Source organism: Astatotilapia calliptera, chromosome 6, assembly GCF_964374335.1.
Source record: "Astatotilapia calliptera chromosome 6, fAstCal68.1, whole genome shotgun sequence".
Taxonomy (NCBI): domain Eukaryota; kingdom Metazoa; phylum Chordata; class Actinopteri; order Cichliformes; family Cichlidae; genus Astatotilapia; species Astatotilapia calliptera.
This window is the reverse complement of record NC_137427.1, coordinates 8,914,182-9,058,360: the sequence shown is the minus strand read 5'-3', so window position 1 is coordinate 9,058,360 and position 144,179 is coordinate 8,914,182. Positions and strand designations below refer to the sequence as shown.

Here is a 144,179-nt window from a genome sequence, read left to right as displayed (position 1 = left end):
TGTGAACTGCCAAATGCCAACACAGTTCTCTGCGCAGAGTTGCTCCCCCACGAAGTCACTGCAGATTTTTACAATGTCCATTACATTGAGTTGATCAGCTGCCATGAGAAGTTCCACTGCGTTTTCCTCCGTTACAGAAACACTGCCAGTGTATGCAAAGTCAATGATGAGTGCCATCATCTCAGGAGACAAGCCAGGTATGTTGAAGACCTGTTTGTCTGGGTCGCTCCAAGAGGTGAAGAGAGCTCTGAGGGTAGAGATGGACACAGAGCAGAGAATTTTAAAAGGTGTGGAAGCAACAAGATAATAAACCATGTCAAGCTCAAGTAGGATAAATATATAAAATCAATTGACTGGAATGGAAATGATCGCCTGATTGCATGTGTTACTATGTGATTATTGTGATAGTCTTTTCATGTCTAGTCCATATTGCTGTAGAGGATATAACTCCAAAACAGAGTTTGTACATGTTTAGTGAGCTTGAGTGTTGGATTTATTACACTGGCAGTATGTATATGAAGCTATTGCCAAACAAAATGCAGTGACAGAGCCTCCACCATGTTTTACAGCTGATTCTAGACACTCAGTGTTGTACCTCTATGACAAATGTTTAAGTCAACTCCATAAGGCCTGTTTCCACTGATCTTCAGTCTAGTTATCGTGTAATTTGGCATATCTCAGCCAGTTTCCTTTCCTTATGGAAGTTCCAGTGCATTTTGCTCAATTACAGTCCCTGTTTCCCTTCCATAACCATTCCTAGCTTAAATGGCTTAACAAACAAATAAACAAATGAACAAAAACAAAACAAAACAAAAGCATTCCTCTGAAAATGGTCAGGTACAAGGACTGGACCGAAAAGGGTGAAAAATGTCCAATCAAAACCTTTGAAAGCCTCTGAGAACTGTTGTTCAAGTGTACCTTTAAAAAATCATCTACTTCAAAGCAAAACATAACGACATGAGAGGCAACTCAAAACTTTTGCACAGCATATAACTGCATAATAGCATTCAACCTTTTTAGTATTAGTAAATCTGGTGTGTTTTACTGTGTGGATAACACTTGATAAGATTTTAATGTAACTTAATAAAACACATAAATGAAACTTCAGCTCAACACAGTCTGAATTTAGTTCATGCAATCAGCAAGTGCAAATGTTTGCGTTATGTTTTGGGTATATCTGTCAGTTGACTGTGACCGTCTTTTTATCACAAAAGCTCCATGATTCCTTTTTGTTGGCACTGTTTCACAGACTAAGACCATGAATTACATAAATCGGTAATCATTCCTCCCCATTATCAGGTAAGCAACTCACCTGAAGGACGGGGTGCAGTTACACAGGATTATCTTGTGGACCGGAAATTCAACATCCTCCACTTTGATGATTGCATCACAAAATTTTCCCTCAAAACGGAGTTCATTATACACTGAGCTCGACTTGTATGGAGGCTGTTCTTCCCTCATCTTGAGTTTTGTGACTGCTTTTCTTATTTTTTTGTCTGAAGTTTGTCTTACAATCCAATACAGTTTGTCTTAAAGTGTTCTGAGCACCAAATCAAACCTAACTGTGACATTATGGAATGGAAGCTTATGACATCAAAATGACTTGGCAACAGTCACCCCATAGAATTGTTTTCAAATCTAAATCTACGTTTTTTAAAAAATGAACCTTTCATTGCTTAACAGCTTTGTTTTGATTTGGTTTTAATGTATTGCAAATGAGCCTCACAGATAGCACACAGCATTTTGTATGTTTGCTTCACAGAGGTCAACTTATGGACTACAATATCACATTTAGTTTTTATGCATGCAAGCTCATTGCCACACTTTTTTGTGTACTTTTCATTATTGCCCCGGTATTTTCCCTACTACACAACCTAAAGTATTTGTTATTAAAAATATGAGTCTAAAAATACATGGCAGTGCCAAACACAGATATGATACATAGCATGATTCATGGCTAAGCTGTTTTCTCGGATTGTATTAGACTTTTATCCAGGAGGAAAAATGTGCTCCTGCACTTTACTGATGTACTAGAGTAGTAAAAAACAAACAAATAAACAAACAAAAAACAGGTTTGTGTTCTAGAAAAATTTTATAGACCAACACTATAATATATGTACTGTATATATCGTACAAGACTGCTATAATGACGGTGCTTGACAGTGTTACCTCAGACAGGTGCAAGCAGTCACCTGCCTGAGCACAGACTGCACACGCATAGCAGATCTGCTGTTGAACAATTGCTCAAAGATATAAGACTAAAAAATATATATAAGACTAAAAGCAGGTTGGATGTGACAAGCCTGGTTTGATGTAGATGTAGAGGTGTGTATGAAAACATCATCCCAAAATTAGAAAATTATAATGGAAAGAGTTTGATTTAGAGTCTTTGTAAAATAAAGTGGAGCAGCAGGAACAATCCCAGGACAGCCTTCTGCTTGCAATAAGAAAAATGTAAGAAATGTTTACAGTAAATTCATAAATCAGTCAATTCAGCATCAGAATAAAGATTAGACCACCATGGAGGGAGGTTGTTCCTATGAACAGCTTTGCAAATCACTGTCTACACGTTGGTTTACTGCAATAAGGTGCTGTGTTGGTGTTGCTTCAACCTTCATGTTGTGCAGGTAGGGGGACTGCACAGCATTTTATGCTTTTTCCCCCTGTCCCAAATGTGGGATAGGGGAATATAAGACTCCCCTTATAGATGGCTAATAAATCGTTTATAGCTATGTTATTAATTAAGCTTCAAACACTTTATAAACCATTAATAAATGTTACGCATTAAAGAAAGAGAGAAGAAAGAGAAAAACCTGACCAGTTTATTGTCAAATAGAGATCTATTCACTTATATATTTCATCTAGAGTTGCTATATTAAACATTTCAGACTAAGTTACTACCTTGTAAGCACAATAGGCATTTGTAAAGATATATTTTAAACATATAATATTGTATTTTATCAGTGCATTATAAATATCTGCAACTATCAATGGGAGCCTTATTGTAAAATGTAAAACGTGTCACTATTTATTAACGACTAATGAACATGTACGTGAAGTACCCTCAGAGGATCTACTAGAACATGTGAATGCAGCACTATAGACGATACCACCACCATTTCCGAGACTAACAAGCTGATCTACAACACGGCAGCAGTGATCAGTGAGATGCTTGGCTACAAGTTGAATAGTCGCAAGGAGCAGTACCCTCAAGGTAGCACGGAGAGAGGTTAGCCAACTATCTGAGCTGCAGAATGGTATGACTGTGAGGGACCAAGCAGCCAAAGCATAGAGGACACAGGCAAAAAATATCTTCAAAAAGGGTTTTCTTTATTTTAACCCTCAAAAAGTTCAAAAATGACAAAATTCAAAATCATAATTAGCAGGCCCATAAAAGAGGTCAACTAAATATAACTCTGCGAAAAGTAATTTCCAGAAACTTAAACCAACAAAGTGAGACACAACTTAACTCACAAACTGACCGAATTACAAAGACACATGAGGGTAGCTTTTATAATGATTTGGCCAAACCATTTACACACAATAGGGGGGAAACAAAAACACACACTAATATTAACTAAGCACAGAATAACCTAACTAAACCTAAAACACCCCTGCTCCTGGTAAGCCCATGGTTGGTCCTGCTGAGCAGGCATTTTGTTCCCAGAGTTGTCAGCCACGATATTTGCCCAGACAGAAAACAGCCACCACCCAAACCCAGGTAACTCAAAGAAAGAGAAACATAATTAATATAACAAAATATTTTAGAAAAACCACACAATGTTACTATGTGCGCGCCTCATAATACCAGTGTTAGGTTTACCCAAATGATTAATGAATTATATTAATGAAGAAAACTGCAAAGCAAACTAATAAAGTGAAAAAATGGACTGATTTACCCATGTGTGGCTGATGCCATCACAGTGACAAAGAAGATGCCTAAGAAGTACAGCAAGCCGTCCATACCTGAGGTCTTGGAAACTGCCAAGCAACAACTCAAAGCCTTGGCCAGTCGCTTGAAGAGGTACACCAGAGAGATCGAAGGCAGGAGAATAAACCAGCTGTTCTCCACAGAACAATCCAAGGTGTACTCTCAGTGTCAGGGGAACAATATGAGAACAGCACCACCAAGGCTGGAGACGGAGCAATACTGGAAGAGCATGTGGGAGAAAGACGCAACCCATAACAGCAATGCTCAGTGGATAGCGGATCTGAGAGCAGATCACAGCAACCTCCCTGAACACATAAAGACCGGATTTTCCTTAGTAAATATGAAGGTCATGCTTTTTTATCATAAACAAATATATAATTCTATGTAATATAGTGGAAAATACCACAAAGCACATTAAATACACACTGAGAAATAGAGTTATTTTTCTGTTTCACACAAGAGAAAAGATGGTGTTAAGCAACACAGTATATGTGTGTAATATTTGTTAAAGATTCAGAAATTGTCAGAAATTGCTCAAAAATGACCCGTGGATACATTCCTACTCAAGTGTAAAGTCTGTTACTAGACAGAACCCCAGCTGACTTAAGAAGGGAGAGTAAAAGCTTCCCTTTATTCTTGTTGTGTTTACCTAGGAGGACTTGGAAAAGTCCCACATGTGACTTATTGTGATCTGGTCACCCTTTGTGCATGTCTGTTCTACTCAGCAGCCATACCTTGCAGGGAATGAAAAATTCTTTTAAATTTGTTATTGTTGCAATGGCGTTCTCTTGATGAAACCCAGTATCTGCAGTGCACGGTCTCCTCACGCACACACTTAAAGTTTTTGAAATATCTACAAAAAATGTCCAGTTCACCAGCGGTTTGATGTTCTAAAGATTTATTTCAGTCCTTCATGTTGGAGTCCCAGATGTTGACACATGGCAGTATTGCATTTTAAAGGTGTTACGTGGACTCCGCTGCTTCTTCTGGCACATTTAAACATGTCAGGCTGTCACGAGGAATGGTGTAATCAGACAGGTTGGGATGTCCGGACACCACACAGCAGCTCAGGGCACTGCGGAAAATCCCCATGTGAGGCGCATTAAACCACCGGTTGTTTGAAGCGTCGTAGTACTCAACGTTGAAAGTGGTGGTGAAGCCGTTGAAGCCCCCGACAGCAAAGAGGCGATCATTGATTACTGCAATGCCAAAGTTGCTGCGGCGGGTCAACATAGAGGACACGAGGTTCCACGTATTGGTTTGTGGGTTGTAAGCCTCAGCGGTGCGCAGACGTCTGTTTCCATCGAAGCCACCAACCTAAAAGTAAATGCATGGGTGAAATGACTGACTGTAGTTGAAACCAGTTTCACAGCACCCTTGTAAGAAAGTGCACCTGCTATACTTCTTAAGCTGTTTTTCGCACAGATACTTCAGAAAGTGACTGTAAGAATTAAGTTGCAATACTGTCCAAAGTTGCCTTTAATATGTAGCAGACACAATCAGATGCTGCTTTAGGTGTGGTCTGACTACTGGAATTACTCTGATTTGTTTAGGGTTTTACCTGGATAAAGCGAAAAGTTACCCGACATACTCTCATGCCGTTATATGGAGTTTACACATCAAATTTGTTTAAAAAAATAAGGCTATTTAATGTTCCACTATTTGAATTTTCCCAGGTCCCTCTGTTTGGGAATGTCAAGAAAAGATCAGGATGTAGCGGCTGTGTGAAAATGACTTGTGAGTTACAAAGAAAAAGTAAAATAAAGTAAAAGTGGGCTGTTTTGGAAGTCTTTATGACTCGGAAGGTTAGTGGTTTGATCCCTGGCTCCTCCAGTCTGCATGTGAAGAGTGTGAATGTGTATGAATGTAGTTAGGAACCACTCAGTTCAGAGCAAGTGTGTGATTGGGTGAATGTGGCAGGTTGTATAGAGCACTTTGAGTAATCCGGGAGAGTAGAGAGTAGAAAAGCGCCATATCACCTCAAATTGTTCTGGGCCAGCAAAGGGCCAGCAGTGTATCTACAACTGGCCTTGTGCTGGCCCATGTGTGGGCCACGTCTGGCAAACCAGATCTGGGCCACTAAAGGGGCCGTCATTCTTTGCGGTATGTGGGCCATGTGAAAGCACATTGTGTGGGCCAGATCCGGGCCATACCAATTTTGCTGTGTGGGTTTCACATGCGAGATGTGAAATCATTAGTGAAATCATCAACATTTTGGGAATGGGGCACATTTACATCGTGAAATGAAAAAAATACATGAAGGATAGGAATCTCTGATAATTGATAAATACAAAACAAAGTTGGCAAAAAAATTTTTAACCCAAACTGTCAGCCTTGCTGATCAAGGCACATTACAGATGTGACTTGTATGTTACGTAAGTGTCAGCACTACTTTCTGGTCTTACTGCAAAGACATGATCCGCATATGCAATGACACCTATCCCACTGCGGCGGCTGTTCATGGGACTGATCATCGTCCACTGGTCGGTCTCTGGGTTGTAACATTCAGCTGTCTGCAGACACTCGTTCCCATTGAATCCACCACAAATGTAAATCTGAAGACAAAGAAAAAAAACAAAAAAACCTGACATTAGTATATATTTCAACTTTTTAAGAGTTGATGTGTGCCTGAGACCCTACTCTATTTCTCTCCTGCTCTTTTACTTTACCCACCCGGCTGTGAAGTGTTGTGCAGCTGGCATCGCTCCTCTGTTCATGCATGGATGCAATAAGACTCCACTGGTTGGTTTCAGGTTGATAGCGCTCTGCACTGCTGAGTCGTACATGCCCGTCGTAGCCTCCCATGGCATAGATGAACCCGTTCAACACAGTCACGCTCACATAGCAGCGGCGGCAGTACATGGGTGCCACCTCATTCCAAGTGCGAGTGGTCAGGTCAAACCTACAGACGCTGTTGAAATGCTCCACCCTGTCGAAGCCACCAATGGAGTAGACGTACCCGTTGAGGAAGGCAGCTCCATGATAGGCACGAGGATGCTCCAGGTTGTTTGTTACGTTTACCCAGCATTCAGCCCGGTAATCATAGGCCTCGATGGCGTTAGTTGGATTACGGTCACTCCATCCCCCAATGGCCAGCAGGACGGAATGAGGCAGACGGGGACGAGCAAGATGGGGACAGAGGCGAAACACATAGGGTCTGTTGGTCATATTTTGTGGTAATATAATGGCAGCCTTTATCATGGACAGACGGTCAGAACTGGTCCGCACCAACTGATTGAGCCGCACATTGTCCCTTAGGTAGTCTAAAGTCACCAGTCCCAGTCGGACCTACAGAGAGATGACAGAAGACAATAGGACTTAGACAATGGAAACATTGAATTTGAACTATATCAGTTTTAGTCAACTCAAGCTTCTTTAGGATAATGCTCGTAGTGTTATTTCATTTTCTTATTGCTAGCAAGAGGGAGACCAAAGTGAGACACCATTAGCCTTTTTGTCAACATAGACAAAAGTCCTTTGTACAGTTCTGATGAAGATAAATTTTAAATCTAATGTGTTAAGTTTAACTTTATATAAAAAACAAATGACATAAACTAAAATAAAGCTGAGGAACACAAACAGGGGAGAATGGTTGTACTTGTTACGGACAGTTTTTAGTCATAGGCCTAGCAACTACACTAAATAAATACAATTTATTCTGTGAAGCTTTCTGATACAGTTTTAATGATCTTGAAGAGAATTGCTTAAATGTGGTTTGGCTACAGCTGAAAAGACCAACATCTCGAGCGATTAAAGCATCCTTATACCCAGATGGATTGACTCAATCTATGACTTAAATGCTGAAGATTTAAGTCGAAACTAAATGTAGTAATGGAAGTTTATACACCTTAGACAACAGAGCGATGAGGTGTTGTTCCCGTTCTGCAGGCACATGGCTAATCCACTTTATAAGTGCTTCGTACGCAGTGCTCTCACACTGTACATTGAGGTCATCTCTTTCAAGAATATCACCAAGTTCCTCCACAGTTAGCTGCAGGAACTCCTCCTGAAGAACCACCTGCTCAAAGTTACTGATGATGTAGTGGAAGGCCTTGGCACGTAGTTCGGGTGATAAGTGTACTTTTGTGAACTGCCAAATGCCAACACAGTTCTCTGCGCAGAGTTGCTCCCCCACGAAGTCACTGCAGATTTTTACAATGTCCATTACATTGAGTTGATCAGCTGCCATGAGAAGTTCCACTGCGTTTTCCTCCGTTACAGAAACACTGCCAGTGTATGCAAAGTCAATGATGAGTGCCATCATCTCAGGAGACAAGCCAGGTATGTTGAAGACCTGTTTGTCTGGGTCGCTCCAAGAGGTGAAGAGAGCTCTGAGGGTAGAGATGGACACAGAGCAGAGAATTTTAAAAGGTGTGGAAGCAACAAGATAATAAACCATGTCAAGCACAAGTAGGATAAATATATAAAATCAATTGACTGGAATGGAAATGATCGCCTGATTGCATGTGTTACTATGTGATTATTGTGATAGTCTTTTCATGTCTAGTCCATATTGCTGTAGAGGATATAACTCCAAAACAGAGTTTGTACATGTTTAGTGAGCTTGAGTGTTGGATTTATTACACTGGCAGTATGTATATGAAGCTATTGCCAAACAAAATGCAGTGACAGAGCCTCCACCATGTTTTACAGCTGATTCGAGACACTCAGTGTTGTACCTCTATGACAAATGTTTAAGTCAACTCCATAAGGCCTGTTTCCACTGATCTTCAGTCTAGTTACCGTGTAATTTGGCATATCTCAGCCTGTTTCCTTTTTCATAGGTCAACATTAAATGGCTTAACAAACAAATAAACAAACAAACAAAAACAAAACAAAAGCATTCCTCTGAAAATGGTCAGGTACAATGACTGGACCGAAAAGGGTGAAAAATGTCCAATCAAAACCTTTGAAAGCCTCTGAGAACTGTTGTTCAAGTGTACCTTTAAAAAATCATCTAATTCAAAGCAAAACATAACGACATGAGAGGCAACTCAAAACTTTTGCACAGCATATAACTGAATAATAGCATTCAACCTTTTTAGTATTAGTAAATCTGGTGTGTTTTACTGTGTGGATAACACTTGATAAGATTTTAATGTAACTTAATAAAACACATAAATGAAACTTCAGCTCAACACAGTCTGAATTTAGTTCATGCAATCAGCAAGTGCAAATGTTTGCGTTATGTTTTGGGTATATCTGTCAGTTGACTGTGACCGTCTTTTTATCACAAAAGCTCCATGATTCCTTTTTGTTGGCACTGTTTCACAGACTAAGACCATGAAATACATTTTCCTGGGGTATAAATCGGTAATCATTCCTCCCCATTATCAGGTAAGCAACTCACCTGAAGTACGGGGTGCAGTTACACAGGATTATCTTGTGGACCGGAAATTCAACATCCTCCACTTTGATGATTGCATCACAAAATTTTCCCTCAAAACGGAGTTCATTATACACTGAGCTCGACTTGTATGGAGGCTGTTCTTCCCTCATCTTGAGTTTTGTGACTGCTTTTCTTATTTTTTTGTCTGAAGTTTGTCTTACAATCCAATACAGTTTGTCTTAAAGTGTTCTGAGCACCAAATCAAACCTAACTGTGACATTATGGAATGGAAGCTTATGACATCAAAATGACTTGGCAACAGTCACCCCATAGAATTGTTTTCAAATCTAAATCTACGTTTTTTTAAAAATGAACCTTTCATTGCTTAACAGCTTTGTTTTGATTTGGTTTTAATGTATTGCAAATGAGCCTCACAGATAGCACACAGCATTTTGTATGTTTGCTTCACAGAGGTCAACTTATGGACTACAATATCACATTTAGCTTTTATGCATGCAAGCTCATTGCCACACTTTTTTCGTATACATTTCATTATTGCCCCGGTATTTTCCCTACTACACAACCTAAAGTATTTGTTATTAAAAATATGAGTCTAAAAATACATGGCAGTGCCAAACACAGATATGATTCGTGGCTAAGCTGTTTTCTCGGATTGTATTAGACTTTTATCCATGAGGAAAAATGTGCTCCTGCACTTTACTGATGTACTAGAGTAGTAAAAAACAAACAAATAAACAAACAAAAAACAGGTTTGTGTTCTAGAAAAATTTTGTAGACCAACACTATAACATATGTACTGTATATATTGTACAAGACTGCTATAATGACGGTGCTTGACAGTGTTACCTCAGACAGGTGCAAGCAGTCACCTTCCTGAGCACAGACTGCACACACATAGCAGATCTGCTGTTGAACAATTGCTCAAAGATATAATATACAAGACTAAGGTTGGATGTGACAAGCCTGGTTTGATGTAGATGTAGATGTGTGTATGAAAACATCATCCTAAAATTAGAAAATTATAATGGGAAGCGTGTGATTTAGAGTTTTCGAAAATGAAGTGGAGTAGCAGGAAGAATCCCAGGACAGCCTTCTGCTTGCAATAAGACAAATGTATGAAATCTTTACAGTAAATTCATAAATCAGTCAATTCAGCATCCGAATAAAGATTAGACCACCATGGAGGGAGGTTGTTCCTATGAACAGCTTTGCAGATATATGATATATACTGTATATATGACAATATTTTTTAAACACATAAAGTAAGTAAAAAAGGAGAGATATTGGTCAAAGTTATGTGTTGCAGATGTCACACAGGCACTTTTATTAACATACAGGGTAGATGTACATAAAAAATTGCTCAGAAATAAATTATCAGCATTTATTAAATACTAACGCCCCGTGAATAAAAATTAGAGATGGACCGATCCGATATTACGTATCGGTATCGGTCCGATACTGACCTAAATTACTGGATCGGATATCGGAGAAAAATAAAAAATGTAATCCGATCCATTAAATATCACGAAAGCACCTCACAAAACTTGCAACACGCCGTAACTCACCTCAGAACGTTAGCACGTCGGAGCAGTGTGGTCACGTGATAGAGCGGCTGTGGCATGCGGGACCTGTCGGTGGTCTGGATAGCATTTGGAGCTTCGCTAGCAACCTGGCATTTCATCTCCGACAAAGTTATCCCGAGAGAAGTAAAGCAAGTGTGTAAGTCCATCTCCGAATGTTTGTAAAGCATTCCTGCGTTAATCTTAACAAGCGACTGCCTCTCGCTCTCCGGCTGCTACTTCAATCGTGAAACTGCTTAACGATCAGCTGATCGGCTTTTCTGTCGGGAGTCCGTGTCTCTGGTTTGCTTTTGGCCCACTTTGCACCAGAAAGAGGAAACCAGTGGCTGAACAACAGCAGCACGTTTAAGCTTGATCAGCTGTTGTTTGAATGTATTTAATATTACTTTCTACACCAGGATCTTTTTCTACGTAGCTGACGCTGGTAACTGTGCAGGGGCGGATCTAGCAAAGTTTAGCCAGGGGGGCCGATAGGGCATGAACAGGGAAAAGGGGGCACAAAGACATACTTTTCTTTCTTATTCTCATTTAAAATGTCGAGCTTTTAATAAATAATTATCTGACACCCAAAGTTTTAATTTGATGTAAAATGAATAGAAGTCAATTACTGTATATAGTGACTATTAAGTCTAATATATATACCCTAGTAAGCTATAGTACTTTTTACTTTGGGAAGGTACCATCTGTGCAGTCTGCAATTTTGTTGAAGAAAGATGTTGAATCTATTTAATATTTCTTGAAAAATAATTGATTTCTGTGCATTTTTTTCACACTTCATCAAATTAAGGTTGATTACGTCGATTAAGCATCATGAGGTGGCGCGTGAGGGGTGGTTCCCTATTTTTTATTTATTTATTTTTGTTGTTGCTGGGAGTTGGAACCCTATTAGTTAGGTTGCTTAATATTTACGCTAAGTACTCTTTAAAATACCAGAATAGTGAGGATGGTGTAGGTTTAAGTTTATTAGATTGATCAGTATTGCTGAACTATGAAATATTTTTTTTGTATACAGGTATAACAGAATAGCTTTAGTGTAGTTGTTGTTTTAAACTTGAGTATGAACTTGCAGACTTGCAAAATGCAGCAAGATATTTTAAAAAACAGTTTTGTTGATTAAAAAACATTATATCGGATTCATATCGGTATCGGCAGATATCCAAATTTATGATATCGGTATCGGTATCGGACATAAAAAAGTGGTATCGTGCCATCTCTAATAAAAATAACACAATATTGTTTTCGTGCATAACAAAAAGCTCACAATTGTGCAGTTAAAATGTAAACTAAAATGAAGCTGAGCATAATAACAAAGACAGATAGATTTTGCAGCTGCTTTATTCCCATGTTCTACTATGTGACTGATAGCCTTGAGTTTGAAATCCGCTTCATAAGCATATCTCTTAACAGGTGCCATTTTGGGGTCCTTGTAGACACACAATACAGTAATATCACATTGAAGCACAGTACGTATTACTATGCGAGGCTCCTGACTACAGTAGCTGTGACGCCCCAACAAGCCATCAAGCAGTGCGCCTTCGTAGCTTACGAAAGTCGTACTAAAACATTTTTTTTTGACAGATTTTTGAGCCCCGTGTACCACATAAAATCGGTTCAAGGTCAACAAACACAACCAGAATTCAGACATAAGGCGCACTGTCGATTTTTGAGAAAATTAAAGGATTTTAAGTGTGCCCTACAGTTCGAAAAATACGGTACATGAGTTTTGTAAGGCAGCTTTTTTAGGGGCAGGAGGCTGGGAAGACTTCGCGGTCTGGAATACAGCACGCAGTTTCACACACTCTTCATTCTACACCTCATGGCGCTGTTGTAAATGGTGAAAATACTAGCAGTGCTCGAACCTTTAGTCAGACCGCTTTCCCAACATTCTCTACAGAATACATTATTCTCCTGTTCATTTGACACTTTAAATCCGAATCAATAATAATAATCTCCAAATGTTTTCTTTTTACCGACTAGCTCCTCTTTGATAGCTGCCGAGTGAATCTTGTCGCTACCTGCAGGTAAAACGCTGAGAGAAGGGGAGTTGTGTTCAGTGAAGGAGAGAGGCGGGACAGAGTAACGTTGCGTAGAGACAAAAGTGGACAAAAAAGAGAGACAAACTAGTGGCTCCGCAAGTATAATTATAATGCAACATAGACTATATCGATATAAACGATATTGACACATCTTATATCTCGTATGAAAGTATATTGATATTTATTTAAAACTTGATATACTGCTCAATCTTAGGCAAGAATACCAGAGGCGCAAAACACCATGCTACTGGTAGACTGAGCAGTCAGCCAGAGGAGAGGGGAACTTTTATTGTATATGTTTCTAATGATTAGTCCAAAATCAGTCCAAACCTTATATTAAGATGAGGTAGCAAATACAGACTAGTTTGTAGAAAAATTTTAAATGATAATACTATCTTTTATGTGACATTTATAAGATCCTCTTTTGTACGCTCTTTTCTACCAAAGTCTTTTGCTCACAGCGCTGCCGGAACTTCTTATGCTCCTTCTCATGTTTCTTGGCTCTTGAATGCTTTTTCTTTAATTTGTGCTTTCACTTCTTTGGAGATGAAGATGAGGATGACAACACAGACGATACAGATGAAGATGTGGAAGATGAATCTGAGTTTTCCGAGGCATTCAAGGAAAATGGATCATTGAATGGTTCGTCTTTAGGTTGCTCTGCAGGATGCAAAAAAGAATATGACTGGCTTTAGAAATAAGATATTTTACACCCGTCAGGTTACATTGAGTGACAAAGATGTGCAGAGTAGCCGCCGCTTCAAAGTCAAAGTCCCCGTGTATTTAAATTACACAGTTGATGATTTTGTCAGCTTGTGTGCTTAAACAGAATGAGGATTTTGTTAAAGAAAAGCATCATGTGCCCTTATATGTAAAGTTATATACAAACAACCAATATTAATTCTGCTTTAAAGGCTACAACATTATCAAAAAAAATAGTGTAATGAGCAAATATTTTTGTCCTCTACAACATAAAGTTTCAGTACTTGAGAGTAATTACCTATTATTGTGTATTTTTTAAAGGGGGAAAAATTGTGGCAAATCCCATCTGTGTTAAGCAGGCGGTAACAAGAAGGATAGAAGTGACACAACTACAGTCTAAATCAGGGGTCCCCAATCCCAGTCCACGTGGGCCGGTGTCCCTGCAGGTTTTAGATCTCACCCTGGGTCAACACACCTGAATCACATGATTAGTTCATTACCAGGCCTCTGGAGAACTTCAAGACATGTTGAGAAGGTAATTTATCCATTTAAATCAGCTGTGATGGATCAAGGACACATCTAAAACCTGCAGGGACACCGGCCCTCGTGGACTGGGATTGGGGACCCCTGGTCTAAATGAATGTTTTCCCAACGTCATTTTTCTTTTAAACTATTAAAATATGTGAATGAGAGAATTCAGCCATTATAAACTTGTGTATGAGAGCAAAGACAACAGAGAAGAATAGAAACAGATACTAGGGTAATGGCATAATCTACATGCCAATCGGTGAATGACATCATAAAATATATATTGTTAAATTTGTTTCAGGAAGATTATGATAAATGAATGATAACTAGTTCAAGTTGGAGCTTTGATCTTATGAACAATGAAAATGAATCAATCAAGTTAGACCTGGCTGAACTGAATTTGGAACTCTGGATCTCTTTAGGAATGAACTGACACAACACTTCAAGTTAACTGACTAAAACGCAGTCTTTTAATCAACACAATGACAATAAGGGAACTTAACTGGGATTTATAAATTACCTGATGTTTATTAGAAGAATGTAAAATAAAAAATAATGCTTATGGAACTAGTCTAGTTTCATACTTCTAAGGGACGATAGCTGACCTCAGAGGAACTGACCACGGAGAAAATCTCACTCTCTCCTTCGAGTTCTTCAATTTTCATCTTTTGTGACTCCAGTTTCTTCTTAAGAAAAGTCAGTTCCTGTCTCTCCTTGTTAAGAAGGGCAGTTGCAGTAGGGGCAAGATCAGAAGAAGAATCTAAAAAACAAACAATTATTAAATGACAATACTAAAAGAATCTCTAATCTAAACTTAGGAAACTCAAATAAAATAATATTTAAGAAATAAAGTTCCGATAAATGCACATAAGGTGGTTCAGACATTTCTAAAACAAGACAAAAACAGTCCTTATTTGTACTACCTGAATGGGGTGTTTAATAATATAATACTAAGTCTGATGATGCACATAAACAAAAGATAAAAACAAAACAAATAAAACTAAGTGATGTCTAACGTTTGCAATAATTAATATTAATAGAGCGTGTCACATGACGTTAGGTAGCCACTGTAGCTAGCAACCAAATGGCTTGGTAGCTAGGTGGATAGTTGTAACATTATTCACCATCATGTTTAACTGTTGACACTGCTGGCTTAGTGTAATCTAGATCATCCAGTCTCTGTTTTTCTCTTTGAATGTGTGCTAACCGTGTATGTCGCAGAGGTACGCGAATCCATCTTCTGCTCCATCCATGGCGCAGCCACTTGAACGAGCACCTTCAGTCTGGTCATGCCCCTTTGGCTTGACCTTCCTGAGCGCTTCACTGGTGGTCGCGCCCTGATAGAAGGGACTTTCCTTAATAAGATTAACTGTGATTGGATGTTTATATAAGCTCCCGAGCCTATGAAATATGTTCGTTTTCCTTCCCTTTGGTGCCAGGACAGTTTTTTCCTATATTACAATGAATCCAGCAGGTAGATCTTCATAACTGAGTACATTTTTAATAAACCCATCCTTCTTTGGTGTTTATGTGTAAAGTATGATTTTAATTAGACATGCGCACTTCTGATATTTGGATTGGAAATCACACTGGTCAATCCACTGTATGACTCAGTCAGTGGTTCAGTCCATTCAAATTGGTCTTCAATGTTTACTGTGGGATGGGACAATAGTAGGTAGTAGCAGAGCTAATGTAGAAGAAACTAACAGCAGAAGACAAACAGTTTGAATGTATTTCATGCTCTTATTTCAACAGCTTCTACTTGTATGTTCACAAAAAAATTTTCATTATCTGCAAACAATGGTCAAAGTGATCTGATTTAAGTGCAAAGATCAGACAAGTTATTAAACTTTATGTAACCCATTGTCAGCTGCACACAGGTTTGTGTGAGGAAAAAAAGCACAGTCACAAGACTATTGTGCAAACTGCAAACTTACGCCAATTATTTGCAGAATAATGACTCACAAATAAATTGGATAAGTAGTACTAGCAGTAAATTACTTATTTTTTCAATGCATTTATCCTGAGGCTTTTTTCTTTAGTTATTTCACTGAAAAATTGACTTACTTTATATTCTTGGCTGTATTTATTTGTTACATTTTATTATACAATATTGGGAACACTGTTTAAGTGGTGTTTGATGCTTCCTTACGCTTAAAAGAATAATTCCCAGTTCCTTCCTCACAGGGAGAAATCTGATTATAAAGTTGCATTGGTATTCGATCAGTATTCAGGATCAGTCAAGGTGTTCGAGTTCGGTTGCTGGATCTGTTATTTCAACATTGTTTGTTTCATTCATTTTTTTAAGTTGTGATGTAGTGTTACAGATCTTGATTGTATATTCGAAGGATAACTCCTTCAGGTATTTTTATTTTTTTAATACTCTAAAATTATACAACCAAACAGTCTGTGATATGTTAACACACAATATGATGCAAAGGTCAGAGTCTTTGTCAGCAGCTAAGGTCACATCTCTGGAGAGATGTTTTCCAACTAGACAGAGTGAACAATACCTCTTCAGGGGCATATAATCGTGACTCACTGCTGTGTGTGGATGCCTCACTTGCATGTAAATGTGAACGCCTCTGTCACCCTCACTGACAATCTGATTCAGCAAGATATCTAGACTGAGTGTGGGATGATGCAGTCAAATCTGCATGTAAGAATCATAGCTAGGTTTGCCATTTGTTTTATTTGAGTGAATATACAGTATAAGTAAAACTTTACACACATTTTTCATAAATGAACATGCAAGGTTGCACAAACTGCAAATGACTGGCCTGGATTTTAAAGACACTACAGAAAGTAAAACTCTTAAACAGAGCTGTTTCTAATATTTTTTATTTAAAAATCAAGCTGTTTAAACTAAAGTGATATAACAGACAAAAAGTGGCAGCAGGATTTGATTTTCCCTGCTATAGCTGCAAGTTCATTCATTAATGTACATAAATTCATCTAAATAAAGGGATGCCACTTCTCGTTTTCCACTAACTTCCCCTGGACACGAATAAGCTATATATAGAGTGAAGCTGAAACATGCTGTCTGTCTGTCTGAATGGATGTGCAGAGAAACTCACAGAGGGTTAACCACTGTGACTGTTAGACTATGATTCACACTCTGATGGGTTAAGGACCTACATGCAACAGAGCAGAATTCTCCTCAGGGCTAGAGACACCCACAGTGCACAAATTGCTAATGTATTTGTATGCATTTGTTCATTGTTTCACATGTTTATTTCATTGAACATTTGCATGTGTCACATTGGTTAAAATGCAGTTTGATGAGATTCTTTCCACTGGTCTTTCTGGTAAATGTATAACATGCACAAACACACACACACACACACACACACACAGAGGGGAGAGGGAGAGAGAGAGAGAGATTCCCACAGTGAATCAGAAAGCAAGGTTATAATGTTATATTGTAGCTTCATTCTTTTCTGGTGATCACACTGTATGGTTCTCCCTGTAGTGATGAGCTCATGTGATTTCCCTGTACATTAGACCAGCTTTCAGAAGTAGCCTTTAAAATCGCTGCAGCCTTAAAGGGCAGTTATAACATATCGACTGCCTGGTAAAATCTCCTGGGACACTCACAGAGACAATGGCTTTCCATCTGATTGCATTGATTTCCTCTTTTTTCCCCTTTGTGATCTAGGAATCCTTCGTTGTTCCGCACTATCAGAGAAGAGCTGCACAGATAGTTACGTACAAGAGGGAGACCTAATGATGGACAATGGACCTATTAATATACACTGTGCTCTCCCTGCCAAGGCCAACTAGGGTGTTTGGTCATTTTAAAGAAAGATATTCAGACGTTGTTCCTTTGCTCACCTCACACTAAGGTTCATGAAAGCTCTGGCTATCGCCTTGATAAATAAATAAAAGGAAAAAACAATAAAAGTCGAATCTGTGAAGAAGAGAAATAAATGGTAAAAATAATGTTGGAGAATATATAAAAAGAAAGGAAGCGAAAGAAAAGAGGAGAGCAAAAAAAAAAGATGGTGAATGAGCTGAGAGAGCCAGGAGGAGTAATTGTTATTTATGGTCGCCATGCAGCCCACATATCCATTAGTGCCATAACAAATGGATGGTCCCTGGCAGTGACACTCAGCTTGAGCTTGGGCTGACTGAGCTGTGATCACTCCAGCCCGCCGCTGCCAACTTTGAAACACTAACCTTTGCAGATGACACTTAAATGCACCCGTAAATTCAGACCCACGGTGAGTGCTTCCCTGTCACACCTTTCTTTCTTTCCTTTCTTTTCATCTTCCTTAGTGATTGTCTGTTTCTGTCTGTTTCTGTGTCTTTTTTTGTCAACACTTGGTGCACTTTTAGAGTTTTGGACATGGTCTGTAAGGATTAGTGTCTGTCTCCACTTAAGTGTGCACTGTCAAAATATAAGGTGTGGCTCTCCACTAACTATATACTTTTTCTTGCTGTCAAGGTGCTGAAACTGTGGATTACCATTTTTCTCTTTACTTTAATGACTCTACATAATACTCAAGGTCAAGCATCATCCACTCCATGTACATCACTTAGACAAGATGACTATAATTATCAGCTTGCATGGCAACTGGTAACCTATATTTACACTCATTACCTGTCTGGCAAAAGTTAAATAAGCCCATAAACAGTGTAATATGCTACATGTGAGCATTTTGGAATGCACTTGTTTCATAATTTCTCTATGTGTTATGAAGTCACAGCGAAAGTTATTTATCTTATAGAGATTAACATCAATGAAATTATTGTACCACTGTATACGTACGATACATGAAGTATATTTATTGTAGATAATAAATAATAGTTATAATAGTTAATAGTTAATAATAGAATAATAGTTACTTGGAACTAAGTAATTGTTTTTGAGTAATGTAATCAGATTACTTTTACTTAAGAAACAGAAGCCAAGAGAAGAAAGTAATTTGTTACACTATTCATTACCTCAGTGGAATCCGGTGACTTTTGCAGAAAGACAAGCAAAGATGATTACCAGCCCTCCACCCGCTCACTCCATCTCCTACCACCAACAAAAATATCTTCCTCCTCCATTATTTACCTATTAAACAACATAAACATATTACATGCAGACGTGATTCGCAAACCTAAGCTCATCTGTTACGATGCTAAATACTGAAGCTAATTTTGTTGCAAATGCTAGCCATGTTTCCATATGAAGTGCAGGCTGTAAATGATCTCAGAGCAGTGATGTCTGAGCCAGTGGCAGGTTGCCCCAAACGCTGTTCTCACATCATTTCATGTCAAAGACTAGAGGTCTATCCACAGTGCAAACCACCAAAAAAGGCTGCTGGCCTCTCAGCTTGCCCAGATCTGCCCGAGGACAGTGAGAGCTGAAGACTGTTTTGTGTTCTGTAACATGACCTCTCACCTGATTAATAACAATTAACAATATAAATCTTAAACGTAAACAAATCCCCATCCTAATGAAGACTTATAGGCAGTGTTTACATACCTCCAGTCTTTCTTTTATTGTTTAAGTATGAACACAAAACTGACAGCACAAAGCAAAATTGAAAATCATCCCTGACAGATTTCAGATTGATTACCACTGAGGTTCTGTCATAGAAGCAGCTGCAGATAGAAATGGAGGCTGCAATGGTGCAAGCCTGACTGATCATCGCTACTTTTGTTATCTGTTGAAGATCAATCCCTGGCTGCTTGGCTGGGGTTGGCAGGCATTCAGCTTAAACCTCCCCGTTTGTTAGCTTTGTGTGAGGATGCTGTACGTGCAGATGCTTGCAAAGAGCCACAGTTTCTCTAGTAGGATAATGTTGTTTCTGTCTGTCTGTCTGTTTCTGCATGGAGTTTGTACTTTACCATCACACTGTTCCTCTTTTGCACAATAAAAATAAGCACAATTTATATCCCCATTCCTCAGATGTTGTAAATCATCATTTTTCTTCTACCTGCACAGGAACTGAAGACATCTGATTGCAGCAGCACGTGTGCAGGAAGTAAAAACACGTTTGAATTACTTTGTCTTTTTATATAATATTAAATATTGTATGAAATTTTTAATATGTATATAACAAGTAATAACATAATTACAAGTGATTGCTTAATATAGCAACGTGTAAACAAAAAATGTAAAATGATTACAGTAATGATATGATTACTCTAACTTTCTGTCTGATTGAAGGTAATTAGTTATTTTCCATAAAAAAGTACCCATGTTGTTATTTATCTTTTGCCAGCAACTACAACTAGTATCACTGTTAAATTAAAAGGACACTGGCAGGATTGGATGCATCAAATTTGCTGTTCAATTAGTGTAAATATTGCAAGAGGATATTGTATTTACACTTAAAACTTTTGTGTCCTGTGCAGCTGAGAAATTCGAGCGTGTCAAATATTTTGAGCACACGACGTTCTCCTGGCTCCCTCTAGATTTGGACATAAATGTCAAGGACTGTCTTTCATTCTGTTCAGTGGCATTCGGTGACAGAGGTGTGTGAGAGGAGAGAGCTGCCACCTTGCTCTGGTCTGTCTGCCTCTTGTTTTATTTGTGTAATATGTGTTTTGGCCTTGGTCCAGACCAGGAAAGAGCAGCAATAATAAGATTATGAATGAGGCCAAACTTCATCACCTGTCTGCTGCAGTGGCAAGGCAGATAAATTGATGAAGTGACATATGGTTTGACATGACTTTGGGGGCATGGTTGTATTAAAATTATATTATTCCAGTTTGTTAGTGAGATAAAAGCAAAATGTGAATAGCGATGCTATTTTGTTTCAGCTACAAGAAGTGTGTGTGTGTGTGTGTGTGTGTGTGTGTGTGTGTGTGTGTGTGTGTGTGTGTGTGTGTGTGTGTGTGTGTGTGTGTGTGTGTGTGTGTGTGTGTGCGCGCGCGCACATGCACTTGTGAAAGATATAAGTAGAGAGTGGAAATCTGCGTATTGTGTAAATTATTTTGTCTTGAAAACATCATTTTTTGTCAGAGGAACAGTAGATGACACATGTACAGTGATATGTTCTAGTGGACAGAACTTTTTTATCTGTTCCATGGAAGGTTTTATTTGCTCTTTGAACAAGAACCAAAATCATTTACTCTAGTAAACACATTGCTAACTTCCAAGAGTTAAAAACCCTCTTTTTAAGTAATACTGTTTCATATGTTTTTCAGGTGGAAAAGTTGCAGCAATTATCACTTTAGCTGCATGGCCAGAAAATTTGCCAGTATTTGTCTTTTTTTAGTCTTGTAGTCTACAGGACCTTTTTTCTCTCAGGTCTGAAAACAAAATCAAATAATCTGCTAATAAGAAAATATGCACTTACAAAACCAAGGCACAGTGTGATATATCTTATTTTATAAAAGCTCTTTTGTTAGGGGAATTGGTGAGTACCCTGCCAGACAGTGTAGTCAGTGAAGCAACTCGTTTTAATAGTTTCGCAAATATCACGTAAAATCTTGGAGTTAGAGCTTTAAAATAGCTTTTTTTCATTAAATCTCTGTTGCATGTGTCTGGATGTATCTCTTCCTCGTCGGTGTGCACCTTCCAGTGGCTTAGCTTGACTCAATACTGTAAGTAAATACAATGATCTGCCAAAAACAATTACCTGATTTTAAGATCCCACTCATTCGCAGAGCTGACTTTGCCTTTGAGGAGAAAGGAAGCTGACATTTGAATTTGCATCTGAGCAGGGTTCCTTACTGGTTGAGTGGAGGATACAGCAATTTCTATCCGCTGTCAGAGCGAGGTTGTGTTTATGTGTGTGTCAGGACCGATTGGGGCATTGTGGCTCTGAAGAATGCACAATGTTTCCTCTATTTAAGGGTTGGACTGGATGGCTTAGCCGGAAGAAGAGAGCGAATAGATATAATAGGAGTGGAAAGGTGGGAAAGAGAAAAACTACTGAAAAAAAAAACAGGACAAATGTTAGCATTTAGAGAGTTAAAGACGCAAATACAAAACAGGGAGATTAGCTAATTAGAAGAATGTTTTTCACCAACAAAAGTTCTCATTTCTGAATGTCATGTCCTCTCTTTTCATCCACAAAAATTAAATCAGGTATTAAATCACATCTTTTCTATTCTATTCAGTTCTTTTCTATGGAGTTTTACTTATGTAGTGCCAAATCCCAGAGATGGAAGTAGAAAGGTGGGAAAGAAAGCACCTCAAGGCGCTTTAAACTGTACAATAATTCAAAAAACTGTAACAACCAGGGATTGTTTCTATTTTCACTTGGCAACAAGAGAAGTTTCACTTGAGTCCATCTTCTTCTGTTGTGTTAAGATGAGATTCCCTGAATTGCCTCAATGCTATGCTTCATATTAATAAGTGTCACATAATTATATAGTGTAGTATTGAATGGACGCGGCCCTGATAGTAAAGGCATTAGAATACGTGTCCTTTAGTGGTAGAATGTTGGAGACTTTCATCCACGTGAGAAGAGAAGTGTTGATATTTAACAGTTGTGATGAAAAATTTACATGACGTAAAAGACTCGAGCGCAATACAGTTGAATTCTCGGGGCAAACAAACTGACAAAGCAGTTTCTGTGTAACAGGGCGGGAATGTATAATTTCTTTCCTTTCCTTTCTCTCTCTTTTTTTAAAGTGTTGTTGATTAATTGCTAATTCAGCAAGACAGTATGTTTTGACCCTCGCCATCACCTCAGTGGCCAGACTAATCTTGCTTGCCCTTAATCACATTTCTACCTCGAAACACCATATTCTTTTCTTTTGGTCATTCATTTTGTAAGAGTTCACTCTCGTCCACCGGAGCAAAAATCAATACAGTCCAAGCTGAGCTCAGTGGGTGGACAGAAAATGGCTGTTTCTGGCTCTTTTTTGCTGACCATGATGATGTTATAAAAAAGAATCAGTTCTGTAGTCAAACTGAATGGAAAATTCAACTTTTTATTCGTCTTTTCAAAAAGTTTTACTGGCTTGGAGTAAAAATCCATCTAATCTGCACCACTGACAAAATCAGAAATATAAGAAGAAAAGAAAGAAATCTAGTTATTGAAATGAAATCCACAGTTCTCGCATTGTGTACCTGTCAAGTCATGCTCTGTCTATCAGTATTAACTGCAGAAACGTACAGAACACGTTCAGAACGTTCTGAAAACAGGAGGCATGCTGCTGCAGATGAAAAATGACAATACAAAATAATTTTCATCAAACTACCAATTGCGTGTTGAAATTTAGCTATACAATGTTCACTGAAACATGTTCACATTACTAAAATCTGACTGAAGTTTATTGGTGATTGTGTTGTGTTGTAATGAGAACTGACTGTGGGCTGGAGATAACAAGAAGGAAGATCAGAACACCACGTCTTAGAAACAAAGGAACAAAACACTCAAAGTGTGTGTGTGGCTGTGTGTGTGTGTTAGCAGACCACAAATAAAATTAATGTCCAACTAATTATTCTAACAGTGAAAATAATTTGGCAGTTTGGTTTTGGCATTTTATGATGAGGTTACATGATTTATAATTTATTTAAATACATATTTAAAAAATATACAGTAAAGTATGTCTGTTTGCATAGATTGCAAAAATCAAGTCCAGCTAATCGGTCAAGCTAAGCAATAAGAACAGTAGGTTCAAAAACAAACATCTAAACAAATGCATTTCAAACACACACTGCTATAGATAGACAACAAAACAATAAATCACATTGAATTCTTAAAACTTTATTGGTATCACTTTGATTATTGGCAAATGTTTTTAGATTTCATATGTTCTTGTCAAGGTCTGCGGAGGCAGACCGTGCGGAAAGGTGTGTGGTGGACCCAGGTGCGAACACAAACGAGGATGCAGGAGTGGATTCCTACCAAAACGAGCCTTTTATTATGGCTGAAAACTCATGGAAAAGAACAAAGTAACTGAGGGAAAACCTGAACATAGACTGGGAAACAATGACTCTAATGAGATTTAGACTGCAAAATACAAACTATGGCTGGGATACTATGACAAGGGGTAGGGGAGATAACACAGACGACGCGAGACAGACTGTAAGAAACACAGAGACTAAATACACATGAGGGATGATCAGGGGAAGTGGCCACACATGGGAACACAGCTGACACACATGAACTTAACGACAGGACAGAAGGAGTGAAACTGAATACATTGACCGTGAATACAGACTTTCAAAGTAAAACAGGAAACATGGAGATTAGACAAGACACATGAACCGGGGAGACGTAGTACAGGGGAGATGACATAACCACACGAAGGGCAAGGGAGACTTAATACACGGGTAGTATGTACAAATGGCTGGACTGCCTTAGTGACCCTAAACAAAGAATAAACATCAAAATAGGCTAAAACACAAAACACTGGGTCGCACGACCCAGGACCATGACAGTTCTCATTTATCTGGTTTCAACAAAAACCTAAATATACAATTTCTTCTATCTTTCTCTTACAAACTCATACTCAAACTGTGTTTATTGAGCCTTCACTTTGTATTGGTGGATTAGGAGTTTTCAGTGTCCAGTGCAGCAGTTAGCACAGTTGCCTCATAGCAAGAAGGACCTGGGTTCAAATCCAGTCTAATTTGCGTGTTATCCCTATGTCTGCGTGGGTTCTCTTCGGGTACTGTAGCTTCCTCCCACAGACCAATGACATGCAAGTCTTACCTGATTGCTCTTTAGTAGGCTATAGCAAGTTATAGGTTGTGACAGAACTGGCTTGAGCTGGTGGTGGAGGATGGGGAAATCAAGGTTAACTCACTGTAGTGTCAGAGTCTTGACTGCAACAGACAAGCTATCAAGATGTTCCCCCTCATTCTAGCTTGTTCTGTGATTGGCTAAGATGGCTGGGTCGCCATTGTAGATGGGGTTGTCCTCTTCTAGTTGTCACCAAGAGGACAGCAACCTCCTCAGAGACTATAAACACCCCAAGTGAGGGAAGCAGAGAGTAATAATCAGGTACAGGGAAAACTGGGAGGACAGATTAGAATAAGAGCCTAATTAAAAAAAAACTGGGGAACTATTGTTAAAAGTATTACTACTGTGAAAATCAATCTGTATTTAAGGTATTAAATTGTATCGATTTATTGCATACCACATATCACATGTGCGAATCAAGAAAGACAGTTAAAGGACATAGAAATGATTATTTTATTTTTTTTAATCAATCTTGACTGTTACAAAATATAGACAAAATGTTGTTAACAAAACAGATATAAAAGAAACGTTATATTTTGGAAACTGTATACAGATATCGCATGTGCACTGATAATAAAAAAGACTATGAAGGATCTTTGGCAAACACCTTGGTGGTTAAATTTGACTCATACAAACAAAAGTTTGAGTTTGATTCCATTTAACAGAAACTATAACACGACCATAACAATCTGTTATTGTAGGTGTACATTAAAAAAATGACAGTCACATGATAAAAGGTCTTCACGGGACAGAAAGGAAGGGTCGCTGAATGTTATGTCTGTGGCATTAAAGAAGAATGGAGAGAGGCAGCAAGAAATGTCTCTGCTGATTGTTATTAATAGTCCTTTGTCATAATAGCAATTAAGGTTTTGCTTGTAGGCTATTCATCTTCTTCAATACCTTTTGGTCTTATCACAAGGTACAGGGGATTTTTCATTTATACTAATGCATTTTGGCCTGTTACCTCCAGGCACGGTTTAAATAATGACCTCACACTGTAATACAATTAATTCTTTCTTCCTCTTAGCAGCTGTAATTATTGTCTTCTAAACTAGAGATAGATTTCTTTCTGTAAAATATTTTGCCTTTTCTCATTGACCTAAAAAACTTTTTGTGATTTGCAACTTAATGACTGCAGAATTCTTTGCTGTTTAAGCTGTGTTATTATATAAAGTATAAATAAATATCGTCTTACGTCTTACTTAGAATCTTTCAAAACTGTTCTCCTACTACCAGAGTAGCCCTAGTTGGTGTAGAGGTCTCATCGCTCAGTCATCCTACAAGCCACCATGATAACTTTGCAGCAAAGCTTAAGGTTATATGTAAATGACAAAATTATAAGGTCAAACATCAGTCACGAGATAGAAGTGAGTCTCATGTCTTTTTAATGAGGAGGCGAAACCCTTAAAATTCCATCTAACTAATTTAATAGGAGTGTAATCATCGAGCTCTGCAATAATATTCTGAAGACAGTATTATCTGCCTGTCACCCACTGTATATTGTGCAGTGTTTAAACTCCTCATGCAACATTTCTCCAATCATTTCTCTGCAGCTCTCAGGCTGCAAAGAGCTCTTATTTTAAAATGCAGTCTGAAATTTGTGCCAAGAGCAGACAGTTAGTGTATATCATTTCAGTAAATCTAAGTAAAGGAGACAAATTCACAACCCTCTATCACAACTCTGATGGATACAGTGGTGGAGGCAGAGAGCACTCAGAGGTCTGTCTGCACGAACTGTAACTCACTGTCTCTATTGTAGGTGTGGTGACACACACACACACACACACACACACACACACACACACACACACACACACACACACACACACACACACACACAACAGCCTTTAGTGCATAAGTGTGTGAATGGCAAGGAATACATTTTATACCTAAATGCTGTTCAACAAATAACCGACGCATAACTAACATACACGCACCCCAGATCATTTTGGAGAATTCCTTCAACTTATTGGATCCCTCTGGAAGATAGGAAGAGATGGTCTAATGGCTATTACTCACACTCACCACACCCACAGTCAGGACATGAGTGTGGGTGTGGGGAGGCCAGTAATATATTAAGTACAAACTAAGCTGGACAAAAATCTTGAAAATGTAATCACGTACTCATTACAAAGTCTATATTAAAAGGTTTTCACATTGCTTTAATAATTAATGGTATTCTACCATAACATTATTTAAAATGTAATTGCCAGACTATCTATATTAATCAGTTCACTGAATTCAAACCTAGAAGAAATAATAATGTAGCATCTATATTTTGTGTGTGCATATCCTACAATGCAGCAGTGCTTGATTTGTTTTGTATTTAATTGGACTGGCATAGTCTGCACCAGAAATAGACTGATTAACTGCTGAATAAGTTTTGAAACAACTGTTGGTAAAAAAATAGTCTTTCTTGACTGTGTGTAGCATTTGACTACACAATCTGTGAAAAACACAGTGCCTAGGAAAGATGTTAAAACTCATGTGCACACACCTGGCAACTGAACACAAAAAATGTCAGTTTTTATTTTTTTAAATGATGATGATAATAAATTTTATTATTGTTAATATTATTATTATTAAATATTTGTAATATTTAGGAATTGTATTGTCATTTAGACTATAGGTAATTATAATTATAATAATATTATATATTATAATTTTATATATTATTTTGAACACTGTATAATAGGAAGGTGGAAAAACCTTTTTGCGTACTGGGCTGTTTAGTTAACACAGAGACTTTACTTAGGCAGGTTATCCTTGTAGGTTGTATATGTTGTTTTCTCTGCAGTTAGGCAAGTGCCTTTTATTTTCTTTCAGGGATGTTTTCTTTGTTATGTTGGCCTTAGTGTTTCCTGAAGGTAAATGTCAGTCTGAACCAGAACTTCAAACTAGCAGAAAATAACCCTTTAAAAATTTCCATCGTCACTCCTCTTTCACTATTTTAACTTTACGTTAGTCCCTCCTATCACCTAGGCAAGCCAGGGGACGTAACACTTTGTGAGGTTTGGGAGAAAAAACTGTTGTTGGGGTTAAAATATAATCAATTAGATGCAAGTATAGTGAAGTCTCACTTTTGCAGTGTGTAGTGTGTCACAGGGCTAAAGGATGTTTCTTAAATGCCTGCAACTAACAGGTAAACAGTGGGTTCGCTGAGTAATAATAATGACACCTTTACTGAAATACATAATAAAATATAAAAATACTTCTTTTGCAGATTTCATCAGAATGCAGTTGTTATTGTCTATTATTACAATACATACTTAATGATAATACATAAAATAGAGTCAGGTAAATAAACACACTATAACATAACTAATGATTGTTAAGGATTTTTTTAATGTCACTGTTTGTTAAATACATTTTGTCGCTGATTGTGACAAAATGTATAGTTTCTTATGGACAGAATTTCTATGTGTAGCCAAGTAGGGAAAGGCTTTCACCTTGGTGGGCTCAGAATCGTATCTGTTTTTTGCAGATGATGTGGTTCTGTTGGCTCGCACTGGAATAGTTTCCAGCTGAGTGGGAAGTGGCAGGTATGAGAATTAGCTATTCCAAGTCTGAGGTCATTGTCCTCAGCAGACAAAGGATGGAGCGGCAACTTTGGGACAGGGCTTTGAATAACTGACACAAAATGGATGGATGGATAACATTAATAAATTATTCGTGATGACGTTGGCTTCGTGTATTTGAGTAAATATTTGATTTTTCACAGTGTCTCTTAAGATTTCCTGTTTCTGATCCTATGCTGTGTATTGCGTCATGATATATTAGAGCTTCCCCACACAAATATCCACCAGAGATAATCACGTCACCAGTAAATGGAATGCTATGACCCAGTTTTAGGGTCAAATAAATACCAAAAAGATTCCTCTGGGTCTGGGTATCAAAGCCCGTGATACTCGATGAGAGAATCAATCAGGGCTTTCTCATTAAAGTGATAATCAAGTATGTCTGCTGAAGTAGAATTGATTGGAAAACCATTTGAGTGACAGCCATGCTGGCCTCAGGGGCAGTAAGTGATGAGTCATGGTGAGTGGGACCTCTGTGTCACTTGTCATAGTGTGCTTCCTCACTTTGATACATAAGGACACTGCAGGTCACGTGTCATGACACATGATCCATGAGGTGATGACTGGATCCACACAATTACTTACTGTGCTTTGAACAGTGGGAAGGAAACATGTTCTGTACAAATTGTTGGAAGCTTATTTTAATAAGATAATTTTGTGATGATGGTGCTTCTTCCACTCATGCTCCATTTCTCTGTATCTGTTGTGCTGGCTACAGTCCTTCTAACTTTCTGATTCCTTCAGTGCTGAACCATTAGGCCACTGATCTTTCCACCCACAGTTTACTGAGAAAGTTGCTTCCGCCCACCTACGGAAACACTTTCTCTCAGTGAGTTATTAAACACAGCTCCCCCCAGTCATGACAATATTGGCTCATCACCTGTGTGTGTGGTTTCATTTCACTTTCATAAAACTAAATATGTTTTCCCCGTGGTGAGAAATATATTTGTTCACCTTTTGAGTGTTTGGAGAATGGTGTGTGTGTTTGTGCTTTTGTGCATGTGGGTGTTTGTTGAGTGTCACTGCCTGCTGGTCATCCATATTGTCCAATAGATGTGAATAATCGGTAGTGAGTAAAGAGAAAAAAGTTATATGAAGGCACAGTGGTGACTCAAGTCAGACGGAGGAGTCACCGTGACGTAAAGGAAAGAAATTAAGAAATGCTAAACAACACGAACAAAAAATATTTTTCTGTAACTCCATGTAAAACGCTGTTTTAAAATGCAGTAGGGATAAGTCCAAAAGTTTAGACAAACAACCTTCTATTTTAAGCAGAAACACATTAACAAGCTGTGAGCTGTGTCAGTGTCTCAGCGGTAAACAATAGCATTTGTCGAAGCAAACCTAAATGTTCTCCTGCCCACCTCAGCCAAGTGAACCCAGACTGCAGCTTGCCATTGATTTCTCATCCTGAATAGTGACTGAGATAGTGACTAACTACCTGAGAGCTGATGTTATTGCTGAGTGAAGGTGTAAAGTTTGCACTAAACTGTGGCTGTTTGAATTGAGCAGCTTACAATTTACAGACTTGGCAGGATGATGGTTTCCTGTGTTCAGTTTAAACAACCTAGAAAATATGACGTTGCAAAAAGGAAATAAAGTCCTGAGTCACAACTGTAAGGAAATCACCTGTTTGTGAGATAGTATGTTGTAAACTTGTGTGTCTGCTGTGTGTTATTTTTTCAATAGTCTTATTGATCACAGGGAAAAATGAAAAAACAAAAACAAAAAACCTGTTCCTCAATCTGCTCGTGCATGTTTTCTTAATCCTGTATCTCCTACCAGAGGTGCATCAGCACCCAAGGGTGGGCACCGTAACCTCAAAATTATATCTGAGATAATGATATTTCTGACAATATATTAAAAAAAAGACTGAACACTGTTTTGAATGCAGCCCATAAGCAGCATTCATTTGTGCAAACAAAATGAATGGCATTTTCAATCCTTCTTTTCCAATGAGCTGCTGTCATTGATGACAGACTACCTAATTCAAAGTGTGAATCCATTGCCACAAGGTGCCAGCAGCAGCAGCATTATAGTGCGATAGTATTGATGCAGCAGAAGTCAGATTTTACCATGAAAGTAGCATTGGCAGTTTTTTCACTGGAAATTTAACCTCCTAGGACCTGGCATCCACATATGTGGACATCACATTTTGGGTTATTCTCATTTGTGGCTCTTATTTTTCTTAGAAACAAAAATCTGGTAATTCTTTGTATTTACATTCATCGGGTCCCAATATGCCCAAATATCAAAGAGAAATTAAAAATGCATGCTGTGGAAGAGTTCGGGTCTTAGGAGGTTAAGTAAACGAATAACTGATTAACATATACCTAAACAATACCTAAATACAATACTGAGACAAAATAAAATTGGAATTGAAAAATATTTTCCACCTGGGATGTTGAATTTAACAACCTGCTTAAAGCAGGTGAACGCAAGTAGCAATTGTTCCAGAGATGCTGGGTGGAATTGTTTGATTACCCACTTACCTTCTTCTTCTCATGTACCTTCTTAGTCTAAATGCACCCATTGGTGTGCTTTTGTCTCAAGTAGTGAAATAAGTTTGTTGCATCCACTTTTAGCAGGAACAGTTTTCTTGCATATTTTACAAAGTCTGTTGCTTTGTTGAAGGTTGATGAATTGTTACTAAATCAATGTTGGAGGCTGTCACGTAGCTCTCGCTGTCAGACATGTCTTGACATGTGTCTTTGTTCTGTGCACTCGAGAACAAAAATTAATGGTGTTGCTATGTCATTGATATCATGATATGACACTTTTATATCAGATAAAAATTTATACTGTCATTATCATGGACCATATGATATGGCACATCCCTACTTGCACTCACGATGTTCTACATCCGCCACCCTTTCTGGGTTTTATAGGTGCTGCCAGTGCAGTTAATGTTAAGTAGTGTTAAGTGAAGTGCTTGCAAGTAATGCAAAGAAAATACTTATTCTGAATAGAGTCCATGTGTGAGTGGCCTCGGTGATGGGGGTTACTCAGACCATGGCTCAGACTAGTGAGGTGGGTTGGCAAGGGTTGGGTGTGTGGGGATAATGTTTATTGACAGTCCAAATGGCCCAGAGGAAGAAGATGTTTGTGAGTCTGGAGGTGTGGGACCTGATTGACCTGAGGCACTGACCAGAGGCCCTGCTTTTCCTGAGATAGGACGATCTGGCGATGGCCTCCAGGGGTGGCAGAGGGCAGCCTACTCAGTTGTAGCCCCTGCGTACAAAACACCCAGGCAGGAGGCAAGCACGTTCTCCAGCTTCTAGTACAGGTTATTCTTCCTCCGGACACGGAGGAAGTGCAGCCGCTCTTCGGCCTGTGGGTCCAGGGACGATGTTGGTGCCCAGAAACCTGAAGGTGAAGACAGAGTCCATGCATGTTTCAGTTATAATGAGAAGGAAGTGAACCTGTCTGTGCCTCCTGAAGTCCATTAGGAGTTCCTTTGTTTTAAGGATGTTCAGTTTCAGTTTATTTTCTCAGCACCAGCAGGATAAGTTCTCTACCTCCAAACTGTATTCTGTCTCATCTCCATCAGAAATTAGCCCAATCATGGTGGTGTCATCAACAGAGGTGGGACCAAGTCATTGTTTTGCAAGTCTCAAGTAAGTCTCAAGTCTTTATCCTCAAGTCTCAAGTCAAGTCTCAAGTAATGTCAGGCAAGTCAGAGTCGAGTCTCAAGTCACTGGTGTAAAAGTCCGAGTCAAGTCACAAGTCTGAAATTTTGAATTTCAAGTCCTTTCGAGTCTTTAAAAAAAAAAAAAAACGAAAAAATAATGTTGCAGTTATGCTAAATGTAAATATTAGACCATGTAATTTTAAAATCTGTGTTTTTCTCAACACATGACAAAATAGTGAACTTAGAAAATATACACAAATTGTGAAATTGCACCTCTTTAAAATGCAGCTCAATTAAACCTAGCTCCAAGAATAATTTTCACCGACAGTTCTGAGATAAGCTGCATGTTATTCTTGGATGCGGTTGTAGGACCAGCTTTGACAAAAATATCATACACATTAAAAAAAAACTGTATCACCAACGTAGCCTGGACAACATTTGCTAGTTAGATGAAGTCAGCTATCTCATCTTAGCATATTTATATGCATATTTATAATCATACGGTTCTTGGAGTGAGTGCATACACTCATGAAGTTTAGTAACTTCAGGTCACTGCAACAAGCCCAGGTACAGTTTACCGACGGATGGGTACAGGACCTTGAAATGCACCGTGTAGAACGAAAGATCATCGTACGTATCATAAGTTTACCAGTCTCACAAATTGTCGTCATAAATACACATTCGTTAACCGTTTATTAATAGGACCTTTGAGCTCAACGGTAATTAATTAGTAGTGGAAATAATTTCTGGTAGCATCACAGAAATGTAGCAGTGACAACAATATTGTATGCTGTAATCACCGCGCGGATAGGAGGCGGCTGGCTTGACCGCGGCTCACAAATGACGGCTCACTTTACCGCAGTCTGTAATCGTACTGGGCAATTAGTGATACAAAAAACCTGTTTTATCCTGTGAATAAAAGTATATGTTTTTGTCAATGTACCATAATAACAGAAGCGAAACGCAATATTGTGTCAGGACAATTCACTATTTATGCACAATAAACACAATAAATAAAGGAGCATAGCGCGACAATTTCTGTTCAGCGCCAGACTTGCTTGTAACCTATATCACTAATTATGTTATGAAAATGACGTATTAACTACTAAAAAACACTGACCTTCGTGAAAATGCTTGGAGCAGACTAACCTGTGAGCTGGAGGGTTCTGGGACGTTATATTTGATCTTTGAATGGCTGCAATCCAGGCCATCCGTTGCGTCTTTGTTACTCCGGAAACATGGCTTGAACAATTTCTCTTCAACGACATAATCCGATAACAACCGATCTCTTTACCCGTCCGCTTCCCGTGGCTGTCATGCGACCGGCTATTGCAGTTAATAATACAACGGCTTCTTGACATTTTTGTGTTTCTTTTTATCGCTGTGTAACTGATTTTAATTGAAAGCCTACGTGCGCTAGTACCGCTTGCCACGAGTTCCCAGAATCCTTTGCGGTTCTACCCGTGAATGACGTCACATTTTCAATCTCTATATAATATGCATGTTAAATTTTATATTTGGGGTAAAATATCAAGTCTTTTCAAGTAAACCGGTTCAAGTCCAATTCAAGTCCCAAGTCATTGGTGTAAAAGTCCAAGTCAAGTCACAAGTCTTAGAACATTTTTTCAAGTCAAGTCTAAAGTCATAAAATTAATGACTCGAGTCTGACTCGAGTCCAAGTCATGTGACTCGAGTCCACACCTCTGGTCATCAACATACTTGATGATGATGTTGGTTGAGTGGGTTGGTTGGTTTGCAGTCGTACAGGGCTTGTTTCTTGAGAGGGTGTAGGCAGGGATGAGGAGCAGAGAGAGGTGGACAGATTGTCCTAGGTGGGGCAGGGGTTTTACTCTGTAGGCCTGCTTGATGTTACTGTACAAATAGTCCAGTGTCCTGTCCCCACTGGTAGGACACTTAACATGTTGATGGAATTTGGGGAATGCAGATTTAAAACATAATTTATTAAAGTCCCCAGCAACAATATGGACACCCTCTGGGTGCTCTCTGCAGGTGTGGGAGTGCTCATATGTGCGGAGTGCATGTTCTTGTGCTGGAACAAATAAGAGTAAAATAAGAACATGAAATAAAGCACTCAAAATTAAAACTATACTGTATGTAAAGTAGTTTGGTTTAAAAATACCCTTTAAGTGCTTTTTTAATTTATGCACAGTTTCATTTAGGGGCACATGAAAAAAAATGAAAAACAAAATTCATTCATTAGCTTCTTGTTTTTTTCACTTTGTTAGCTATATACTATTTGGCATGAATTTGCTATTAGTGATCAGTTCCCAGGCATTTTGTTGTTGTAAAATGTGCTGGAATATGGAGTACTGAGAGTGCATTTTAAGGCAAGTGCAAACATCAACATTTAATGATACATAAAAGATGGGGGGGGGGGGTTGCATTCGCCATAGCATCTTAATGTCATTTGCTAATTAGCAGTAAACACACTACAGTTGTGTTTCTTTAGCCAAAGTGTAATTAGTGCTACATGAGAGGTGAGGAAGTTTCATCCTCTGGGAACCAATCACATCTCTTATAGTAGCTCATACATTTAGATCCAGCCAATCTTATTCTAAAAGTATTTGGCTATTTCAGTCTGCACCAAAGTGGTGATCTCGTAACCAAAAAAAACAATGTTTCTGATGCATTTGGGTGTAATTACTTATTTGAATTTAAAAACGTTTGACGATCTTATAGGAAAAATAAAATCTCCTGTTTTTAATTTACCTACAGATGATGTTCGTCTGAAAAAAATGTGTGGTTATGAGAGAATCTCTGTGTCAGTAGCCATGTGTCTTTCATCGCTGCTAGTGATCTCTTGATCCCAAAGGCACAGTGGTGATTCGCAGTAGCTGTCCCTGCAGGTGCCTGTCTGAATATTCGTATTAAAAGGCTCTCTGTTGTGCATTCCCCAGGTCCCTCTGCAGGGAGAAGGCTTAGCAGGTGCACAGCCAGACTCTTATTCTTAGAGCTGGGTATGGAGTTCCAGGCAGGTAGGGGTTAGAAAGTCAGGAACCAAAGAGTTGTTTCTTGCTAAAGTTTAGTGAACAGATTGTTCAGTTCTCTGAGCAAATCTGGGGAGATAAACCAGCCTGCCAGACAATTAGGGTTTGAATAGTAAGCAAGCCATCTATTTAAACATGCAAAGCCAAGTAGAAGGGAAGGGATAGGAACTCCAGAGAGGCATGTGTGCAAGGAGACTGAGCTCTGTCTGTGTGCCAGTGACCTGTCAAGCAGTCTGTCCACTGTTTTGTATGAGTTGCGGAGGGCGGGGGAACACTGAGGTGACAGCTGCATTACAGCACACAAGGGAAATCACTGTCAGAATGCTGGAGATGTGTGTCAGCCTTGACCCCAGAGATGACCAGTCAGATTAAGAAGGCAGCATCATGTTTCACTCTGTGGGTGTAGACATGTGGGTGGTAGCACTCTTTATGTGTTGTGTACGTTTGGTGCAGAGAATCCGATCATCAATATGCCATCATGTATTTACAGACTGGAGCTTTGGTTCTAAGTTATCTTTTAGTCTAATGGTGATCACTTGACTTGAATTAAAGCCAGCATATGGAACAGCTTTTTTTTTCACGTACAAGCAGGCAGTAGGCTCAGCAGTGTCTTCACTTTCACCTTTCACCTTGCTTTTACGATTATGTTTTGTATTAGGACAACACAGCAGCTCAGTGTGAGAGGTCACAGCAGTATGTAAACAAAATTTTTCACCTTGTCTGTTGCGCTTCCTCCTAAGTAAGAGCAAGAAGCCTATATTTTTTCTATGATGATTATTATAATTTTATTACATGTCTACATGCCATCTGTGTAAAATAAACATTCACAAATAAGATAATTTTGGATTAAGCATATTATCATATCCAGACTAAGTCATATCATGCAATTTTACCTTTTACATAGACTGAAGTTTTATTTAAACAATATTATAGTTACCAAGGACCAGCTTAAGGAATTGTATTACTTATATAACCCCTTCTATGGAAAGGACCGAAGTACTACTAAAGTATATATACTTTGGCCATGTAAAGTGATTTGGGTTTTTTATATTCTGACACAACTAACAGATCATTTTTGTTTCATATTTTGTTTTCATACTTTTTGTTCTATGTTACAAGACTGAAAAAGAAAAAGAATCTAGGGACTGTATTGGAAAAGAAAGCTGGCATACCCTCCAGCCCGCTCCTGCTACTTAAGGATAAAGCCACAAGGCTACTGTAGCTGCTACTGGCAAAACCACTAAAACAAACTGTGAGTAGTTGTAGAAAGTTTAATTGTGTGTTTGTAGGTTTTGAGAAGGAGGATGACCATGTGGAGTAAAATATTTTCATAAACTTTTTAAACAGTTTATTGTCCAAAAGAAATAAAGCTAAATTAGTGGACTATTCCTGCCTTCTGATTGCATTACAGTTAAATATTTGTAGGTCCAAAAAATACCAGTCTTACAGTCCTCTAGTGACTGCATTGTGCCTTCTTATTGTACTTTCATTCGATGCTTGGCTACTTTCAAAGCAAAAAAAACCCCAAAAAACCATCTGGCCTTTCTGTTTACTTTTCTGACAAAATAACCTGAAGTTTTAATATTTATATTTCTTGTCTGAGGTTCTTGGCAAGGTTCAGTGTGAAAATTTGCACATGAAATAGCCAGTAATTGGAAGATACAGAATGGCATATTAGAGTCTCTGCTCTATAATACCCTAAGCTTGTCTGCTAGTGGACCTAATGCCTTTCCAGATGTCATATGGCAAGCTGTGAATGTTGCAGAAAACACACACACACTTGCACCAGTGCTTTTAGTGAAATGGCACACATAAAGTAAAGAAAAAAAGATGATGACAGGTCAGCCTTTAGAGCAGGGCATTCAGAACAAATGGTATAATGTAAAGTATGGAACTCAGGGAGCCTGAGTTAGTGTCTCACCGTGCTGTCAGAGCATCGCATCTGAATCTCCAAAGGGGAGGTTTCAAATGGCCTTTGCAGTAATTACTATGCAGCCTTACAGTGTTATTGGATACCCACTGCTGTCACGAGCCTCTCTGAATGTTTATGCATGTGCCCATGCAGATAGAGGTGTGTTGTGTTTGTATTGATGTATGCAGCATTTTATGTACACAAATATACATCTATCTTTGGAATGCTCTTCTGCAGTGTGTGGCTACTGTGTGTCTTTTGTGAGCCCGTCTCTGTAAGAAACTTGAGGGCAACAAACATCGTCAGCTTTTTTCATGTGCTTAGTGGAAAATATGTTTGACTTTATGGACTTCATTTTCCCCTCCAACTGAAAGGGGCAGTACGTCACAGAAGTATGTCAACTCTGGCAAACAGCGTTGGCCCTGATGGTGAAACAGACAATAACCAAGCCTCTTATGGATCCTCTAGAGGGAAATACCCATAAAAGGTTAACGAAAGTCACCTCTTAGACGGCTCTCACAGTCTATTAATCATGTTAAGATGGTTACATAACGGGAATTATCTATCGAAGTGGGCTCAGTTAGGTCACAAGAGTAATTTGGGGTTCTTTTAGTACAGGATCTCAGTTGGAAATGCTTTTCATGGACACAGCAGAGACCAGCTTATCCCTTCAAACAAAGGCTGCACTGAACATCACAGAAACCTAAAGTTTAAAGATGGTAAGCCCACACGATCTCTCAGATCAATATCTATAATTACTTTACAGATTAAATCCATCCTAATCAATAGTTTTATAAAAAGAAAAAATTATTTATGGCTACAAAGTAACAAATCTGCAGCTTGGGAATTTGTTGCTTTCTAACCATGCAATGTGCCACACAGAAAGCAGAAATGCCTTTTTTGCCCAGCGGATATGCAATTTTATCAGAAAACTTTCTTGGTCTTCCAGAGTGTTTATTACCATTCACAGTTCCCCTTAACTGCCATTTGTTAATGACACTTCACGCGTTAAATTATGGCATAGACATGTTTTAATATCTCTTTATAGCCCTCAACTGCTTTATAGGCATCAATTACATCAAATTACAGAGCCTCACTCAGTTGCTTAGGATAAATGAAGGTTTGAAAAGTCAAAAAATTTACAGTGGTCTTCAGCCATCATCGCATGCCATTTACTGACATGCTGACAAGTCCCAACAAGTCCGTGAAGGGAAAACGAGTTGGTGTGAAGCTTTAGTAATGGTTGCACAGCCATCAATTCTGTTTGGTTATTTTTCATTAACATTATCAATGTTTTTGAGAGGCTAAAAAAACTTGTCATTTGCCCAGGCACTCCTAAATGTTTTGTGTATGTGTATTGGTGTGTTAGGGAACCATGCTCTGCCCTCATCAGTAGGTGAAAATACCTTGTCTCTGCATGGTGAGACTCAGCAGGCTTTTCCTGCTGTTTCTCTGAAGTCATCACCACTCTCCCACAGAGTGATTGCTGTCGCATCCTCCTTTTCTCATCTTGCTCCTTCTCTTTGTCCTCCCCTTCTGCCTTCCCCTGTGCCTCCTCCGCACCATCCCGCATCTATATGGTTTCTTATAGTGACAGTTTGGCTGGCATTCCCAGGTTGCTTGAAGGCTGCAAGCAGGATATTGTGTTTCTTTTTCAAACAGGTGGGCTAATAAAGAGGGACACTACCTGTATGTGCAGACGTTGTTCAGTTTGGTCAACAAGAACCATAAGTGCAAGTTTTATGATGGTTTTACTTCAAATTTCATATTAGATATCATTTTCATATCACAAAAATTATATAAATTAGCTTTTTTTTAACATTATACTGAAGTATAGACTATATGAAAAGAAATCACTAAAAAAATCCATTACTACTGTTTTCAAAAGAAACAAAATGAATCACAACATAGCAATACAATTTGATAATGCATTGAAGAAACATTAAAAAACAAATTACATTGAGTATGTTAAAAAAATATACATGCAATAATTATCCACTGTGACTAATCTTGTTTTCATTCTTCACTGCTAATTTCAGGCACATAACTGCCCCCTCTCTGCTGTTCTCCTCCCTTGGGTTGTTTGCCTGATTGATATAAAATGCATTGCTTTTGAATCTTTAATTCTCATTAAACCAAAGTGTTCAAGGCCCGTATAATGGCCAGCAAATTCAAAATTGCCATCAATTATCTTTCTAGACCTCTCATTAGAGATTCTGCCCACACTTTTAGGTTGCAGTTGTTACTGCTGCTGCTGTCCCCAACAGGACACTGGCAGGTCTGCCTTTCCTTCCCTCCCTAATAAGGAGAAAACTGCAAAGTCACAGAGAAGAGAAGAGGGAGCACAACACAGATCCTTGCTGTTTCTGTCATCTATCTATCTATCTATCTATCTATCTATCTATCTATCTATCTATCTATCTATCTATCTATCTATCTATCTATCTATCTATCTATCTATCTATCTATCTATCTATCTATCTATCTATCTATCTATCTATCTATCTATCTATCTAAAAACGACACACTCTTTAAAAACTATAAAATAATAAACACACAAATAGAAATATATTTAGTTAATCAATCACACTTTAAAAATAACAATATTCTGACTGCTCAGTTAGCATCTGCCTACCAAATAATTTAACTGTAAAACTGTGACTCTGAGTGACAGCTCTGCGGAGCATCTGATCGATCTTGCCTGATTTATAACTAAATGATAGTTCTGAATAATTAATGAAGTTTTGCCACTTGCAAATCTCTAACGTGAAGTTATAATTCTAATTATGTTGGCTGACGTTATTAAAAATTAAGCTCATGATGAGTAGCTCCGCCTTTGGAAGAGTTATACTCACTTCACATGTTTGCAGATTATCTTCATAGCTTTGCAGTCTTTCAGGAGCAGGACAGAAGTAAAGGCTATTTATCTTCTTTGGATAATAACTTTAAGATAAAACCACAGAAAAAATGTTTCTCTGTACTATAGAGCATAATTTATACATAATGGTGTGAAAAAGAACGTTTTGGCTCACGCTTCACTGATGTTTGCTTGCATTTGTTAATGCGCAGCTCTTTTAGGATCCCACCAAAGCATTTCAAGCAAATTGAGGTCTTGACTTTGACTGGGTCTTTGCAACATCTTGATTGTTTTCTTTCTCAGCCATTTTGCATGATTTGATCTGGTCTGATCTGACTCCAGAATACTTCGGTATATAGAGGAGTTCATGGTTGACTCACTGACTGCAAGCTGCCCAGATCCCGTCCTTGCAAAATAAGCCAAAATCATCATCCTCCACCGCTGTGGAGGGATGATGGGATATCAGATGCTTGTGCTGACATGCTGTGTTTGATTTTCACCACAAACGGTCTTGTTTTTTGGTCTTGTCTGTCCAAAAGATATTGTTGCAGAACTGCTGTAAGTTTTACAGATACAATTTTGCTAACCTAAGATGTGCTGCCATGTTCTTTTTAGAGAAAAGACACTTTGTCTTGGTGACACTTCCAAACAAACCATGCTTGTTCTGTCTTTTTCATTTTATACCGTCAAGAACTTTTAACATTTAACATGCTAACCGGAGCCTGCAGAGTCTGAGATCTAGCTGTTTACAATTTCTGCTCCAAAGCTGCTTCAACAAGCTAACTGCTGAGAAAACTGGTTAACACAATAAGCTAGCTACTGTTTGTTTAAGAGAAATAACCAAAAATTGGAAAAAAATAAATAAAATGTTATATTTTAGTTCTATGTTTAAAAGTAGCTGTCACATTATAATAAAGCTACTTTATCAATTGATTCATTCAGTTCATTACACTTATACGATTGATAGGATGCATATCAGCATCAGAAAAGCTGTAGTGGTATTTTAATCTGAATTTCAATCATGGATTGTTTCCAAAAAAGGAGAAAAGAATTATAAATGATAGTGAGATTTGATTAAAAAATGCATATATTTCAACTAATTTTTGTTGTAGTCGATTTTGTTTTATCTTTTTTGCTCTTGGGGCTGGATGATGTCAGCTGATGAGAGAGGATATTCCAAATATGATCATCTTAGGCACATGGCTCTGGTTTTGATTACAGCAGTCCAACCCACCTGCTATTAAACACTAGGAACAGAAAGTGAAACAGCTTGTTTCAGGCAGAAACTTCACTGGCCTACTGTAAAATAAATAAGGATTATTTGATGCTTTGAATAATGCAAAGCTACTGTAGAGTCCAAGAATGAAAATATGGAGACTTATTTGAAAAGACAGCAAACAACTGAAGTCTAAAACAATTTGGTTCTGTAAAATTTGCCTTTGGATAAAATGATTGTCATTGCACTCATCAAACTAAACCACACAAATCATTTCACTTATTTACAGACAATATAACACAAGTCCTGACAAATTAAATAAGCACACTGACCCTATTTCACTTGCTTCAAGAGAATCTTAAAAACACTGTAGCAGAGAATTTCACTCAAAGGCCAGGCTTTGGATAGGTCAGTGCACAGCCAACTCGCGATCCATTGACTCACAGTCATTTCGAATAGCACTGACTTACCAGATTAATTAGATACATCAGCTGAAGGCGATTTCATCTGCTGACAGTCGTGGCTTTCGGACGGGTTTTCGACCTCATGAAAAGCAATCCGTCAAGATGGGTGGAGAGTGTTTGGCTAGATGTTGCTCTAGGGGCTAGACGTCTTCTCAGAATACAGATCAGAGTCACAACTTTGCTGCGTGTACAGTGAAGAAAACAGAAGTTTATATTTGCTGTCTTACACACACACACACACACGGAATTTGCCAAGTCCAATCAACAGGACCCCTGGGGAGCAAGAAGGGAAGAACCAGATTCAATCAGGCTATTGATTTGGGGGTGTATTTGAAAATGGAAGGGAACTGTGTGTGCATCTTCACACTCCACACCATGTCAAGGCCCACTTTTGTCAAAAACAACCGCAATTTCTATTTAAAGGAGTTTCAGAAGCTCATGAGGCTGCAGCTGGAGAGCTCTCCTGCCTTTTGTGCTGCAGCCGCACAGTGATTGTTGTACCCTTGAGCAAAGTCCTCCGGGTTACTGCATGAGTTAAACTCAGGCTGACATGCTTAAACCCAACCTTTGCTGAACATGAGTATCACTGCAAAACACTACAGCAAAGGCCTCGTTTACAAAATCCACCCTCATGCCATAAACACTGAGGGGTCCATATGGGCAAATATAAACAGACAGCTGATTTTTCAGGATTGGTATTGTGATATGCTGCGTGTTCTTTTAGGACAGCCTGTCTGTTGCGATTTGCTTTTCTTGCTTGGGATAGCATGAGCCTCCCAAGTAAAGACCGTTTTCTGATTTACCTAACTTCTGTTTTTGCCCACAAGTCAATACAAACCTGACCTGTGCACATTATGCAAATCTGATGATAATTGTAACTGACTTTATACGATTAAACATCATTGTGACTCTTGTCTGACAAGACATCTGTACTGATGCATAAAACTGAGCAATAAATTTCCTTATGACTGCACAACAACACCATGTCAGACTACAGAACTGGCAGAAAAGAGTGTCATGATAAATGTTATCCCCCCCCAGCATGGCATACCAGTTTATGTATGAAGGAAGGGCAGCAAATGATCTCTTTTTACTAGTGTGCAGGTGGTGTGATAAATCTCCACACCCGGTGGCCATTTTAAGAGCAGCTTGGCCTGATTTTACAGACCTTCCAGACTTGGCTCTCTGAGGAGATAAAGATTGGCACAGTCCTGTAGGAGATGTACTCGGTATATTCTTAGGCTTAAACTACACAGTATATTCAAACGCAATCTTTATATTGGCTCTAAAGTCTTTCTTGTTAGCAATCACATGCATTATGTAGTCTTTGCCCTAGATCGTCCATGGATAGATAGCTAGTTAGAGTTCTTATTATTTAGTATTAGTAGTATTTATTTCAAGCTGAAGGTATATTATACTTTTCATGAATTCATAGCCTTATAAGCATTACGCTGCACATCTCCTGTTCTCTTGTTTACCTCTGTACACCTCTCTGCATACTATGGGAAATCATTGTTGCTCACTGACAGGTTACTAAACAGTCTCTTCCTAGTGTTGGCGCTGAGATTCAGCGGTCCTCTATCTACCACACCCGAGTTTCTACCCAGCTGAGTCGCTCCATCACAAGGCTGACATATTCCCCTCCTACTCCTGCTGATATCACCCATTGGGCCGGCAGAGTTTTAATCGATGTAGAGCCAAACGGGTCCTGGAAAAGGCCATTTAGCCTGGGTTCTTGACACTGCTGCTGAGACAAAATGATAAAGCTTCTTGTGGGAGATAGAAAGAAGCTGGTGGGCCAGGAGAGTGGATAGTAGAGAAAAGCATACGAGACCAGATGTAATGGATGATCTAGGGCAAGGACTACATAGTGCATGTATGCTATAAAGTGTGTGCTTGTCTGCCACCTGTGTCCCATTAAAGCCTGCCTGGTTTTTCAACTTTTCAAAGGCACCGATGAGTCTCCTTCGGATGAGGATGAGTCATTCTTCCAGAAAAAAAATAATAATATGCAGGTAAAAAAATCAAAATCCTCCTTGTTGAAAATTATTTTCTCATGATAAGGCTGATATTCAAGGTTGTTGTAATCATAAATATCCTTGACCATAAGGACTTGCTTCCTATGTTCAAAAGATACGTTAATAGTTGCTTCATGGTCTTTCCACAACTTTAAAAAAGCTTCTTTATATTTTCATACTGCATACGTGACTGAGTCTTTTTTTTTCTCTGTGGTTGGTGTCAATCAAATGATCCCCACAGGAATTGAAATTTATGCTTCAAAATAAACCCTTAAAATAATCTCCAGGCATTTTTTATTTTCAAGCACATGGCTCGCTTTGGGCATTGTTGTTGTCTGAATAGCTCTGTGTTTTGTGGCATCACTTTTACCATGCATCAGTGTGTTAGCATGCTAACATCTGACAAGAGAAGGCCAGTGACAAAGTTAAAAGCAGGTCTGTTGATTTACAGGTTGATTTATGATTGATTTATGGTTGATTATGGTTGATTATGATTGATTATGGTTGATTTATGTTTCCACGCTCTATAGTCATGAGCTGTGGGTAGTGACAGAATGACACAGTGGATACAGGCAGTGTGCTTCCTCCAAAGGGTGTTTGGGCTTTCCCTTACAGATAGGCTGAGGAGCTCAGTCATTCTGGAGTGTCTCATCCAGTCAAAGACCTCAGTGCAGACCCACGACACACTGAGAGAGTGTCAAGTCTTGATTGGGAACGTGGTGGCCTTGGTGACCCAACAGAAGCAGGAGCAGGAGAGTGAGAGGTCTTAGACTGCTGCCCCCTAAACCAGGATCTGGGACAAAAGATAGATGGACTGATTTCTAGTTTTTAGTGCAATGCGCTATTATTGGGTCAGCAGCTAAAGTGAAAGCTTTGCACTGTGACGTTTTCAGGTGTACATTTATCACGTATCAGAAGCTGAAAGGTCAAGTGAGCGGTGACAGAGCAAGAGACAAAGCACAGAAAAGCCTTACTCAGAGAAAGCTAACACACTCTGTTGGGGGAGTTTTGAGTGTGAGGATGGAGCATCTGCTCCTGCCCACTGGGCCTCCCAGCTAGTGCAAGCAAACACTGACACTCGCACACACATACACACACACTCACTCTGAAACCAAACTGCTGCTGAATCTAATGAGGCTGAGGCCTGCTGGGCAGCAGAACGGCTGCTGCAGCTTGTCTCTTGCTCTCTGATTCTCATCCCAAAGCTCCTCACGCGTCATCCACTGTTTCACACTATCCACACTGTTTTATTCTTGACAGCTTTCTACCAATGACTCTGCAGAGTATTCTCGCATCGAAAGGCTAGAATTACAGAAATACTCAACAAACTGTAATGCATTACACATTATGCGCAGAAGTTACCAAATGTACCACAAAAATGAAAAATGTAGCATTTAAGAACACAAATTAAGGCAGTTTTGAATTTGATGGCAGCAACATATTTCAAAACTTGAGACAGAGCCATGTTTACTACAGTTTAACGTCTCGTCTTTTAACAATGGTCTGGAAACCAGTTAATGGTCTTTTGGGAGAGGAGCAATCTTGTCTGATATAGAATTATTGCTGCTCAAATGTCCTGGGTCTTCATTGCTCTACTTTTTGCTTCATAATGTGAAATTGTTTTCAGTTGATAAAAGACGGGCCATTTCAGCACCTGCAGGGTGTTCTATGAAGATTTGGTTGCCCAATTCCAACTTATGTTGCTGCAATTTAATTCAAAATCAGCTAATATTTTTCATGAAATAGGAAAATTTCACAATTTATATGTTTGATATATTTTCTGTTGTGAATAAAATTAGGGTTTATGAGCTTTACACATCATTGCACTCTGTTTCTGTTTACTTTTTTCCAATGTTTTTGGAATTGGGGTTGTAAATTTCTACAGTAAATATTATATTATCTCTGTTGTATTGTATTATATTGTAAATATATGGCTAAACTAGTAGCCATATATTCCTATGTAATAATTCTGCTCCAACATATTCGCCAGATGCAACTTTCTAGATCATAAACCCTTCTTTTTCTTTTTCCACCCTCTTTTATATTGTTCTGGAGTACTACCTGTGATTGTTATCTTAGGCTAAACCCTCTGTTCTTTATTTTTAAGAAATGCATTGATTTTGGATGGTGCATAGCTACCTTCTGTCTGATACTGCCTCTGTAAAATGCATTAAAATGTAAGAGGAGTGGAAATCTCTCTGTGTTGCAACCTAGCTGGAAGGTTTTTCACCTTTATGCATAAAGAATTTGTTTCTAATTCTTCAGATGAATTAGAAACAATGTATCTTTTTAACGAAACAGCCTCACACCCCATTTAATCTTTTTGCTGTCTTTTGTGCAATTTTGTCTCCTTGAGCCCTTTTTAAAATCTGATTTATTTAAATTTGTAGGAGCTTTACTTTTGTTAGTACCATGCTGTGTCGAGGCACAGAATGTAATCAAAACAGAGGGTCAGAGGGCCCGGTGGCGCCAGTGTCCGGCAGCTTCGCCTCTGTCAGTGCGCCCCAGGGCAGCTGTGGCTACAATGTCGCTTGCCGTCACCAGTGTGTGAATCTGTGTGTGAATGGGTGGATGACTGAATGTAGTGTAAAGCACTTTGGGGTCCTTAGGGACTAAGTAAAGTGCTATACAAGTACAGGCCATTTACCATTTTGGTTGCTCAAATACTACAAATCAATAAAGCCACCATAATTTCAACATGTTATTTATTTATTTTTGTAACAAGTACATTTTAAGGTAATGAGGAAATGTTTCCAACATGTGTAAGATGAAAGCATGGATATTACCACATATTACTACATAATACCATTGTGCCAAAGTGAGACTCATCTTTTCTGGGCTCTTTGTCTTGCTATTTTATATTTTAGCAACCCAGATAGTTTCAAAATATTCAAAGAAGAGTATTTACTTTTACTTAGTAAGAAGCGACAATGCTTGAACTAAGTGAACCAAAACAAAAGTATTAGATAATTCTAAAACAAAATTTCCTTTTTCAGTGATGGTTTGCAATGCACACCCACAAGTCTCCTTAACCATGATTCACTGACTCTGTCTCATTGCTTCTCCGTCTCTCCATTACCAGGAAGGATAAGCCCAAACAAATCTGCTTAAAGCCTTTGATGGGCTGATGGTCTCATAGAACGATACCTATTTCTTCTTATTTCGAATGACACTAATGGCATATTGACATGCAGGCAGATTAACAGATTATTGTATTTGTGTTTGCATGTGTGTATGCTGGGTGGTGAGTGTGCATCATCAGTCTATTTTAATCCAACTTTTTTACCCTCCTTTAGGATTTTAGGTCATTCGGTGATTCTCTTCTTGCCCTTTTGCCGTTGGTGATAAATAGGGCTGGGTATCGTCGCTGATTTCTAGAATTGATTTTAATCGAAAAATCGATAATCAAAACCCACCCCTGGGGATAAACTAGCATTCATAGACATGAAGTCAGTAAGTGACGTATATCTTGTTAAAACTTTATTAAACCTTTTTGCCAATGTGAACTGAAAGCAACAGAAAACAGCAATTCACAGACATTAGACCATAGTTTAATTATTTATTGTTTTGCTCATGTACAGGTATTTATCATGCATTATACATTTATACAAAGAGATGTGTAATCCCTTTTTGTTTATTGTACTTATGTTTGCACATACATCTTTTTTATTCGACAGTTTTCCAGCAGTCTGCTTCTGCCGATGGCTGATGGGGCTATTTTTAAAGTGATAATAAAACTAGAGGAAAAAAAGGGGGACTCTAAATGTCAATCTGGTAAAGAGCAGGAGGGGACAAGTCATCAAGAATATCTCCAAGGAGTCGTCTCATCCTTTATTTTCAAGCCCTGTAGCTAAACTGATATAGTGAAGTGATCTAAGACGGCCCTGTATTTCTCACCTCATATTCTGGGTGAATGCATACATGTCCTGTGTGTGCATGCATGCATACGAATATACCCTTGTGCCTGATCATTGTGAGAAGAGGAAGTGAAATGCTGTCTAATTTGTTTTCTTACCTCTAGTTTAAAAAACTCGCTTTCAGCACGAGATTAAACTTTGCTAGCCTCGTACAAAAGCAGACACTGGAAGCATTGTCAGGTACTGTACTACTACATTTCTAACAAAATGATGTGGTTAATTATTGTTATATAGTTTAGCTTTTTCAGCTTTAGAAAAAAGACAAAATAGAAATGAAGGAAGAGGCATAAAAAATAGCAAGGACAAGAGAGACGGGACTTTAATATCATCAAAAGCTTACAGCGATCAACATCTGTCAACTCTTTGAAGTTGGTGACGCTAAACCCATCCAGCTCGGCTGGCCAATGTTCTTTTTGTAAGGGGTCAAATGATAATTACATTGTGTGGATGCATGTGTGTGTGTTGGAGGGCTTATTACTGGCATCACTGCTGTGATATTGGTCTTGTATTAATTTGATCTTTGACAGAGATAGATTGAAAGTCCTAATGTTGGACATTAGAAATTCACATTTGCAAACCTGATGTGTTTTTCAACACTATCTGAGAGATAACAAGCAGCATATGATCATCCAAAAGCAGACTTCGTTCTTTCATCTGAGAATTTGTCACTGTACCAGGTGCTGTTTGTGTATCTAATACATGGCAAGCCTTCCAGCAGTGCAGTGAATTCAAATCGACTTCCTTCTATAGCCGAATCCAGCTGAGGCTGTCCTAGTTAGCTTCTTGACTTTGTGGATTTTCATCTGTGGATTTTCTTTAGTAGTTCATTTTCTGTCACATTCTAGGAACATAAATGTCCAGTGCACAGATTCTGTCTACTGTAAAAGATGGACATACACAGAAGGTTTCACACATTAATTCCTGGAGAAATTTGGTTTGCACAGGTGCAATAAACAGACACTGTAGTGGACAGCTATCATGTTAGACTGAGAAAACACTAGAATGTCACTCACCAAAACTGGATGCAGACTTCTTGAATGATCTGTACCATGCAGCGCATAATAATTCCATTAAAAATGATCCATGTGCAACACCACCTGTATGGTCTACAGTTTAGAGACTGGAATTAGCTCAGGTGAAGCTTAGCTGACAGCAATCAGTTACAGTTGCCTCATTTGACAAACTTTTCACCCCCTCATTTTAAACCGTCACAGTATCAAAATAAACGAGTTAGAAAAAAATAACACACTTCACACAGTGTCGCTATCGTGGTGCCACTCAGCATTTTATCACTCTACTGTTCACTCATCTATCTGACCATAATGTTGTGTCTGTTGTTTTTATATGAGTTTATTAAGCTGGCTTTATAGCCAGCTTGCAGCAAATTTGAAAAAAGACAACAACAAAGTTAAATAAAATAAAATCATTAACCATATAAATCAGGCTCATCAGTATCTGGAGAACAGTACCGAACGTCAGCCCAGTGTTGGTGTCACTCTCACTATACCTTGCCATTGCAATAGTGGTTCCTACCTCTAAAAACAAAGAGAAAGAGAAAATAGCACTGAAAACAGAAAAACAGCACATGGGCAAGAGGTCACAGAAATCGAGGCAGTTTCATTTGGGAGCTCTGCATAAGGGTCAGTCTCAGATTCTCAACCCTGTCTCAATGAGTCAGTCACGGGTCTCCTTCTGTGTTCAACCCTGTGCTCTGCTTGCCTCTACTGCTGTCACTGCATATCAGCTTTGTGTTAATACTAAAATGTCTCTTCACCATTCTTGATTTTGCTCAACCACTATGGAGAAAAAAGAGAGAAAGAAAGGAAAACAAAGAAAGATGGATAGGGACTTCAGCGCCAGAAACCCCAATAGTTTCCAGGTAAATATTAAGATAATACATCATAATATCCATCTTTCATAATCAAATTATATTATTATATATATGAAATATTCTATATTGAATATAATATTTTATATTAAATATTAACATGCCGTAAATAAAGAAAAAAAATCAACATTTTAAAAAAATGAAAAAATCAGGTATAGTTGTCAAGTTGTTCTAATTGGTGTGAAAAGTGAGAATAAAAATCAAACAGTAAATAGATTACAAAAAGTCATTAGATAACTTGGATCATAACAGAAGTTCTCACATAATTCTCAAAGCAGAATTGCACCTTTTCAGGTTCCTTGATTTACAGAGTGAATTTAAAAAAGGCAGCTCAGTCCACTGATTGGTTAATTATCTGCTGCCTTTAATAAATCAGATGCTAATTACACACAGATTGCTACTGCAAACAGATTGAATGCTTCCTGGTATGAGTCTTGCACATCCATCAATCAGTGCACCCACCCCTCAGTCTGCGTGAGCAAGTTACCAAGCGCCCATAACACGAGTACGTATACCACCTTATGATGTATGTCCAATGCTTTCCTATCTTTTATTCTTGTGAATGCAGGCTTTGAAGTGATAGTATTCATGTGCTGGCATTTCTGGTGTAGAGTTGATGGCGGGGGTTCCTCCAGTTTAGCCAAACACTATGAACTGATTAGACTTTGATCGTCAAAGATAACCATGACCTCGAAAAATTAAATACATTGGGCCATAAGTTGATACTTCCTATTGTAATATGACAAAATTTCACCCAGACATCAATAGAAAAGGTTAAATTTGATAAGATGCTGATTTGAGATGAGCAGTTTTGACTGGCTGGTTAAGGCACACAACCTTGAGGCATGATTACAGCTGAGTGAAGGAGTAAATTGCTTTTATTTTTCTGCCTCAGTGCTCTCAATAGAAGAAAACACTCTGTGCACTTAATGTAGGACATCAAGGATTACAGGCTTTTTCTTTTTTGCCTGAGGGTTAGAGTTATGCAACTACAGACAATGGTCACAGAGAATTCGAAAGTGCGATTGGCTCGAAGGTTGAATAAATATTTACTAACCAGACAGTTAAAGTGAACACCTTTTACAAAATTGCACTTGCTGTACCAGTCAAAGGTGCAAAGGTTTGACTGATGCTATATAAATTAAGGTATCAGCAGGCTGCGTGTAAAAATAACAGCACTGAGGCTTAGCTAGAGCTCATGGATGATCAGGGATATTTGTGTAACTAGAAAAAACATACACATGCAATTGAAACATTATTATTTTTGAGCAAGGCCATTGCGTGTCTCAACTGTAGTCAGAATAGTTTTAAAATAAAGCAAGTTAGGTGACCCTGTGCTCTTCTTCACTGTATACTTCATTCTTCTCCTATTCTTGCTGCAGGGAAGCACTTTAGTCCATTTGTGGTTGTTTGTCAAAATGACATTATTTTAAAAAGTGTGGTTGTGTGGTTTATATGCTGTTACAGATAACGCCTAGCTCTAGTTTTTTTACCAAGCTTTCTGCAGTCTTGCTTATAACCCCTGAAATATGACGCTTAAGCATTATTTGTTCATGTTTTCAACAGTTTCTCATGTGATGACTTTACTTTCAGTCTTGGTAGGTCACATGACCCAGCCAGCTGGTTTTTATCAGGGTCTGATTGCTTAGTTTATAAAAAGCAGACCTGACCACACTTTCTCTGGCTGTCACTCTCTCTCTCTCTAATACACATTTTCTCTACATGGCCGCATGACAGCCTCTCACCACATACACTGACAGATAGCAGTAACAGCTGCTGCATTTTGTGGACATTTAAACAAACATTTAATATTTGATTATTTCAAGATTTGCTCATTTTAGACTCTTCTAAGAAAAAAATGTCACAGATTATTGTCTTGAATTTAAAATATTTTTGCTGACTCTCAGTTTGTCAATAATTAAATTTGGTAAAAAGTGGATTTTAAACACACCTATTAGTCATTCTCGCTGTAGGACCCAGATAAATTTGGCGAGTGTCCTTACAATGAAGCTTCCAACCAAGATATATGCAGTGGTAATGACAGATCTGTTATCTATGTTGGCCATTAGCCTTTGTGTGTGAAGTCATTAGAGGACGTAATTAAGCTCCATTGTCCTAGAGATGGATCGTTAGCAAACGAGTCTAAGACGTATGTAGCATCGACTTCATTGTCTTGCTTATGATGGTGACCTACAAGGAGTGGGAAGTTAAACAAGCTTTTTCGTAAAGCTGCATTCACTGTGAAGCATTTCTCTTTTTATGATCGCCTTAAAAATGCAGACAAAGCACTTTATTTCCGCACTTAATATGCAAACACAGGCACAAATATTCAAGAAGTGTTTATGCTGACAGAACATGGTAATTTTGTGAATCACAGATATGGTGATGAAATGAAAATAACATTTGTGTACTTAATCATATCAGTGAGGATGTTTCTTTGAGTGTGCAGAGCATGCATTATTATTATTGACAGATTTTACATTTTATACTAAGGTGCTCGCTGGGACACCAACCACCTACATAAGCAAACAAGTTTCTTTCATGCAGGAGAAATTTGACAGTTTGCCGTGTTACACTAAATCATAGAAGCCATCTATTTGTTTGTTTCTGCTGTATCTAGATGATAAATCATTGATATCCTGATATTGAAATCCTTCTGCTGCAAAAATGTAATAAAACCCCAAACATCCTGGCATATGAGCTGAGGCTGAGTATTTGTACAACAAGCCACTCCTTGTCAAACAGCTCCCCAAAGTCACACTTGGTGAGATGCATGGTCCGAATGAGGGTTCGTTTGCTGTCACCTGAAGAATCTTGTCTCTCACTCTTCATCGTGTGATACTTTTTGCTTTCAATGCATTAATAGAAAAAAAAACAGCAGAAAAGGACTTGATGTCATATATTTCAGCCAGAATCCTTTGTTGGTGTGTTTTTAATTGATAGGCAAGGGCTTATATAAACATTGTTTAGGAGGTTGTAGAAAAATACTTCAGAGAAGAAATCGGATCATTCAACCGTGGTGAGGTGAACAAGGGGCTGAGCACAAGATTTGTTTTATGTCTGATTAGTCTTCCTCAGAAAAGCAGAACTTACACTTTTCCCGTTTGCTTGCTTTATCGCTATAAACAGTTCTAGATATCAGTCACATTGAAGTGGGTTTTGGTTGTACTTGTAGGGAGGAAAAGACATATTACAGTTGCTGAAATGCAATCTCAAAAAGCATTTTTTGGCAAGCTTTTTTTTTTTAGCTACAACCTACAAATTTGCCCATCAGCATGCTAACATATTGCTAATATGTTAGCATGCTGGTTAATTTCTGTTATTGTTCTCCATTTAATTATCTTTTTTACCAGTTGACTCACAGGATACTGTCATACTGTGTTTGAGCGTCAGATAGTTATAGCCCACCCATCTCAACACATTTCTACATACCAAATTAGTTTGTTTGAGCTATCTGTGTTTCAGTGGCAACAGGTTTTATGAAGTTATGAATGAATCCAAGTTGAAAAGTTTTGGTTTAGCCTGTTATCAGTATGTGGATTCATATTAACTGAAAATAAAACAAAAGGCAGCCAACATCCAAAGAAGAGCTTTGCAGTGTCCTTTAAGAAGCCTGGAGAACTTTTTCTCAACACTACTTAAAACATTACAAGGTCACCAAAGTTCTGGCTGCCTTGAAAAATAAATGTGGTCATACTAAATATTGACTTTCAAGGTTGAAATGGATAAGATTCTGTTTTTCCTTAAATACTGTATTTCCCTGTATGCTTTCACATTTCTGCAAATCGCTAAACTCATTTCACATTTACCTAGCTAAACATAAAGATGCATACTTGTAAATTAAAAATTATTAGGCCAATTTAATGAATGTTTTGAGGATAAATACCACTGGTACATATAACATTCTCAGTTCTAGTGAATTCACGCTCTTTATTTATCTGTTACCAAAATAATTTATGGTATTGAAGTTAAAGTTGGGCTAAGTTTTGCGAGTACAGGGATGATATGAAACTAAACACAACCCCAAACTGCCTTTATGTACACAAAACATTAGAATATAAACAATTAAATGGCATATAGGCTGCTATGACATTTTCCGATTAAAGTTTTTTTTTTCTACTTTTTGCCCAGATGGCTTAAATAAGCATGCATGGTTGTGATATGTGTTACTATTAGTGTTAAGTCAGTAATGACAGCATAAGTCGCATGGATGGATTTCCCAAAGTTCTAAGCATGGCTGCAAAAGCTTTTTGTCTATCCTAAAACTCTTTACTGAATCCTCATCCAGACAACCTACTTCTGGCTCTCAGTAATACCAGTCTTTTAATGTAAAAGAGCTTAATGTGGAGCACGGGGGAAATTTGCCCAATACAAGACATAGTAATAAATGTACTTTTTACAGTGAGTAGAAAGGTTTGTAGGGTCAAAACACAGCTATAAATCTTACTCTGCCAGATCTCTGTCAGTAACAAATGAACAATCTAATTTTTTCATTTGACTTATAAATAATAAATTCTGTACACTTCCCAGAAAATTTTAAACAGAGTTTCAACCTTATATAATCTAGTATCTAGTCATGTAGAAGTCATATTATCTCTGCAAGTAATTTTGTTAAATTCTGCCAAGTCTAAAGCAGAATACACACATACAGTAGCACTGTAGAAACCAAGCACTCCCCTGTTTAAATTCCTCTAGGCTAACACCTTCCCAGTTAAAGTGTCACTGTATCTGACTCCAGCTGCATGTGTTTGCATATAAAAATGTTTGTGTCAGTAGTTCATTTTGTGTTGATAGCTTTTCCTGGTTGATTGACTGGTCGTCTGGGTAGATTACATGTCTGATCTCTGTGTTAGTTCTTACTGGTGTCTCATTGCTCTAACAGCTGACAGATTTGGTGTGGTGTTTATAGATTTACCCTTGCAGTGGCTGGGTATGCAGATGGGGAGGATTGACCTGCTGCGACCTTGGAAGAATGCCCTGGCGGAGGACGACGGCGACCTCGGGTTGGGCAGGACGTGCTGCAATGCAGCAGAGCAGATCAGGGCGCTGCATGCTCTCACCCACACACTTACGCAAACACATAACCTGCAGCTTTATATCATGAAATAGGAAGACATACACAGATGCACACAAATCAATAAAAACTCGCACACTGGACGAACAGGCATGGGTGTGTCCTAATCAACCTGCTGCTGACTGGCTGGCTGAAATGCACACACCTCATAGATGACTGTATTTGGAACAACACACACACACACACACACATACACACTTCCCTTTATAAATTAACACAGACACACACAACATACCAAGACAGGATGTGCACACGTTGATGTATTTGTTTGTTTGCATCGTATGTTTTTCCTTTTCACTTTAACACTTACTACATAAGGCAATCACTCAGTTCCATCAGAGGTTATAGATCCTTCCATCTCCTTAGCAGGACTTCCCATATGTGCAGTGTAAAGATATGTGATTTAAAGACAGACCCTCATTAAAGAGATTTTCTGGGACATATTAGTAAACCCTAATGACTCTGAGCAATCATATCAAACCAGATCAACGTCAATTATTTTCACTATTAGTGTTGTTAATAGCTCAACCCAGTGAGAGTCTAATACAACTGTATTTATACCCGTACCTGACCTTTTTTGACCTTGACTTGGATACATAACTCCAAGACTAATATCAAATAAGAAGTCTGGTAATACTTTGTCTGTGTAGCCAGAGACGGAAGAAGTTATTCCCCTGTGCCTAAGAGCCTTCTTGTCCTTACTCTATCACGGATACATTAAAACAGTGAACGACAGTGCTGCAAATGCTGACATTTTCCTTTATTACAATGAACACAGACCATCTATTTTTTCTGTGATAATCCCAGTCATTCTGTCTTTTGCCCATACTGTCTTGTTCTCATACTGTCCCCAAATATGGAACAGTGCACTATTGAGTGTAGCACCTAACGAGCACATTGCTTTCTTCTGTTAAGCTGACGTTCGCGAAAATGCCCAGCTGTCTTTTAGACAATTTATTTGCAACTCAGTATTAAATACTTACATAATTATTTAAAACCAAGGTTTTTTTTACCTGAGTGTCACGGACACCGGTGTGTCACTCGTACCCTTACTGTAAACACTGACCAGCACACAGCTATAACAGAAATTCTTAGCAGTGTAGCAGATGTTGCAGGATATGAGGAAAGGTTATAGCTGCAGAGGAAGGAAGAGCAAACTGCAACTGTGATTCAATAGGAAATTGTTTCCATTTTTACACTATTGTCTACCATCTGACTGAATGAGATGTGGCTACATTTTGGGTTATCATGTTTAACATGTGATTTCTTGCAGCTGCTCATAGTATTGCAAGCGACTGATTAATTTAAACATATTTATGTTGATGAATGATTTTTTCCATTTAACCCTTTAAAACCTGACCTAATTTACCCTTTAAACCAGGGGAAGGCAACTCCAGGCCTCGAGGGCTGGTGTCCTGCAGGTTTTAGATGTGTCCTTGATCCAACACAGCTGATTTAAATGGCTAAATTGCCTCCTCAACATGTCTTGAAGTTCTCCAGAGGCCTGGTAATGAACTAATCATTTGATTCAGGTGTGTTGACCCAGGGTGAGATCTAAAACCTGCAGGACACCGGCCCTCGAGGCCTGGAGTTGCCCACCCTTACTAAAAATGTTAACCGTCACCGGTGACGGGTTAGGGTTTAAAGGGTTAACTTTTGATTTACAGCAGCTGTGAAACAACTTATACTCCAACCTGACGTTTAACTGCAAAGCTCACTCACGCAATCAGCACACAAATAAAAATCGAACCAACAATCCACTTTTAGATAAAGAAGTCTATTTATTATTTGATATACTGTATCATATGCATTTTCATATAATAGTTCTAATACCAGTAAGTCAAAAATAATAGTCATATAGTATTTATATATATAGATATATAGAAAACTAATCCAATAATCTACTTTTTACTTGGACTTGTAAAAAAAAACAACATGGAGAAATGTATAATCTTCTCCCCAGCTTAAATATAGGCGCTTTGAGGGAGCAAAGAAGATAATACAAAAAGAAAAATTACACCTGAACATTGCATCTCATAGAATAAGAACATCTGTCAGCAGCTAGTAATGTTGACCATCTTGGTTTAAGACACAGGAAGAGGATGTGTTTTTTTTCTTTGCTAGAACATCTTTGACATATACAATTTTGTCTTATTTTTACCGTCAGTTGAAATGGCTGAAAGAGTTCTGAATTTTTAGTATGAATGAGAGAGGAGACGATGGCAATCATGTGATCATCTGGATTTGTAGATTGAGAGACAGAGCATTAGATTACACCAGTCTCATTACACATACTGAAGATCACTTCTAACGATGACAGCGGGGGGAGGCGGGAGCAGAAAAAAATGGGAGAGTGTAGGAAAATAAGTTTTTTAACAGCAGGATATAGAAAGGTTTATGTGCTTCTCCACCAGTGATCTGCATTTGTAAACAGAGAGTAGCAGCACATACAGTGCAAAGTCCTTTTCATCTACTCACACCAATCCACAGCCTCTCTCACTTTCTCTCTGGGTGCTCTCCAGGAGGTAGCCATGTCTCGGTTGGCCGGGAGAGATTTCCATTTAGGTGTAGCAGTCATCACAAGTTTTTACCAACTAAACTGATATCATTCAAGAAAAAAAGAAAAAACTCCCACCCCTGTCTGCTCAAACTCTCGATATGTAGAAATGAAAACATGGAGGCAGGCTGTTTAACGGCTGTAGCAAATGGATGAGGCCGTGGACTACAGACCATCCGGAGCTGTGGAAGGTGGCATCCAGGGGCGCTTGTGTCCATCAAGGCCTGAGATGCAGGAGGGCTGTCTCACTGCAACCCGTCCTCCCTTTGAGAGGCGTGGGTCGCCAAGTTGGGGTCAAGAGGAAGCGTCAAAGCTGCACAGGAAAAGACAGACATGCCATTGCAGTTAACTAAAAACTAAAAGCAGGTCTGAAAACATACATTTTATCAAACTGAGCGACATTTTAGAACAAATAAAAACGAACTGAAACAATGATGTGTGTTTGGGAAAATATCTGAAATCAGTGAGTGTGAGGTCACAGGGGTGACTGTGCTCGCTGTGACTGGGGTATGCTTAGGTTGTGAGACTCTTCATTTCAAGAGTTCTTTGTTTGTAATAGCTTAGTATTGAATATCTTAACTTTTTAAATCTTTTTAAACTTTTTAAATCTCAAACTAAATAACAGAAACACCTAAGCAAATGTCAAAAACCAACCGGATTGATTTTGGAAGGCATTTTTCATCCCAGACCGATCTGATAAACCTGAGAGCTAAGGGCTAAGTATATATACGCACTGTATACCAGTTTGTTTGGGCAGAAGTGTCTGCAGTGTTTTTGTAGCTTGTCCTAGCTGTTTGGTATCTTATATTTTGGAAGTTCTCAAAATCTTGTAGTTTATTTTGGGGGGAGTTCTTTTTTTCTCCTCGTCTTTCCTCATGTTGTGCATTTTCTGTGGTTTCAGTTCGGGTCACTGCTCATGTGGTCAACCAGCCAGTGCTACATAGCCTGACCTGTCTCCCCAATGTGATGTTTGTGTATTGTATGTATGGTCGGCAAGGTATCATCTATCTTAATTGCCCCTTGGGGATAAATAAAGTTGTTTTTTTTACATTGACTTTAATATATAAATCCACAAAAATTTTAAAAAACAAAACAAAAACAAACAGCAAACATAACATCCTTCTTATTCACTGTACTGCAACACATTCATTTGCCTGAGAAGAAGGAATTTTTCAAGTGGTATGGGATAGTGTTTCACTAATCTCAAGCTTGGGCGTTACAGCATGTGTAATTCAAAATCCTATTCAGTGTGCAGGTGACGGAACAGGACATTAATTAAAAATATATATACGGCTTTAAATGATAAATAGGAGCTGTAACAGATATATTGCTATGTTAATTATTTCTATATTTGCAGTTTTCCTTGTTATGTTAGGAAAAACAGATGTTTCTAACAATGATAATGCTGGTTCAGTTCTATCTAAGAGTCCCAGTAAGCCATGACAGCATGACAGTGAGCAAGAATGAACATGACAGAGTTAAATGGAATAAAATCGTCACACATTTTACGCACAGTCTTGTTTCCTGTCAATATTTGTTGTGTGGAAAAAGGCCCGATTGCCTGTATTTTGTTGCTGGACAAGTACAGGTCTCCAGCTTCTTATTTCCACTGTTTAACCTTGAAGGCAGTCTTTTCTTACAATAGTTTGCAATGTCGACAGTTGTAAATGTGAGTGAGCTTTCAACAAAGAAATTTGAGCCCTGATTCTCAAAGCCATTTATTCTTTGCATGTTCTCAAAAAAAGATGCATAAATAAATAGCTATTAGCTGTTAGTCTGTTGAGGGGACCGACTGAAAGAGAGAGAGGGGGACAGAGAGCAAGCAAGAGAGAGAGTTTGAGCGAGTAAGATGTTCATCTCTGCAGGTTTTTGTGTTACTTATCAGTGACAGATTCCTTTGTTCCTGCCTGCGTCTGTCTCCACCTCAGTGGAGAGCCAAGGGACGACCAGAAGGCCTGACTGCAGTCCGCATTCTTAGCACATCCTTGTTGCCTTTTCTGAGCTTGCAAATCATCTTCTGACAAAAAGTACACTTTATTCTTTTCTTCACTTGAGTCACGGATGTTTTTGTAGAAGGTGATGGATTGAAAAAAACGAATGCAAAGAAAAAGGACAAACAGTCCTTAATATGCATGTTAGAGAAGTTCATGTGTGGGGGAATAAGCACGCATGTGGCTTGTAGTTACAGTTTGTGTGTGTTGGTGTACTAAACAACGACAAGGGTGGCCAAGGGGGGCCCCAACTGTCCTCTAGGGGGAGGTACGTCTTGTCTCGCGGTCATTAAATATTAACACAACCATCTCGGCCTCCCGCTGGGCCTGATTGAAGATGTAGGATGGCATACGGGGACAGAAGAAGGTCACCTCTAACTCTGTAGTCCCACAGCAAACCCACTGTGATTACACCTGGGCTAGATCAAGCAACATTACTCATCTGGAGGGAGTGCACCAGACTAAGTCACGGAATGACCCTGCAATGACACAGGATCTGTTGTGATCAGGTTCAGATCCAGATTACCTACTGATTAGCAAGAGAATAAAGTCCAAATAGTTTTGTATGTATTTCAAACACTCCTGACTGAAAGAGTCCATTATTTATTCATGTAAATCCTTCTAATGTAAATCCCTCCATCCGACTAAATAGGTTTCAAGACGCAAGCTAAAGGAAGCAGCACACTGTATGGCAAAATAGAATAATAGGAGCTAATTACAGGATTATGGGCCCTTGTGGAAAGAAGAGACAATGACCTTCATTAGCTGTTCTTCTTCTTTCAGAGATTCTAATTAACGCACACAAAAAAAGTTTATGAAAAAGAAACAAGGTGGAGAGGGATTCTTACCTGTCCCATAGCTTGACATTTCTACAGTTGTTGGTGCAGCAGCCGGCTGATATCAAAGCTGTGACAAAAAAGGAAGAGGAACGAGACAGAGGAAGAGACTTGAATGTGTTGTTTTGACAAGACTGGATTGTCTCATTAGTCTAATGATTTAGAGTTGATGTCTGTCTGGTTAGACTGCAAAAACAAGGAAACATGACTAATAAATAAAACATGTTAATGGAGTAGCAGCTTCTGTTATTAGCTAAATTATATGTCGGAAATCAAACTGGGAATGCAGCAAGTTTGTTATTAGAACAGTGGCGCCAATCAGCACATGCCCACCCTGCATAGTGACTGAGCAGAATGAGAGACTCTGGAAAATTTGACATTTTAGAGAAAAAACACAATCACCTTTTTGCTGCAAGTTCAGAAGACAAAATGCACCTGCGTTATTAGACTTGTTTCAAGGTGAGCAGGCATGATTTGGATTAGTGAGGCAGTCAATCAATTTCCAGCTCAAGTTCACACGAAACAGGTTTGACTGGTGGATTGTACTTCACAACGGAGGCGCACAGTGCACGCTTGACGTCTCTGATTAGACCACATAAGACAAGATCCAAATGAAGTATTATTTGTTGCTGTGACCTATTTAAAGCAGAAGCAGCATGGAGACAGCGCCTTTTGAAATAATATCTTTTCTTAGGTTTTATTTCGTAAACTAAACAAATATGAATCAGACGGTCACTTACTTTTTGTATACTTTATTAATTTCCTGTACTGAAATTACGCTCTGCATTTAACCCATTCACTCAGTGAAGCAGTGGGCAGCTACCAATCCAAACCCAAGGGAGCAGTGTGTAGGGAGGGTACCTTGCTCAGGGGTACCTCAGGGTAGTTTCTCTCCTATAAGATAACATCTAGACTGAGGTGACCTGGAAGGCAAATTCCAAACAGAGGTTTAAGCCTTTTTATGGCTGATTATTTTTTCTTTGTAATGGTTAGATAGATGTGCTAGTTTAGCATATTTTTGCTTACCCCACTGTCAGATTATGCGGGTTGTAGCTCACTTCACTCTCTGCAAGTGAAACTGTTGCACCTTCAAAGGAGAACACGCCATTGCAATCAACTTTGCTCTTCCTAAACACAAGGAAAGCTCTTGACGTCATTTTGAAATCCTTTTCCTGGGTTTCCTGTCATACTTAAATGGCTCTGTGAGAAGTTCTGATCACAACTCGGTAAAGCAGTGCAATAATGTTTTTGCTATAAGCAGACCAAACTTTGCAAAAAAAAAAAATGTTATCCCTCTTTACCTCTTTTGCCCTTCAAAATTCTTTTATCCTTGCTCCCTTGCTTGATATCTCTATCTCTTTCTCTCCTAGCCAGCGGTTTCTTCCTCCCCATGAGTCCATAATCATGTTTTCAGCACATTTCCTCTCCTTGGCGCTCTAACATCTCACATTAAAGATTTATAATGCTCTTGTGACCGCCAAGTTGTGCAAAAGATTCCAGTAGCCACTTTCACTATGTTCCCTGCCCCTTCCCTTAGTGTGGTCATCAGGGAACAAGGCAGGATAACACAGAGATATGAAAACTCCTTTAAAGTGTTGGGTAGATGCAGCAGTGGGCTGGGGGGTATTTTCACTTGGAGGTCAGCATGTGGGGAATGGGACTGATTTCACGGCTAAAGCTCACAAACAGGGTTAAAAAAAAGTACATCATCACATGCACTGTTCTCTACTCACACAGCTAACACAGGTGAAGCCAATATTTACTGTATTTAGACTTTTTCTACACTTGAAAGATGTTACTCTGAACATGGTCTGTGGGCAGTTGCAGAATCCAGGTTTGTATTAATGCTAAAATTTACTTTAGCATATATCTAAGGATGAAAGTCATTAAAGGTCAGCCTTGAATTTTTGTTGTTTGTATCAGCCCAAAATTTAATATGCCCTTTATTACTACTTCTACATACAAACACATACTACATATGATTAGTTTCATGTGTTCCCTATTCAAGCCACCTCTGTTCCTGAGCTAAGAGCTTAGGATGCCTAGGATATGTGTTTCATGAGTTTCAATGTGGCATGTTCCCACTCAGAATGGCTTTGTTACTATAGAACAATTATAAAATCGAATTTTCAGGGTTTTTTTAATGTAAACAATTTGACTATTCTTTATCTAGTCAGGATCAAGAGTGGCAAGAAAAAGCATTAAAAGGCAGTATCGATACACATCTTTACATGACTCTTTCAGGCTGTCATTATAAGCTGGTTATGTTAGCAAATGATATATAGTCACTGTATAAATCTATAATGCCTTGAGGTGTTTGTGGTTGTTATTTGGGGCTAGATAAATAAAATTGAATTCAATTGCATCACACTATAAAGACAACTAGAAGTGAAGAATATTCCTGGAAAAAACACAGGAGAAACAAAAGTTTTTCGTTCAACCATTCAACCGTGTTAGCTTGAAGTAACTCGATTCAAGCTGCGTAACTCACAGAAACAATTGGCTTGAATGGATTTGCTGTCTCAAGGTCAGCTTTCACACACACAGGTCACAGGATTATAAACTGCTGCCTTGTGATGGTGCAGGTCAGTTTACACACCAGCTGTGTGCCAAAATTCAGAGAATCCCTTTAAAAGAACTTGATTAGCGTCTAATTAAACTTGCTCCTCCTGAATTCTAACCAGCACCTGTGACCTTTTCAAGGAAAGTTACGATGTGAGAAAACATGTAATAAACTTAGGCGGTGTTTGTTTCTGTTATGGGGAAGCCTGATGTTAAAACCAAAATTGGATTTAACCGCATGCGAGAGACGTGTAGAGGGAAGGGGGTTAACAGTGGGTCAAGTATATAGATAATATGATTAGTCTAGAATAATATGGGGGGGGAGCTCTCATAAATTTTGCTTCTGTACACCAAAGCTCAAGTGAAAACCTCCAAATTTCCCCTCAAAGAGATCTGCAAGATTGACTTGGGAGAAGCTGCTCCCATACTGAATATAGCCCTTTTCCCTTAGCAACCAGACACCAAATTATTAACTTTATATAACTCATAATCCTGCACTTCATAAAGAAGCTGCAAAACCTTTTAACACTTTGTTAACAAAATAAAGACTCTTTTTTTGATGAAAATTGCTTGAAAATTATTCAAGAAGGCTGGCTTTGAGCAATAACAATAAAGGAGCTGCAAAAACAAATCAGAATGACGGTATCTGTATAATTTATCAAAACCGGTAATCAAGTTTTTATTGACATGTGAATCAAGCCAGTAAACACATGAACCTGCTCCCAGGACTACTCATCTCGCAGTCCTCCTTGATCTGTTGCTTTCTATTCCTCTCTCTCTCTCCTTCTCTCAATTTACAGAATCAATGCAAGGTAATTTCACGTGGCCATTCCCTCAGATCTTCTAAAAATCTGCCATATAAATTATTCAGGCTGGCTGGGCAGGAAAGCCCGTTGAGATGCATGGTAGATCAGTGACCTTCCGTTTAGCTGGCAGTCAGACAGACAACTAGAGTCAGTCAGTCAGTCAGTGAAGCTATCTGGCAGGAGAGCAGCTTGTTTTAATGTCCCTCAGGCAGCTGAAGTCTGTGCTGTTATGTGCGACTTTGGAGCGTGATGGCAAGCTCAGAATGCATAACATTATGCATGGCCATAATACATACACCAAATGAAAAGAGGAACATGCAGGGTATTTGTGGAGTCAAGTCTGTGCTTGGCCATGCCCAGTCTTGTGAGACCAGACTTCAAGCTCGTACCACTTCAGTTCTGCTTGGTCATCCCTGCAGCACTATATAGCAGCAACAACATGCTAATTGGTTACACTTGGTTTCACCAGGCTATCACAGCCTGTTCTTATCTTTTAAATCAGTAAAATTACACAACGAGAGAACAACACTGAATTTTGTTGTTTTGCAGGACTGTTTTGTCACGCTTAAAGACTGTGTTTTAAATAGTGGTGCAGTGGCTAGTCTCACAGTAAAGGAAAGGTTCTGGTGCCGAGCTGGGACCATTCTGTTTGGAGTTTGCATGTTCTCCCTGCGCCTGTGTGGATTCTTTCCAAGGTATTCCCACAGTTCAAAGACTTGCTTGTTAGGTGAATAGGTGATTGCAAATTTGCCACAGGTTTAGATGTGAGTGTGTGGTTCCCCGTCCTTGTGCTTACCCTGTGACAGACTAGCAGCCTGTCCAAAATGTTCCCCACCTTTGGCCCTATAACAGCTCCAGCCACTCCACAGCAACATAGTTTTGAACTTTGCTTTAAATATCTGAATATTACTGCCTGAAAATAATGAATTATGTTATTAGAATTCACACAAAAAAGATTAGCATTAGATGAGAAGATAAATTAGCTTTATTAGAAAAAAAAAATCTGCTTACTAGATTTCACAAACAACAACTGAGCTCGTGGTGTGACAGTGTACACCAAAAAGCTTGATTCACCAAGAAATTGTAATTGTTTTGTTTCTTTGTGTCTTTTTCAATAAAAGGACATTTGTTTTTATCTACGACAAAGCATGTTTAATACAATAACATATACGTATCATACGTGATTTTTAATGGCATATCAACACCTTACACAGCAAATATTGCCCCTGTTTTTCAGCACACAATGTAGGCCTAATGCTAGTTAAATCATGAATTCAATCATTCTATCACAGCAATAAATTCAGCTCTTTGAGCACCTGGAGAAGCTGCCTTTGCAGGTTTGATTGCACTCCTAAAATGGAAGAAGGAGAACTTCTGAAAATCAACACAGCATCTTTGTTCTAAGCAATAAAGCCATGAGAGATATTGCTAAAAACAGTGTGCACTACACGCATCACAGAACGGTACAAACTGGCTCTAACCAGAATAGCAAGAGAATTGGGAGGACATGGTGCACAACTGAGCAAGAGGGCATAAACATCACAGTGTGCACTTTGGAAAACAGAGGCCACACAGGTTCTCAGTAATGGTACCGACAAACTCCGGTCTCAGCATGAACAGTAAAGAAGTGATTCCAGGCTTTTTAGGTAGAGTTTCACATAAAAGATAATACCTGAGACTGGCCAATGCCTGTGCCTTGATATGACTGCCTTCTTTGCAACTTGGCCTGAAATGTCACTAATCAAAGAGAACATGTAATTAGTGATATCAATAATTATTAACTGTCACTGACAACATTCCTGATCAATTTAATGCTATATTAAAAAAATACTTACTTTCAACATAAAGTATTTCTTTCAATTTTAGGTGACACTAAACCCAGTAGTAAGTCAGTAACCTACAAATCAGTCACTCACTACTTTTAAGAGAAGATTTTTCAGTCTAGTGTTATTGGTTGAGATTATTCTTCTCTATTCTTCTTTTTTAACATATACATTTATCTACTTCTGGCTTTTAGCAATACCTCCCTAATTTAAGCTGCCTTTTTTTACCGCGTTGCTATGATAAATCTGCAATGGCCAACTGAGGCATGAGACCTGTAACAGAGTAAGTGATGGCAGCAGGGAGAAACAGCAAATAACTTGAAGCCTATGTGTCTGCTGCATGGCTCACCGTTCAGCTGAAATAGACCACAGAGACACGAGAGCATGAAACTCGCTGGAATAGAGGTGAATAATTGGCGCCCCTTTGGCTGATCGAGCCTACGAGGGATGTCTGTGTGTGTGTTTGCATTTGTGTGTGCTTTCAGAAAGAAATACATACATCAAATAGACGGTGCATACTCACGAAACAACGTGCAAACACGTGCAAAGACATCGCTTCTTGAATCACAAGCCTGTTCAGTTACGTTGACAGAGCAGTGCTTAAATTATGGCAAAATGTAGTTAAATTGAAGACATTAACTTTATGAACGAAGGAGACTTCTTTCATGATGGTTTATAGATAGAAACTGTAGCCTCTAATTTTTCTTCTGCCTCTTTTGTCTTCTGTGTTGAAGCTCCACATCGTCTCCTCGAGTTCTACAAGAGCTGGTTGTTGTTCCATGCACTGCCGTAGTGTTTTGCTATGATCCTCAAAAGGCAAATTAAATATTTAAGCAGACATTCACAAGATAAACTGCTGTTGCTCTATTTTAACATGTCACCACCCATCACACCACAGTGCTGATGAATAATATAACAGACCGGGCACAGAGCAGCGTATAGAGGATTGCGATGCGTGTGCCAGTTAGAGGGGTGGGGATGGGAAACAATACTGGTAATTTCATCAGCTCTGAATTAGATATTCAAATATCCCAGAATTCTTTGCGGTTTTGCGTGACACAAAGGGTCTGCATTTAAAGGGTCTTGCTTTTCATCTTCCAAAAGCCTTGGGACATCGATGACCCATGCCCTGGGGCTGAAACTTGTTTACACATTTTCAGGCTGTCCCTTCCTTTGCTATTAAAAACAACAATAATGCTTTTTTTGCATTTGTGTCATATTAAAAGCCCTTTAGATTTAGCTGAAAATAATGCAATGCACTGTAACAATTTGTGCATTTTCTTCAAAACAATATAATGCAATATAGAGCACAGGTAACCATCTGTCAATTTGAGTGTTAAGGATGAGCCAGTATTAAGTCTACTTTAACATCGACGTGTGGATGTGATTTTACATTCTGCTCTTACACCCCCCCCCCCCCCCCCCCCCCCCATATTCTCACATAGCTCTTCTCACATGAAAAAGTGAAAATAAGATTTTGTTAGCACTTATTAATAAAGGATAAAAAGATGGGCTTAGCGGAATATTAAGAGATCGAAATAAGGATGTTTCTACTGGGAAACTCATCATTGTGTTATCATTTCAGGTCACTATTGACCATCAATTGTCATTTAAAGCAACCAGAGAAATTCTGTGTACTAGATGCTTTATTTGCAGCTCAAGTTCTCACAAAGCCAGGTAATTAAATGATTAAATGTACCTTTTAGTATAACTGTAAAGGAAATGAGCCAGTCAGTCTGGAGCAGTGGGGGGTCGGGGTAATAAAATTGATTTAAATATCTCGGAGAGGAAATCTCACAGACCAAAAGACATCGCTGAAAGAGAACTAGTAAGAGATAACGGCATAAATATAATGACAGTGGTGCCAATCATTTCATGGTCTAACATAATGTAAAGTAATGGAAGCTCCACACGTGCCTTATTGTAAATCAGGAAAACCATTACCTCAAACACACAAAATGGGCATTAGATAATTTATGCCCCAGGAAGTAGATAACTGCATCCTTTCAACATGCTATATTCCTGATAAGTTATCTCATTTTTAACAGACAGCTGAGCTATAAAAGCCATCACTCCGATAGGAGCAGCAGCGTGCTATGACCAATGACAATGCACAACAACTGACATAAACCACAGACAAGCTATATGAGCCCTACACAAGACTTTGAGCCCTTATAAAGAATTAATAATACGTTGTTTCTCTTGAAGATTAAAAGTTGAATTCACAAACATAAAATTTAAGTTGTGTAATGGAACACAATCAGGGGCTTTAAAAATGGAGGCATACTTTGTCGGGCATGACCAGTGATAATGACAGATGAACCAAAACAGAGGTTTATATTTTGATTACGCAACAACCAACATAAATGTGGCTTTTTGCAATGAAGACAGGATTCCTCACTACTTACTACGTGCTGTTACAGCTTGATTCTGAGATGCTGTTAAATCATCTCAGAATATTTCTGTGTTTTAAAGGGGGGACCAAAGAATTTTAATTTAACTACTTGTAGTTTTTAAGGCAGCCAATTTTGTTTAAAGTAAAAAAATGGAACTTTTGTTTGTGGTTTTTTTGGGGGAGAAGAAGTTAAAAAATCTATTTAACTGATCGAATGAGCATTTAAAAGCAGGCTAAAACAATTGAAGACAGGTTCAAATCATTTAAAACAAATAATTAATAAGCAACATGACAGATATTTTTAATAGAAATGTGAAATTGTCACATGTTACTTTCAGAAAGAAAGTAAAAGCATTTCGTCTGACTTTGCACCCCTGACTTGCTGATTAATATTACACTGCTATACTTTTAACATTGTCCAGAAATATGTGACCACATTAGCCACAGTTTTGCAAAAACCACAGATTTGCTGCCAGCGAACATGAAGGTAAATTAACCTTAATTTAATATGTAATTTATGTGATCACTAAGCTAATGCTCACAAAATGTATGCAAATGTACCAAGCCCTCTTCTCGCAGCCTCACCTGCATACTTCCCATGCTTCACTTAGGTCTATCTGTCCAGCTTCACTTTCCTCCTTGTCTCGCACCTCATTGCCTGATACCCTCAGACTGACAGCTCTCAGAATGGCACACAGCTAGAACTGAAGTAAATGTAACAGTAGCAAAATGTGGTTACTGCTGGTGACTCTGGGACTGTGAGAAATTCCCTCAGGCCCACTCTTGCCCTCATACATGGCAGCCACTCAACTTTCAGTTAATTACCTGGCCTAGCAAGCTAATTTCCTCTCAGCTCAGTGGGCTGTTCCCCACTGGCATGGCGTAAGAGGACAAAGACTGCTCTCCATTCCACTGGGTTTGCATGTCTACCGGATGAGTGGGGCTACTGTGCAACATTTGTCACATACCTCTGGGGTTTGAGCCGGAGCAACGCTAGTATGCGCCAAGCAGCCTCCTTCATAACTCAAAGAGCCACTTACGAGCTGCTGCGGGGGAAATGTTTAGGAGAATCCTCGAATAGTTAAATGCCCGACATAATCAAAAATTCTGAGTTATCTTCTTATGGGTTTTTTCTTTATGAACCCATAATCATAACATCAGTCACGCCACAGTGTATGACAATGTGATTCTATGCATGGAAAGACGTTTGATTATGTGCTCTTCTCTTCTAAATCTGCAGCACAAAATCATCCTCCTTTCCTTTCTCTAATTTATAATTTAGTCTGCTGAAAACAATTTTTGTTTTTATGTTAGACACATTTTACACCCCATTTCCCATTGACATTACCACTGTCATGAGTATTTGTGTGGATCTGGCATTGTCTGAGAGTTGCAGAGGCAATATACGGCTTTTTGCTGCATCCAGGAGGAGGAGGCTTTAAACTGACAAAGCTTAGAGCAGCTTGATTAAAAATGACAATGATATGCACCAGTGGAAGATAAACAAAATGCCTAATCATGCACTCCTGGGTTAATAGCTGCTCTGATGGCCTATAGGCAAGGGTGTTTGGGATAATTGGTCTCAGATGTGATTACAAATTCAAAGGCCATGATAACATTTAAAAGTAACATTTTCCCCTCTGCAGATGAAGTCATCCACCTTGAGAATTGAATGTCTCTGATGGCCTTAACTCTAAAGCATCTTTGAAATTTTAACCAATTTTTTAATGATAGAAGACATCAATAAGGGGATGCCTACTCAACTTGTAAATTAAACATTCATCTCTTATTTGCAGAAAGATCCAATGCCATGGGATTTTAAAATGAGTTATAGAATGTAAAACAAAAAACTGCTAGAATAAGAATTAGTTGGTCTTCGCGGCATTTGTCGTGTAAGCAAGTTCAAGAAGTCCTGAAAGGTAACGCTGGAATGGCAGGGCAGATGAGACTGTCTGGTTATAATATTATTCCATTTGACTTACACCAGCCTAATGCTCCCCTAAATCCTTTCATACCAAGCAGCTGTGACAAACATTTGAGTTTCCCCAGGCCGCTTAGACTGCGAGACTTGACAAATTTTCAAGGGATGCTTTCCATCCATCGCCTTGGCAGACAAGCAAGGAAGAAGAGGATAGAGTGGAGCAAGAGGAACAAAAAAAGATGTATTATAGAGAGGAAGACAGAACGAGGGAGAGAAGGAGGGGAAGAAAACAGCCAGTAATCCACTCAAATACTTCCTCAACCCTCTTTCCTTAGCTCAGTCTGGCAAACACCACATCCTCCCGAAACAGGGCTTTGTAATCAGAGTTTTCTCTCTTTGCGACAGCTGGTTGTTCACACTGGCAGCCAATTAGGATGGTGAGAGAGGGAGAGTGAGAGTGAGAAAGAGAGAGAGAGAGACTAGCTTTTCAACGACACTGGCGAGGGAGAACATTATCTGAGACCACAGCTTCAGTGATGATTTCCTGTTGCACTGACAGGCAGCAGCACTTCTAAGCAGCAGCCAGAGGAGCTGGACAGTCTGAACTAATGCCACAATTATAGAGATTAACAGATGGAATGAAAGAGTGGATTGGTCTTTGCTAATTCGATCACATGCTCGAGAATGGAAGACCAGAGCGTGTCAGTTCCTCTTGAGTATATAAAAAAGAAAAATAAGAGAGGTTTATAGCGAGAGATTTTATAAAATAGCCACAAGCCTGAAGTAGGATAGAAAAATGTGTTTAGTTGAGAGTATTTTGAAAACTATTTCTTTTTTAAATGTAATCACAAGGTAAAGGTTTGAGCAGCACTTGCAGAATACAAAACAACTTTAGGGTTTGACTGAATTATTTCAGTTTGTGGCATTCATCAAGTTATTTGTAAAAAAAATATTATAGACCTCATTGGTCAATTTGTATGCCATTGGATGGTCATGTGGTTCCCGGATAGTAATTCTCACTAGAAATGTGGAGTACCAACACGTTCTCACTCCCAAAGCGTAACATTTTACGCTAGGTGACAAATCGTCAATATGTTACGCTTCCGGGTACCCAACACGTCCCTAGATTACAAGATCGGACAAATGAGAAAACCGTTTGGAATGAATCTACACATGTATGTTTGTTTTACTTAAATCGCTTTGGAAAACACTATCTAACATCATTAAAGTGCTGGTTAAGGTTAGGGATGGAATACATGGCTGGAATGTGTATTACCACAGGAGCCTTATTCTACTGGATTTCGTCCATAACCCGGCGCGTAGCATAAGAACGCAGGCGGTCACCTTTCACGTTCCTCAGGAACACCGCGGGACTTGACAAATCATCATTATATTACGCCTCGGGAGTGTGAACGGGCTGGGAGTACCCAAGAGAAATCCTAAATGGAACATTATTTGATACCTAAATAGGAAAACATGTAAAGGTATGTAGTTGTGTGCCATAAATCTGTTCTATGTTTCTTCAATTAAAAAAAATTACAACACTAAACTATAGGTGCTGGAATAAACTGTGTATGTACTCTAACTTAGGGTAATGTTGAGCTGATGTCTTGCTAATTAGCTAAATCCAAGACTTTAAAAGATATTATCTGAGCTCTTTCCATTTTCTTTGAGAGAATGAATAAGTTGCTGTTTATTATTTTATGGTTGTTTCATGGGGTTTTATTAGAAAATGCTTTCTTCAGCATTTCTACTGTGTATTATTTTTCCCCACTGTGTGGGGGGTGGATGTTACTATATTAGAGTTTCAGCTAACTTTAGCGGCTCTTTAGTACAAATTTTATGCTCCACCAAACCCATTACCTGCCATAACATTAGATTTGTCAGACTAATGGGTTAGACTTTCTATTATATATAAACAATAAAACACCAAAATATTACACCTATATGCTGTTTCTTATTCGAGTGTAAGCAAATCATCCAAACAGGAATTATATTTTGCTGACATTCAAATTAAATGCATGCACTATAACGCTATAGCCTAGCAAAAAAAATGAAGCTTTATTGATATTTGGAAGGCTAATATGGGTTTACTAATATTCTGTCTAAACTGATATCAAATATTACATGAGAGCCTCATATATCTGTGGTTTAGCCATTATGTAGCACTAGCTTGCATTACAATGCTAGACATTATACTGTATCTTTATTTTGATCTGTCACCTGAGAAGGCAACGCGTGTATCACATCAAACTGAGCTATTTCATTAAAACAACTAAGAATAAAGTAGCAGTCACTGGCTAAAAAAAGCATGGCTTTGTCTTTATCACAAACACACACTTTTCAAGCAAACTACAAATACAGTACACAGAGTGCCACACATCTGCAGTACTGTATGTACTGTAAGAAAATAGAGCAAAGGTTTCCCCACACACTGCACCATCTTTTCTTTTCTCATGCAGCCTATTTTTCTCCTCCTGATCATCTGAGCAGCTTAAGCTAATATGCAGAACATGTGATTGCTAAAGCAGAAAACATGATTAAGTCTCTCCTCTTTTTTTGAAGAAGACCCTCTGCAGTGCAGAGATCCTGTAGGCTTAGTGAACATTCATCCCTGCTGTCTGGGTCAGGAGACTGTAGTGTTCATGGCTGATTAGTATCAGAGAGGGATTTTATCACGAGGCAGATATTTGTGCTATGAGTCAAATTGATCTTTTGCTGTTACTGATTATTTGTAAAGCTCCTCATCGCATACAAAGTCAAAACGGCCTTTAATTTTTACTGCAATTTAATATTTGCAAGCCAATAATTACTGCTGCTTTAACCTCGTGGGACCTGGCGTCCACATATGTGGACATCACATTTTGGGTTATTTAGACCAAAATACTGAATTTTGCTCTACAAAGGCCTGATATCCACTTATGAGGACATTATACTGCTACTGTTCTATCAAAATGTTAAACGAATATGCTCATATGTGGTTCTTACTTTTCTTAAAAACAAAAATAAGGTTAACAAAAATCTGGTAATTCTTTGTTTTTACATTCATCGGGCCCCAGTGTGACCAAATATCAAAGAGAAATTAAAAATGCATGCTATGGAAGAGTTCGGGTCTTAGGAGGTTAAAGCTTATAGTGCCATGCACTGATTTTATTTGTAATTTCTTGTAATGCCCTTTTTATATATAAATGAGTCAATATACTTTTGGATATATGTCATCAAGATGAGAAAATAAGATAATGGTTATTTTCTTCAAGCAGAAACTCGGAGTTGAACCAAAGTAAAAGCACGAGTACTTTCATTTTGTTGGTATTCCTTCCTCCTGACTGTAACAATGAGAGAATAAGCTATGTGTGATAAGCTTCCTGAAAGATGTTGCAGCAGATTGTATTAAAAGGCTACAGAGGTCAGAGTGTTGTTTTGCTTTCTTTGTGGATTTTGTCAGGAATTTAAATGGCCTGAGCTTCGCTACTGTTGAGTTTTACATCAATATGAGTCATTCATTTGTCAGAAAATAAACCCTCATCGCTACACTGACCCTGGGACACTTTAGCACATCCACCCAAATCACACAAACATACACACACACACACACACACACAAGCATACATGCAAGATCATAAAAAATGAAATAATGCTGTGCAAAGGGCTTAGAGGATAATCCAAGCGAGTGGAGTGTACTACATCGTAACAGGAATTAAATTTCCTCTTCATCCAAAAAAGGACATGGCAGCAAGGTTAGGTCAGTGTATGACACAAAGGGATATCACAACAAATCTGCTCTCTTTACGTTTCCTACCCCACACATCTTTTTTTCTGTATCTACTCATCTTTCTTGTCTTTTTCATTCTCCTTCAGTTGTATTAGTTTAAGTGGCATTTTAGTGTATCCTAATCCGCCAGCATCAGATGGGTGATATTTTTGTGTTAACTTCAGAAAAAGCATCATCCTGTGGCAACGTGTTGATTGCATGTCTCTATCTAAGTGTAAATATCCTATAGTGACACTTAAAGTTAGTTCCCTTGTCAGGTTAGTGGAGGCATGGAGGCCCTGTAGCGACAAGTTCATGATGGAGATAAACATCAATTGCGACAGATGACAAACTATGATATACCAATATGACTTCACACAAGGCACACACATACTCAACCGCTGTCATACACAGGCCTAATGAAGTCTTTACGGCCCTGGTTAACGGCTATTTGGTGCATGTATTTCACTCCGAGCTAAGTTCACAACAGTTATGCCACAGTTGGCAAACTACCAGGCCCTGTGCACTCACAACATTTTCCAGTTAAGGATTTGTGAGGCATTAATGTGGCGTGGCTTTTGCAGACATCATATGGGTTTCAGGTTACATCAAGATTGAAATCTCTCATAGAGCTACAGTTTGCGCTGAGCCTTAAAATAGAAACAGAATTATGATCCAAATCAAAGTTGTGTGTGTCTTTATAATAATCCAGCGCAATCCATAGAGATTGCAAAATGGCTAAAGAGAGCATGCTTGATACTGTACAGTAGTTTCTGAGGTCACCATGGCTCTACTGTGGATCTTAAAATGCATTCACTGGCCATTTAGTGCTTTAATTTCAGGTGTCTCTGGAGGCAGACATTGTTAGTATTATCAAATAATCAGTGCCACAAAAAGTTAAAAGCCACATGCAAACTGCACACAGGAATGCCTCGGCCAGATTACGTCGAACTCAGGACCTTCTTGCTGTGGGGCAACAGTGCTAACCACCGTGCCACCATGCTGCCCTCATGACACCAATAGGTCACTTGTCAGATTTTATTTTATGTATACTTTATTGATCCCCGTGGGGAAATTCCTCTCTGGATTTAACCCATTCACTCTGTGAAGCAGTGGGCAGCCACTGGGCACCAGGGGAGCAGTGTGTAGGGATGGTACCTTGCTCAGGGGTACCTCAGGGTAGTGGATTTAAACCCCCGACCTTCCGATCACCACTCTACTTACTAAGCTATCCCTGCCCACAAAACTGCTCAAAAGCAACCAAATGTTGTGACTTGTAAACTGAGGTTCATATGTAAAGATCTGCGTACTACCTCTTTGAAGTTGTAAAGTTTTTAAGTGCATATTGTTAGGTAAACATATAATAATCCAATTGGCATAAATGACTCATCATTTGGTAAAAAAAACAGTTAAAATCCTCGCTATAAAAGTTGAGTTTGCTCTGTGCAAATTGTTTCTGTTTCTCTTGTAATTTCAAGCTTATATTGCAAAGTCAGGTAGATATTTCACCTTGAGGAATTTGTCCTTTAGCATCTGAGAGCTCTGTGCCACTCAGCACTTTTTCCCCCGGACTCCAGAAATCATTATCAGCCACTGTGGGGTATTTAAACAGCAGCCAAGTTGGTACTTTGATTTTTCGTCCTCCTCATCATCCTTAGCTCCCCACGATCTCTCAGAGATGGATGCAAATGGAGCAAAGATTTAGAGGTAATTCATCATTTAATAGGTTTATTCATCATTGTGTGGCAACAGTTGCAATGCTACAACTCAAATTTGTGCGTGGATCATTCGAGCTGGAAAGATTCATATAACGCCTGTGTTTTTTCTCAGTTTGTCCTGAGTCAGCCCACATTTCTCTTGAAATGAAAAAAAAAATCAATAATGCTGTAAATTTTGCAGCAGTCAGAATAAGCATGAGTATCTCAGTTTTCTCAATCAAACAAGTGCATTCCAATTCCAAACTAACCTGTAAATCTCATTTTCGAAAATGTCTGCGTTTACAGAGAAAAAAACACCTCTATGCTATAACAAACTGTAACACTAAACCCTGAAATGCTACACTTTTCATCCTTAAGTATGTCTGGGCACATGGCTGTATATTTGTATATCTATATATGTTGAGATATTTATTTGATTACAATATTTCACACTATTCAACCTTCACCATCTGTATAGGAAGCATCTCAATATGCCCCCCAAAAGTAGCACTGATAGTATATAAATTTAATGGTAATAAATCTTAAGTATAAAACAGAAGAAACTGGTAAATATTAAAACAAATTTTCTGCAATATCAACAAATAGTCTGATACAGAAAAAATTAAGAGTTTTGACTGTATTTAGCCTAAATTCCTTTTTGACTTATACGTAGCTTGGCCGAAGTTTCAAATAATTAGGTCACTCTATGTACAAGTAATCCCTGTGAGCTAAAAGCTTCAGGCTTCAGGCTGTTTTAAATGCTTGAGAGGGAATATCCTTAATATGGCCATCCTGGGCACTCAGCTGTGAAGAGATGAGTTTGTTATCCAAACTTTCTCTTTATGAGAGGCAAAAAAAAAGCTAAGTTGACCTTAAGGGAAGACAATGACAAAAAACAGCTAATTTCATATGGAGTAGAGAGAAGCATCAAGGCCCAGTATGAGGTAAATAGGTATTATTTTCAATGTTAAATCATGCAAAGCAATTAGAGAGAATAAAAGTATGGGGTTTTGGAGCTCCAGAGTCTTCAGAGTATGAACATTGATTTAGTAACTTAGTGACTAAGGTGTAGAAAACATGTAAACACTTGAATATATATTAGCCTTTATATATGCTCATAATAAGTGCAATAAGTAAGACGGTATGTTTGGCAGTTCAACTTATTTTGATATAGTGTCTCCTTCTGATGAACCTGCCACTCATTCAGGTGTATAATTCAGTTTATTTCAGCTTGCTATATGTTTTATGTTTAAAAGACAAGCAAGGGCAACATCATCCACGTGACTTTAAGGGGGTGTGTGCATGGAAAAACTAGGTGTTAAATAGAAGGTCAGTATATATGATCACATCACAAGGCACAAATAAACCTACCATTCATGCCATTATAGATGCTCCGATGATGTGGTGACAGCTCGTCTCCAGCCGGCCTCCTCTGCCCTTCTCTCACTGGGCTGCCAAACTTCACATGGTCAGGGCTCATGCTGTACTGGTGCCTGTGAGTTTCCGGGCTGCCCCCCTGGATGAAACAGCCCTTTTCATGGTGCTCTCCAGTCCCCAAATGTGCCTGCCGGGGCTCTGGGCTTCCGCATCCTGTACTACTTATGCTGCTCCTGTTGTGCCGCTGATAGAGCTCCCCGGTGCCTCCCTGACCTAGGAAGTGCTGCCTCTGGCCCAGGACGAGGTCAGAGCTGTGGTGCTTGGGGTGCTGCTCCGGACTTCGGTGGCCCACGTTCCTTCCATATTTTTCGGGACTAAGGCCCCGCATGACCCGACTATGGTCAGGCACAGATATAGAGCCGCAGCGGGGCCGGCAGAGCTGAGGGAGGGTGTATGGGTACTCCAGGCTTGTACTCCGATGGCGCCCAGCTGGGTGATCAGGACTGGACACCTCCCTGTCTCCTCCAATTACACCTCCTATTCCACTGATGCTGCTACACCTGGGTTTATGTAGAAGCTCAGGGCTTCCTTTTTCCCCACCACTGCCAACCCCACCCACTCCTGCAGCCAGGTGAGGCTGTTTATGGTGAAGGTGATCAGAGCTGTCAGCACTCCCTGCACTGGAAGTGCTGCTTCCATCCCCTACGTCTCTCATTAGCAACCCCTGGCCAGGCACTAGCAGCAAGCTATTCTGGCTGTCTATGGAGTTACGGCACCCTCCCATTCCCACACTGCCTCCACCTCCACTTCCTCCAGTGCCACCTCCACCACCTACTACCCCCTTTTCTTCATCCAGTAGAAGACAGAGCTCCTTCAGCTCCAGGTTCTCCCGGATTACCTCTTCTTGTCGAAGCTCTAGCTCCTTGAGTTTCTGGAGGTAGAGGGTCACCTCTTTACGCATTATGCTGGCACTGTAACGTCCGAGACGCTGCCACTCTCTGGACACACGCTTTCCTTTTTGACGATCATCATCTAAGAAGCAGCACAAGTCCCGCAGCTCACGATTGTCCTCCTGCAGCTTCTGGTTAATGTCCTGTGAAAGCAAGAAGAGAAATAATAGAAATTTAGAAATTAGAAAAGAGCGACACACAGTTTACGTGTATGAACCAGAAAGCCTGAGGGAAAAAAATGCTCCTTAAGGAACACAAATTAGTTTTTGAAATGTTGCAAAACAAAGTCATTTTTCATGGGTTACTTAACTTCGACTAAATCACTCAAGCCATTGTGCAATTTGAATACATTTCACTGCTCTTTCAGATAGCAATCAAATGGTGTATGCAATCATAATGAAATTAAATCCTAATCCTACGTCCTTTCCCATAAATGCAGTGACTCACTGTGTACCATGTGAAATACATAATGTAAATTAGAATCATCTGGAGGACAGGAAAAGGCCACACAGAAATGAGGCAAGGTCATAAACATTTCATACTAAGCAACATTTACTTAAGGATTCTTTCTTCACCTCCAAGAGACCTCCTTCTTTTCTCCTCTTCTGTAACAACTTAACTCTCCGCTATCCTCCATCTCCTACTTACTCCCCCTTTTGTACCCTCCAGCTCTTTCCTGTGTAATTAGGCTGCTTGGATGGGTGGAGAGGTGACGAGGTCTCCAAGAAAAGCAAATGATCCCGATGTGCTTCAGCTGAGACAACCCCAGGCTGATTCTCAGAATTTAACTGTAAACACTGTGGACACTGTGCAATAATTATTTTATTAGAAAATGAAGGCACTGGGTAAAGGTTACTGAAATGGAGAAAGCCTGCATACAGTTTCAGAGCATCTGCCACTCGATTCTGTGTTCCACTTGCTGTAGATTTATGTGAAGGAATTTTTTTAGGAATCTAAAGTATGCGAAGACAAGATCAGATTTGAGCACTGCATGAACAAATCCACTGATTTATTGACGGACATTACTGTTAGAAGAAAGCATTTTTAAGTGAAACCTACTCGTCATTGCTCTATCTGAGTGGAAAGGGCACAGCTTGGTATTGATTTTGCTAACAAGCACAAACATCCCTTCCCTTTTTAGTTCACTTTAAAAGCCCGTATTTCCCACCTCAAAAAAGTTAAAATGGAAACTAGAGGCTTTTATTAGCTCCTGCATGTGCAAAACTGCACATATACTTTACATCCATCTAAACCCAAATGATCGCATATGACCCATGAAATGGCACACTGAACTTCAGATATACCATCTATTCTCACACCATGTTTGCAGAGGCGCTCTCTAAACACCAGAGCATTGCTCCTGCTATGCGCGTTCTCAGGTGTGCTCCAAGCCTATGATCTCATCCTTCACCGATGCGCGCCCCCTCACCTTCAGCCCCCTGATTTCGTTTAAGTGCAGCTGGAGGCTACGATTGACCTCCCGGATGAGAGTCCCGTGGTCCAGAATCACGCTCATCTTGTCGGCCTCAGACCGCCTGAGTCGGCGCACCAGATCCTCCTTGGTCCACTTGAGCAGTTCCTCGTCAGTCAGACCGGAGATGTCCTCTGCTGGACTTTCAGTCTTCGCTATCGAGAGCTGAAGCCCAGGCTGGGGCGGTGGAGTCGCTTTCTCCATTGGCACAGCTCCTCCGGTACCGACAAAGAGCAGAAAATACTTAGAGGCTCGCTGGCAACCTCTGCTCGCATCCGCTCCCCGGTCGACTTAGGGTGGAAACGGTTACGGATTGTAAATCAGTCGCATAGTTTGGCCTTTTCTGTTGCTCCCCACTCTTCCACTCTCTTCCTAGAGCAACAGCTGACGATGCCGGCTGGGCGCGATACAGCGGAGAAGATGCTCTACTATCACTGCAACATCCTCACAGCCGAAATGGACTCTGTGCGCAGCCGATATGCATTAGAATCCAGATTCTGTCGGTCAGGTGGTCAAAGTGAGAAAAGCTTCGGTTTACACACACACCTGCCGCATCTAGGCTCAGCACACTGTGAGAAAGAGGAGATAGTCCGCTGTGCACAGCAGAAACACAGGGAGAGGAAACAGCTCTCCCCTTTCTCTCCCCCTCCCTCTCTCTCTCCAGGTCTCTCCCTCCGGGGGCTTGAGCCTCACCGAAATCATAGTTTGGTTGCAGCGCCACCTAACGTTCAAAATTATTGCAAACTGTTCTGAAATGCTTCGTTAATTACCTCTCGGATTCGCTTGAAATTACAGGGGGTACTCTGAAGTTAAGATTCTGGTACTTTCTCCAAACGACATAATTTCTGCAAGTGTTACGATTTAGGAGAAAACATAGGCTGTATAAGCGCCAAAATATAATAATAATAAATGAATTAATAATCAGGTTTACAGGTTATACTCTAAAACTTAACAACAGGCTATCCACTGATGTCCGTAACCTCACTCGACTGCCTCATGTTGCACCGTGTAGTCCTTTAAGTTTAAATTACTGTCTGTGATTTTCAAATTGTAAGCCGCTGATATTTTAGATACCGGAACTTTCCTCTGTGGGAAATAGGTAGGTATGGTGTAGCTATATTAAGTGGTTTGGACCAAAAGTCCCCATATTTGAGCACAAAAAATAAATAATAATAATAGTAATAATGCTTTTGTTGATGTTCATCTATTTGTTTTCTTCTTTTATACACCCCAACTACACCACGTTAATAGAAGTGAGTAGTAGTAGTAGAAATAGTAATGAACTCTAAAAACCAAGAATGGGTAGTAACCGTTAACCATTTGTTCATTTTTGAACATATTGACGACTGTGTGTAGGAAACAATTTAAAAAAAAAAATCATATATTTGAAATTAACAGTAACTTTCGAAATATATATAAGGCAAAGCATGTGGTTCATTATTTCTCTCTGAAATTTAGTAAAGTAGAAGAAAAGTGGCATACAGCTGAAATGCTCATTAGTACATCAATGTACATGTGTCAGTACAGTGAGATAATACAAGTCCCGCACAACTGTCGAACAACACGTTATCACACAGTACAAAATTTTCGGTGGACATAACACTTTCTACAACTCCGAGATTATCGGAGCTTACGTTACTAATGCTGCAGCGGATCTAAACAACTCATTTTCCCATAGTTGTACGCTTCCGCTGCATACGCTAAGCATGACGTACGAACGTCATGGAAATACGAGCCAATAGGATACGCCTGATCTTGGAGTAACACGTCATTCTAGTGGAGTGCATACCCGGCTGATAGGGAGTGATCTCGTCAACGTCGTCTCTGTGTCCTCTCGGGCATCCGTCTCCATTTACCTCCAGATGCTGTAACTCGTTTCGAACCGAACAGTTTCTTTATTGTTGTCCATACCTAAGCTCAACTTAATATAAAAGGTAAGAGCTCGCCTTAAATTTCTTCGAAAGTAGACCGCCCGAATTCAGCTTTCATTTACGAAGGGACAGGAAGTAGGTTAATGCTACATTCCATTAGCTAACCCGGTGTCGTTAGCATGCAGATGAGTGCCAGAGAAGTAAAGAGAGACGGTTTTAAAGCGAAGATTAATAAAATAAGGCCAACTGTTAAACTAGTCTGTCTTCTATAAATGCCACTGCTGTTATGTTGTGTTTTGGCTATCAGCATACAAAGCGTAAATAAGCATTTGAATGAGTACGAGTTCTGATAAAGACCAACTCTCACTGGTGGCTTCGTTGCTGATAATACGTGGCCTGTGTGTTGTGTTGAAATCTATTCAGATTCATAAAATTCGAAAAGTTGCTTAAAATTTTGACTTTTCTTTTGTTTTTTCCGTATTTCCTTGTACTTTGTTTAAAAAAATATACATTTTTTTTTTAAAAGGACAAAATCTTTTCCTCATTCCAAACTTGAATATGTCATTAGATTGTGCGGGGGCTTTTTAGTTTCTTTGCCTTAAGCATTGCAATCTTAAGCGGTCAGGCGTAGTAGTAATAGAGTTGAAGAGAAATTCGAGTCATTAATTTGGTGACAGCATTAATAAAAATAAAATACACAGAAAAACAGTATTTGCAGAAATTAGTTGTCATTCCCAAATATTACAGTCAGTAAGGAAAGTTTGTGTATTAAGCGCATTTTGTAAACAATGAAAGTGCATGCTTTCAATAATTTACAACAATAGATTAGTTAATCAAAGAATAACAATAGCCTGTATACCTAAACTACTGCAAAGTGGCTTAGAGCAATACAACAAATGAGTAAAAAAAACCAATAGATTTCCCTGTGAATATAAATTAGTTGTACAAGTTCATCTTAGTTGTGTGAATCTATACTACCTTTTCTGTTTGTTTTATGAGATGAGAATTTCTGGACCCTGTGCTGTCAGTCTTGGCTCTGGGGTATGTTGTAACACATAAGTTAGTTGGCTGAACTGGGAAAAAATTACAACAGATAATGTAATGTGTGAATAATAAAAACTCTTATATAATTTAATCCACGTTAAACACGTTGCATGTTTTTGCAGTCCTTTGATGTTTATTCTTGACTATGCAGCTTCACATAGTCATGAGAAAGAATGAGAGTATACAGTTGCTACAACAGCATGCTTGGCAATGATTTGCAAAAGGCGTCACCAATGTTTCAGTGACGTCCGCTGACAAAGGTAGAGCTTTAAAATACCTGCAGGATTCCTCCGCACTCTTTGAAAACTTGCTGGTCAGGTTTTCTAATGTTAAAATTTGTGCGTCATGCTTTCGAAAATCCGTTCCTTTTTATAGCACACGAGAGAAAAGATCACAGGTATAAAGAGTAGGCGCTGACTGCAGCTAGCAGAAGAAAGCCGGTACACAGCAGAGAGGGAACATCGGAAGATTTGGAGTGGTACCGTTTGGATTACCACTTCCACGCTTATTATTTTAATTCTTCAGCGGGACTGATAACCTCACTGTGTTATTTTGGGGGATCTTTTCCTTCTGAAGATCAGTGATGACAACCTACCAGGAGTTCATTCAACAAAATGAGGACAGAGATGGGGTGAGATTCAGCTGGAACCTCTGGCCCTCGAGCCGCCTTGAAGCCACCAGGCTGGTAGTCCCTGTCTCCTGCCTCTTCACACCTCTCAAAGAGAGGCCCAACTTGCCACCGGTCCAGTATGAGCCAGTTCTTTGCAGCCGGGCCAACTGTAAGGCAGTGCTCAACCCACTATGGTGAGTTTCACAGAAAAACAGTACTCTAGCTTATAAAGTGTATCCTTTTGAATGTTTATTTTAATCATGCGTTTTGGTATATGTATGTGATATAATTTCCTTGACTTTTAGTATTTTAGTTTCATCATTTAAAGCCACAGATGTCTGTTCCTGACATTTATTTACTAAAGTGTTATATTTGCAAATGTAAATGTGAGTGAAAGGAGATGCAGGGATTTGAATTTGACTTTTTTTTCTAACCCATCAGCACTTCTAAATGCTGAGGTGTTCTTAGTATTGGGTGTGGTGCATGAGAACTGCAAACACTAAATACACCTTGTGTATATTTCAGTCACAGCCACACTTATGACAATTAGATACAACCTCTATTTTCTTACTTTTATTCTTATTTTTTACAGTCAAGTTGACTTCAGAGCAAAAATATGGGCCTGCAACTTCTGCTTCCAGAGAAACCCTGTAAGTACTGTGGCTGAGAGCATAGTTTAGTCTTGCTGCTATTTGAAACGTATCGCTGCCAAAACGTGTCTCTGCATTCATAACTTAATGCTGATGAGCTACATTCCTTTTTTAGGTTGGTTAATCTTGATATCTTTCTGTGTGCGCGTGTGTGTGTGTGCGCGTGTGTGTGCGCGTGTGTGTGCGCGTGTGTGTGTGTGTGTGTGTGTGTGTGTGTGTGTGTGTGTGTGTGTGTGTGTGTGTGTGCGCAGTTCCCTCCCTCTTACGCAGGCATATCAGACGTGAACCAGCCAGCTGAGCTTATGCCACAGTTTTCTACAATTGAGTACATAGTACAGGTAAATACTGCATACATGTCTGCACTCTGACCTTAACAATTTGTATTAAGTCCAGAAGATGTAAGGTATAAAGGTCAACATTAACAGTTTTCAGTAGTATCACATATGTTTTTTTAGGGATGCCTTATTTTTGACAGTGACAGATGTAATAACAGAAAAGTAGACCTAAGTTAAATTATACAGGTAGCTGTAATAAACATTTTAAATGGTAATTATAAAAGCAAAACCACTTTGAGCCTGACGTCTGTTGTGGTTGGCATTTGTAACAATACTACTACTAGTTTATAATGTGTAGTGTATTCAGAAAGTATGACTATGAGCTTCTGATGTTCACATGCCATCTCTGCTAGTGCCGGTAATATAGAAATATATACGAAGCAAGCAGCAAACCACACAGCACCACATGAAAACATAAACAATAGTCTCAATTGTTTTTCACTATGTGATTATGACTGTTTGGATACAATGTGATTTCATCAGTTTTTGACTTTAGTCTCCTGCCTCTTTACAGCGTGGTCCTGCAGCTCCTCTCATCTTCCTGTATGTGGTGGACACATGTTTGGAAGAAGAAGATCTCCAGGCTCTCAAGGAGTCTCTCCAGATGTCTCTCAGTCTGCTGCCCCCCAACGCTCTTGTGGGCCTCATCACATTTGGCCGCATGGTTCAAGTTCATGAGCTGAGCTGCGAGGGGATTGCTAAGAGCTATGTGTTCCGAGGCACCAAGGATCTTACCGCCAAACAGATACAGGTAAGTCCAGCCAAAGGCCTTTGGTAGTCTGGTGTGAGTGACACACTTATTAGGGGGGAAAAAATAGGAAGTCCATTTAGATTAAAAAGTACAAAAAACAAGGTTAGCTATTGTTAAACGTGTAAAACCTTTGCTTTTCATTTCAGGAGATGCTGGGTTTAACAAAGCCAGCTGTAACAGGACAACAAGGTCGTCCTTTAGCCCCTCAGGATGCTGCTGCCACTTGCAAGTACGTCGGAGCACAAACAATTCATGTTTGTCAGTTGATGGTTATTGTTTACAAAAAAAGCAAAGCACTTTTTTTTTTCTAAAACGTGTGTGTGTGTCTTATATTCAGGTTTCTTCAGCCTGTGCATCGAGTCGATATGAATCTGACAGATTTGCTGGGAGAGCTTCAGAGAGACCCGTGGCCTGTCCCTCAGGGTAAACGGCCACTCCGATCCACTGGTGTTGCGCTGTCTGTCGCTGTCGGCCTGCTGGAGGTACGAAAGACAAAAAACTATCTCATACATTAAGTGCATACAAGTGATGCTGTACTGTCAATAATCTGAAATGGAACACATAAAGCCATTTATGATCACAGAAACAGTCATTTACAAGGTTTATCTACAACTAAAGCAAATACAGTAATTCACAGCAACCTGAACTTTAGCTTCTTAAAGACAATTGTGCCACATGTACCTCTTCCGAACAGCACACGCTGTCTGATAATGATCAGACAAACAGTAAATATTCTCTGTCCGTTCAAAGGCTGTTACCTATTTGCCTTGTGCTTTTTTTTTTCCCTCCACTGTCAACCACCCTTTTTGTACTGCTAATCTGTGTGGTTATATAACTGATAGTACAACAGAACATTCCCCAGCTGTACTAGAATACATTTTGCTCTTTCACTGACTTCAGATTCACTGATTTGTCTTAAGGGATATGACTAAATGAATGAGTCTTTTATTTATTTATTTTTTCCATGTAAAGGAGAACCGCAAACAGCTTTTGGCATCAATTATCAGCTGGCTCATTTGTTTGTTCTCTTTGAATGATAACTCTTTGTCCCTTTGGTAAATGAATCAGCCTTTATATAGAATGTGTTATCAAATACAGACATCATATTTAAAGCAAATTCCTGCTGCTTGGTGGCTACTTGGTTGAGTTCCAAATATTTCACTATCTCAGACCTTCCCAGACTCTTGGACTCTGGACCTCACTGTTGGAAGAGTTGGTTATGACGTCTGCCCTTTGCTTACACGTGTTCCTTGAACCATTTATTCTAACTCGTTCCCTTAATTCAACATTTATGCTTTTATGGTTCATTTTCAAATGGACTGGTTAATGATGTTTTATTTTGTGATGTAAATTCCATTTGCACATATTGGTTGTTATAAAAGCAAAAAAGTTTTGACGATATATTTTACACGAGATCACAGAATTGCTGAATGTTAACTTGGGGTATAATGATACTTGCACTAACTGAAGTCCATTTCCTGTCTCCTCAGGGTACATTCCCCAACACAGGGGCTCGTGTGATGCTTTTTATTGGAGGACCACCCACCCAGGGCCCTGGAATGGTGGTGGGAGATGAGCTGAAAACTCCAATTCGTTCCTGGCATGACATCCAGAAAGACAATGCTCGCCATCTGAAAAAGGCCACCAAGGTAAGCATGCAGTAGTACTTGTATTTGATTGAAACCTTTCCTTGCATATTACATAAATTTAACGTGTTTGTTTGTTTTTCACAGTATTATGAAGCCTTGGCCAATCGTTCAGCAACAAATGGCCACAGTATTGATATCTATGCCTGCGCCCTAGACCAGACTGGACTGCTTGAAATGAAGTGCTTATCTAATCTCACTGGGTAAGTAAGCACTATTTATTACATTCATTGAAGGTGTGTAATTGCATTAGTATGCCCTTTTAAAAAAATTATTAAGAATCTTGACAATTTATTGTGCTGTGTTTCAGGGGGCACATTGTGATGGGAGACTCCTTCAATACCTCATTGTTCAAACAAACCTTCCAGAGAGTCTTTAGTAAGGACTACAATGGTGACTTCCGCATGGCCTTTGGAGGTGTCCTGGAAGTCAAGGTAAAGGCTTGATTTAGTCCTTTGAGTTATACGTGTGATTACTTTCTATATTGGGATTTGTAATGATAGAACAAAGGTAACATATATTAGCTGTTGAAAACGTTAACTGTATTTCTTTCTCTGTCTGGCTTTATAGACCTCGAGAGAGCTGAAGGTTTCCGGTGCAATTGGACCGTGTGTTTCACTCAACTCAAAGTCTCCCTGTGTATCAGAGAATGTGAGTGACTGAGCCAGATATGATTTGGATTCTTTACTGTCATGTTGAGTAATCTGGGATATTTATCAAATTGCACTCTCTGTTTTGTGCAGGAATTGGGCATTGGTGGCACCAGCCAATGGAAGGTGTGCGGTCTCAACCCCTCCACTACTTTGGGCATCTATTTTGAAGTTGTGAATCAGGTAAAATAAGAACTTGAACCTCAGCATTTTAGCTAGATAGAATTACAATAAGCTGATAAGAGTGGAAATGTTAGGAGGCCAAACAATGAATAGTTGTAATGAAGAATTGTGGCTTTGTTTAGTAAAAGATTCTTCAGACAAAGGCTTTTTGTGTCTCTGTATGGGTTTTTCTTTTCTTCTTTTTTTCCCCCCTTTCCCAGTAAAATAGAAATGATTGTCGACTGCATTCTTACTGTTTCTACTGTTTTGTGTTTGCAGCACAATGCACCAGTCCCTCAGGGTGGACGTGGGGCAGTCCAGTTTGTAACCCAGTACCAGCACTCAAACACACAAAGAAGGATACGGGTCACCACCATCGCCAGGAAGTAAGACTCCTGTTTTATTGTTCATCTAAATTAATATGAAACATGATTAACTAGACTGCACCTAAAAATGCGCTTAAATTTGGTATGTTCTTACCAAACCGGTTCCTCTTAATAAAGATAATGTCGGGTGTGTAAAATGATGGTTTAATGAGCCTCCAATACACCCAAGAGAATGACAGCTGCCACCATTTCATTGTTCATCTAAATGGATGTGAACCATGGCCAACTAGACTGCACCTAAAATGTACTTAAATTTGGTATGTTCTCAATAAAGTAATTGCTGGGAGTGTAAAATGTTGGTTTAATGAGGCCAAGAGAATGACAACTGCATAAATATTTTCCTCTCTAGAAAGGATGTTTGCATTCCTGCAATTTAGACCAACGCCTTTGAGACCTGTTTGCATGTGCGTCATGTACACCACACCTATTCTGACCTCTGCTTCTCTGGTTTCTTCTATTCTTCTTATCTCTATCCCTCCCATTCTCTTTCTCGCTTCTCTTTCTTTCTTAAACTACTCCAGCTGGGCAGATGCCCAATCTCAGATTCAGCACATCGAATCATCCTTTGACCAAGAAGCAGCTGCAGTGCTCATGGCCCGCTTGGGCGTCTTTAGGGCAGAGTCTGAAGAGGGTCCTGATGTGTTGCGTTGGCTTGACAGGCAGCTCATCCGCCTGGTAAGTGACACTCCTACGTAGCAGAGTTTGCAACATGTTAACAATACATAGTTGGAATACTTCCGATACCCGTGTTGTGAATAGTGTTGATATTTATCTATTGTGACTCCTGATGTGAACGTCATGCATGGTACGTATTTAAACCACGTTATCTTGTTCCTTTGTTTCAGTGTCAGAAATTTGGCCAGTTCAACAAAGATGATCCGACATCTTTTAGACTGTCAGAGTCTCTGTCCCTCTATCCACAGGTAATTTCTTTCAAATGTAGCCATTATTATGATTATCATACTCCCCCCTAATTTAATTCAGTTATGCTGGAATACTCTGCTAGGAAAAACAATGTGAACATTGTGTGAACATTTTTCTCTCCTACACCTACAGTTTATGTTCCACTTGCGACGGTCACCATTCCTGCAAGTTTTCAACAACAGCCCAGATGAGTCTTCCTACTACAGGCATCACTTTGTCAGGCAAGACCTGACCCAGTCCCTGATCATGATCCAGCCCATCCTCTACTCGTACTCCTTCCACGGACCACCAGAGGTCAGCCTCATACGCTCAACACTATCATCCTATCATCAATGTTTTGTGTTACTCACTGGCAGCTGAACAGCCAGCTCCTAGCAAAAGTGTTTATATTTTTGGTGCTAAATTGTTGTGCATTGTGTCATGGATGTGTTACAGCCTGTGCTCCTGGACAGTAGCAGTATCCTGCCAGATCGAATCCTGCTGATGGACACCTTCTTCCAGCTGGTTATCTACCATGGAGAGGTAAGGCAGCAGATTTTTCAACAAATTATCCATTAAAAATGTTATTTTATATGCTTAAACTATTTACACAAAACTCTGTATGTTGTGATGCATTTGGATTTTTTTCTCTTTTTGTTCCAGACCATTGCTCAATGGCGAAAAGCAGGCTACCAAGAAATGGCAGAGTATGAGAACTTCAAACAGCTGCTGCAGGCTCCACTGGATGACGCTCAAGAGATCCTACAGACACGCTTCCCCATGCCACGCTACATTGACACTGAGCACGGAGGCTCCCAGGCTCGCTTCCTGCTCTCCAAGGTCAACCCATCGCAGACCCACAACAACCTCTATGCCTGGGGACAGGTACAGTATTAAAATATACTGTTTTATTTGCATTTGTATTTGAAACGTTTGGACTGAAATTCTCAACTAGCCTGTTTTGTTTTTAGTTTAATGAAAGGCACCAAATTTGCAGTTTTACTATAGTTATATCTTTTGCGCTACATTCAAATATGTAAATGTAAAATTCTCAAATGTAGTGGATTTGTCTCCTGCCTCATGCATACATTTTTTTTTATTTTCCATATAGTTTCTATTTCATCTATTTGTACAAGTATAGACTAAAATCCCAGGATTGACTTTAAGTCTTCTGAGACATCCATCCTGATTGTTTTTCACCCACAGGACAGGCAAACTGTCAGTAAATACAGGTCTCGGATAAGCTAACCTGTAGAAGATTGCAAGCTGAAAATAGCACTAATCTCTTATTTCCCAAGTCAAGGAAGTGCTTTGTACAAATACTGCAAGAAAAGAAGAAAATCTACGGAAGTCTGAGAATAGGATTATCACCAGAGCGTGGTCTTGCATAAGCCAATCTTCAAAGCGAGCATTTTGCTCATTAAAGTGGTCAGAGTTATGTTGTGATGAGATGTGTTTGCAAAGTGAGTAAATCACCATTTTGCTCCTCCCTTGTTCCAATAGGAGACAGGAGCCCCAATCCTTACTGATGACGTGAGCCTGCAGGTCTTCATGGACCACTTGAAGAAACTGGCTGTTTCCAGCTCAGCATAGAACTCGCTATTCCACCTCAAAGAGAAAAGAATTGATACAGCATTTTTCTTCCATCGGGATCCATTAACATTTCTGCAGTTTTGTAAAGGAGCCAAACCGAGACAGTCTACTGTTTGTGCTTGTTTCAGTTTGCTGTTTGGAGGCCAATGTGATGTTTATACGACACAAAAAAGGGTGATGGCACATTGGTATATTAAAAAAAAAAAGATAGTAATAACATGTCTACTCATTTTCAATAAACAGCTTATTTATGAGAAATGTTTAGAGTTCTCCTCAACCAAACTGTCCTCATATCAATAATATCCCTACTTCTGTTTAATATTTGGTATTACCTATGAAATGCAGAATGATTAGACTAATACTTTCATCTTTTTTTTTTATAAAATATGTATCTACTGCATCAGACTGTGTATAAGGTTTAATAAGATGATTATTTGTGTCTGCTTTTGTCTATAGCTAAATTTGACATGTCTAGAAATGTTTTCATTAATAAATTATAATGGTACCACTTGTTTAAAAAATATCCGCAATGCTGTACCGTCTTGGTGCTGATTTCTTGTCCCGATCCAATCCAACTTTATTTATACAGCACTTTAAAAACAACGTGGTTGACCAAAGTGCTTTCCAGTGAAAAACTGAGTTCGCTCAAAACAGTGTTCCTCCCTGTCCAAGATGTGTACATCCTCATCCTTGAAAGAGTGTCCACTGGCCTGTAGGTGTAAATAGACTGCAGAGGCCAGTACACATCATCGACAGGGAGGAACACTGGTTTAAGCGGGGAGAAGAAGGAGCCCATTTACGTGAAAAGGAAAAGACCATCTCTGAATCGAGGAGGGGCCTAAGGGTACGTCTATCGCCATCTTACAATGCTGTGATTGCAGCCATTCCCCAACTCTCTGTGAATGGTACTCATGGCCATTGATCAGTCGTTGTTGATCAATGGTCATGAGAATTTGCATAATTAAGATTAAGGAACTGACCTCCCAGCCCATTGTTCCTTCAGTGGGCTGGTTTCACTCATTATGCAAATGTACTGTTTATGCGATTTGGGGAAACCTGCAGTCAGCTGAGACTGAAGAAGTCACTTGGATGAGTGACGAAACGTTTCTCCCTCAAAACGCTACGTCCAGATGAACAGAATCAACTTTTGGAGATTTACTTACCTGGATGATTGAGCATGCATCAGGAAGATCTTAAATGTTTTCTGTGGATTTTCTCTCCCTGAACAGTTCTGAGTAATGGAAGTGGGGTGTGAATGAGACACGGCGGGTCCAGAGATCATAGTTTTGAGCCATCTTTATTGACTGCGGCTGCCAGCCGCACATGCATCACACCACAATGCAACTTGCAGCTCCAGTTACCTCCGTGCAGGTGCGTCCACACGGAACCGCAGTCCACGCCCCACCACAGGAAGTTAATCAGTTCAGCTCAGCTGTGACTGAGTATGTTCTCTATGACAAACATTTAGATATTCTTTTTTAGAGTGTACTATAATCCTGTCCTATTCACTATCTCATTCTCCACAACCCAGGTGCACTGTCAGGTGTCTCCTGAACTCAAACTTTATTATATTGTATAGCTGTGTAAAACACTGTTGCTGTTTTTTGTAGAACAGGGAAACCGCATAGTCTTTCCTTGCACTTGTATATTAGGTGTAAAATCATGTTTTGTCATCAGCTCTGGATTTTCTCTTGGCAAACATGCTCAGTGCAGACACCAAGGTTCTTGAACAGAATAAAGAATACTCTTTACTGTCTAGCACTGCAAATATGAAAGGTTGCGTGCAAGTGTGAGCACTGGAATGGCATGAACCGTGCTGCTGCTACAGTCTACATCCTCTGTGCAGATTGGACGCAACACCCAATACCCAAACAATTGTCTTTTTTTTTTTTCATTCACTGCTACTGTATGAAAAGCCCACATAGAACACAATCCCAATCATAAAACCACTCACACACCATCTACTATCACTGTAAGCTGATTTCAGAGCACCCAGACCGTATGATTTCGAGGATCAGTGAACGGCAGATTATGAAGACTAATCCTTAGGGGCTATCTGTTTAGAGGCACATTCTACTCTTAGCAGCTTTAAGTGGAAGTTGCTGTGGAAATACAAATGAATGCTGTGTCTGTCAAGAGCTTAGCCCTTACTATGTGCGCTATGAGACTGCATATGCTTTAAAGGTATTCATGACCAAATCAAAACATAAGTGCAATGACTTTTAATCTCTTTTGACATGGGTAGCTGTGCATACTATCAAAATATCCTTGTAAATCTATGCATTTTGCAGTTAAAAATTGCTATGCTGCATGTATTTTGTGGTCATATAGAACACAGATATGAAATAATCTCCTGAAGGAAAATTTGTGTCTGTTAATCTGTGTGTCTATATACTTGGTCATCTTGATTCGTGCAAAAGCTGTCACCCAAAGATGTTCCAAGGGACAAAAGAACATTACAATTGCTTTTAATGCTTTAGTTTTTTTCCTTTTTTTTCTCTTCTTCCATCAATGATAATTCATGACGCTTGTGCCCTAGGCTTAGGAAAAGCTGTAAGGAAATGTGCCAACTTCTTTTCTCCTATCGAATCCTAACATTTCAGTTGTATTTTTATATTCCAGCAACTAGAGAAATCCATTCTGGCTTCTGTGCCTGAAAGCTAAGATGTCTATGCACTACCAGTCGAAAGTTTGGACACACCTTCTCATGGTTTCTCTCGTGGTTTTCTTTATTTTTACTGCTTTCTACATTGTATATACAAACTGAAGACATCAAATATATGAAGCAAGATATATGGATTTACGTAGCAAGTAATTATATTTTAGATTATATTTTTGAAATAGCCACCCTACACTTTGTTGACGGCCCTGCAAACCCTTGGCCTTCTCTCGATGAGATTCATGATGTAGTCATCTGAAATGGTTTTCACTTCACGGTGTGCCTTTTCAGGGTTCATTTGTGGAATTTTTTGCCTTCTTAATGGGGTTGGGACCAGCAGGTGTGTTGTGCAGAAGTCAGGTTGGTGCACAGTAGACAGTCCTATTTGACAACTATTAGAATTCATATTATGGCAAGAACCAATCAGCTAAGTAAAGAGAAATGACAGTCCATCATTACTTTAAGAACTGAAGGTCTAAAAGGGTAAAAAAAAAAATAATAATTCATCCGAGTCACCAGCCTCAGAAATCGCAAGTTAACAGATTAGAGCCCCACACAGAGTTGTCTGCCACACAGAGTTCCAGCAGCAGACGCATTTCTACATCAACTGTTCAGAGGAGACTTCACGAATCAAGCCTTAATGGTCAAATAGCTGCAAAGAAACCATTACTAAGGAAAAGCAACAAGCAGAAGAGATTTGTTTGGGCCAAGAAACACACGGAGTGGACATGATACCAGTGGAAATTTGTACTTTGGTCTGATGAGTCCAAATTTGAGATCTTTGGTTCCACCCGCCGTGTCTTTGTGCAACTCTTACAAGTTGAATGCATGGTCTCTACTTTCCTGTTTCCCACTGTGAAGCATGGAGGAGGTGTGATGGTGTGGGGGAGCTTTGCTTCTAACACTGTTGGGGATTTATTGAAAATTGAAGGAACACTGAACCAACATGGCTACCACAGCATCCTGCAGCAACATGCCACGCCATCCAGTGAACAGCAGTGACAATGTGTGAACTACCTCAGCTGCAAGATGATTTTTTGCATTTAGTATCTCTTACAGCATCCTGACTATGACTGTGAAGAGTATGGCGACAACTGTGGACACAAGGTCAAAGCCAAGAACCCATGGACATGAGCAAATGCTGTATTTCCTTCCCTTAAGATACTCTGCCAGGCCTTTACTGCCTTCAGGTGTTGATTGTTTGTGACTCTTCCTCAACTCAGTTTTGTCTTCAGTGATTGAAAGTATGCCATATGGCAGCGGTCCCCAACCTTTTTTGCGCCACGGAACAGTTTATGTCCGACAATATTTTCACGGACCGGCCTTTAAATACAACAAAATAAAACCAGTACCGGTACCTAAGAAGAATTATTCATAACACACAGGAAAAGACCCAGGGAAACCGAGTTAACGATAAAAACGCTTAAAAAAAATGATAAAACTCCTGAAAAGCATAAATTTCACACCCGAGCCTCAACTCTCGCGGCCTGGTACCAAACGACTCACGACCGTGGCTCGGGGACCGTTGCTGTATGGCCATGCCTCAAGAAACTCCTGCTTTGCTTTAACAGTATTCTTTAAGTCATTAGGACTGTAATCCCTTCTGAGCAGATAGTATGGACACTGCAGAATTAATCCTGCTACTTCTATCAGCAATCACATTATCAGTAAACACTAATGACCCGGTTCCATTGGCCCTTCCATAACATTGCCACCATGTTTGATAGATAATTTGGTATTCTTTGGATTATAAGCTGTTTCTCTCCTTTTATACACTTTCCTCTTCTCATCATTCTAGTTCAAGTTAATCTTGGTTTCATCTGTCCAGAGATTTTTTTCTTTGCAGTACTGCACATGCTCTTTTAGATGTTTTCTGGCTAAATATAATCTTCCTGATCTTCAGTGTAATCACTGGTCTGCAACTTATTATGAAATCTCTGCATTTCCATTCATGTATGTCTCTTGATTGTAGACTCTGAAAATAATATACCTACCTCCTTGTGACATCCTCTCACTCCTGTTTGGTCACAGACGTTTAATTTGCAGGATATTTTGAAGCGGTAACCAAAGAAAAGAGTATTGTGATCATCCTTTTTGGCTCCCATTCCTGCTTTTCCAGGCTTTTTAGTGTTGCTGAGCTGACCACTGCATTCATTCTTTTTAAGAATGTACCAGATAATTGATTTGGGCACCCCTAAATATTTTGCTATCTATCTGATTTTGACTTTTCAGGGTAATGATGTCCTCCTTCATTCTCACTGACATTCTTTTGGATTTCATCTTGAGAGTTCCAGGGAATAGCTGGATTAAACAACGCAACTACAAGTACAACACTTGGAATTAACTCCAGATCTTTTATATGTCTAATCTGTCATAAAGTAATGAGGGAACTAGTATTTTTGTCAGTCATCTGTCTAATTTCCTTTGAGCCTCTAAAAATGAGTATAAAAATGTTCATTATTCCTAAACAGTCAGTGCAATACTTTTGTTAAATCCCTTGGATTAAAGATGAAAGTCTTCAGTTTTTGCATACCAATGAGATACTTACATAGGTCTGCTAAGTGCAGTATTATACCACAGAAGTACTGCTATGAACCACTGTGCATCCTGTCACTCCTGTTTGGCCACAGATAATTTGGCTAAAGTGAGAGTACACTACATCCATTCTCTGGATCTACTCTGGATCTACTCTGTGGTCTCCTCCTTGCTACACTGCCTTGCTACTTTTCTTTCTCTTCTGTGAGGGGGTTTGTTTTACAATAGTCATATTTACACTTGTGGCATAAGCAGATTTTGACTTGTAGATGGATTACTGTCCATGCAGTGCCTCCCAAGATAAAAAAAAAAAATCAAATCAAATAAAAAAAATATATTTTGGAGAGTAAAACTATCTGAAATAGTATCTACTTTGATCACAATTTGTAATTAGTTGAAGTGCTTGAACAATTGTGCTTAGCCATTTGCCTTAATGCCCTAAACATTTGCCAGTGCTAACAAAGAATGAGAAATGCCATTCCCAATGTGCACAAGTAAAAAAAACACTGCTTTGTTTTACATGCTTTGACAACTTCAGCTACCATCCAAAAACTGAAAGCCCTGGCTGTTCCAAAGTTATAGTTCCTAACCAAGAGTATACTTTTAAAAAAAAAGCTGGACTTTAAGTACAAGAAAACTAGAGAACATCTATTTTGCTTAGCTTTATACTACGTTGATATGAATACTGAATCAGTCTTAATTTCCGTTGGTGGATGCCGTGTGCATAGCAAAACTCTCTGACACATTTACGAACTGAATTATTGTGCTCAAAGTCTTGGTTGGATGTGTGATTGGATTTCCCACATTACAGGAAAAGACTGGTTAACTTAAAAGCGTGGATTAACTTCTTGTCACGAGCTTAAGAGACGGCCTATGACCATCACAGAGATGTCATAAGCAGTTTACCATACTGTAGACAAGTGCAGGGCCTTAAAAATTATTTGACTCCTGAGCTCTTAGTTTGTTGCACATTTTTCACATATGCAACAATATGTTTCAGATTGAAGAACTGTAGTGCAGAAAAAAAACAACCCAAATGAATACAAAATGCCATTTTTAAATGATGATTTCATCTATTAAGAGAGAAAAGTTATCCAAACCTATGTGGAAAAAGTAATTGCCCCAAAAACCTAATAATTGGTTGTGTTACCCTTGGCAACAAGAACTGCAATCAAGTATTTGTGAGTCTTTCACATCATGGTAGGGGGGATTTGGTATTCTGTTCTTTGCAGAATTATTTTAATTCAGCCACTTTGGAAGGTTTTTTTAAGCATTAACTGTCTGTTTAAGATTATGCCAAAGTGTCCGTGTAGGTTCTTAGTTATCCAGGTCATTCTAGCCTAAGTAGCTTTGAAAGAAAATAACTAGACTTCTTAAGTTTTCTTGAAGACTTTTACTTCTCATCCGAGAAGAACTGAGGGAGCTTCTTGAGTGAAACGTCTTCGAGATACTACAAGAAGACAGTCGCTGCCTTTCCAAGTTCAGATTATGCCAAAGCATCTCAATAGAATTTAAGTGTAGAGCTTGACTAGGCTACTCCAAAGCATTCATTTAGGTGGACTTGCTATGGACTCGCCATTCTAGTCCTGCTATAAAACCCCAGTGTGCTATGCTTTATAGGGAACAAACTAATGGCTGGACATTCTTCTTCAGGATTTTATGGTAGCACATTCATGGTTCATGGTTATGCCTATTTAACGGGACTCCGACTTTCCAATAAACATTAAGCTTTTGTTTCATCAGTCCACAGAATATTTTCCCCAAAGTCCTGGGGATTGTTTTGGGCAAATGTGAGACGAACCTTTGTGTTCTTCTTGGTCAGCAGTCCTGTCATAGAACCCTCCAACGCATAGTGAGAGCTGCAGAGAGGATCATTGGTGTCTCTCTCCCCTCCCTCCAGGACATTTACAGCACCCGTCTCACTAAAAAAGCCCTTTGCATAGCGGCTGATCCCACGCACCCAATGCAAAGCTTCTTCAAGCTGCTGCCATCGGGGAGGAGACTGCGGAGTCTCCAGGCCAGGACCAGCAGGCTGAAGGACAGCTTCATCCATCAGGCTGTCAGGAAGCTTAACTCCCTCCCGATTCTGCCCCCTCTCCCCTCTCTCCTCCACGGTCTCACTGAACTCTGTCACACACACTCACACACACACACTCTCTGACTCACTCACTGGCCTGCACCAGTTACCAGTCACTTTGTGGAGCATTGGACTGCCATTACCTCATAAGACTTTGTGTTACACTATCTCATACCGTACATTACCAAATCTCCATTTGCACTATTTGCCTATTTGCACTACTCTGCCTGGTTTGCACTCAATGTCATTTACCCTTATATTGTATATTGTATAGCTTTCTTGTTATATGTAAAATTGTATTATATTATTTAATTTTTTTTTAATTTAAAATATTTTACTTGCATTTTTAATCACTCTTATATTTAAATGTTCATTTTCTATTTTATCTAGGGATTGAGAGTAACGAAGTTTCTATTCTCTGTATGTCCTGTACATGTGGCAGAATTGACAATAAAGTTGACTTTGACTTTGACTTTGACTTTTCTCTTTGGAATTCTCCCAATTCGCCATTTTTGCCCAGTCTCTTCCTTATTTTTGAATCATGAACACTGACATTAACTGTGGAAAGTCAGGCCTGCAGTTTTTTAGGTGTTTTTCTGGCTTTGTGTGTGTGTGTGTGTGTGTGTGTGTGTGTGTGTGTGTGTGTGTGTGTGTGTGTGTGTGTGTGTGTGTGTGTGTGTGTGTGTGTGTGGCTTCCTGGATTAATTATCAACACATTCTGAATCTTTGGTAGTCCAGCCTCTCCTGGGAAGGCTCAGTACTGTTCCAAGTTTTCTCCATTTGTGGATAATGGCTCCCACTGTGGTTCACTGGAGTCCCAGAGCCTGTAACCCTTTGAGGACTGGTAGATGTCAGTTAAAGATTAAACCAACAACAACAAATGTTTTCCTCACGTCTTAATCATCTTTGATCTTATAAGGTGTTTACTACCTTGCCCTGCTACTCTAGTATGACTAGCAGTTTGTTCATGAGTATTTGGGACACTCTGGTAAACATGCTCTGGCCTATTTTATCAGTTTTCATAGTCATGTTGAAGTGCGGATTAGCTTCCCAGGCTGAAAATGACAGCATGTTGCTGAGCTAACAGAGATGGCAGGCCTATTTGCCCTCTTTTTCCCCTGGGGTTGTAAATATTTACTGTACAGTAAATATATACTGTACCAGTTTTTTTGTTTTTGTTTGTTTGATAAGCACGTTTCCGGCAAAATTCAGATTAGAAGTCATTCTCTGAGGACTCGGCACCTCGCCTCTAGAGTCTGCAGTTTTCTCTGCTTATATCAGTGAGCAGAGCTCAAGTCTGTTGAGCTCTGCTCACTTTTGATTTTGTCCGGAGCAGCTGCAGGCTCATCATCCTCCCCACATGACCTCCCTCTAAATGCAAGCGCGCAGGTCAGCTTCTCTGAAAACAAAACCAACTCTCAGAAATGAAGGCAAGAAGTAGAAAGTGTTGCAATGAATTTCAAATGAACTCTTATGCAACTGAATTCTATTAGATTTCATTCATTTTAAGAACTGAATGAACTGGTGAGGACATCATAGATATTCTTTATTCATCTGTAATGTTTTAAGTCTGATACTCTTTTTTCAAACAAAAATAAATTAAAAATAATTCTTTCACGGAGTCTTCTTCAATTAAGATCGACAGATACACATCTGAAAACATTTCCTGCATTACATTTTTAATAAGTTTTAACAGCTTTTGCTAAGTTAATTGACTGATTATTTACAGTTATTGTCACTGGTCACAACATAAAATTAACCGAAACTTCATGAGGTTCATTTATTGTTGAGTTTTATTTTTTTCACGTCCTCACGTCAGTAATTTTCATTGTGCTAAATAGGCTATTGTCCTCTAGGTGTAGCATTATTATCATTCATCTTAAGGCAAAATAGCCACTATTATTATATTAAAGAATACAGTTACAAAGTGGTTTCCAAATAGAGGACTATTGAGATGTCAGAAGAAAGTCTCTTTTTGCCGTATTGCTTTAAAATAGCTTGTTGAAGCTGAACTCTCCATGTGAACTGTTTTATAGGTCTGAGATTTTTTTATTTTAATTTTCCGCTTCGTGAAAATACACTCACATATCCCTGAATAGCCTCTTACAGCTTTCACTTTTCAACTCTTGCTGCATCTTATTTCAACGTTTCCGTGGTAACTTCCTACGCATCAGTCTGATAATCGTCTTGCAGCTGATAAATTTTAGGCATGGAGGGAGGGGAGGCGTAAATGACCGCGAGAGGGAGTCCGGGAGAGAGAGCGTCATAAGAAAATCCTTGGTCAAACTTGGACAAATCCTCACGCAACGTGACATCCTATAGGGTGGACACTCGTGGGGCAGCGCGTGTGAAAATGACGGAAATGTGACATTTTGGCGCACAGCTCAGCTCTCTCGGAGATGATGTTTGCACTTTGTGCACCAGTGGAAGTTGTTGAAAACTGCCGAGTGCCGAATGTGATCATCGCCTCACCTGTTGTGCTTGGAAATTAGCTGCGGCTCGCGCGTCCCTCCTACTTCGCACCCATGAACTTTTCGGAACGCCGCGCGCTGCCTCATCCTTTACGCAGACAATGAGGATGAGCCGCCGATCCAGGACCCTTCTGTCGCTTAGCTTGAACTTCTTCGCGCTGTTTTTCTCCATAACCGCGTTTATAACTACTTACTGGTGCGTCGGGACGCAGAGAGTGCCCAAGCCAAAGTGCAGCAAGCTGCGGACGCACCAGTGTATAGACTACGGGGTGAACGAAACGGACCCCAACAAAGTGGTGTACAGCTGGGAGACAGGCGACGACAGGTTCCTGTTCCGTCAGTTCCACACTGGAATCTGGATCTCATGCGAGGAAAATATTCACGATGAAAGTAAGGTGTGTGTGTGTGTGTGTGTAGTGCGTGAATGTTTTTTATTAGTTAACACAGCAGCTGGAATGATTACATACTACTTTGGTTCTTTTTCCTAACTTAAGAGAAACACATAACTATTCATGTAACACAACGATAATCTCGGCAATAAAAGCTTCTGTAAGTGAAGAAAAATGGCACATGCGCCAATTCATGATTACGAAGGAATGGCTTTGAAATCAGTGTAAAGACTTTAACCATTTGGAGCTATTTTTTCTTATTATTTATAATCTTTTTTAATCTTTAGTTTTAATTGTTTATAATTGTCATCAAACTTGACAACACCTGAGCTGATGTAAGCATTAACGAACAACCATTCAACATTTAAAATAGCCAAAGAAATAAAAAAATAAATAAAAAAAACAGCAAATAGTAATTTTTATAAACTTGTCATTTTAATCTCCTCCTTTGTCAAAATACAACACTTAGTTAAAATGGAGATTGGCTGCTCCTTCAGAGATTTTCTTTCCTTATTTTTTTAATGGCTTTCCATTTGTGTCATTATGCCTTAGAAAAGTAAGCAGCAGCACTTGAGTCTGAAATCATTTAATTCACTTTTTCATCATTATTTATTTTTTAAGGGAGACAAAATAGCACTTAGATCCCCAGCTGGCCGGCTGCCTGGGACTTGAATGGTGTGTTGCTTGAGTTACTCACTAAGTCTGACCATTATGGAGTATTGTAAATTAATAACAGAGGGCTCAAGAGGGTGGATTATGCGTGTGTCAGAGGAGTGATCATGACCATGAAAAGTTCAGGGACAAAAGGTGTGATCAGCCCAGATTAGTCCTCTCTCTGTTTAGTTTATTACAGCTGGATAAGGAATTACTGAAGCATCTGTCTGTCAGCTCTGTAATACGCCATGACAACCTGTGCTGATAATCTGTGTTTTTGTGATGTACTAGAAACAAACCACAAATTCAAAATATCCAAGAAGCAATTGCAATAACACATTTTTATCTCATCAAGTGACTGTGGGATGGTGAGGAGGAAGGGGGTGCTGAGACAGCTTGAGTTAATAAGGATTACGTAACAGAGGCCTTGATGAGTTTTTCCTCAAAACAGCTGTTGCCACCCTCCTTCTACCTGATTAAAGCGTTCCACTTGCAACAAATCCAGTGGCATGCTCTGGTCAACAGATGGAAAACATCATGTCTGCAGGAATCCTTAGTGTCAATGGTTATTTTGTATCCTGTTTGTCACAGACTGTCATTATGCCACAGTTTTTGAGCCTACCTGTGTTTTTAAAGTCCATATATATATATATATATGATCAGTAATAAATAATAAATCATGACAGCATGTCATCTTCTGCTGTGTTTCTAGGTGAGAGATGTCGAAGTTTTATTGATTTAGCCCCTGCATCAGAAAAAGGTGAGTGCTATCTGCGTTACCTTGGTTATCACAACTCTTTAAGCCCTCTAATTCTTACCCTATTTTCATTCACTGAGCTGTACTTCCCCATGTTTGTGAATATTTCTGCATCACTGTAACATCTTGGTCCGTTCTGATCTAATCAGCAACTGTCAGTTCAAGAATGTTTTAATGTGAAATCATGAAGGAGGGCTCACACATTCAGTTTAAAGTTTCACAGATGTTTAGCTGCGATGACACTTTCACTTGAGAAATGCTTAGTTCCTGTCAATCTGTCAAGAAAAGCAAAAAATCGAGAAGCGGAGTGAAGAGGAGTTGAAATGTCTGATCATCATGTGCAGCCAGATTATATTCCACTAGATTAATTGGAAGGCTGAATAAAGCTTTCTGTAAACCGGAAAGCTTTCACATCAGTTCAAGTAGCACTTCATATGAGATCGTCATGTTACTTTCACCCCACATTAAGTCTGACTAACCAGTGAGATTGAGATGTTAGGTGACAATAAATCAAAATCTTCCCTTTGATAAAGAATCTCCATCTTAATTTATGTTATTGTGCATTTCTTGTTTGCTTTTTGGGCATTTTTCAGGGATGCTGTGGTTGTCACTTGTTTCTGAGATGTTGTACATTATTCTGCTGGTGGTTGGCTTCAGTCTCATGTGTTTGGAGCTAGTGCACTCCAGCAATGTCATTGATGGACTCAAACTCAATGCCTTTGCTGCCATCTTTACAGTACTTTCAGGTATGTGCTTGATTCTATTTTTCACTAACTTTAATGCTTTTGTGACATTTCCTGCAGTGTACTGTATTCAAGTATTTGCTTCTGGTTTCTAAGATTGTCATTTATCTTTGTAAGCCAGCTTTTGAAATACAACATAACAAACATATCCTGGTTAATCTGTTAATAAGGAGGGAGCTGTTGTTCTTGAACCAGAGAAACATCCCTCTGGTTTCCTTGTAATGATCAGAAGTAAATCTGAACTCAATTCAAAATCTAAAAAAGAAACAGAAGCCTTGAGAAGAAAGCAGAGGGTCAGCTGAATATGTTTTTCACTTCTTTTCCCAAAATAACAGTTTGTAAATGAACCTTAGTAAATTACATGGATGGGGATTTAAGGTTATCTATACCTGGATAACATCACTGTTTTTACTTAGGATATTCATATTTCCATACCCATGGAAAGGGTTGATTCTGCACTCGAAAGAAATCATCGAAGTATTTTTTTAATACTGTTCTTCTTTTCTGTTTGTACACTGAATCAATCAGAAAAGCTTACTAACAATATACTGTGCATATGATTTCAGGTCTTCTTGGCATGGTGGCTCATGTCATGTACACACAGGTTTTCCAGGTCACCGTCAGCCTTGGCCCACCAGATTGGAGGCCCTACAACTGGGACTATGGCTGGTCGTTCTGGTAAGACTCTGCAAACATCCACCTCAATACAGATAATTTTATACGCTGTGTTATTTATAGTGTTACATAGATAGAGTTAAGTCAAATCGTTCTTTAAGAAACAAGATGAAGAAGTCCACTCTGCATGTCTGTGCTGCCTCACACTGTCAGCAGAAGCGCTGATCTCACCTCTCTTCAGCATCACTGTCTGTAATGAAAAAAGCCCAAAGCCCTCGTGTTATGGTAGGATTAGGCTTTGGTGTCCAAAGCCCCAGTGCGGGTGTGATTAGAATTGCATAAGGGAATAATATTTTACTCCTTTACAATGTGCACAGTATGCTGAAAATTCATTTTGGAGGCTAAACAATTCTTGACCTTCTATGGGAATTATCCAGTCTGCATGAAAACAACATGGGATGATGATTTGATTGTCTGACCTCACATGCGAACCAGCCTGTTTGAGGAGACCAGGGGGACTTAAAGTGATTGGCACTAATCTTACCAAATACAGTGTCACGGTATTGAGGGTAAAACGTCAGAATGCCTCACCACACTGAAGCGCACCATTAGGTTTTCACTTTTTTTGTTAGTTTTTTTTTTTCAGCTACCACATCTGTTTATTAAAATATGAATTCTCTTGCTGTTTTATATCAGCATGGCCTGGGCTTCCTTCACCTGCTGTATGGGTGCATCTGTCACCACCCTCAACTCCTATACAAAGACCGTCATTGAGTTCAGACACAAACGCAAGACCTTCGAGCAAAGCATCAGGGAGGAGGACGCACGGGAGGCATTCGGATATTTCCGGGAGCACTCTGTGCACTCAATCTCCAAATCTGTGGATTATTACTCTAGTCAGACCATAAAAAGTGGCAGGAAAACTCCTATACCAGGTGACTCGCTGGACTTCAGTGACATTGCAAATTCTTTGGGGGAAGAGCAGTGCTGAGTGAGAAAGGACAGTAGGTGGCGGCATTTCTCTTAATGTGGCATCTCATTGGACTGACGCATAGTTGTCTTTGGTAAGTTTTCACTGTGGGACAAACACCTACAAAGATAACAGACTGCGGTGTTAGCCCTGTCTGACACATTTAAGTACTGCCTTAATGAAAACCCATCATGAAAGTTTAAGTCATAGAAGTTTAAAGTTGGAAAATTGCAGCTAAAAGTGGACATGAAGGTGTTTTTTCTTTTGTGCAGCTTACCACGATGTAGATTTAAAATGTAATGTTAAGTGTATCTATACTGTTTCAAAAGAATGAGTGTCTCTTTAATGCTTCTAGCCTTATTAGACATGTTCAGTCAGAAAATCTAACTGGGTTTTCATTCTTGTGAATCAAAGCCATAAATGTATACTGCAAATGATGTGCCTGTTTACAGTATTTATGGTACTATTTATTGTAAAATAGATGTAAAGTTTGTACACAGCATGATTGTTGGTAATAATGTATCATTTTTCTTTTGAATGTTCACCTTGGCTAAGTTTGATGGTGTCATAAAGGTCAAACGATCATTTGCAAAACACTTTTGATGGACTAGAATTTTTTTTTTTTTAAACTGGAAAGAAATTTACCGCAGAGAACAAAATTCCCATAAACACTATGGTAAATGGCCTGTATTTGTATAGCGCTTTTCTAGTCCCTAAGGACCCCAAAGCGCTTTACACAACCTGTCATCCACCCATTCACACACTGGTGATGGCAAGCTACATTGTAGCCACAGCCACCCTGGGGTGCACTGACAGAGGCGAGGCTGCTGGGCACTGGCGCCACCGGGCCCTCTGACCACCACCAGTAGGCAACGGGTGAAGTGTCTTACCCAAGGACACAACGACCGAGACTGTCCAAGCCGGGGCTCGAACCAGCAACCTTTGGACTACAAGGCGAACTCCCAACTCTCCAACACTCCAATAGTGCTAAACACTAGCACTATTGGAGTAATCACAGTCAGTACACCACATTTCTAACAGTGTAAGTCATTTTCATTTGATGATTCTGCTTTAACTGGAGAAAAGTAGAAACTTCATGACGGTAAAAAGGCTCTGCGGAGTGTTTCAAGCAAGTATGATGACTATTAAAGTTCCCCATTTCAAAATTGTGTTTTGATTGACTGTTACTTTCTCACCACAAAACACATCTGGTGTTTTTAGTATGATACAAATATAGAACACACAGTTTATTAAACCTTTTCAGTTACATTTTTGAACTGTAAAAATAGTACAAAGTTGATTTCAGTATTTTTTAGTGAAGCTTTTTTTTTTTTTTTGCACAAATAAAAGAAATAATATTCAACCTAGTATTTTTTTTCCTGTTTCTGGAGAGTGTTCTAAAAATGTCCAGAACAAGAGCTGTCGTTTGGGGGGGAAAAAAAAAATCAAATGTAGCAATGTATGCATAGTTCCTGAAGAGGGCAGTGTTGTCTTTATCAGCCACTTGGGAAAATTACATTTCACTCCAGTAACAACTGTAACAAATTTTGCAGGGGCATTTTTTTTTTTAACATTTGCCTTTATTTTGCCTTTTCTAGCTCACATTTCATTATGTGCAACAATTAACAACTTATACAACATTTACATTACAAATGGCACAAATTTATGTTTAGGATTACTCATCACACAAGGCTGACATACTATCATAGAAAGATTTCAAAATTTACTTGTATAAAAGTTGAATTAAGAGGTGGACCTGCACACTCATCTCTTTCATATATTCTTCGCAAAGTGCAAATTCAGTCTTAAAAAGCCACGTGGATGTTTTTCATACATCTGTTTTTTCATCACTGTAAGATAAAACTCAGCATTTTGTTCAGTAACCATCATCGTATTCATTCTGGGCCGCCTGCCGGGCTAGCATGGCCTGGATAAGAGCACTAGAGCCTGAAGGCCCAGGGTTTTGTGGTGGAGCAGTCATCCACTGAATTCTGTCATCTTCCTGTGCTTGCTGCCTGGCCTGCATGACCTGCATCATGACACTTGACACTGGATGCGGCAGGTCACCCATGTCATCTTCTGTGTCCTCTGCTCTTCTTCTGGCTTGCATGGCCTGTGTGACGGCACTGGATCTGTTGAAAATGTCATATTGATTATTGTCTTCATCCTCCACCCTGTTTCTGGCTGCCATGGCCTGAGCAAGTGCACTGGAAGATGATGGGTTTTCATCATGCATCGGATACTGATCTTCATTCTCCTGGTCAGCTAGTTGACGGGCCAACATGGCTTGCATCAGAGAACTAGAGTTAGACATTTCAGAAGGAACAGGTACTCCACCAATGCTGTATCTTTTCTCCTCCTCTTCAAGTTGCTGACGTGCAAGTAAAGCTTGAACCATGGCATTTGAGTTGGACTGATCACCAGATGAGTGATCATATGAATGCTGTTTCATGCTCTAAACAGTAAATAAAATATTCAGTAAGGCTGATAACAAGCTTCTACATGCAAAGTGATGTCAGCATGAAATAATTTTAACAACAAACCCCTTTTTGTTTCTTCTGTTTGGTGTTTTTGTTTGGGATAGATTTTTGAAGGTCCTGTAACCTTTCTAACAAGAAGGACTTGTCTTTCCCTTCCTGGTGGGAGGGAAACAGAAGCAGTCAGGCAAACAAAAACAAAAACATAAACAAAATGTAAATGTATTCAAGACTAGATAAGTTCCACTTGTTCCTGATGTCTGGTGAAACATATATTAAGGGAAACAGTTTCTAGAACAAACTCACATTGACAATCTGTTGTCTCAGACGACGAATAAGCTCCTTTCGACCATTAGTGACTTGCCACAATATGTATATGATGACACTGAGCAGTAAAATTGCACACAGGAAAACCATTTGCTTAATGACACAAATTTTGCATCAGTACATATGTGCATTTATATGCAAAGCTCAGTTATATGCAAAACATGGCTTGGACTTTTTCGGTCAACGTTACAAAGTACATGCTGTGTACATAAGACAGCACTTGCACTATGCACTTACAGGATGATGAGTGTGATTAGAAAATAGAAGATTTCACTCCGGATGACATTATTGTAAATCTCGACGACCCACTGAGAGCCAGTGATGTTTTTTAGATCATCTATCCAGACATCAACCGCACTGAAGGAATTGTTGAGTCCACGAAAAGGGCCACAGGACTTTGAGGGAGTCAGGCTATGGAGCAAGACAGAGTGAACAAAACAAGACTGAGACTGGAACCTTTCTGTATTTTCAGTACAAAATGCATTATTAATCAAAGACAAATATATATAAATATATTATTTTATTTTAGCTTAGAAAAGAATAAAATAGAATTGATGGATATATTTTTCTCTTTTTTAACAGTTGAAGTCATGTCCTCTTACCTCCAGGCAGTGTATGCAACAATTGACAGGGCTCCCACGAAGAACGGGAAGAAGAGAAGGAAGATGAAGATGGTTTGCATCTGAGCTGCTCTGCCAGATCGCCGTGGGGGCTGACAGTTATGTGTGAGACTGACCTGAGAAGTGCAAAAACCAAACTTGTACTACCCCATAAATACACATCCATAAACAAATATATTGATTTATTTTTGTAGTAACTTTGCTAATAAACTTGTGAGCCATAACAGAAAACAGAGCTTGGAATTGACTTTTTAAAAGATCATTCAGCAGGTTCATGAAACACACAGCATCAGCAGATCCAGCCTAGATCAAATTACAAATCCTACAAAGTTCATTAAATTTCAGTGATTGATTGATCTTGTCTGGTACCATTAAACCATAATGGTTACTCCTTAAATCCGAAACCCAGGCTGTCTTTTCCATTACCCAAAATAAAGCATCCATTCAATGTGATGAAAGGATTTTAATTAATTATTGACTGAGGTGTGCAAATAGAGTAACATGACCCTTATGGAGCATGGAGCAGTCCTGGTAGCAGCATTTACCTTCTTTAGATAAAACAGGATGAAGAATTTGAAAATCTGCATGGCAGGTAGCAGAGGAGAGAAGTAGATTCCAATCCTGTGGAGAGAAAATAGACGATTGCATTTAAATAATTTAAAAAGGTCCAAGATCAAGATAGATAACATAAGATTTGACTAAAATCCACTGACACACTGCTAGAACTTATGAAATGTCGAATGTATTGTTCATATGGTTCATACCAGGCCAGCGTCTGTGAATAGATGAGTTCAAGCACATTTCTGGCTACGTCAAACTCAGGAACCCCCATGCGTGGTATTAATTTTGTCCCGATCACACTATTAGACAGAAATTGAGTATGTGATTTTAAACATAGGTTCATCTAACAATATAAAATATGAATTGAAATTCTATAACTCACTTGCTAAGAAACTCTCCAAAGAAAGATCCCAACATCAGGAAAAGGAAGTCAAAAAGGACCAGACGGTACAAAGACTGCCCTACCATGGACTCCCAACCCTGATGAATGAAACAAATTCACGAATGAATGTCTATGCCTAATGAATAAAGTAGGGACAGATAAAATAAACGTATGTTGTGTTTAAAAAACACAAATAAATAGATAAATGGATATTTATTACTTACTGAACCTTTATCAGGCACCTTATTCATCCAATAATAACACAAAACAGACAGAATGGACATCTTGAGAAAGACATTTCTGTATGTGAAAAAAGAAAGTATTTCAATTTTTATTATTGGTTAAATAAATAATTATATTTGCTTTGTGCTAGATGTCCAAATCCAAATCCAAATCCAATTTATTTATATAGCACATTTAAAAACAGAAAGTTTTCCCAAAGTGCTGTACAGAAACAAAGGAGTAAAACACAAGATGAAGCCACTGACACTCACATAAAAACACAATACTACACATAATAAACATATCAACTCACACCAGTCTGAACGCAATCGAAAAAAGGTGTGTTTTCAAAAGCGACTTAAAAACAGGAAACAAAGATGCCTGTTTAATATTTAAAGGCAGCGTAGTCCAAAGTTTTGGAGCCATAATTGAAAAGGCTCGTTCTCCTCTTTGTTTTAGCCTAGATTTTGGGACAACCAAAAGCAGCTGATCTAAGGGTCCGCGAAGGAATATAAGGCTGAAGTAACTCGGAAAGGTATGGGGGAGCAAGACCATTAAGGCATTTATGGTCTATAAGTTTATAGATGTGTCGATAGCTGCACCACTTTACATATATACAGTCATGGCTTTACATAGATACCACTATACTTTATATATACTTTTGTTTAAGCCTGGTCCTAGAACTGTTAGATCCTAGCACTCCCAGTCTTCTCACTATACTTCAGGAAGTCCTACATTGTTTTATAACACAGCCCACAAATTACACTGCAATTAACTCTAACAAGATTGGGAGCCTGCTACCATGCTGGTGACTCTGTGATGATGTCATAGGCACACCAAAACAAGGTTAGTTGCCTCCTTATTTCCGGTCTAATGGTAAACTAAGATATCTGTATTTTGTTATCTATCTAGACATAGACATAGACATATTTATATACATATATTGTTTTATTTCACCTGATCAACAGAGCATATATCTGTTTGCGGTGGGTGGAGTAATGCTCAAATTTGTTGAAGAGGGAGTAGAAGAGTGGAATAACCAGGTTTATTAAAGACACCACAAAGGGAACCAGGAGTGTCTTTGCCTCCTCAAGCAGAGACCAATTGTCATTTTCTGTTGGCTGCAGTAAAACATAAAACAGGTAAAGATAGTGGATAATGACAAATACTGTATGCAATGAAACAATAAAAAACCCTGCACTGTTGGTAAATGACAAGACTTTCAGTAAATTTATGACACCTGGTTTAGATTTTCACGCTCTGAGAGTACAGGTGAGGTATATATTTTTACATGTTTTTTAGCTTCTACTAGTTTTACTAACAAGAAAAGTGATTTCTCTAGAGAAAAAATATGCATTCACATTGCCTGTAGTCTACATTTAACAGACACAAGTAATTCCAAAGTCTAATTATTCCATTTTAACTTATGTACCTTAATCTCATACTTGCAGAGATAGTAAATACCGGCTGCACAACCAAAAGCCAAGCTTGTGGAGAGAAGCCAGCAACTAAAATGAATCCCATAGTGCTTCAGTTTTTCAGAGACTGTAAGGCGCTCCTGCTGGGCCGTTTCTGATAAAGACTCCTGAGTGAGCAGCAAGAGGACAAACAATGAAATACTGATGTGTATGTAGGTGTAAAATACAGAATTTCAATCTGTCACAGTTAATTCAGCATTTGATATTTTTTAGAAAAAGAAAAAAGCTATAAGTCACCTTGAGCTGGACACAAAGGTTGTTCCTGCGCTGTTTCACTGCTTTCTCATTGGTTACACTAAAATCCCAGGTGCAAAGAAGTTGCCATGCACTGTTTGATGTCGAGTCTGCTAGTACATAGTTGTTCTTGAAATTGACTGCCATGCTGCACGTGGACAAATCAAGATTCAGAATCATTGTTAGAATCAGAGCTATTGGAGCAGCTATGAGAGTTTTTATATCTACAACTATTAATCAATGTTATGATTGCTTGTTTTGGCATACTTATATTAGAATTTTCACATTTCCTAATAATTTATTATTATATTTATCAATTTTTTCTTTTAACTTATCTCCTCTTCTCCCACATGCATGTTGAGGAGTCATAACAAAGCAAATTCCCTGTGGACTTGAGTAAAATCTTTAGCATGATGAGGACTTAACTAACCTGAAAATAAGTGAAATTCCACATAGCACCATATAGACTGCAATGGTGAAGAAATAGGCCAGCTGCATGTTGTAACCCACCAGAGATTCATTGCTGTAGCTACCGTAGTACATGACCGTATACTTGAAGTAACCCTAGGAAATCCAAAATATATGCAACTCTTGTTCACTCAGTACAGAGAGAATTAGAAAACATCTAACATGATATTACATAATACATATCAACAGTGTTTGCTAGTTCTAATTGATTATGATCTGCCATCTAGAGCAGATTCATGTTTTAGATTTTCTTTTGTGAAAACAAATGCTGTTGCACTGTCACTCCACTTGACGAAACCCCACTTGTGGTTGGGGTTTGCATGTGCTCTTTGTGCATGAATGTTAGGTTAACTGGTGACTAAACTGGCTATAGGTGTGGATGTGAGACTGGTGATCTGTCCAGACTGTATCCATCATTGGAAAACAAATAACTGCATCCAAAATAATGCAGATTTGAGCCATGAGCATGAGCCATGACTGAGAACCTTCACAGACATGAGCATAAACCAAATAATTAGCTCTTTAAATATTACATAGTCATTTAATTAAATGGTAATTATTACATTAGCTTTAAATTTTAAAATAAGGATGGTTGTGACTTCAACAGAAGATAAATGCATGTACTACTTACAGCTCCAGTTAGTATCTCCAGTCCTCTGAAGGTCACATTTTGGGGTACGTTGTTCACAATTTGAGAAATGTTTGGGGTTTGCTTGTAAACAAGCAGAGGGATGGTGACAAAGCCAAAGTTGACCAGGAATGAGAAAATGTTAAACATGAGAAGCCACTTCAGGAACACAAAATAGGTGAGAACACTGGTCCCAAACTTCCCACCAATGCTTTTCATAGCGCCTTGCCACAGTTTCAGGGTCTGCTTGGCTGACTTTACATGGTACCCGCATTTTCGTGAAAACTGAAAAAAGATCATAACATTCTGTATGTAGCATATGAGCACAAATTATGAATGAGCTAGGCTCATAAAGAGATGCAGCTGTTGCTTTTATGACAGATAAAACACTCACCAGAGACAGCTTTTCAGAGCAATCTGCCAAACATGTGAATTGGCGAGACTTCTTGGAAGACTGTAATTCCAATTCTTTCCTGTAAGAGTAAAACCATTGGGATCCTTGTCAAGCAAATTACCTGCATCACAAGTTTCTGCAGGCTGTAGAAGCCCCTTTGGACTTCAATTAGTACTTTCTTGTGTAATTTGTGTTGGACAAATACTTCCTTCTTCCTTCTTTATTGCAACACCTGTGGCCTCCAAGCATTTGCATACAGCCTAGTTTATGGTTCCCAGCAGGATGCAATGTTTAACTAAATGTTTCGAATGACACTGAGAAGGATTTGTTATCATCTTTATTTGTTTGTGGCTCACCCACCTGATATGTTTCTTGTCTTTAAAGCTCATTGGAAGATTCCGAATGGCCTGGATTCTGTCTCGTGTTGACAGAGCAGCAAGTTCCTCGAGCAAGTTTTGTTGCTCTGCCAGACACAAGATGACAAGACAAGTGCTGGCTGTTAAATCTTTGCGAGTACTGCCTTTCAGAATACATATCAGGTGTCATAATTCACTATCCAAAAATCCACAGGATAATCTGACACCCCTCAGGTGTGCTTACCATTTTGCATCTCATTCCAGATGGCATCCTCTGTGAAAGCTGTTTGGGTATGATCTGCATTAGGAAACATGCTCATCCTTCTCATCGCTATTCCTCTCCACCGCATTGTCATTTTTCCTGGATTTGCACACAAGCAAAAGACAGCCAGCCTTCTGTTGTGATTATTGTGGATTTTCAAACTCAAAAGCATGAGATTGATACAAGAACAGAGTGACAGTCAGCAAATGAACTGGGTAGCATTTTTAAATGTAACACCTGCAGCCGTTTATGCAGCCTTTATCACTTACTCTTTTCTATAATAACAATAAGCTGCTACTTATTTATAAATCTAAAGATAAATATCGACTGCAAAAACACTGACAGAAAGCACTGCTGATAGTACAGGACACAGCACCATATACAAACTAATGTGGGTCCTAATATGCAACTGTTTGTTCAAAATCTTTATTTCTGATGAATTTATGATTTCATATTTATTTTCATTTCATATAATGCTATGATACTGAAGGTGTTGGTGCCATTGCCCACCAAACTGTATTACTTTGCAGTTATTGTCAGAGTATCAGTCTGTGTGTATTATTTGCATGCATTAGTTTTAGTCTTGGTATGACTCTGGAATTTCTTTTTAGTCTTTCAGAAGCATAAAGATTAAATAAAATGGGAGGAAATGGAAGACATAGTTATAATTCATCCTGAATTTCTATCTATATGGATTCCATGACAGTCCATCCAACAGTTGCTAATACAGTTTACTTGTGTATTTAATGTAATAGGTGATGAAATAGATATTAGACAAGTGAAAACAGATGTAAATCAAAGTTGTATATCTGTGTCATGTTCTATGGTAATCAAACTATACACTGAAAAAAAGGCCATGTTGGATTTACTTGATTCAATAGTGGACATTGGTTGCACACAAATGTTTTGCTTTGGCAGAAACTTAGACAAATGAGTTAAATCAACACAACTTATTCCTATTCAATAAACCTGTGCATTTTGTGTTCAGAAAACACAACTGAAACATGTTTAGATGAAGTAAGTTGAGCTCTTGGAATATTTTAATCCTTCACAATTTTGTCATTTTATTTCAACACTATTCAATAACTTTTACCCCAGTACTACTTGGTCACTTAAATACTACATGTTGTCTTCATATTACATAATGTTCAACAAAGTCTAGAGTCTGGTTACCATAAAAAGTGAACGGGTCTACAACAACTACAATCCTCCTATCTTTCAGGGGCATAAGCCTGAAGTTATAGGTCACTCGGCAGCGAACACCCTGGACAGCTCAGAGACAAACAACCATTCACATTAAATTGTGGATTTGAACCCAGGACCTTCGTGAGGCAACAGCACTAATGCCACCATTACATGTGGTTAAACCATGATAAAAAGCGATAGCATACATGTGGTGTGTTTGTAGTTGTCTGTGTAATTTCATGAGTCCAGCAACTAGCCACTCTTACTAGATTGTATCAGATCATCTCAACAAGAACAAATTAAGTTGTTGAATTTCATACAGATCCTACATGATTTAATTACGTTCAAGATAGAAACATGAAATTTTTGTGTTCAAATTAAAAGGTAGGCTTTTTTAATGTAACAACCACCCAATTTACTTCTTTCGGTTTACCAAAAAAGTAGAGGCGGCTGCTCGACTTGACTGAGATGGATGCCTTCGTCAAACCACGATCCAAAGCGTGCGAGACTGAAATCCTGTGTGATGTAAACATTGCTATATTATTGACTTACTTCACTCGCTGTTGGTCACATGAACAATAACCGTATGACTGTTCCCACCACTAGCTCATGACCCTACGCTGTGTTCACTGCATGATTCCATGTTTTGGCACTGATCACCACCTGCACTCATGTATATATCTTTCTACGTAGCACTTTTAATTCTTATTCTTACTTTTATTTTTCCATGTCTATTTAAGCGCAATTTATGACAGCATGTTTGCACTGAAGCACCGCAGCAATTTCCTAATGTTGTAAACCTGCTCAACATTTGGCAATAAAACCCTTTCTGATTCTGATTCTGATTCAAACATGAACAATTTAATCTACCCTCTCTGCATATTATGTAGTTTCTACACTAGAGTTACTATAGAGTTACACTTAACTTTAAAGCATGAGGCACTTGTGTTAAATACACACAAGATACTTACATAAATCCAAGAGCTGGCCAATCCCTTTTTTTCAGTGTAGTTGAAAAACCGACCAACAAACACTTCTACTGTATGCTGTAACTTTTTATTTGAACTTCATGCAAAAAACATTTACTAAATAATCCCCTTTGCTCTGTTTTATTTTCTATGCCAATTTCCTTGTAGCTTTTATTGTTGACATCCATTATATCCACAATTAAGGATACAGTCTAGTGAAGACATGAGTATGAGGATGAATGGCAATGTTATTTGAACACTCAAAAAAAAAATGAAATTGGGTGGTTGTTACATGTACAAGATTCAAACTTGTAATTTGAACTAAATAATTTCATGTTTCAATGGTGAATGTAATTAAATCATGTAGCATCTGCATGAAATTCAGCAACTTAATTTGTTCTTGTTGAGATGACATGATACAATCTAGTAAGAGTGGTTAGTTGCCTGGACTCACAAAATTCACAAGATCACATTAGATGTCAAACTGCAGGAAAATCGCTGGAGTTTTAAGAGGCAGACAACTACACCACGTGTATGCTATCGCTATTTATTGTGGTTTAACCTGTCAAGGACAAAAACATACAGAAAATTCTGCATCAAGCCTTCTAATCATAGCTTTCCTAGTTTTGGTAAGCCTGGATTGACAGCTTGGTGGCGTGATGGTTAGTGCTGTTGCCTCACAGCAAGAATTCTAAATTACCCATGAATATAAGTGCAAATGGTTGTTTGTCTCCATGAAATCATCAACCCCCATATTGGTTCATTGAGCACGACTAGCAGTAATTGCCTTGATTAACAAAGTAGTTGTTCAAACAACGAGATTTCATTGCGTTTTCCTAAAGTTTTTAACTTGTGTAGAATCAATTAAAACAAATTTCACTCTACATACTTAAATAAATCACTTCAAGTCAATGTAAGTATACTACGCTGATCCAACATAATCTGATTACATTAAGCCACCAAATGCCAAATGTGTTGGTTTGACATGGTCAAAAATCGGTTATTGTACTTGGTTAAATCACGTGGAAAAAGGCGCCATGATTAAATTGTGTTCATCCAACAACAGATTTTTTTGAGTGAAATGATTATCCTGTGATGGAAACTTTACAGATTAATGTGTGTTTAGTTATACCATAAAGGAACTGTGTAATCTTAAGTGTCATGAAGCGTATTACCTGAAGACGATGGAAGTGGAATAGATCTTGACTGATTATATTCAGGGTCCATCCCAAATATACTGTGATCTAAAATGTAGAGGAGATAGAGAGGAAGTATCAACAAAAGGTTACTTAGCAACATCCACTGGCATATACAAAAAACGAAGCTGCTGAACAAGTAACACAACTTTTTCAATCAAACAAACACAAATGTGTACAAAAACTTTATGTTGCTTTATAGTTAAATAATTTAACATGGCCACAAAGAGGTGATACACATACTGGGTCCATGGTGCCTTGGAGGACTCCTTGGGCGTATGGAGATGGCATCCATTGGGATGTTTTCTCTACCCCTCCAGCTTTGTTCCTGCCAGCCACCTTGAGGCACTCTCCCTATAGCAGCATCATTGCTAGCCCTGTCACCCCACCAGGTTGGGTCTTTGTTGTCATAGGGGTTAGTATGATGGGTTTTGCTGGAAGCCCTAGAGCCCAAACAGAATAAATTAAATTATTAATAAATTATATAAACGTATGACACCTAAGAGCACTGACGTTATCACATCAGGAAGAGAACAGAAATTTCAAGTCACCGATAGTTATTTGAATTTAAACTGTGGAGGTTTTATTTAATTTAAAGTACATTCAGTCTTATAGAGTATTGGACTCATTTTAACAGTAAACTGCAGAGACTAGTATGCTAAAGTTTACTCTAGGGCTCTCATATAATCATCCACAATCCTCAGACCTTAAATCTTGTACCAAAAAGATTAACACTAAAATGAACCAGCCGAGGATAAAGCAAAGATATATAACAAATTCGCGCTGTTGCCTTTTTCTTGAGGCGATCCTGTTGAAGCTAGTTTTTCATTTGCTTGCTTGACATTCTGACCTTTTCTTCACAGTACTTCCTCTTACTACAAGCACACACAACACACCACTCAAACTCCTTCACAAACACATTCTTTGACAAATTGTAATTCTATACTTTTCAGGAAAAAAGATTTCTCTGATGCACATTTGAGGACAAAAACAAATTTTATGTTATAATATAAACACAAACCTTCTATCAATTTCCAGAGTCTCGGTGTCATGGTATGCATGGTTGAAAAATCCCCCGTTCCTGTAACTTGTCATGAGATCCTTCAAATCGATCCGTTTGCTTTTCTTTGGAGACAGCAGTGATTCCTCAGCTCAGTATGCCCCAGTCGCTCCCAATATGAGGATTTCGGTGTCAAGTGGCAAAATGTAAACGACTTATTCCATATAAAAGACAAATATTAAAATAAAGCAATAGAATTGTGCTTGAAGTCAAGTTATCAAGCTAAAGACTAAACCTAAACAAGTAGTATAACATGTTAATACCACATAGTTTTCTGTATAGAGGCAGCTTCATAGAAAGCATGTGCAATTTGATCTCTAGAGCGCTCGGTCCGATCATTATAAATTCATGTAGGAGGTTTGGTTTCAGCCTGTGGAAAGAGGTTTGGTTGCAGTGGTATAGCTCTGTGGTTCTCACAAAAACCATTATATTATGGCAAGAGAACACCTCGGTCTTATATAACAATGAACAGAAAACAACAGACTGATGGCTGAACTATGGAAACAGGAAACCTATAAGAAATGTGTAGTTAGAGTTAGGTTCTCATATAATAACAAACCTGTAAAGATTAAAAGAACTTGTCAAATGACATTCTGCTCTGTTATTAGCCTCTGCTTACCTGGTTACTGTCCTGTAATGGAGAGAATATATCTAAAAGGGCGTCCTGACAATACAGAGTTGCAGCTTAAAAGTCTGAGGAGTATCTCTGAATTACCGTCAGTGACATAAAAAGAAGGACTGTCCTCCTACCAGGAAGTTTAGCCTGAGCTCACAAAGGTAAAAGTCCGCTGCTTTTGGACTGGCACTTGGATATTGAAAGGTTACGCTAGATTGTGACATGAATAATTAAACCGCCAGTGCTAATAATTATTTAGCATCCTTATTAAAACTTAAGGTGATAAGGCTCAAAAGGCTGACCTATAGGGTTGAATCCTGTTACAGACAGATAAATGAATCCTAACCAATAAACAAATAGTCGGAAACCGGAAAAAATGAGCGTGCGAATTGGGTTTACTATGCTCCACACAGGGAAGGAAGAGTTGTGAGCAAGCATTTTAATGAAGTGAAAGGACAAACATAGACAAACTGGGAATATATTGTGTGACTGTGAAACTAACTAATATAATATGTAATCTGTATGTTCATAATTTTGTTTTTTTCTTTTGAGACTGTGAGTTAACTAAAACCTATTTTAAACTTAAACCTGTCATATTAGTATAATTAGCACATTCGCTTAAAAAATCCTACAAAATTGACTACATAGCATAGAATATAATATTAAACATGTAACTAGCAACACAGACTATTATAAAATGAAACCAAACACGACACCCAGATATAACATAAATAAATAATAGCTAGTGTCGCTCCCGGAGCTGTATCCACATCCAGGAAGTAGATGTTGGGAAAGACTGCTATTATCTTCCTGACAGCTGGGAGAGTTAACTCCTTGTTTTTGACGAAGTCTGATAGTTAATTGTTAGCTAATACATAAATAGCTGTATTTATTCTGTCGGAAAGGAAACAATGGAAGTCGACTCAGGTATTTTTGAAGTTCGTGCATTACTTCAGAACATTAATTAACCCAATTTATTTCTACATTAGCTAACTAGCTAATAATGCTAGCCGCTAAAAAGTAGCTAAAAGTTTGTTGTGCTGGTGAATGATTTGACAGAGGGTCATATAACGATTACAGGAAGACCTTCAAATGAGAGCAGGAAGAGATTTTGTTTGTCTGGTTTGGCTCGAGTGTGTTTACGGTGTCGAAACTCAATTGTCGGCTCATAAAACAGTCTGCTCCCTTGGTTAGCCATTGTCTTTTCTCCTGGGAGGCAAACGTAAAAAGGAGTGTCGAATTTTAACAATGTTTTTGTTAGCTGTAGATACATATACTTGAGTTGTGACGTGATGTTATTGTTTGTATGTGTAAACTTATTATAAGGCGCAGGGTGTTAGGGACATTAGGGTAGCCAGTAGTGACCTGTTCGTATACAGTACTTATTAAAAATCTATTAAAAGCTCATAAGTGTACACAGTTTGAAATATCAGTATCCTGTGATCTACAATTTATCATTAATTACTTTTGTGGAATGTCGAGTTTAAGGGTGCATCATTTTCTTCATTTGTATTGATTTTTATTATTATTCCCATAATATAAAACAGCTTCTTCTCAGTTTTCTGTCACTTAGAAAAGTGTTAGAAAACTCTGTCCTCCTCTCGTTCTTCTCACCACTCTCAGTCAGTGCAACCTCAATTCCCCCTTTCTCTTCCTTTCCACCATCCTCTATCACATGTTCTTGCTCACCCTGCTACACAAACTCTTACTTGAAGTATAATTTTTCAGTTTTCATCCTTTTGGGGCTCATGTCAGAGGTCAACTCTGATCATTGAGGCACAGTTTAACTCTTGCGAATAATGTAGCTATCTTTATATTTGTGAAATTTTAAATGAATCCCAACACTATAACAACAGTACCTTGAGAAGACCTGATATCAGTATGTTAAAGTATGTTAAAAATACATTAGATTAAATTAGATTTATGATATGTTCAATGTTTTGAACTTGTGACAGCCATTTTCTGTTTGTTTTACTTTGATGTTATCAAACAGAAGTCATATGGCAGTTTAAAGGTCTTGCAGATATAAACCAGGTGATTCAGTAATACGTAAAAATGGTTTCCACAGACATGCTACCAGAGGGTTTTCTAGATGTAGAAAAAGCTACATCTAACGAAACTATTGGCATGTGAATTTTTTTTCCTTTTCATTCTTTTTTATTTAGATTAAGAAGAAGTGTCAGTTCGGTATTTTAAGCCTTAAGATATACCAGCTTCCTCAAAATGCCTTGCTTGCCTAACAGCTGGCTCCACATACAGAAGCAGAATTCTACTTGATGTTAGTCTTAGTAAAGTTTCAGTTCAAGCTGCTATCGAAACAAATGATTACTTGAAATAACTTTTTGTTCTCAAGATACGAGCTCATCATGTGTCAAATAATTTGGAGGAGACCTGCTTCTGGTTATCTGGCTGTTTCTGAAATTCATGGCCACATGTTATAATGGTGTTAAGTTTAGCTTGGTAAATTTGAGAGACATCCTATATTGATTTAACGTTTTCAACAGCCTCTTAACCATTCTTAACCTGTTAGCTGTTATCTTTGCTGACCTTCCTTTTGAAAGAAATGTGTTAATGGCTGACAAGTGAACTCAGTTTACCTCCTTTGCCTCTCAATTCTTTTGTTTTAATGCCATTTCTCAATTTTGCTTTCTTGGAGAAAGACATGAGTAATGAGACTCATTAGCAGTCACCTGGAGAGAATAAAGTAACTGTGCTATAAGGTTGAGCCTCAATGTGTGTTGGACTAAACCATTTCTAAATTTGTAAGTCTGGCAGAGAGCTTCTATTATTTTTGTAATCATCCAACAGATTTATTCAGGCAGTTTAATTATGACATAATTTACATAGGGATTAAAAAATGTAAACAAAAGCATTTTTTTCATTCCTGGCTTGGAAGGGCCCCTCCTGCTGGAGCTCTAGGTAGTACTTTTCTCTCCACTGCTACAACCTATTTTTTAAATGGTGTTGATGAGCATTTTTTTAGCCTTTCTGGAATTTTTTTTTTTTTTTCATGGTTTAAATTTTATCTTTAGTCACTATGTTAATATCAGTTTGTTCTCATTTCTTTTGTCATGGTGTGTGGTGGTCCTTTGATAAAACTGAATATATGGAGGGGAAAAAAATAGGAAAAAAATAAAAAGCAAACTTGTCTAAGAGAATTCAGACTGTGCTGAAGAATAAAGGTGGTCAAATGAAATGTTGACTTTCAAGCTGCATTGTATTTGTACAGTACAGCTGTACAAATATAGCATTTTTACGCTATTTCTATGCATGATTGCACTTGTCAGTAGATCTCTGCACTTATTTCTCAATTTCATAGCAAAACATGAAGAAATGAGGGATGGTTTGTGTCTTTTGCATGGTGATGTAGTTATTATCTCAACTTGAATCCAACTTGAGTCTGCAAATAAAAAAAAAGTTTAATTTATGCAAATCTCAGACAACATATACATCCTTAGAAATATATCTGTGCTAGCCCAATATCAAGTGAATCGTGTAGCTGTCCATATTTTTATGTGGACGTGAATGGATTGGATGGATGGATGGATGGATGGATGGATGGATGGATGGATGGATGGATGGGTTGATCCTGATTTGAAGTGACTGTTGTGAAAATGCAGGGGTAATTAGCTCAGTGTTAAACACAGTCATATTACTTTGTATTATGTATATTTCATCGAGTTTTGTTTTCTGTACAGATGCAATATTAGCATCTGTTCCAGAAGAGCAAAAATAAATGTCATGTAAGAAACATTACTTTGTTTGTCTTTTCAAGTGTTTGTCACTGATCACAGTGGGCGAATCAGCAGTAACCCTCTGCTGGACCAGCTCCCCAGTTACCAGTCCCTGCTGTACCGCAGGAAGTCGTCAACTGTTGGCTCCAAACAAAGAGGCAGCTCTAGAGCAAGGGTTGGCTCATCTGGCAGTGGGAAATGGGGTATAAACACCTTTGTAAGACAAACCGTGAAACAGAAGAGTCAGACTGAGAAGCGACACATCAGAGAACTAGCCAAGCCCATGGCTGAGAAACGCAAACAGTAGGAAACTGTAGTCTGTTATGACTTCTTTCACTAATAGCTAAATAACGTTTTTGTGTGTCAGGAGTTTATTTGACTGTTTGATGTTTTAGGAAACGGTGTGCAGAAGATGCTCAAAAGTTGAGCAGCTGGCAACAGTGGCGACAAAGCACCCGCAAGTATCTGAGGAGGATGAGAGATGAAAGCGAAGAATGGCTGAGCTCTTTGAAGCTCTGGAGGGGAGACATCCACCTAATAGAAGGTAAAAGAAAGACAAACAGATTGTCTGACAGAAATTGTTTCTTTGGTCTCAAAGACTTGTTTGGATTTCTGTTCAGATGGTGCTAATCGGTAATTATAATTTTGCTAAGACAAAGTGTACCTTTGTGTTATGTCAGACTTAAGTTCTCCCTTTTTGCCTCTTTCACTTGTCACTAGGGATGTTTGGAACAGGGATCCTGTCTTACTTCTCCTTTCTGCGCTTCCTGGTCACACTCAACTTTATCATCTTTCTGCTCATGTTCGGTTTTGTCATGTTGCCCATCATCATTGCACCCCATGTTTCAGGAAATATCACCTTCAGCCAGAATGATAGTGAGAGGATTATTTGTTTGTTTGTTTCAATTAGAAGCATATACTAAGCAAGAAAGATGAAAAAGCTTAGCTTATCTGTTATATTACAGGTTACTGCAGCGTGTATGAAAGTGGCAGTCGTCGAGGTCTTGTTAACTATCATAAGTATATTACTGATCTGCTTTCTGGTGAAGTAAGTGTTGTCACATTATTAGTCTCCTGAGAAAGAGTCCACTCTGTAGTTTCTGTACTCACCTGCTGTGCTTCATCTGCAGGGCTTTCTGGAACAGACCTATCTTTTCTACGGCTTCTACAATGTGGAAAAAATCCATTTCTCCCACATAACTTATAATTTGGCACTGGCATACCTGCTGGTCACTATAGGGTACCTCTTCCTCAGTCTTATCTGGATTGTTAAAAGGTATGAAAAAGGCAAACTCAGAAGAAATAACATTTATGTGATGAGATGTGGTCTTGAGTGTTTTCTTCCTTCGAAGGTCTGCCACTGGGTTCAAACATAATCTGATTCAGGATGAGGATTGCTTTCAGAGTTTTTGCAACAAGATCTTTGCTGGCTGGGATTTCTGCATCACCAGTGAGAATGCTGCAAAGCTGAAGAAAAAGACGTTGCTCTATGAGCTGAAGGTTAGTTTATACATCAGAAGCATGATTGTAAAACTGGCTAGTCAAAACAATGGCCAGTTTACAAATTTGTTTTAAACTAATTTGAAAAAATGGGTGCTTACATGGCACCCCAGCAGCTACATACAGTTACTCTAAAGTAAAAATAAGATGTGCATTTTAATATAATCTACTTTTATGGCTTTAGTGACATTCAAGGCCCCAGTTCCCACGTGCATTACTACCGGGGTCACATGCTAATCAGCGGTATTCTGTGCTATCATTGGTAGTCGCTTCAAATCCTCACCAGGAAGTTAAAATAAATTTATCACAGGTCCCGCCTGCTTCACAGTGCCAGCAGTTATTTAGCCTCTAACCACATGAAGTCACTGAATGTCATTCACTCTCTATTGTCCCTGGTTGCCACATAGCTGCCAATTGTTTTCAGTGTTGATGCAGCTCTACCCTGTACCTGTGTCCTGGAGGTAGTAGTTCATATGCACGTTAGAGAGGGTGCAATACATCACTGAGAATTGCTTACACTTGTCCCTTGATGTTCCTTAAAGTAAAGTAAAAGCAAAATTTTATTTATATTGCACCTTTCAAGATAAAAATCACAAAGTGCTTCACAGAAGCTAAAACATAAAAATCAAAATCAACCAAAAGCGAGTTTAAAAAAACAACAACAACAAAAAAAACTTCATTAGTCTTACTGATGAGTCTAAAGTAAAGAAAATTAATAATCAAACACCATCATTTTGTTGCCTTGCCTTATTTTAAAATTCATATTTTTATATCTTTAGACTGATTTGGAGGATGAGAAGATCAAGCAGAAAATAGCAGAGCGCACCCACAAAGAAAAATGTCGGCTTTACTTCATCCGTCTCATCCTGAATCTTTTCGTCATTGGTGTACTGGCTGCTTGCTTCTACTGCATTTATTTAGCCACTATCTTCTCCCAGAAAGCCCAAATGAATGACCAAAAGGTAAGACAATTTTTTTTAATATTCTTTCTCTCCACCCACTTTGATTCAACCTTTATGTAGAAATTTCTGGTAAATGTTGGCAACACAGGATAAAAGGTATTTGTTGTTTCTCCTCTTTTGCAGGTGAATTTCATAGTAGATCTCATTTTTGAGTATCTACCTTCAATTGTTATCACCTTTGCCAACTTCATTACCCCAGTACTTTTCTCTTTTATCATCAACTTTGAGGACTATTCTCCTGCTTTTGAGATCCGCTTCACTCTTATGAGGTAAAATGGAGTCTTGTGTTTTGACCTGCTTACTCATAGATGCAGATTTGAACTTGAAAGTATTTCTGATTTGCCTTCTTTCTTCCTATCCTCACAGGTGTGTCTTCATGCGGTTAACCAGTATTGTGGTTTTGCTCTTTTCTGTCTGGTCTCGGATCACTAAATGTAAAGATGATCCCTGTATTTGTGGCTACAACCACGATCTTTACCCTGTAAGTAATCCTCTTTTGCCATAATGTAATATACAGTGGTTTGCAGGGGTAGTGCCACAGGTACCAGTGTCAAACTCATTTGTATCTTTGCATTAGCTGTTATACATATGTGTTAGAATGTGAATATTACATATGTTAAGTGTAACTGCACGAATATGTGCCCATATTTTGGTCTCTTAGACTTTTAATTTAAAAAAGTATTTAAAAAAAATAGTATATTCCTAATCACCCTATAAAATACATTTCTTAAATCGTGACATGTATGTATGGTAAAATCCAGTCTCTATATCCTTGTTGCTGTCGACAGTGCTGGGAAACGCATGTGGGCCAAGAGATGTACAAACTCACCATCTTTGACTTCATTGTCATCGTTTCCGTCACCATCTTTGTGGAGTTTCCTCGAAAGTAAGACCTCATTTATCCACAGTAGAAAAAAAGTACAGTTCATCTAGTTTTGTGATCATCTCATGACATTTGAAGAGGTGTAAACATGTCACCTTCATAAAAGATTAAGAATCTCTAATGTAACAGTTACAGGAGCTGACTTGGACTACCGTATTTTTCGATAGTGCGCCTTATAATCCGGTGCGCCTTATGTGTGAATTCTGGTTGTGCTTGCTGACCTCGAACTGATTTTATGTGGTACACTGCGCTAAAAAATCTGTCAAAAATGTTTTAGTTCGACTAAGCTACAGAGCCGCACCGCTTGGATGGATTGTCGGAGAATTACGGCTACTGTAGTCAGGAGCCTCGCGGAGTAATCTGGGTCTAAAACTTCGTCCGCTTCAGGTCCCAAAGTTAGATGAATACTGCGACATCACTGAGAGTTAGAAACTGTCTAAATTCCTTCATCTTTAATAAAATGATCAGCGTTGCTGCTTTACCAGGTGGAACAATTAAGTTTAACATCCAGGCATCCATCAAAACAGAATTTATTAAATTTAACAGAGTTAGAAGTTAGCATGAAGTTAGCTCGCTAGTTTACACCGAAACATGATATAGCATGTTCTGACTGAGATTTCTGAAAAAATTAAAATGTACAGCTCTGCTATCACTTCCAGCATAAATAAGGACAGAAAACTAAACAGCAGTGATGTTTGTAGAGTTACTGAAGTTGGATTAACTGGTATATAATGATGTGCTACGTGATCGCTAATGACACAGCTATGTTAGCATAACATAAACACAGTGAAACTGGAGGATGAACGCTAACTTTTTTCCACTCGATAAAAGTTAACGTTAGGGTTCCCGATGGTTAGGGACAAATGCAATCGCATGGCAGGATGCTGTAAATGCACCAAACTTCAGTCAGGAGAACAACTGAGACAATCCATCCACAATACAAGGTTAGTCATTAATATACTGCAACAACATGGGAATAGAGCAGCTGTGAGAGAATTCAGCATTAATGAATCAATGGTACGGAAGTGGAGGAAGAAAGAGGAATGAGTTGAGTCAAGTTTGACTTGTTTTGTTTCGCTTAATGCGCCCTATAATCCGGTGCGCCTTATGTATGAAAACAGATCCATTCATCGACAGTGCGCCTTATAATCCGGTGCACTTTATGGTCTGAAAAATATGGTAGTTTTAGTGTTAGCTTAGTCTAAATAAATGTAGCTAAAATTATTCTGTCACTGAAGGCTTTGTTTTCTCTGATTATTTCTGCTTTAGTCATTTTTGTCCTTCTTGTTCTATCCTACCCAGACTGCTTCTGAGGTACAGTAATTCTGCCCTGGCTAAATGGATGAGCCAACAGGAGTTTTCTATTCCTCAGAATGTACTGGAGATCGTCTATGGTCAGACCATCTGCTGGATCGGCACTTTCTACTGCCCACTGCTGCCTGCTATCTGCACCCTCAAATATTTCTTTATTTTTTACATCAAGAAGGTGACATTTTGGTTTGAATGCATGTAGTTTTTTTCCTTGCAAGAGTGAAGGAAAAAAGCATGAAATATTCTAGTAAGCCTCATTTGCAAATTTTTGTTTGCTAGGTATCATTAATCAAAAACTGTCGTCCAGCCACACGTCCTTTCCGAGCATCCAGCTCCAACTTCTTTTTCCTCGGCGTGCTGTTGATCGGCCTGACTCTTGCCTGTGTGCCTGTCATAGCTAGTATAGCACAGTGAGTAATGTTCACACTGTGTTCTAATTATATTTGTATAGTTTGTATGGAGCTTTAAAAGAACCTCTAGCAAAAATATTCATGCCAAAGGTCAAAATCTGGCCACTGCCATATAATTATTTTTTTCTTAATATGGATAAATATAGGAACTCTTACTTGTATGCACTCACTTATACTTCCTTTTTGTTCAGGATAAACTGTTCTCGGGCCTGTGGACCTTTTGTTAATTACGAAACCTCCTGGTACGTGGTGCCAGATACAGTTTCTCAGCTACCCAAAGGAGTCGAAAAGCTTCTTCGTGCTCTCTCTTCAGAGGCCTTTGCTGTCTCTTTCTTTGTTATCACATGGTTGGTCCTCTTATTATATATTTTCACCTTTTTAACATTGTTTTTCCTCTGCTGTAATTTTATACTTTGTTTCCATGTTTTTTCCAGTTTGGCCATGTTTTATGTGATTGCACTTGCTGGAGCACACAAGAGGGTCATTAATGAACTAAGACACCAGCTAGAAATGGTAGGTCTTATTCTTCCCCCCCCCCCAAGGGAGGGAGTATGTAATTGGTTCCGTTTGTTAGAAGTCTAGTGCCCACACTTTTAAAGATATCGTTTTCAAATTTTGTGTGATTGTAGGTACAGATAACGGCTTAATTTATTGTTGGTGAAAATCTAGTCGAAGTTACACACCTTATTTTTTCAATATGTTCTGTACGATATCAGTAATAAAAACATCATAAAAAGTCAGTTTTATTATAGCTCTTGTCCTTCAGGGGGAGTTGCGTACTCTGAGTGTTCTTGTTATCAATTCAGTTATTGCCAAATACAGTGTGAACTGAAATCTGTTTGTGTTAATTTGTCAATCAGGAGGGCCGCGACCGGCGTTTCCTGATCCAGAAGCTGTGCCAGGCCCAGAAGCGCTCAGGTGTGAGATCCCCACAATCCAAATTCCAACCCCGCCGCAGCAGCAGCAGAAGCAGTCCTAGCTACCACACTAGCTTCGCCACCAATTTCAGTGATGCGGTGTTCCTGGCCCATGCAGCTCCAAGCTCCTCCACTCAAGTTTAAGGCAAAGGCCTTATTTTACTGAACAAAGCAGAGGTGCATGCTTAGACAATTCTTCAATTGTCTAAGCAGACAATTGAACTTTTCAGACTAATATCTTAAATGTGTTTAATTAACTGTGAAAACACTGCATTGTAAACAAATATCCTGTTCACAGTGCTTCTGACCTTTTCAGTGGGTTTTTTTGCTGTTTGTTTGTTTGTCCAAAAAAACAGTCTGAATATTTGTGAATATATGAATTGACAATCTCAAAAATATTTTTTTCCTTTAATCAAAACTTTATTTTTGTTGAGCTGCAGAGTATTTACTTGCATGTAATCTTTTCCTTCTGAGAAGGATTTCGATTCTTTTAAACTACTGGACTTGTTTTTAAAACTTTTCTCAATCTCATGCACTTTAAATGTATTAACGCAGGGTTTTGGGGGTTTGTTTTGTTTTTTTACTACAGCTTCCTTGTTGACTTGTTTATTTGTGGGTGTTGTTGCATATGCAAATGAATATTTATGACTGTGCTTAATACATTTTGAATGAAATTACTTTTAACACTACTTTTTACTTAGTTTTAGTACCTTTTTAAAATATCTTCTGGACTGTGGGCATGTTATTAACAATGTCCCTGCTCTGGGGTTGTTTGTTTTTTTGTTTTTTTTTTTGTCAGATTTGGGTGAAAATACTCTTGTACTTTCATGATGCCTTAATTTGATTGTGGGTACTGTACATATGAAATAAATGTTTTCCTAAGTATATTTTCTCATTTAATTGTTTTAAATCTCACTCTGTCAGTCTCATCATGCAGATATTTTATGGAACAAACTGATATAAGTGAATGTGAAATACTGTTTTGAAAAGTCAAATGGTGGTAAAATCTCTGTCATGGTGCTATGACAAAAGGCAGTTCGATGATATATAAAAAAGTGATAAAGGGTAATCAAGGAGAGGGTAATAATAAGATTACGAATTGGCTATTGAAAAAGTAAATGGAATAATTACAAGGCCAACACAATACGCTAACACTATAGATGAGTTAATTGGTATTTTTCTCCTCCTACTTTAAGTATAGTATTTTGCAGGGTATGATACTTCAGAATATGAAAAAGCAATGTCTTCTCCAACAACCGAGATGTTAGAAAATGGATCAGGGATGTTAGGGTTCGGTAAAAACGTAGACGTTTGTAACTTTAACCAGAAGAGGGCAGTGATACAACTTAAAACGTTACAAGCGGCCGTGAGCGAAGGAGAAAATGGCACCTCCTACCCGCCAGAGGTCGCTGCAGACGCCGCCTGTGACAGTTCATTGACAGCCCCTCAGCTGGTACGGAACCGGAGGCAGCGTGCGGTTGCTTGGCTCAACCACTCAAAATGCTCAGAATTACGATCCGGGCAGAAATGGGATCCCTTTGGATTTTGTTCGGTGTCATCTACTCCCAGTTCTTGGCCGTATCCTCTGATGACATAGTTGTGGCATGCGGTGGATTCGTGAAATCCGACGTTGAAATCAATTACTCTCTGATCGAGGTGAGAGTGCAAATGTCCCGACTAGCGTGCTAGCAGCTAACCAGCAGCTAGCTGGTTTGTGGTAGAAAGCTAAAGGTTGGGCGGAGTTTTTCGTTTCAATGACAGTTTGAATGAAATGAATACAAAAGCAGTGTGTTTGTGTTTAATCTGTTTCTGATTGCTCGCAAACATTTGTGAGTTTGGTCTTGTTTGACATTGGTTTAGCTACTTACTAGATAGCTGATGGTAACTCCGCATTAATATCCATATATCACACAAGGCATTCACTGCTAATCCTAAAACCTGCAGGCGTTGATGAGTAAGTGCTCCCGTCCTAATCCCTTCTTTTTCACGGGCTACATGGGATTAGCAATTTGGTTAATTAAGATATTGAAATGAACTAAATCCGACAGACTAGATTGTTTCTTTGTTGCTAGTTGACATAAATCGCTCAGTTTAGTTATTATAGTATGAACACTATAATAACTTTCATTATGATTAATGATCACTGTGTGTTCTTCATTCTCAGATTAAACTATATACCAAACAAGGATCACTGAAATATCAAACGGATTGTGCTCCAATCAATGGTTACTTCATGATCCCTCTCTATGACAAGGTATGCCAGCAACTGATTTGATTAGCTCTAACTAATTCTTTCACTGATGGTGAATTTAATCAAGCTGTCACTTTAACGCAGGGAGATTTCGTTTTGAAGATCGAGCCTCCGCTTGGGTGGAGCTTTGGTAAGACTCTCACAGAAACATCCCCATAATTCACAAATTATCATATAAAAGCCATTGTGCATTGTCCCATATTCTCTGGTCTCTTTTCCTTTTGGACTTTTAACTGTCATCAGAGCCTACCAGTGTCGACCTGCATGTGGATGGAGTCAGTGACATTTGTACGAAAGAAGAAGACATCAATTTTGTTTTTACGGGATTCTCAGTGTCAGGAACGGTGAGAATGGTCTTCTTGAAAAGAAATTTAGATTGTTATAGTATGTGGACAGAAAGTTTAAGAGTCAAGACTGTCTACTTTGCAAAATGTGTGATTTAAAAAAAACTGCTTTGACACATTTGAAGGGGTTTATCTAAATGCAAGAAAACTTTGGAGCGCTTTAAAGCTTCTTTAACCAATGCAACACAGGTTATTGATAAAATAAATAGTAGTATCAAGTGGTGATTAGTGTCTAGTTTCCTCAAATATATTGTGTTTTGCTCAGGTTCTGAGTAAGGGCCATCTCATGGGCCCAGCTGGCGTGGAAGTCAAACTCAGCCGAGCCGGAACAGGGGAGAAGCTCCAGAGTGTCACCACACAGCCTGGAGGAAAGTAAGTTACTCACACCTTATGTTTGTTTCTGCATTATACAGATGTTTGAAATGAACTTGCCCCTTTCTTTCTTTTTTTTGTGGTTTTTTGCTTACACAGGTATACCTTCTTTAAAGTACTACCAGGAAAGTATGACATCACAGCTTCTCATCCTTCCTGGACTCTCGAACAGGTTTGTTCACGTTAGCAATCGATATTAAACTGCACGTTGCGTTAAAAACGTGTTGTCCATGTTCTATTATGAGTGCCTCATGTCAGTTTTTTACATCTTACATCCGCCAAACCCCATTTAGAATTGATGATCAACTTATCATGCATGTCTTTGGACTGTTGAAGAAAGCTGGACTTTGCAAGATGTAAAATAAATGACACAAAGTGTAACTTGGTTCATATCTGATGTTAAAATGAGATGAAAAAAGAGTGTGGTAAACTTTTAGTGAAAGATTTAAAATCTCTGTGTACAAAAATACACTGTCAGATTTGTAACTGATGATGCGAATAAGCTCTCCCACATTATTTCCCCCCCCCATACCCACCTGCCATCATGCTCAGTACCACAGCATCCCAGTTTCCAATTAAAGTACTGTCATTAATACTGTAGAGAATGCATGATCTCAGAGGTCTGTTTGATTCTGTATCGCTTGAGGGTAGAAAACTTCATTATTCACCTACTTGCTTAGCTGATACAGTTCCTTGTCAGGTGAGCAAGGTTATAACTAATGAGCTCCAGCAGTAATCACAGTGAACCTGACAGGGCCATTATTCCATCTCTTAATGCAACTTATGGGTGACCTCTGCCATCTTCATATAGAGTACTACCTCAGTGCACGTCTCCAATGCAAATGCCCCGGCCGCTGACCATCTGGTGGTTGGAGGCTACGATGTCTCGGGGGAGGTCCGCAGTGATGGAGAGCCCATGAAAGAGGTCACCTTCCTGCTTTACTCAGCCACAGTCAAGAGAGAGGTAAACCTCCATAATTTCCATTTTTGCACAGAAATATGTCGACTTTTCATATCCGTCTTACATTATATGTAAATGATCACACTTTAACACTTTACTTTAACTTAACACATTTTCCACGTCCTTTAATTTCTGGAATATGCTGAATTTCGCATTGCTCCATTGGTTCAATTTGAATGTTTGTCATTTCCAGGACATAAGTGGTTGTAATACTTCCCCAGTGGAGGGTGCAGATTCTGGAGACAGCACGCTGGTATACCTGTGCAGCGCTCTGTCCAGAGATGATGGTGTCTTTGTCTTTCCTTCGTTAGCCAGCGGCGAGTACACTGTGGTGAGTTATTGTCGCAAAAGCCAACAGAAGACTGCTGTCAATTTGAGCTATTGTGTCAGAAATACAACAGAAGACCAAATGATGTATAAGTACACAGTGCAGCTACTTTGATTTAATAAGGAAGTCTTTTCCTTTGTGCCATAAGATTAGCTACATCATCTTCTGCTTTGTGAATTCCTATGTTGAAGCCTCTATTTGGCTGCTTCCATGTTTCCTATTTCTGGATGAGAGGGTGGAGTGTTTAATTATCAGATAGCGCCAGCAAGTTACATCCATTAACTCTAACAGGGCATTAGACAGTCATAGATACACTCTAATTAGCGCTGCATAACATACAAATAGAGTACTACAATTTGATCCGAAAACCGGACCACAAATACAGCCTTATTAATCTCTGAAAAGCACCAAGAGCACAAAAATGATTGAGTTCATGTTCAGTGACTTGGCTTGGCTGAGGTCAAGCTTAGCAGACAGCTGCCAGAATAGCCACCTGCATAGGTGTCCACCTATCAGTCAAAGCTGCTTCACTCCTAATTGAATACATTGGAGCCTGAATAGAAAGTAAACAGGAGAGTTGGAGCGAGACACGGTAAAGTCAGTTGTTATCTTGCTGAGGAGTTAGAGGTGATGAAACTCACAGCTCCTTATCCAACCACTCACAGCAGGTACTCGTTATTCCATTACTCCTCTCAGTATTTCAAAAACAGCGCAAATTTAAATCTTGCTTTTTTAAACTTGATGACACACACACACAAATTTTACTTCAACAGTACTATTTGAACTATTTAAACAGCTCTAACGCCATTTAAAGAGGTTTGGGTGATTTACTTAAATTAACCAAACAAAGACTTTCATAGGATTGTATTACAATATATTGTAATGACAACTACAATATGTTTTATGTTTCCTGTTTTCTAATCCACCCCACATTTAGCTAGGTAATCCGAATCCAGTGCAGGAATTACATGTGTATGAACTTTTTTTTTTTTACCGATATAACTACAAGAGACAAGGTGGTATGAATGATGGGTTTTATGAAAGCATCATTTTTATTTGCGAACAATGAAATTCTATCTTAGAGATGTAATCGTTTTTCCATCTAAATGTGCTTCTGTGAAATCCTTCACTTCAGATACCTTTCTACAGAGGAGAAAGGATCACTTTTGATGTTGCTCCTTCTAGGATGAATTTCAAGGTGGAACACAACAGCTTGAAACTAGAGGTAAAGAGAACTGTTATATCTTAATTTTTTTAAAATAGTTATTATTAATGTGTATCAGCAAGTTTCAAAAGGAAACAAGTTTTGTGCAAAATATTCAAGTTTGACATTCTGTCTCTTTATGTGTAGCCCATCTTCCGTGTGATGGGCTTCTCTGTGACTGGCCGGGTTCTCAACAGTCCTGATGGGGAAGGTGTGCCCGATGCTACAGTCTACCTAAACAACCAGATCAAGGGTAATCGCAAAAGAAGACTCATGTTTTCAGTAGAATATCTAACTATAGTTTTTGAAGTGGTTCTCTGTCACACTTTAAACTGTAGCTTGCTTTACCACTCTGTCCTCACAGTTGTCAGCAAAGAAGATGGCTCTTTCCGGTTGGAGAACATGACAGCTGGTACCTACACCATCCGTGTCAACAAAGAGCTCATGTTCTTCGAGCCAGTCACAGTGAAGATCGCTCCTAATACGCCTCAACTTCCTGATATCGTCACAGCAGGGTACGTTATAAGAATTAGTAGCTTATTACATAAATTTAGCTGCAGTGTAGTTCTTCATATTGTCATGACTTCCTCATTTTGGTCCAACACAGGTTCAGTGTTTGTGGCCAGATCTCCATCAGCCGCCTGCCTGAAGGCATGAAGCAGCAAGGTCGCTACAAGGTCACTCTGACGCACAAGAGCACAGACAAGGCTTTCATTCGGACTGTTGAATCTGACCATCAGGGGGCCTTCTGCTTTCAGGCCAAACCCGGAGACTACAGTGTCCATGTAAGACTCGAGCAGCATTTTATTTTATATGACATATCCATATCTTAATTTTTATAACCTCTTATTTAATCAGTTTGAAAGCTAATTCAAATGGTATTAAATATATACAAGAAACCGACATATGTCACGCATACTAAATTTTAATTGGTGAGCCTCCTAAAAGATGAACAGATGTCATGTTGCCTAAAGCGCAGATGGTGCTTTTTACCCATATTCTATGATATTTGCACATTTACGGCTTAACAGTTGCAACAGATCATCATCTGAAAAACTCATTTGTCATTGGAAAGCAAAAAACCCAAATCTTTAACTTTTTTTTAATTCAGAAATACAGATTCATCTGTGTCATCAAACCAAAGCAGTTAAGCTTAGTGTTCATGTAGCTGTTTGATTAAAAAATATGGTTTTAAGCAAAAGGATATTTGTTTGTGTGTTCAGGTATCTCTGCCTGAAGCAGAGGTGAAAGCAGGCCTGGCTCTGCAGCCTCAGGCCCTGGACATCTCCCTTGTGGATCAACCACTCACAGACCTAGTTTTCACCCAGTTCATGGCTTCTGTTTCTGGAAAGGTGTACTGTCTAGGTAAAAGTCTTAGTAATTTACACTTTACAGTCTTTTTGAGAAGACAACGTTTACCAAAGATGCAGCTTTAATCCATAAAGAAATATGTTTTCACACGAGCCAACCTTGTGTTCTCTGGTTGTCCTTTAGCTTCCTGTGACGACCTCTCTGTAACCCTGCAGCCAGCGAGTAGGCAGGGGGAGAGGAGGGCAGTGGCTCTGTCTGGGAGCAGCGACATCCTCAGCTTCTCTTTTGACAACGTTTTGCCCGGGAAATACAAAGGTTTTAAGTATACTTCTAGTTTTTTTAAATTATATGTAAACTCTGCATGCAGTCAGGTTTTCACTGGAACAACTGAGTCAAGCATTCTGTACAATATAAACCCCTCAATCTATGCACACTTCTATTTGAAAGTTATAGTAGTTATTCTTAAATAGAGAAATGAGCGGGTAATCATCAGCCTTTCAATCACTGGTTTATAGCAGCAGCTTTCAGCAGGCATGCCATTACTCAACTAGTGTTTCCCCACCTTCTGGTAATGTGGATCCATCTGTTCATTCCACACAAACTCTTTCACTGCCTGCAAATGATCTGCACACATGCATGTTTATTCAGTTTATAGTGTTGCTGGGACAGTTTTTATATATAATATGTGTGCAATCATTTTTTAAATTCTTTTTTATTCAAAGATCCTGAACGGAACTTGTGATATTTTTCCACCTATAATAGTGTGACATATTTAATTCACATATTTCTTTTTTCCCCCTGTCATTTAAAATGTATTTCTCACTTTTTATTCTCTCTAATCTTTACCACTTGTAGTAAGTATTTCTCACGAGGAGTGGTGCTGGAAACATAAGTCAGTGGAGGTGGAGGTTCTGGAATCGGACGTCTTGGGGGTGGAGTTCAGACAGATTGGCTACATCCTGCGCTGCTCCCTTTCCCATGCCATCACTTTGGTTAGTAATCAGTAGCTCACTCCACTTGCACTACATGCTGCCTGTTAGATCAGATGCTTACACTTCCATATGTATTATTGAATGTGTGGTGCTGCACAGGAGTTCTTCCAAGATGGCAGCAAACCTGAAAACGTTGGCGTGTACAACCTCTCTAAGGGAGTCAACCGCTTCTGCCTCTCCAAGCCTGGTGAGTTTCTTTATTCTGACCTCTCATTAGCTCAACATAGGAGAAATTAGCATAATCAAAAAATATCAGACTGTACCAACTGTACCATGTCCGACTTATCTAAATATACCACTGGAACGTAATAAGTAATCAGCCAAAAATGGCTTGTCCAGGTGTTTACAAAGTCACCCCTCGCTCCTGCCACCAATTTGAGCAGGACTTCTACACCTACGATACGTAAGTAATGTAACGTCGTGTGTTTTTATTTCTGGGTTAATGCAGTGCAACCATGCAGCCAAAGCATTCTAATGACTGCTGTTGACCTGTGTGTAACAGTTCAGCCCCCAGCATTCTGACCCTGACTGCAGTGCGGCATCACATGACAGGACTCATCACCACCGACAAGACTCTAGACGTCACAGTCACGATCAAGTAATTATGACTCTGCATGAGTAGTCTCGTATGCTCAAATGCTGCCGTGCATTTGCGTGTTTGGTAATGACCAGCTTTAGCGTTTTTATTTATTTTTAAAACCTCATCCCCCTGGTCAGGTCGTCCATCGAGAGCGAGCCGGCGCTCGTGCTGGGTCCGCTGCGGAGCCTGGAGGAGCAGAGGCAGGAGCAGCAACTGCAGGAGATCGAGCTGCGACGTCAGGAGCGAGAACGCCGTGCAGCTGAAGAGGAAGGAGGTGCCAGAGACGATAGTCCTCCTATCCAAGAAAAGGCTGATGAACTGACAGGCCCTTTCCACTATGAGTTCTCCTACTGGGCTAGGTCAGTTTTTGCTCTTTAAAATACCATGTAGGGCTGACGGCAAAACTTCTGTTCACTTTAGTGTTAACTTGGAAATTCCAGCTTTATATCTCTGTAGAAAATTAACAGGACTTGAGAGAAATTAAGAGTGGAATTCTGACATCTGCTAATAATAACCATCAGAGGCTCACTTGAGTCTAGAACTGTTGTTCATTGCTGTTAGTGATTTTTTTCTTTCTGTGTAAATATGCAGGGCTGGTGAGAAGATCACAGTGACTCCCTCCTCGAAGGAGCTGTTGTTCTACCCTCCTGAAGTAGAGGCAACTATCACCGGAGGTAAATTCACACAAGAAGAAAGTCTATTGGAAACCTTAAAACGGACTCTGATACAACCCACGCAGGTTATTCTAAATAAACCGCATCTTTGCTGTTGACAGAGTCGTGTCCAGGTCGGCTGGTGGACATCACCGGTCGTGCAGGTCTTTTCTTAGAAGGCAAGGTGTCACCAGAGCTACAAGGTGTGGAAATATCTATCACTGAGAGAGGCGCTGCTACACCACTCATTACTGTGGCCACTAATGAGATGGGAGCATACAGGTATGAGAACACAGTGATAAAAATAGGGTGTGTGAAAATGAGAGCGAGGATATTCAAGCATTTTTCATTCGGGTAATGCTGCCTTCGGGTTCTGCTATAAATGTTATTGCCTTAGCAAGTCATTATACTAACAGGGTAGTTCATAAATGCATTTTTTTTTTAAAGAATAAGGTTTTTGGCCTGGAGTGAGGTGTGAAGTCTTTTCTATTTAGGACCAAAAAGTTAAAGTTAAAAAAGAAAAAAAGGTTTGAGATTCATGGCTGTGGGCGCAGCCATCATCATTTTGTTACTGACTGAAATAACCCAACAACTGTTGGATTCATTACCTCGGAGCCCCAGATGTTCATGGTGCCCAGAGGATGAATTTCAATGACTTTTGTGTTCACCTGTTTATTCCTCTTTTCTTTATTTGAAGAAAAAAAAAAAAAACCCTGGAAACTTACGAAGCATCAGCCAGGCTAGCATTTTTACAGCAGATATTTTTGGCTTGTCATAAGAGCGAAAGCACAGGTGGCATTAGAGACATTGGCGCTGAATCAGTATGCAGAAAAGCAGGGCTTGCAATATATTATCAAGCCTGTGATCTGCGATCTTGATGCTGTTGTAAGCATCTTAGTCTGTAAAATTAGGGTCACGGGGACAGCCTCACAGGGCTGCAAGTAGACTTTGTGTCCTTAGAGCAAAGAAACATGCCTCTTTTCTTTCACATGAGTAAAGCTTGTGTTGTATGTAGTGCTGTCAGCGTTAATCTCGTTAAAATGACGTTAACGCCATAACCGCATTAACGCGGCAAATCTCCATTAGCGAGTTAACGCGGATCGCCCCGTGCGTTAGGCTGCACGGCGTTAACGAGGCGCGTTGACGCCGTGCAGCTGGCGGTTATGGCGTCATTTTAATGAGATTAACGCTGACATTGTTCCATTGTTTTAGTATTGACGTTATAATAGGCTTTATAGATTGGCTTGTGTTCAAATCACGTTGCATTTAGTAATAAACGAGTATCTTGAAGAAATTCCGACCTTCACTTAACTTTTCCCCCGCTTTTCTTCAGTGTGGGTCCGCTCCACAGTGACCGGCAGTACGACATCAGTGCAAGTAAAGAAGGTTTCGTGCTGAGTCCCGTGGAGGGCACCCAGGGAGATTTTAAGGCATTTGCTTTGGCTGGCGTCACCTTCAAGGTATATGCAGCCATCCTCACGTGCATGTTTTACCTCCCAGTAATCATCAGACGTTTAGGTACTTTTTATATTTGTCCAGCTGTTTGTTCACAACTACTAACCCTCAGTGATTATGGTGGTTGGACATGAGATAAATAAGTGACATAATGAAAAGTACTTGTTACTGTATGTTTTGGAAAAATGTTTTTTTTGTGTTTTGCCGCGTGCTGTCAGTACACTGCCTTTGTGCTGCCCTTTGTTAAAAGGATCTGCAATTACCTACTGCGACCGTGAGATCCTGACACAAATGATCAGTATTAGTTTCCTTTTCACACTGTGTGATAAATTGCTTTGAAATCTTCTGCTCAGCATTGACAGAGCTTTGTGCCCATGTTTATTTTTCACTTGTACATCTTCTCTGAAATTAAGCTCACCTGTCAGCCTGATTACACCCACAATTTGGCGCTCACTCGAGCCACGGGCTTTCATTATATTTTCTCCGTGTGATCTTTTATTGTGAAAAGATTAAAGGGGTTTAATTGATTTGGTCCCTGTCTAGCAGTAAAATCAACAAGTATTCTGTCTGTGCTGTAGATCAAATCGGAGGACGGTCAGCCTCTCGCCGGCGTGCTTCTTTCTCTGAGTGGGGGTCAGTTTCGCTCCAACCTTTTGACTCAAGACACTGGCATCCTCACTTTCAATAACTTGGTAAGAAACCTCTTTTAGTAGTATGTCAGACTGCCAAACATTGTTGGTGGTTGACGGTAATTCTAGGGATGCTTTGCCCTGTGTCTTGGTTCACTTGTCCATCCTGTATTTTCTGCTTCCCACCTTTTTTTCCTCAGAGTCCTGGTCAGTACTACTTCAAGCCCATGATGAAGGAGTTCCGCTTTGAGCCGGCATCTCAAATGATTACAGTGGAGGAGGGTGAAAACCTCAGTATTGATATAACTGGAATCAAAACTGCGTACAGGTAAATGAGTGTACATTGTCCACTGTTAGCTTGCAAGCATAGGAATATCTTTCAGTGTGCAAATTACTGAGCCTATACTCATCTGCTGGTGGGTACTGCAGCTTGCACATGTGCTCATTGCAGTCTTGTACACTTGTCCTCAGCTGCTACGGAATGGTGCAGTCTCTCAACGGGGATGCAGAGTGGGACGTGGCTGTGGAGGCCGTGGGTCAGGGAGACTGTAGCCTCTACAGCGAGGACACGGTCACTGATGAGGAGGGCCGATTCAGACTCAGGGGTCTGCTGGTGAGGACGGGATGAGCTGTTAAAATAAGACCAGACTTGAGAATTGAAACAGATCATGGCCTCTAGGTGTTGTCTTGGATTACTAGGGAAACTGGTGATTTTGCAAAGTGTGATTTGTAAGCTGTATATGATTTGCTCAGTTGTAATGGAGTGTATGTGATTATACCTCTAACTCATTTAATGTTTTTCTTGCAGCCGGGTTGCAAATATCTCATTCAACTGCGAGCTGAAGGCAACGACCACATAGAGAGGGCCTTGCCGCAACACAGAGCTATAGAGGTAGGCAGCAGCTTGCTTCAAGTTTGTCTGGTGCAGATGTTCAGCATCTTTGGCTTTTAATGGGGTGGAGAAATTACAATTATACCAAGTTTCTTAGAGCTTTAAATATGAGAGGGGTCACTTGAGTGTCATGAAGGCACACATGCTTAAGCATAACTGGTTAGTTTTACATGTTTGGCTACATATTTAGACTTTTTGTCAGTAGCTAATGGTGCAGTTATCTATGTTTAGGAAGTATGTTGTTTTGACTTAAAAGCTGTGGGTCAGAGTTGACTTGGATTACTCTTGAAGGCAAAGCTGCTACTAAATGAAGCTCACTGAGTGCTTTAAGTTCAGGAATTTTGCACACATTTTCAAGTCGTACTCGCACTGCTTTAACACTTCTGAAAACTATTAAGGGGGCTATGGAAAACTTTAGTAATTGAATTGTTAAAATAACTGTGGGAACCCTGTGATTATGACTTATCGGCACCCTCATCACATGGGTCCTTTCAATATTCAGAACAAAAGCAGCGATAATCCCATTGCCAAAGTTTAAACCTCTCACTTCATAATTTTAGCTTGTCTGAAAAGTGCAGCGCTCCTAATCTCCCTCGCGAGGCTGGAAATGCCTTAATTCCCTTTAATTCTCTGTTATTATCACACCGTGTGACTTGAACAAAAAACTTGATCCGTGGTTCACATTGGATATTTTCTTCACAAGTTTCATTGTTACATCTATATAATGAGCTCTATATTCCCTTTCAGGTTGGCAGTAGTGACATTGAAGGGGTCAACATTATCGCCTTCAGGCAGATCAATCAATTTGACCTCAGTGGAAACATCATCACGTCTCCTGAACACCTTCCAACACTATCAGTAGGACGTTTAAAACCCGGCATTTTTGTCTTTCTTTTGAAACTTTTAAGTCTCTACAAGGCTTTTGCATTAGCTGTAGATAAGTTAGACCTGTAATCATTTTGCTTTACCTTTACACTTCCCCCCCCAGGTGAAATTGTACAAGAGTGACAATCTGGACAATCCAATCAACAGCGTCTCTCTGGGACAGTCCCTTTTCTTTCACTTCCCTCCTTTGGACAGAGATGGCGAGGTAATTCAGTCTTAAAGAGCTCCTGTTATGCTTTTACTGGTTTGAGTAATGAGGTCAGTGTACGTTTAGTAATCCCAGTAAGCCAAAAGGTTCGTGTTTCAGACCACTAAGACAATTCTTTCCTACTATTAGACATGTATAATGTCAGTGTGAGAGGACATCCCTAACATGGTTATGTCAGGGACAGCGCTCTTCATATGTGCAAATTTACCACCCACATGCTGTTCAAACCTTCTGTTTAGCAGTAGTAGCCAATCAGAAGAAACCTGGCTTAAAGGGAGAGCGGTTTTAAAGAGAGAGGAGGTAAAACACCTTTCTGAAGGTGGTGCAGGCCCTCAGTTCAGTGAGGCCGAGTATAAGATAAAAGTAGGATTATTTTTCGACTGTGAAACATGCAAAGCAACTTGATGGTTTTTGGTTTTTAAGCCAGTATTATTAAAATATAGTGCTGTCAGTGTTAACGCAACATTAACGTGCTTAAGCTGCATTAACGCCGAGTGACCCCTCACACTAATCTGCGTTAACTCGTTAACAGGGATTTGCCAATTTTGACGCGTTAACGTGGGTCAGTTCACGTTAATGCTGACAGCACTACTGAAATATCATTTACTTAGTCCTTAATTGCGTATTTTACGTAATTCATAGTAAAACGTGACCCAGAATACACTGCTGTTTATCCATAGTCACCTTTCTCTTCTCTTTTCTAGAGCTACGTACTGATGCTGTACTCCACACTGTCCCGTTCCCAATATGATTTCACACTGCCTCAAGTCTCCTTCACTTCCACTGGCTACTACAAACATGTCACTCTTACCTTCCACCCTACTGTAAGATACAGATGTTTTTAAGTATATATTTTTCCTACAAAGAATATTTGTTTTGTCTTATTTGTTACAGAACAGTATGTTTCTATATAAATGTGTGTGCACTTTCCCACAGCGTAAAGTGCCCGACCAGGATGTTGCTCAGGGGTCTTACGTAGCTTTGCCGCTCACTCTACTTCTCCTCTTAGCGGCCTACAATTATGAGAAGGTACAGAACAAGTTGCATCTAATCAAGGCAGACTATTCAACCAAGCTTTTGTTTGATTTGTCAATTTCTAAATGTGAGGAATAAATGTCACTAGAAGTGAGCCTTGTCCAGGCCAAGCCTATAATGTATTAATACCCTGTAATTCTAATAGTTGTCGCATGGTTGGTTTTTATAGTTAAAGTTTTTGATCCAGTAAGCTTCATTTAATGCCTTTTCCTGACCTGTTTGCAGGTGATTCCCCTTTTGTTACAGTTGGGGAGCCGCATCCAGGGAGTGAGGAGCATGGCTCAAGCCAGCAGCGAAAGTGCTGCTATGGATGAAGCCAAACGTCAGGCCAAGAGACAGAAAGCCAGGCGAACATGAGGTGCACATTAAGCCACATCTTCGTACACTAAACTGCCCGCTAGCATCCGTGACCCCAGCATCGGAAAGCAATGGGTTACCAGGGTTACACTTCTTCATTGTTACCAACCAAGTGCTGTGTGTGCTAGTGAACTTTTTAGCTTGCTAAGGTGTGTTTGAAACAGGGCCCAGGTGAAGCCCAACATGAACCACTCAACACCCTTTACCACCACCACCACCACCTCCACCTCATCTGCCACTTTGATTCACTGGACCGATAGCTGACATTTTACAGACTGTTTTTTGTCCACAATTAACCTTAGTCTAAGAAAATTGTTGATATTTGTAATAGAATATGAGCCATTTTTTATATTTGTAATTTATCCAGGTCAACAACAGCGTTTTGTGGGTTTTTTTTGTTGTTGTTTTTTTTTTAAATGAGTACACTGCTTATTTTAATAGTCCTAACAATGTTTGGGTCCGTGAGACATTGTATGCCTATCAACACTGGGGCCAAGTCATTGAAACGTGGCTTTAATTTGATAAAGTGTTAGCTTAAAGCAGCAGTTCTCAAACTTTTTTCCCTGGCATGCCTCCATTTAGATGCCACACACACACACACACACACACACACTTTCTCAGCATCAGCAAAGTTGATTATTTTACATACCGTACATAAATTATAGCCATAAAGCTTAATTTAACTTTGTATTTTTCCCTGGGTCGTCCGCAACCCTCCTGCAGTGGATTTATGTCCCACCAGGGGGCCCCGCCCCATAGTTTGAGAACCGCTGGCTTAAGGATATTTAAGGTTTCCAAACTATGTGCTGGTTTTTTCACAAGCTTAAAATGTTTTTAACTTGATGTGTCCCCATGGACTTGATCTAAGACTGAACTGAGCCTTATAATCCCATCACAAACAAGGGACTCTGTAACTTCCAGTTACAAATGAAAGACAACCAAAGATGTTAACGAGCTAATATGGTTGTTAGTCAAATGTCAATGTCAATCACCAATGAAATACTGTAATGCATTCACTCCTGATGGCATTTTATTAGGCGTTAAGTGTGATGTTAGACTTTTTGACTCCTCCGTTTGCTCAGGTACAGGATGCGGGAAATTTTGGTTTGAATACTGTGTTTTTGTTTTCTTTGAAGGATGGGCTGCGGTGGCGGGGTAGGGAGTGATAGGGCTAACTAAGAGTTGATTAATTTATTAACATGTTTAATCGGATGTGAACGATAACCTAGTCTGAATGCTATGACGTGTTTTTTCAGAAGTGTGGTTGATTTCATTTTTTTCTCATTTATATTCCATAAGATTAAATATGTGTGACAAGCTAAATTACATTTCAGAAGACCCATGTACTGAATCGAAAATGAATATCTACAAAGGGTCGTTCATGACCTTTAGATAAACTTGATGAGGCAGGATTGTGATTTCATAAGCTCATTGTCTTACTGCAGAGCAGTTTAATGCACTGTGAAATCTATGTACCCCAGCTCTTTTTTTCTGTATTGAATTCATCTGAACTCAGCGGTGGCTGCCTTTTACAGAAAGATGAAAAGGCCACTGACTATTTACTGAGTTGAAAGATATTCCAATTAGTCTACATTCAGAAGTTGATTACTTTGGTTGGGGTGGGAGACGGAAGATGAGGGAGGTGGGGTGTAATTGTCATTTGTTCAGAATCTGTTAATTTTTCAGATAATCAATAAAGTTTGACTGGAATAAGATTACCTTTTTTATGGCTTTACCTGTAGGGGGCAGTGTAATGCTATAGGATAATATAACAGACAAGAACTGTAACTCCTCATCCTTTAAGTGTTACAGTACAAAACTCCTATTATATCAGTTCTGGATCACAAGAAGTCGACTCAGAAAATCAATAAGTCTGAGTCTGACTTCTCTCATTACTCCCCTTCACCCGAGCAGTACGTGTTATAAAGTGCCTTAGGGCACATTAGAGAACAGCCTGCACAAGTTGATGTTTTGGGAAGCGAGGTTAAACGGCTTAAATCACAGCAGAGCTGCCTAAAAGGAATATGTTTCAACTGAAATCCTATTGTTTTAGTGTGAAAAGGAAGCTTACACATGAATAACAAATGTGCTCTGCGCTGTCTTGAGAACTTCGCCCCACCCTGTCTTTGTACACAGCATCAGACAAAGCCGGAGCACTGGACAGTTTTTAAGCATTAACTGATGGAAAAACAAGCTAAATTGATCACAGTTCGTATTTTTTGACTAGCCTTTGCCAACTAATAATAAACAAACCACATTATTGATCAGGTTTATGACCTCACATCTGGCATTTTGACCTGCAGTAGAGGAAACATCAGGGGGAACAGATCGCATTAACCATGCCTCTTCAACCTCTAAGGTGCAGCACTTGCAAGGCTTGGGTTAATTGCCTGTTGGTGTGCTGGCATGGCTTACAGGAACACTAAAATTAACTGAATGCACTATTTTTATGAGTTATTCATGTAGCTTTCTACATCACCCATTTGTTTAGTATTCTGGCATGTGTTTGGTTTTTCTCAGAAAATTCTCAGACACAATTTACCATATTTGCACAAAACTCTGGACTAAGTTATCAGCTAACACCAACAAGATTGCTTAGCAAGCTGCTAACCATGAAAATTAGTGCAATTAGCAGATGACTAAAATACAAAAATGGAGCATAAACGCCTTGGACCGCACAGCGAGATATATTACGGTGCTGCGCAAAATTCTTCAGCCAACACAAAGCCAAAAAACTCCCAAAACCTTGAAAATCAGTATTTGGTATGAAAACGTTCTCAGTAAAGACCCTGCACTGCCTCAGTTATGCTGAGTTCTGCACTTTGGGAAGGCCAATCCATGACTGATAGTGTTCTCAGTGTGTTTGTCTGTCCAGGTATGCTTTTACTATATTGACAGTGATGTTACATCAGTTTTGAGATCACCACCACTGGCTGAAAACGCCGGCCCCAAACCATGGTTTTTTTTTTGTGTAATTGGCATTCCTCAGCCTCATGTCCCTGGTTTCCGTCCTGAAGAATAGCTGCTTGACAGACACCCTTCCACTGAGACCATTTCTGATGAGGCTTCAGCAAACACATACATCAACTGAAAGGTTTTGTTTTTTTTTTTAGGGTTGTGACTTTTTCTCTTGTCCTTCCCCTTTTGTTGAGTTTCCTCAGATTTTTTAAGAACACATTGCACACAAAATATGCCAAGTTTTTGCTAATAGCTCTTTGAGTCAAAAATACTATTTTAGACCTGTCGAACTGTCGTCTCTGGCTATGACTAAAGACGTGGAACCAAATTATGTTGTTTGTTTTTGCTTAAAATCTCAAAATGCCTTAAGATATGATTAAAAATGAGTTCTTTACTAAGTCATCTGTTATGTGTAGGCAACATGCTGGTTCATCCCTTGAGTTAGGTGCCTTTCAAGTGTTAAATGGCTTGCCAAACACAAACACCACTGAAAATGGTCATGTACAAGGACTGGACTGAAAGATTGAGAAAACAGTCAATTTCCAAAGAAAACCTTCAAACGACCACAAGTCTAGCTCCTTGGAAGCAAAATATAAGGAAATGAGAGGTAATGGAAGACTTTTGCACAATACTGTATGTCTTCATTTAAAAAAAGCTCCTAATAGTACAAAC

At 39.1% G+C, this 144,179-nt stretch overlaps 7 protein-coding genes across 8 annotated transcripts in view; 3 read left to right on the top strand and 4 right to left on the bottom strand.

The window, feature by feature from the left end:
* LOC113023219 (kelch-like protein 10) overlaps positions 1-1,419 on the bottom strand; it is a 4,870-nt gene extending 3,451 nt beyond the window's left edge. The window contains exons 1-2 of the mRNA XM_080302717.1: positions 1,313-1,419; positions 1-247 (exon numbers count right to left, since the gene is read on the bottom strand). The exon at positions 1-247 is cut by the window's left edge and continues 237 nt beyond it. Of these exons, the coding sequence (XP_080158843.1) occupies positions 1-180 (180 nt within the window). The 5' untranslated portion in view covers positions 181-247; positions 1,313-1,419. The remainder of the gene's footprint in view (positions 248-1,312) is intronic.
* Positions 1,420-4,812: 3,393 nt separating this feature from the next.
* On the bottom strand, positions 4,813-9,537 carry LOC113023220 (kelch-like protein 10). The gene is made up of 5 exons (XM_080302716.1): positions 9,282-9,537; positions 7,779-8,262; positions 6,605-7,219; positions 6,337-6,486; positions 4,813-5,248 (listed from the first exon to the last, which is right to left on the bottom strand). The coding sequence occupies exons 1-5, from the start codon at positions 9,428-9,430 to the stop codon at positions 4,895-4,897; spliced, it is 1,752 nt and encodes a 583-aa protein (XP_080158842.1). The 5' UTR covers positions 9,431-9,537; the 3' UTR covers positions 4,813-4,894.
* A 46,557-nt stretch (positions 9,538-56,094) lies between these two features.
* ccdc85al (coiled-coil domain containing 85A, like) lies at positions 56,095-78,812 on the bottom strand. The gene is made up of 4 exons (XM_026170054.2): positions 78,429-78,812; positions 76,044-77,142; positions 59,730-59,787; positions 56,095-57,203 (listed from the first exon to the last, which is right to left on the bottom strand). The coding sequence occupies exons 1-4, from the start codon at positions 78,672-78,674 to the stop codon at positions 57,185-57,187; spliced, it is 1,422 nt and encodes a 473-aa protein (XP_026025839.2). The 5' UTR covers positions 78,675-78,812; the 3' UTR covers positions 56,095-57,184.
* A 1,423-nt stretch (positions 78,813-80,235) lies between these two features.
* On the top strand, positions 80,236-89,592 carry sec23b (SEC23 homolog B, coat complex II component). Of its 2 annotated transcripts, XM_026170053.2 has the most exons (19): positions 80,236-80,404; positions 81,962-82,189; positions 82,588-82,645; positions 82,897-82,983; positions 83,495-83,731; positions 83,878-83,960; positions 84,069-84,213; positions 85,222-85,380; positions 85,465-85,580; positions 85,688-85,811; positions 85,948-86,028; positions 86,121-86,210; positions 86,469-86,575; positions 87,097-87,250; positions 87,421-87,498; positions 87,632-87,793; positions 87,935-88,021; positions 88,142-88,363; positions 88,982-89,592. In XM_026170053.2, exons 2-19 carry the CDS (start codon positions 81,969-81,971, stop codon positions 89,069-89,071), a joined length of 2,301 nt encoding a protein of 766 aa, XP_026025838.1. In that variant the 5' UTR covers positions 80,236-80,404; positions 81,962-81,968; the 3' UTR covers positions 89,072-89,592. The 2 variants fall into 2 exon arrangements, with proteins under 2 accessions (XP_026025838.1, XP_080158841.1); XM_080302715.1 differs by lacking the exon at positions 80,236-80,404 and having other exon boundaries at positions 81,832-82,189.
* An 8,532-nt stretch (positions 89,593-98,124) lies between these two features.
* LOC113023218 (germ cell-specific gene 1-like protein) lies at positions 98,125-103,537 on the top strand. Its single transcript, XM_026169242.2, has 5 exons — positions 98,125-99,203; positions 100,569-100,616; positions 101,207-101,359; positions 101,923-102,034; positions 102,668-103,537. The coding sequence occupies exons 1-5, from the start codon at positions 98,915-98,917 to the stop codon at positions 102,960-102,962; spliced, it is 897 nt and encodes a 298-aa protein (XP_026025027.1). The 5' UTR covers positions 98,125-98,914; the 3' UTR covers positions 102,963-103,537.
* A 962-nt stretch (positions 103,538-104,499) lies between these two features.
* On the bottom strand, positions 104,500-116,754 carry tmc5 (transmembrane channel like 5). The gene is made up of 20 exons (XM_080302346.1): positions 115,721-116,754; positions 114,943-115,142; positions 114,679-114,747; positions 111,333-111,449; positions 111,093-111,195; positions 110,733-110,811; positions 110,342-110,623; positions 109,673-109,806; positions 109,246-109,390; positions 108,963-109,115; positions 108,488-108,651; positions 107,533-107,608; positions 107,309-107,406; positions 107,130-107,225; positions 106,911-106,986; positions 106,348-106,481; positions 105,983-106,156; positions 105,725-105,803; positions 105,485-105,577; positions 104,500-105,396 (listed from the first exon to the last, which is right to left on the bottom strand). Exons 1-20 carry the CDS (start codon positions 115,792-115,794, stop codon positions 104,818-104,820), a joined length of 2,925 nt encoding a protein of 974 aa, XP_080158472.1. The 5' UTR covers positions 115,795-116,754; the 3' UTR covers positions 104,500-104,817.
* Positions 116,755-117,143: 389 nt separating this feature from the next.
* nomo (nodal modulator) lies at positions 117,144-142,264 on the top strand. Its single transcript, XM_026170049.2, is given in 48 exon segments — positions 117,144-117,302; positions 120,151-120,412; positions 120,505-120,653; positions 120,830-120,985; positions 121,075-121,157; positions 121,240-121,385; positions 121,462-121,609; positions 122,389-122,571; positions 122,695-122,840; positions 122,938-123,052; positions 123,360-123,457; positions 124,757-124,940; positions 125,045-125,175; positions 125,367-125,522; positions 125,610-125,688; positions 126,036-126,230; positions 127,535-127,587; positions 127,589-127,748; positions 128,257-128,346; positions 128,428-128,473; positions 128,587-128,687; positions 128,953-129,059; positions 129,159-129,231; positions 129,871-130,023; positions 130,214-130,351; positions 131,484-131,573; positions 131,700-131,805; positions 131,917-132,067; positions 132,160-132,337; positions 132,776-132,917; positions 133,047-133,178; positions 133,719-133,855; positions 133,955-134,042; positions 134,195-134,258; positions 134,358-134,453; positions 134,573-134,794; positions 135,027-135,109; positions 135,211-135,370; positions 136,422-136,548; positions 137,122-137,235; positions 137,373-137,500; positions 137,644-137,785; positions 137,981-138,064; positions 138,812-138,922; positions 139,053-139,154; positions 139,862-139,981; positions 140,094-140,186; positions 140,418-142,264. Coding segments are annotated over 48 exon segments (5,970 nt in total). The 5' UTR covers positions 117,144-117,286; the 3' UTR covers positions 140,550-142,264.
* The last annotated feature ends 1,915 nt before the right edge of the window (positions 142,265-144,179 follow it).

Coding starts and splice junctions, on each gene's coding strand:
- LOC113023220 (XM_080302716.1), bottom strand. CDS start 9,430: ATGAGGGAAGAACAGCCTCCATACAAGTCGAGCTCAGTGTATAATGAA. Junction 8,263..9,281: donor AACTGCACCCCGTACTTCAG/GTGAGTTGCTTA, acceptor CTCTACCCTCAG/AGCTCTCTTCACCTCTTGGA. Junction 7,220..7,778: donor TCATCGCTCTGTTGTCTAAG/GTGTATAAACTT, acceptor ATCTCTCTGTAG/GTCCGACTGGGACTGGTGAC.
- ccdc85al (XM_026170054.2), bottom strand. CDS start 78,674: ATGGAGAAAGCGACTCCACCGCCCCAGCCTGGGCTTCAGCTCTCGATA. Junction 77,143..78,428: donor ACGAAATCAGGGGGCTGAAG/GTGAGGGGGCGC, acceptor TTGCTTTCACAG/GACATTAACCAGAAGCTGCA. Junction 59,788..76,043: donor CATCTATAATGGCATGAATG/GTAGGTTTATTT, acceptor TTTTTGTCACAG/CTTTGATATCAGCCGGCTGC.
- sec23b (XM_026170053.2), top strand. CDS start 81,969: ATGACAACCTACCAGGAGTTCATTCAACAAAATGAGGACAGAGATGGG. Junction 82,190..82,587: donor GCAGTGCTCAACCCACTATG/GTGAGTTTCACA, acceptor TATTTTTTACAG/TCAAGTTGACTTCAGAGCAA. Junction 85,581..85,687: donor TGCTTATCTAATCTCACTGG/GTAAGTAAGCAC, acceptor GCTGTGTTTCAG/GGGGCACATTGTGATGGGAG.
- LOC113023218 (XM_026169242.2), top strand. CDS start 98,915: ATGAGGATGAGCCGCCGATCCAGGACCCTTCTGTCGCTTAGCTTGAAC. Junction 99,204..100,568: donor GGAAAATATTCACGATGAAA/GTAAGGTGTGTG, acceptor CTGTGTTTCTAG/GTGAGAGATGTCGAAGTTTT. Junction 102,035..102,667: donor GACTATGGCTGGTCGTTCTG/GTAAGACTCTGC, acceptor GTTTTATATCAG/CATGGCCTGGGCTTCCTTCA.
- tmc5 (XM_080302346.1), bottom strand. CDS start 115,794: ATGACAAGTTACAGGAACGGGGGATTTTTCAACCATGCATACCATGAC. Junction 114,748..114,942: donor TCCAAGGCACCATGGACCCA/GTATGTGTATCA, acceptor TCTACATTTTAG/ATCACAGTATATTTGGGATG. Junction 111,450..114,678: donor TCCACTTCCATCGTCTTCAG/GTAATACGCTTC, acceptor GTGCAAATCCAG/GAAAAATGACAATGCGGTGG.